At 45.1% G+C, this 136,548-nt stretch overlaps 1 protein-coding gene across 1 annotated transcript; it reads right to left on the reverse strand.

Moving 5' to 3' along the window:
* Window positions 1-34,405: 34,405 nt before the first annotated feature.
* Window positions 34,406-120,473, reverse strand: PPP1R14C (protein phosphatase 1 regulatory inhibitor subunit 14C). Its single transcript, XM_065889082.1, has 4 exons — window positions 120,080-120,473; window positions 55,449-55,532; window positions 53,774-53,806; window positions 34,406-35,983 (listed from the first exon to the last, which is right to left on the reverse strand). Exons 1-4 carry the CDS (start codon window positions 120,383-120,385, stop codon window positions 35,909-35,911), a joined length of 498 nt encoding a protein of 165 aa, XP_065745154.1. The 5' UTR covers window positions 120,386-120,473; the 3' UTR covers window positions 34,406-35,908.
* Between the last annotated feature and the right edge of the window lie 16,075 nt (window positions 120,474-136,548).

Raw genomic sequence — 136,548 nt, forward strand, 5'->3', positions numbered from 1 at the left:
AGTTGGTCCACTTTGGGGAGGAAGTGAGTGGCATCTTTGTTTTTACTCTAGCTTCATTTAAAGAGTTTTCACAAGACTCAGAAACCAAAGGTGCATGTAAAGGATACATGCTCACTCTTTTTTTGCAATGGTTCTGATCTAGCAGGAGAAAGAAATTATAATGTAAAACCAGAAAAAAAAAAAGAGAGATTTTTAAAAGTTGCTGGGTCACACTACTAGGAATAAAAACTAGAAGGCTTAATGCAAGAGTCCCTCAACAATAGCTTAGGGTCCCCATCCAATTCCACAGACTCACTCACTCAGTTCCAAGTTGGATGCTTCCCACAGGGCCTCCCGTCCTTTGTTTGCTATTTCTTCTCAGGAGAGGCCCAGCACTCAGCTGCATCACTTCTCTCCCCAGGAAAGTTCTACTCTTCTCCCCAATCCAAAAACTCAAAGCTTTAAGGAAATGAAGAACTTCTCTTTCCCATGAAATAATCCTGGGGAGATCTGACCTGACACACAAAAGTACAATAAACTCCCTTTTCCATAAAACTTGAAGCAACCAGGAGTATTGAATCCCATTTAACCCCTTCAGTATTCCACCAGCAGAAATACACTGGGTGAGGGCTTATCTGGATTCCTCCAGCTACACAAGTGCACCTGTGCTATGATTCCAACTCTTCCATTTCACAGAAAATATTTTATAATGTAATCCAACTGTTTGCTATTGAGATATTACATTCCAAGCCTCTCTCCTGGGGCTCACCTTTGCCTTTAATATCCAAGCAAAATGCCACAGTGTAATTGAAAAGGCCAGATGCCATTTAGCCTCAAGGAAATATAGCTGCTTCTGATTACTCAACAAAATGAACGTTTTTTTGAGGACCTATTATGTTAAAAACTCAATGCTAGGAGCCTATAAAATACATAGAGATTAAAAAGTGTTGGTCCCATCCTCAAGATCTTTTATAATCCAGTGAATTTTCTTTTGCTCTCACACCAGGTCTCAAAACACCACCACACCAGGGGCAGGTGGCAGTCCATTTCCTGTAAAGGCTGAGACTACAAGGCCCAGAGAGGGAAAGTGACCATGAACTGCCAGGGATGAATCTTAGACGAGAAGCTAACGCCTGATTCTTGAGATGGCCTGCAGTAGGAATAACTATACAAAGTAGTGGATCCATTATTTGCTGTTTCTGCAGGCATTCAGGACCACATCACCTCTCTTCTCCTAGCTGTGAGCTTTTGTCATCACATTTTGCCCACAGTAGGAGCTGGCAAACCCATCATGTGCAACCAAATGCTTCAGTGAAATGGGATTTGGTTCCTTAGGGCTCAGCTTCCCTATGAGAAATGATCCCCCCCAGTATCCCTCTGAGTTCTCTGCTGTTGCCAGGCAACCCCCCTACCTCCCTGAGCTTCAGGGCCCTGACTGTGGGAACGACTTCCTTTGTCCTCATGTGTGCCTTCCTGCCTTTTAAATGTCCTCTGGTGGCTGAGATTACCCCACATGTGAGACCAGAATCTATATCCTGACTTGTGCTACCCTAGAAATGTCTATTTCTGAGCCTTTTTCCCCCAAGAACCCAAAGTCCTCCTCTGTATGTCATGAATGTTATACAATCTATATGCAGACAGCATATATGAACACATTACACATGCAAATTGAGTTAGTTCCTTGGAAGTTCTCTGTTTCTTCCTTGCCAGCTGCCAGATTTGGCAGGCCAGCTGACACCCAGTCAGGCCATTTTATTCATCATGGCACAAAACCAGGGTTTGACCCCTCTCTTCCTGAGAATCACAGAATACAAAGGCTGGGAAGACCTGTGGGGTGGCCCTCAGTTCTCCCTTGACAACTCTGGCTCTTTCTTGGGGGCTAAATTAAGCTTTTTGCTCCAGCTATTGTAAACCTGTCTTCCTTATGATGGAGTACTTGTGGCTTTATTCTTTGGGGAGCACTGAGACACTGTCTAAAGAACAGCTGGATATATCAGAAAGAGGGCAGTCTTGGCCTCTGGAGGGAATGTCCATCAGGACCCGAGGTTTCTATGTGGCAGGAATGTGTGTGGCATGATAGAAATGTTTCCATTTCATAGAAAACTTACGATGCAATCCAAGTGTCTGCTTGGGATGTCAGTCCCCAAGTCTTTCTTCCGAGAGGTCACTCTTTCCTTTAACATCCAAAGAAAAGAAAAGAAAAGAAAAAACCTTGAGTCCATGCCACCTTCTTTATGAAGCCCAGTACCCCCATGTCTCCTGGAAGTCTCAGAGGGATTACATTGCTTGCAGTGTTGTCTCTTTCTCTTTCTCTCTCTCTCCCCACTCCCTTCCCTTCCCCCTTCACTTTCTTTCTCCCTCTCTCTCTCTCTCTCCTCTTCCTTTTCCACTGAATGCTCTGTTCTCATGCAATATCACTCCACCCTATGCTGTCCCTCTTCCTTCATTCCCCAAAGCACCACCAATACAAGAAGACAGTTTAGTGAAGGCTGGGATCATAGAGAGAGAATTACAGCACAGATCATATGACATCAAATTGAGCTTTCGACACCACAGTCCTCATCTCCCCAGCCACCCCCGCCATAGAGCCTTTCTCATAGGCGCTCCTTCCTTTCAGGGCTCCTGCCTGCCTACATTCACAGGGATCCTATGGATTTCTACTTATCTTCATGTTCCTACCAGGTACATCCTCTCTCCCAGGCTATGAGACCCTAACCCAGAAATTCTGCTACTTGTAACACAGAAAATGTTGGTTCTTTTCTAAAGATTTTTGCATCCAGGCAAGTAATGTATTTCCTTCTGGATTAAAAATATTCTAACCAGTTCTTTATCCAACCTAAAAATGAGATGTATTTTTATTCCTACAGATATTCATTATTAGAAAATCTCAGGAAAACAATCATGGGGCTTCCCTGGTGGCACAGTGGTTGAGAGTCCGCCTGCCGATGCAGGGGACACGGGTTCGTGCCCCAGTCCGGGAAGATCCCACATGCCGCGAAGCGGCTGGGCCCGTGAGCCATGGCCGCAGAGCCTGTGCATGCGGAGCCTGTGCTCTGCAGCGGGAGAGGCCACAGCAGTGAGAGGCCCGCCTACCGCAAAAAAAAAAAAAAAAAAAAAAAAAAAATCATGAAGTCATGTGCAAGCTTTGGTGTCCTGAAGATAAACGACAGCCCTTCCCTAGAACAGAGATTTGTAGACATCATTGTTGTATTTGTTTTTACTAACTTTTTATTTCCAATGACATTGTCATAATGCTTAATGGGATAACTAAAATTCCCAAGAAAGCAAGTCACTTCGCTTCTCTCATGAAGTAGGGCTTCCCTCATCTGAAAAATGAGGGATTGCAGAGCAGCTGATCCCTAAGATTTCTTCTGGCCAATACCATGCTGTGTCTTCCCTTCCCTGTAGACTTAGAGGCTGGGGAGGAAGGGTAAGGAGTATACCCAGTGGATTCTAACATACCTGTTAGTGGTACTTTGGAATGATTCTAAAAGAATCAACTGGAGAGTTTGTTAACTAAAAATATACAAGCTCCCAGGGCCCATTCCTGAAGATTCTAAGCTAGAAAATCAGGCATGAGGTCCAGTACCTACATTTTAAAAAATAAAAAAAACACCTCCAAAGGTGATTTTGATGAGCAACAAAGTTTAGAAACCACTGGATTTTTGTGACAATCCATGGTAATAACCAAAATGCAGGTTAAAACAATCGACTGGATATCAAAGAGGAAAAGTAATATTCAGTTATTTCAATAGCTGTAGTCGATGTCTAGGGCACAAGACAACACAAACTGGCTTTTTCCAAAGATGATATAAAAAACCAAGAGGCTCCCCAAAGGATGTGTTGATTAAATGCTCATTAAAATGGAAGTCCAGCAAGCCCAAAGAGCAGAGCCACAGTATCCCCAAATACATAGCTGAGACTAGCAACCAGGGGTTGGCAAGGTCTCTTTAATATATACGAGCTGGTGCCTCAAAATAAGCCATTTTAGGGTAATTAAGGACATCTTTGCAAGTAAAGTATTCCTTCTGGATTAAAAATAATACAACCAATACTTTCCCATTCCAAAAAAAAAGGCAATACATATTTTATCCCTCCTTATAGTATTACAAGAAAAATCTCTTCAATGAAACTAAGAAGTTTGAAGCATAAAATGTGCAGTACTAAGTCACTTGCAAGTCTCTACCTTTATGTTAGACACAGCAAATATTCATAGTTTCTTTAGATCTCAGTTATCCTGAAAATAACAGAAATTCTCTCATTAATATGGAAAAGGGATCATTAGAAAACAAAGAATTGAAAACTGCTTTTGAAAAGTCAAACTTTTTGTTTCAAAATAGATTTTTCTAGCTTTTATATTCGTTGTCATTGCTATGTTGTAAATTGCACCAAAATTTGGTGACTTAAAATAATACACATTTACAGTCTCACAGTTCCTGTGAATCACAAATCTGGAAGTAGCTTAACTGGGTGGTTCTCGCTTGGAGTCTCTCATGGGGTCGCCGTCAAGTCCAGGGCTGCAGTCATCTGAAGGCTCGACTAGGGCTGAAAGATCTTCTTTCAAGTTGGCTCACTCACATGCCTGACAAGTTAGTGCTGACTGTTGACAAAGCTTGTCACCCCTTGCACCAACCTCTCCATGGGACGGCTTAGTGTCCTTACAACATGGCAGCTGGCTTCTTCCAAAATGAGTGATCCAAAAGAGAACAAGACAGCAGCAGCGAGGTCTTTTATGACCCAGCATTTGAAGTCAAGCTCAGTCATTTCCATAATATCCTATTGGCTGCACAGGTCAGTCTTATTCAGTATGAGAAGGGACACACAAGGGCGTAGGTATCAGGAACAAGAACCATGGTGGACAGGGAAGGCATCGTGGAGACTGGCTTCCACACTGCTTGAAATGAACATCAGACCTCAGTAAACACACATTTAAATGGATCGTAAATACCATTGACTGTAAGATACATCTTTATTTTATGTAGCAGTAAGAAAGAAAAAATGGCCAAGGTTGGGAGACTCTCCAAATAAAGCTAGTCCACCAAAGCTACACCTTCTGTTTTGGGGTAAATGAGAATAAATTCACCCCACAAAAAGAAACAGCAGAAGACTTGCAAGTCTCAACTTGCACTGAGTGAAGGTGGGGAAAAAATATTCCCTGAGGAATTTGAACCCAAGCAGATAGGACCCCCAGACTGAGAGAGCTTTAAATATCAATAGAATCTAAGATCCCCTCTTAAGAAACTTGATTTCAATCCAGGTTGAATGCAACTGAAGAGACATTCAAGTTTTAGAGGCTGTTAAAATGTGGGAAAATGTGCATCTTAAAATCAAGAAAACACAGTAAGTTATCTCAGTGGGGATTTGGGTAAAATGTACAGAAATGGTTTAGAGTCAGCCTTCTTTAGGGCAAAATTACATAAATGGAGTCTTATTTTTGAAAAGAGAACAGAATCTTGGTCCATCTGCTGTGTTCTGTTGGCCAATACTTTGTCCTTTCTCATATCATTTTCTTAGACTCAGCTAATTACAGAAGCAGAAAATGAAGAGAAGCAGAAAGTTCATGAAGGGAATCAATGTAGAATCAATAGAAATAGAGTGAACTTTGAACTAGACGCACTTAGGTGCAGGTCTTTATAGCTGTGTGATCATGAACAAATTGCTTTCCCTCTCTGAGTCTCCAGTCATATGACTTCAGGTGAGGCCCAGGCAATGATTTACTTTACAGAGGTGTAAGAATTAACTATCACTTGTGTGAAACACGGTACTTAGCATATTTGCTCAACAATGATAGCTATTATTATGATTACTACATATTTATCAGTCTCTAAGACTACACTCCTTTTCTGAGATTTTTTTTTTTTAAACCTCAACCAAGAGAAAGCCTAATACCCAGGGAAGACTACCTTCCTCCTGCTGTTCATTCAGTAATAACTGTCAAAATCAGAACATAGGTCCTGGACCCTTGTGTTATTCTAGCTGTACCAGCTAGGCAGCCCTGTTTCCTTACCAAGGAGCTGTACAGAGAATAGAACTGATTCTCAGCAATGGCTTCCTCAAACCATCAAGAAGAGTCCCACTAAGCCTCCATCCTGGAGGACTCGGGCAACTCTCACTGATAGGAGAATTGGAGGGAATGGTTCTTCATTCTGCAAACATTTATTTACTAAGTGTCTTCTAAATTCCATTCTGAACTGGGTTTCGGGGATGTAGAGATTCATAGAACATGGCCAGTGCCCTTGAGCGGCTGACAGTCCTGTGGAAGAAACAACAGGGTGCATGAATCATCACAGCGAAGGGAAAGTCCCACAAGAGCTGTAGGTGGAGGTGGTGGCGGCACCTAGGGGGACACATTGACTCTGCCTGGGGAGATCAGGGAAGGCTTCAAAGAGGAAGTGATGCTTGGATGAGCCTTAAAGGATGAGCAGTATTTTGCCAGACTGATCGTATTAAGGTCTTAGGGGTTCACTATACAATATCCATTTATTTTTTCCCTTCTCCCTTCTTCAGTTGAGAAACAAGATACAAGAGGTAGACAAATGGAGGTCAAAAGGTCAGCTTTATTGCTGAGAAAGCCAATTGGAGAACATGACTTTAGACATGTGGTCAAAAAAGCATGTCCAAAAAAGAGTAACTTTATAGCAGAGAAACCTGACAGATGCTATCTCAGCCAGGTGATCAAGGTCAATATTGACTGTTGTAAATCATGTTGATACCAAGTGCCCTTGATATGATATGATGAGAATAACACTTTACCTCCGAGGTCTTCCTCCCCAAAACCTGTAACTCCAGTCTAATCATCAGAAAAACTTCAGACAAATTCCAAATGAGGATTTTTCTACAAAATACCTGACGAGTACTCTTCAAAACCTTCAAGGTCAACAAAAATAAGGAAACTCTGAAAAACTGCCATAGCCAAGAGGAGCCTATGGAGACGTGACCAACAAATGCAATGTGGTGTCCTGGATGGGATCAGAACAGAACAAGGACATTAGGTAAAACTAAGGAAATCTAAATAAAGGATGGACTTCAGTTAATAAGTATATATCAATCTGGGTTCAATAATTGTAACAAATGTATCATACTAATGTAAGATGTTAATAATAGGGGTAACAGTACAGAGTATACAGACCCCTCTAAACCATCTTCTTAGATTTTCTGTAAATTTAAAATTTGTCAAACCCAAGTATCAAAGAGAAAAACAGGTGGGCCATGTCAATATACCCCAGCCCTTCATCCAAGTGGAGATAGTGGGTCAGCTACTTGGGAACTGCGGAGCAGACCCCCTGACCCAACATTGCTGCCCAGGACCGCAAAGAGAGGAAACTGAATCCCCAAGATCTGAAGGCATTTATTTGATTGGCCCCATCCAACCATGGGCCACTGGCTGTGACCCCAAAGCTGGTCACTAAGGCGGCCTCCATGCAGGGTCAAGAAAAGGTTGCACGAGGCCAGATATGTTTCCAGAGAGGCTCAAGGCAAAGCACTCAGCACGTGGATGCTTGGGCTTGGCTGTCTGAACTCAAAGCCTGGGTTTGCCACTTTCTCCCTGTGTGACTTTTAGCAGGTCGCTTAACATCTCTGAGTCTCAGTTTTGTGATCTGTAAGATGGAGATGGCAATAGAATCTACCTCAGTGGGCTGGAGAGGATTAAATTAGATCCTACAGCAAAGTGGGTGGAGCAGTCCCTGGTACACAGTAAGTGCTCGATGAGTGTAAGCTGTTATTATTACTCTCATAGAAACAGAGAGCCAGGGAAAGAGGTGCCCTCCCTGACGTAGCAGTCAGCATGGGAGAGGATGCTGTGGCCCAAGAAGCAGCCCTTGCTCAGGCAGGGAGGTGAACGGAATTGAGGGGGGCACGTCAATGCTGTGGCCACAACCCAGGGTACCTGTGGGAAGATGGGCCAGATCAGACTGGAGTGGAGATTAGCTCAGCTGCGAAGCCAAAGAATGCCAGGATTCTGAACTTCTCTAGGGAGAGACAGAAAATATTCAAGCTGTGGTATGCAGACTTTTTCTATAAAAGGCCAGGTAGTAAATATTTTAGGCTTTGTGGGTCAAGAGTCAAAATCAAGGATATTATGCACCTGTTATATAACTATAAATACAGGCCTACCTCGTTTATTGTGCTTCGCTTTACTGCGTTTTTTACAAATTGAAGGTCTGTGGCAACCCTCCACCGAGCAAGTTGGCGCCATTTTTCCCATGGCATTTGCTCACTTTGTGTCTGTCACGTTTTCGTAATTCTCATGGTATTTCAAACTTTTTCATTAGTATTAGATTTGTTATGGTGATCTGCCATTAGTTGTCTTTGATGCTATTATTGTAATCCTTTTGGCATTTTTTAGCATTAAGGTATTTTTAAACTGAGGCGTGTACATTGATTTTTTTATACATAAAGCTATTCCATGCTTAATAGACTACAGTATAACGTAAACATTTATATGCACTTGGAAACCAAAATCTTATGTGCCTCACTCGAGTTCAGTACTTGCTTCACTGCCTTTGTCTGAATCCGAAATGTCTCTGAGGTCTGCCTGTAAATAACAACTCCTAGGTGAGCCTAGTGCAGTTGGATGGCTTAATTCCACCCCATCTCAAATGCAGCCCACCCCACTTTAGTGTAAAGCATAGGTTTAAAAATTAAAACAACCGAGGTAAATTGTGGGATTCTCTGATCTACAGTTGTTAGCAAATCCATCCTCAGCAACGCTGTGTTAGAACCCAGAGCTTCAGAGTCACTCACTTCTACCCTCTTGTTCTCTGTCATTTGAAGTCTCTGGAACAGCTGGTAATAAGAAATAAAAGGAAACGCCCTAGTACAGCAGTAGGGGCAGCTCCCCAAATGCTGTCGAGTTACAAACGCAGATTTACAGCGAGCAGAGCAGCAGAGCAAGGCGATGAGGGCATCATTTGGGCTCTTGGCAACTTCTCTGCAGCTATGGCAGGAAACAGCCATAGACAACTTTAGATCAATGGGCGTGGCTGTGTTCCAATACAACTTTATTAACAGACTGAAATTTGAATTTCAGATCATTTTTACATGCCACAAAATGTCATTCTTCTCTTGATTTTTTTCCCAACCATTTAAAAGTGGAAAAACTATTCTTAGCTCCAAGACCCTGCAAATATAGGATGGATTCAGCTTTCGGGTCATAGTTTGGCCACTCCTGTTTAAAAGATGGTTCTAAATAAAGACTTAATCCTATCAAGTCATCAGCAAACTACAGACCTAAAGCGTCTTCTCTCCGTTTCCCGGGGCTGATGGTAACAACCTCTCTGCTTGGAGGGTTCTCTGCATCAGAGACTTAGTGAAGCAGTTTGATTTACTCTGTTCATCCATTTTCCTTGTTTGCAGCTTCTCACCCCTCCCTTCCATAGCAGTTGCTGTCTCAGATGGCAGGAGGATGAAACTGAGAAAAATGCTTATCACGCTAAACTGAGGTGATTCTGGGCTCCTACCACCATTAAGATAAAGCTTCTTTGAGCCTCATGACTGTTGCCAGGATTGAATGAGCTCAATTCAGTCGCTATAATTCACTTCTGGAGCAGCCACGCAAGGTGTTACACTAGATGGAAGCTCGAAGCTCCCGGCCTCCTGGAAAGGGGCTTAGGATGTCCTTGAGGAAAGTGACATGTAAACAACTAAGGGTATGGTTCAATCTAGTAGCAACACCTCCACAATTAAAATAGTCGCTGGGGCTTCCCTGGTGGCGCAGTGGTTGAGAGTCCGCCTGCCGATGCAGGGGACACGGGTTCGTGCCCCGGTCCGGGAGGATCCCACGTGCCGCGGAGCGGCTGGGCCCGTGAGCCATGGCCGCTGGGCCTGCGAGTCCGGAGCCTGTGCTCCGTAACGGGAGAGGCCACAGCGGTGAGAGGCCTGCGTATCACACACACACAAAAAAAGTCTCTGATTTTGTAATCTAGTGGCTTGCATATTGAAACAGGAGATTTGAAATAGTAACAATAACCGTAGGTGCTGCCATTCTCACGCTGGTGCAAAATAAGGAACAGATGCTGGATGAACAGGAGTTAACAAAGAAAAGGAGGAGGGAACCAGAGCATACGCTCCTTAATCAGTCCTGAGGCTGCACAGCTGGCCCATTTTTCAGCTCATTTTACAGAGAAAGAGACGAGGCCACAAAGGCCAGTGGCTCGTCCAAGCCCACTGGCCAGGTAGAGGTACAGCGAAGGCTGGACCTCAGAGTCCCAGGCTGGGAAGCACACGTCAGACGTAGACTTCTATTAGCAAACTGGCTGAAATCACAGGATTTACATCAGTTTACACCGACGGTTTCATGTCCCTCCACTTTAGGAAGTGGGCATTAGGGTGGGTGCCCAGGACAGTCTTGTATATATTTCTGTCCTGTAAATAACAGTAACCTTTTCACTCTCAGCGGTGTCTGGCTGAACAGCAAATGATACGGTCACCCTAGTATTTGGCTGGACAGATAGCCAGTGTCTGCCAGGCCTGAGACTGATCAGAGGGGAAGCGTTCCCCGACTCAGCTTTAGGGTGGCAGGCTCTCTTGGGATGGCCTGAAGTCTGTGTTCATAATGTTCTGTTTTTCTTCACCCAGCCCTCAGCCTAGGTATCACTTCAAGTTCAAAGAGTCTTTGGTCCTGTACACTGTAGTCATTTTCTTCATGCCCACAAACCGACAAGTTCAGGTACAGGAGCAGGTGGGCGCAGACAGCACCTTGCAGCACATCTGCCCCGCCCCTCGAACAGCCCCGGCCCCTCCTGACTATCCCGGGAGAGCAGCCACACCAAAGCTCCAGAAAACCTTTTCACCCTGGAAGGTACGCCTTTGAAGTGCCCTCTGGGAAACAGAAAGGTTAGAAATGCTTACTTGGTGTTGAAAAACAAGTACCTAAGTCTGGACAGAAGGCAGTTGGAGGTGAACACCAAATGGGCCAAAGAAACACAGTGCGACTCTAATCACCCTGACATGCAGTTCATAAAGGAAGGAAGGAGGGGGAGGGACACTATTTTGAGCAGGTTTCCCAAAATGTGACCTGAGGGCCCCCTGACAGGCACGGTAGAATGAAGATTCCTGACCTCCCGCAGGGAATCTGAGGATGAGGTGGGAGGTTGCATCTACAAAGAAGACTCCAGACGATTCCAATATGCACCACATGCTGGGGTTTAGAAACGTGTTTCAATAAATATACTCGGACCATTCTTCTCTCTTCCTACCATTCACGCTGCCTTGTGGTGGCTTCACAGGCCTTTTTTTCTAGAACTGAAGGTGAGATCTCCAAAGACGGATTCTGATGAGAGAAAGAACCAGTCAGTCAATCAAAGAGGGGCAAAGAGACCAAGAGGAGAGGAATCAATCGTGTGAACATCTGTCTCTAGAAGAGTTTCCAGCTGCTCTGTGCTGAAGGCCCTCTGCCCTCTCCTCCCCAGATAATGCAGTGTGACCGGGCTCATTAATTCAGAATATGCCCCATTTTGTGGGATGGGTTACAGGTCTGATCCCTCAGAGGCCAGCTTCTCCGTTTGCTGCACTATGCCATCAAATATCTCTTCCTATGCATCTCGCGAGGTGAAAAAGATCGGGAAGCGCTATAAATACTGCACGGCAAGCATGTTTATTAGCCTTCTAATGACTGCGCACTCAGATCTAATATGCGTGGCTGGACGTGCGGTATGGATTCCCCCCACCAACAAATTCTCCCACACCAGCAGGGTGTTACACAATTCAACTCAATTCTGACCCTACATACCAGGAGACAGCGTCAGATCTCACAGGTTAAGAGCTCAGTCCTATAGGCACGCCCCCTCACCCTGCTTCAGATGCCAATCACAAGCCCAGGTTGTCACCTGTGCTTCTGACTGACCACCTATAGACCAGAGGTTCCAAGGAGCCCCCTCCTTGGCTTCGATGCATTTGTTAAAGTGGCTCACAGAACTCAGAAACATTTTACTTACTAGATCACTGGCTTATTAGGAAAGGATGTAACTCAGGAACAGCCAGATGGAAGAGAGGCTTAGGGCAAGGCATGGGGAAGGGGCTTGGAGCTTCCGCGCCCTCTCCAGGTGCTCTACTCTACCCAAAGTTCCTCGTGTTCACCCACCTGCAAGCTCTCTGAACCCGTCCTTTTGCGTTTTTATGGAGGCTTCATTATATAGGCGTGATCGATTAAATCACTGGCCATTGTTGATTGACTCAACCTCTAGTCTCCTCCTCTCCTCCCAGATCAGGGGGCAGGACTGAAAGTTGAACCCTCTAATCACCCCCTTGGTTCCCCTGGCAACCACCTCCCCTCCTTAGGTGACCTAGGGGCTCTCCAAAAGTCACTTCATTAACATAACAAAAGACACCTCATTCTCATCGCTTTGAAAAAACTCCAAGGGTTTTAGCAGCTCTGTGCCAGGAACTGGGACTAAGACCAAATTCACATCTTATTTTAATTATAAATCACAATATCACACCTTCTCTTCACAGGTTAATTTGGGGTGTGGGGAGTGCTTTCAGCTTGCTTGCAATTGAGTGGGAAGAGGATGCAACATTGTCAGATCCACGCGTTTCTGTCAAAGTCAGGCAATCAATACAGGACTGGCTTATCACCAGGAACAGATGGAAGATTATGCTTCCTTTCAGAAAAGGCTGAAGCTCGCAGCACTAATCTGATCTGAAAACCTCCCATCCAGGCCCTCTCCTCTCCCCTGGCTTGCTTTCTTTTTTTCCCAGTTAATTTCTCCCAGCCCTCGCCATGTTTTCTGGATGCTTCTGATGTGTCAGCATTGAAAAGGAGAAGCTGGGGGCGGAATCCGGGTTGAGGGAAGGAGACAGAAGGAAAGTGCTGAGGTGACGGTTCCACCACATCTGGGTCATTTCACTTCAGGTCATTCTCCTTGAAAGATCAAGAAGGCCATTCATCCCTGCAACCCAGATGGACATGTGTTTCTCCTGAGAGAATCATTTTACAACTGATTTGCCCTTTTAAGCTACCCAAGTGCAACTCTAGAAGGTGTGTGAAGCTATATTTAACTTCAAACCCAAATCTGAACTTCTGCTGCTGTGAGGGCTGGTTGCTCCATCAGGAACCGGCCAGACTGGCCTTTGCTCTCACCCACCCCTCACTCACCGGGCCAGGCCTGCTGGGAGACCTCTAAGAAGGATCATGCTCTGGCAGCTGCTCTACAGACACTCCTTTTCCAGAGCGAGGGCTGCAGCAGACTAGATGGACACTCCCCGGCCTGTTGGGTTCCACGGCCGACAGAGAAGGAAAGCCATCTGCTAACTTTCTACGTGCTTAAGTAGCCGAGTCAGAACATATGTCCAGGGAGTTGTGGAGATACTGCCCATGTAGTGCAGCCTTTGTCCACACACTTTCTAGAACAAAAGCCCTTATTAATTCAATGCACCCCTCTCATATCCCCCCTCCCCAGACATCTGTCAGCCCCTTGACAATTCTACCGAGCAGTTTTTTTGTTGTCCGAAGAAGGTCTTTCTTCATATCTTCCAGATAGTGAGGGCCTAATGTCATCTATCACCGGGTGCCTGAAAAAATGAGCTATGAGCACACCAATTTTTTAAGTTAACTATAAAAAAAGACTTTTCTGACAGAGTGATGAATATTGCAATGGGAAGTGGTGATGTCTCCCTGGTTATGTTCCTACAAGAGGAGCGAGCCCCAGCCACGTGATGAAGACCTTGCTCAGCTATACGTAGGTAGATATGCACAGACTAACTTGTTTTCTTGGATTGCTTTTAAAATCCTGTGACTTCGAAAAAAAAAAAAAAAGATGGGAAAAGTGCCAAAATGTGTGGCAAACAGTGTGTGGTACAATTATAGATTAGGGCTCCCTTTCTTCCTATTGGATGTATTTTCTAACGTTCCAGCACAAGCTTTTATTACCTTTGTAATCAGAAAGACGGGGGAGACGCTGTCCTGGCGCTTGGACAGCTATAGGCTGTACTATGCAAATGAATTAACCTAGGGGCAGATGCTTCATGGGGGTGGGGGAGGGCGGGCACGGTGCATCATTTCCGTGAATCATGCAGCTGGAATCCAGTGTCAAGTATTCCACGTGGGCAGAGCTGCCCTCCTTCAGGAACATGCCCAAACCCACCCAGCCCTGGGGTTAGATGTGGAAGCAGAGACTGGTGAGGTATCTCCCAGCCACATTTATAAAACCAGTTAAATTCAGGCTTCCAGAAACTTCCTTATGAATTTGAGAAGCTCAACTATAATGAGAGCTACCATTAGCCATCCAGTCTTGGCTAAGGGATCCAGGAACAAAATTAGAAGAGAAAGAAAGGGAGATGAATGGGCTGCCTCTGACCCATCTGATTCTGTGTCTCTGGCCCACCCATAAAAGTGGCCATTGTCAGCAATTCTCTTGGAGCTTGCCCCAGCCTGGTTTAGCAAATCATTTCTCCAAACTGCGGAGAGCTTAAGCACAAATTGGGATCGGGGAAGAGGGTAAGTGTTTAGACCTTTCTAGGAAAGTATGTTAAAAATAGGAAGCAATGAGAATTTCCCCTCTCGCCAACTCCCGGCATTGATTTTTAATGGCATACGCTGGACAAAGGAATATTCAGATACTTCCTCAGTGCTGTGGAGATGATAGCTTGGTAGCTCTTTATCTATTCCAACCTTCTTCTAAGAGCTTTCATATATTGCAGTCACTTTTTTTTTTTTTTTTAATTGCAGTCACTTTGAAGGATTAAAAATGGAATTTCCCAGACCCTTGGCCGGTTTGTCCTGCAATCAGGTTCTCCTGAAAATCATTCCTGGAGACCCAGCCTAAAATCCCACGCCTTTAGCCCTTCCAACAATTTTCTAAGCAAAGTAACTACAGTGGACTTTGTTATCTGCAACTGAACCCTGACTTTCAGCAAAGGTGTGCTGAAAGTCCCATATGCCAGGCCCCGTGCTACCCGATGAGAGCATAGACATTAAGTCACCTGTATTGAGCACCTCCTATGTGCCACGGACCACTCTGCTATTCTTTCCCTTCAAGACCTTATTGATGATAAAATTACATTTGGATAAACAAAAATAATTACGAATGGTACATTATGATACAACCAGTTAGTGGATAACAGGAGATCTAGAGTTATGGAGGAGCAGAGAAGACAGAGACCAAGAGTTAGGTAAGCTTTCAAGAATGGGGTTCCATGCCCCCTAAATGTAACACTGCTATTAACTGCTCTTAGGCTTCTCCAAAAGCCTGCTTCCTTTTTCGGTTGTCTGTCTGCCTGCCTGCGATGCTCAGCACTTTCACTCCAGCCAGGCTGGTCTTCTCATGATCTCTCACCTCACCGTCTTTGCTCATTTTAACCCTCGTACCTTGAGCGTTCCTCTTTGCCCATCAAAACTCCTCACTCATCTCTACTTTCTCTGAATTCCCACGGCACTTGGGGGCCACGCCCACTGCTTTGAGCTCAGTCTTCCCCGTGTGGGGTCTGCATAGTTTGTGATGGTCACCCATCTGCTTATCCTGCTGTGGGTGAGCAAGGGACTAGGCACTGAGCACACGGCAGTCGCTAGATACGTTTGATTTGTGAACAGCCTCTGCTGTGTGAGTCACCTGTTCATCCACATGGCCCTCACCCTTGCTGTCCGGAAGTGAGATCAGCACAAACAGGGATTCAAGGAAGCAGAGGGCGGGGTACACTTAGTTTAAGAGTGAAGAGAGGACAAGAAAGACAGGGAAAAGGGAGGGTATTACATAAGAAAGCAAATGAAAGAGGGAAGGGAAAAAATACTCTGCCCTTGAGCTAGACAATACTTTTCTGTCTTCCTTGGGTAGCATCGCCATCCTAGCTGGTGCCTGTTTGACTTGCTGAGTGCCTGTTCGGATGATACGAATCACGTTGGATTCTCCTGGTGCTCATATGAGTGTGACAATAGAGGCCAAGTTCTTAATAATGACCCCAGCCTGCCATTCACAATCGCCATCAGCTGAGGTGGTGCAAACCACTGGCATTTCCTAAGTACTTGCCGTATCTCCATCGTCCCGGGACCAAACACAAAATCCTATCCATCCTTTCCTGTCCACCACACTGCTGGGAAAACCGATCTGCTTCTCTTCCTCTGCTGAGCTCAGAAAAGTAAAATACTTCTGGGAGCAAACTAGGATTTGGAAGCATTTGTAATATTTATTTCCACACATTTATCTCCAGATGAGGGTGTAAGCATTCATTCATCTGTATTGAGCACCTCTTATGTGCCACGGATCACTCTGATATCCTTTCCCTTCAAGACCTTATTGAGAATTACATTTGGCTAAACAAAACAATAGTTACAACCAGCCAGTGCTATAACAGGAGTTTACCTGGGAGCAAATTGGGTTTGGAAGGCTTTGCAATATTTATTTAATCTAGTCACCTTCCACATGTCCCCATATAGGGTCGTACATTCGACCAATGAAAAGGCTCGTCAGCAGCTGCACTGAATGTTCTACGAGCATATGGATAAACACAAAAGCATCACACGCAGGTACTTGGCCCTCAGATGGATCCAAGGTTTTTTTAAACTTGGAACTCAACGGCCCTTGCTTTGAACACAGAGCCTCCCGCTCATGCTGCTGTGATTCTTCCCCAGGGACTCTCCTAGACACCATTTATCCAACTAGATGCTCCCAGGAGAGAAATTACTCCCCTCGTGTGGGGCACTCAGGGCAGGCACGGTAACTCTCTGACGCCCCTGGACCCTCATTCATCACAGGCTGCTGACCGCCCCCCCTCAGAGCAGAAGGATGTGGTGCAGTTGCATCCAGGGGCCAAGGGTGAGGTGGGACCCCTCCGCACAGGCACGCTGGGCCCCGCCCCCGTCCGCCCCCTCGGCAGGCCTCCCCTCACACAGGCCCGACCCTTCCACGGCGGCCTCACAACCTCTCGAGGCAGATATTTCCCTCATGCGTCTAACGATGAAAAGGAGCAAACGAAACGAACAACAGCAAAACCCAGGCCCAGGTGGTGTTAATACCTTGGCCAGGGTCACGCTGCAAGATAGATTCCGAATCCTCAAACTCTTCAATGGCTCCTTGCGCCGATAAAGTCCAAACTGCTCAGCACATGTGCGAAGCCCCTTGTGAATGGCTGTCGGCTTCACCCCTCCCGGCCTCGCGCTGCAGCCTCCAGCCCTGCTGAAATCACTGACCTCCGAGACTCCTGGTGCCCGTTCTCAGCCAGATGCTTGAGCCGTGCCATTACCGCTGCTGGAACATCCTTCTCCAGCCGCCAACCCACCACCTAGGACGCCTCCTCCCGGCTCGTTCCCACTCCTCCTTCGGGTCCCAGCACCTCATTCATCCTGTCAGTCGGTCATTCTGCTAGTTCTTTCCCTACGTGATGGTACTTGGCACTGAGGGTACAGCAAGGAACCAACAGACCTGGTCCCTGCCACCCAGAGTTCATAGCCCAGTGAAGGGACATAAGTAAACAGGCAGTGATAAGATGCTGGGAGGAGATGGCGTGACAGGATAAGAACAGGGTGTGTATTCAGGGTTCTCTGGAGGAACAGAGCCAGTGGGCAGGAGACTGTGTGTGTGTGTGTGTGTGTGTGTGTATGTGTGTGTGTATATGTGTAGATAGAGATATAGAGATTTATTATAAATAATTGGCTCATGTGATCACAAAGGTGGGCAAGTCTCAAGCCCTGCAGGGTGAGTCGTCAAGCTGAGACCCAGGAAAGCCAATGGTTTAGCTCCAGTCCATGTCCAAAAGCTTGAGTACTAGGGCAACCAGTGGTGGAGTTCCAGTCCGAAGGCCGGCAGGCAGAAGATCCAGGACAAAACAAAGTTTCAATTCTAGTCCAAAAGCAGAAAAAGATCTGAAGTCCCAGCACCAAGGCAGGAGGAATTCGCCCTCATTTGGGGGAGGGGCAGCTTTTTTGTTCTCTTCAGGCCTTCAGCTGACTGGCTGAGGCTCACCCACAGCAGGGAGGGCAATCTGCTTTAGTTGGTCTACCCATTTCAACGTGAATCTCATCCAAAACACCTTCACAGAAACACCCAGAATAATGTTTGACCTAATTTTCCTGTGGCCCAGCCAACTTGACACATAAAATTAACCATCACAGGGCGCCATGGGGACACACAGCCAGACCCCCAAGTCTGGAAGTGCTTCCATGATCCCCGCCAAGACTCCATTCAGGGTCCCTCTCTCTGTTCCCACAGCCCCCATCATACTCCTTATCATAATTCCTGTGGGCTTGCCAGTCTCTCCCTCTAGACCATAAACTCCTTGATGTTTTTAAAATGCTGTTAAGACCTTGCTCTGAAGTCAGCCCAACTAGGCTAACTGCCTGACTCTCTTACTTTTAGCTGTGTACCTGGGCAAGGTTTCTAACCACTCTGAGTCTCAGTCTTCTTTTTTTTTTTGCGGTACGCGGGCCTCTTCATTGTCGTGGCCTCTCCCGTTGCGGAGCACAGGCTCCGGACGCGCAGGCTCAGCGGCCATGGCTCACGGGCCCAGCCGCTCCGCGGCATGTGGGATCCTCCCGGACCGGGGCACGAACCCGTGTCCCCTGCATCGGCAGGCGGACTCTCAACCACTGCGCCACCAGGGAAGCCCTCTTTTTTTAAAAAAAAATTTATTTATTTATTTATTTATGGCTGCACTGGGTCTTTGTTGCTGCGCACGGGTTTTCTCTAGTTGCGGCGAGCAGGGGCTACTCTTCTTTGTGGTGCACAGGCTTCTCATTGCGGTGGCTTCTCTTGCTGTGGAGCACGGGCTTTAGGCACGCAGCCTCAGTAGTTGTGGCACGTGGGCTCGGTAGTTGTGGCGCACGGGCTTAGTTGCTCCGCGGCATGTGGGATCTTCCCGGACCAGGGCTCTATCCCATGTCCCCCTGCATTGGCAGGCGGATTCTTAACCACTGTGCTACCAGGGAAGCCCAAGCCTCAGTTTTCTTATCTGTAAAACAGGATAGTATTACCAGCCTCACGGGAATGTTGAGAGGATCAAATGAAGTAATACATGGAATATGCTGTGTGCTTGCTGGCACATGGTAGGTCCCCAGAAAACAGCATCTCTTACTATCATCCTCTGTTGAACTTCCAGCCCATCACAGGCTCTTGTTTAGACCTGCACGGCGCCACCTGACTCCCTTTCCTGTCCTGCCAGCAGTTGTGTCTGTGCCCATGAGCATCTCAGGGCCTTGTTCTCACAGAAGGCTGGTAGTATCCCCCTGGATAGGTGCAGCGGGAGGGGAAGTGTCTGGTCTTGTGGGAAGGAAGGTGATGACAGTATGGATATTTGTGAAAGTCTGTAAGCGCCTGGAGCAGCTGTACCGACAACTATTCCCAACAGCTGATGAACGGTTGTCTTTAGTGACCAGCGCTGCCAGGCTTGACCTTCAGTTAACAGCAGGACCGACTTCAATTGGACAATTGATTTTTGGTCAATCACCTTCAAAAGGTGGAGGCCTCAGGACAACTGGTTATCCGGTATTTGATTTCCACTTCAAGGAGAAACGGTACCCAGGGGAATGAATCAACATTGTGCAATTTCACCTTTCCCCATCATTAAGCGTTCTCCTGTCTTTCTGGGAGATTTGGAGCAAGTCCTTTGTGTATTTTTTTTTTTAATTGAAGTATAGTTGATTTACAATGCTGTGTTAACTTCTGCTCTGCAGCAAATTGATTCAGTTATACATATATATACATTCTTTTTTAATATTCTTTTCCATTATGGTTTATCACAGGATACTGAATATATTCCTCTGTGCTATTAGTAGGACCTTGTTGTTTATCCATTCTATATATAAGAGCTTACATGTGCTAACCCCAATTTCCCACTCCAGTCCTCCCCCCTCCCCCTCCCCCTTGGCAACCACCAGTCTGTCTCATGTCCCTGAGTCTGTTTCTGTTTCATAGACAGGTTCATTTGTGTCATATTTTAGATTCCACATATAAGTCATATCATGTGGTATTTGTCTTTCTCTTTGTGACTTACTTCACTACCACTGCGCCCCCAGGGAAGCCCCCGCCATAGCTCTTTATTTCTAAATCATTCTAACTCATCTTTCAGCACTACAACCACCAACTAAATGACTGTTTATAGTGAGATACTAAAGTATAACAACAGTGAATGTTAACAGCACAATGGCCCCCAACAGCACTCTGGCTGGGGTTCCTCAGCACATGCCACAGAGCTGTTTGGAATTGGGTATTTACTCATCAGCTAAAGGGCACTGCCTGAGGCCACAGCATAAGCTGTTTACAGGTTCACTGGGCCCAGTATGAAAGCTGGGTGTCATGGGTTTGTGTCCCCTCCAAAAGACATTGAAATCCTAACCCCAGTACCTGTGAATATGATCTTATTTGGAAATAGGGTCTTCGCAGATGATCAAGTTAAGATGAAGTCATTAGGACAGACCCTAACCCAGTATAACTGGTGTCCTTACAAGAAGGGGAAAATTGGACATAGAGACAGACACACATAGAAAGAAGACAATGACCATGTAAAGACACAGGGAGAAGCCAGCCTTCTACAAGCCAAGGAACACCTGAGGCTAAGCTACAAGAACCTAGTAAAGAGACACGGAACAGATTCTCCCTGCAGCCCTCAGAAGAAACCAACCCCGCCAACACCTTGATCTTGAAGTTCTGACCTAATGAACAATGAGAGTATAAATTTCCGTTTAAGCCACGCAGTTTGTGGCACTTCGTCTTAGCAGTATATTAGCAAACTAATACACTAAGCTATCCTTGATTATTTTAATTTGGAGGGACTCTCTCCCATAAGGTAATATCTTTTAAACTATTAAATAGCATGCTGCTTCCAGTGTGTACAATTAGCAGTGGTAACCTAGGAATCTACGAAATGTTCGAGAAAGAAGAATTTGTACAACTCTGGCCTTCCTACAAGTGAAGAATGTGGGGCTCAAAGCAGAAGAGTCTACGATAGATGTGTAAATAATAATGGGAATAATAGCTAATATTTACTGGCTATTTCTATGTGCCAGGCACTGAGTTGAGCCCTTCACATGTCTTAACTCATTTAACTTGCACAACCACCTTACGTAGTAAATACAATTATCACCCCCATTTTTCAAATGAGGAAGACAGCCAGACAGGTTTAGTTACTTGCCTAAGGTGGTACAGCTAGTAAATGGGAATGCTGTGATTCAATCCTTGGCAGTCAGGCACCAGAGTACATCTCTTATGGCTAGAAAGACCTGGAAGCCACCAATTTTATAAGATAAAATTAATTCCGTGATCAGCGCCTCTGAAATATTAAGGAAGGTTCACATATATCCCTTCAGCCCACATTCACTGATGGCCTCTCATGACCAGGCATCATTCTGGGCACTGGGGAAGCAAAGCTGAACTTGATGCAGACCCTGCCTGCAGGGGACACAGCGTCCATGGAACATAGGCCAGTGCATAAATCCTCAATCTCATTTTCAGCCCTCTGTGCTAACTCTTATTTCTGTTTACCACAAAATCGAGACTTATACTAGGGGGATTTCTATGATATAGTTGTGATGGTTAGTTTTATGTGTCAACTTGGCTAGACTGTGGTACCCAGTGATTTCATCAAATAGTAATCTAGGTGTTGCTGAGAAGGTATTTTGTAGATGTGGGTAATTTCTCAAAGCAGTTGATAGTAAATAAGGAGATTAAGCTCGATAGTGTGGCTGGGCCTCATTCAATCAGTTCAAGACTTTAGGAACACAAACTGAAGTTTCCCAGAGAAGAGAAATTCTGCCGCAAAACTGAAGCATTAACTCTCATCTGAGCTCTGGCCTGCCAGTCCGCCCAAAAGGTTTTAAACTTGCCAGCTGCTACAATCACATAAAATAATCCTTAAGATAATAATAATATGATAATATTAATAAATAATAATATTATATTGATAATACATAATTCTGCAATTAAAAAAATAAATTTTATATACACATACACGTTTGTATTGATATATGTGTATATGTATGTGTGTATTCTATTGGTTCTGTTTCTCTGGCGAACCCTGAGGGAACAATAGTTTTGTTTAAAAATCTCAAGATTAAGAGTTGAAGATTTGGGTATGAGTCCCAGATCCACCACATACCAGCTCTGGAAACTTTAGAAGTTTCTGGAAGACATAAAAATTACCTTCAGAAATTCTCTTCAAGCTTTCAATTCCTTATTTATAAAGTAACAATAAAATTTTTTTGAATAATAATATTTGCCTCACCTCTTTCATAGAGTTGATGTGATGAGCATCAAATAATACAGATGAAAATACTTTTTAAACAAAATGCCACACCAGTATCAGTTATTAAATTCCAAGGGCATATTTCTTACAGGTGATAGGTGACTATTTCTTTTCCTTTCCAACTTTGCACAACTGGCCTCAAAGCGGGACAATAAAAAGACGGTGCTCGGCGTCAGAGGGAATGAAGTAGACGAGCCAGCTGGAGGTCACGGCGAGTCAGGGCCAGGAGGTGATCAGTACATGCCGCGGGGCACCGGGGAGGACAGAGGCAGGCAGGCAGGACCTGTGTGCGCTCTGTTGCCATGGAGACAGAGGAAAAAAGGTATTTTCCATCAACCCTGCAATCTCCTTAGGAGACACGTTATAACAGGGAAGAGCCAATCCTGACTCCATGTTGGACCTGTTTCTTTCACCTTTGCTTCCTATTGCTTTTGTTCACTAAACGGATACTGTCTATACATAATGGCCTGCCTCGGGGAACCCCACCCCTCTGCCTGAATGTTAAACCAAAGTGCCTTTGTTCAGAGAAGTATCCTGACCCTGTCCACCTGTGGATAGCTGCAAGAAAGAAGAAATTAACACATCCCCACCCCCTGGCTGGCCATTCCAGGGGATATTTGCAAGACTTGTGGCCTTTTTAGTTACTTCCCCACCTCCTCCCCCTCTCTGTTCTATAAAAGAAACTGGCATCCAAACCCAGATGAGAGGATTTTTTGGAGACATCAGTCCGCCATCTCCTTGGTCCAGCTTTCCGAATAAAGTCATATTCCTTGCCTCAACACCTCGTCTCCCGATTTACTGGCTGGTCATGCGGTGAGCGTGACCACGAAAACCAACAGGCAGAGTGCCTGCTCTGTGCCGTGCAGTGAAACTACTGGCCGAAGCCTTGGGATCTTGGGTCAGGATGTCCCTGAGCTCCGACTGAGCAGCCCCCTGTGATTTGAGAGGTGGGGAGGGAACCCCTAGACCCACCAGTGGGCCAGAAATAGGCCTTCAGAGATGCACAGCCTTTGGCTGGGTTAGGAGCGGTGTCCCGTGGAGGGGTGCCTCCTTGTAGGTTGCACGTGGGAAGGGCATGAGATGTGGGGCGCAGAGTGCCAGGGAACCCAGTGAGTGTGCCATGTGCAGAAGGGTGTGGACGAGTCAGCCACCAAACCACCCAGCAGCACCCCTGTCACTGGGACGCCCTGCAGTTACCTCCCGGTCTACACAGCATGGAGGCCAAGCTGCTGGTTTAGCTGAGTTCCTCCAGGAGCCCCCTAGTGAGTCCGTGTGCTTCGCCCCTGCATTACAGAGCGCTCAGCAGTCACCATCTCAGGTGCTTGGGGAGTAGCCTCCATCTGAGCCCTTCTCTCTACTCCTTTTTTAAGCCAATGGCACCAAAAGCCAAACGACACCACACCTGTAGGGCCACTGAGTATTTCCCTGGTCTTCCAGGTTTTATCCAGGCCAACCAATTAATTCTGAGAACAAAATGCTTTTTCTCAAATCCAACAGAGTCAACCCAATCCTCTAATATCATAGTTCGAACTTAAAACGTGTCGTGTGACTGGTGTGAGCTTGTTTGAAGCCCTGCAGCCTGTGGTCTGGAATTTCTCCATTTTCTCAAAGCTCCTTACCATACACTTTTCATCACAAATATTGATTTCACACTCAGCCCTCAAGATGGGTCATATTTTTCTTTTGTATTTTCAAGACTGTTCTGTGTTACTGTTATCTTTGTCTTCCAGGATTACCGCCATTCCCCATATGTTTTCTTCCCTAGATAATCATAAAAATTAAAAGCCCTCATTAGTATGCATCATTAAGGATGCCAAGCAATCCAAGCACATTTATGGCTCTGCGTCCAGTGAACACTGCCTGGCCCACCCTGTGTCCCCAAGCGGCATCTGTTCTGGAGCGAGAGGCAGGAAGCGTTTCCACACTGTACTGCCTGCTCGGGCCACACACCAGTTTCCAGAAGTGGGATAAGCCTCATTCTGTAAGAATTTTATGGAGAAGAGTGACTCTGGCACTCTGCTCCTCAAAGGTAATTGATAAACATTTGAGTTCAGGACTTCCCTGGTGGCGCAGTGGTTAAGAATCCGCCTGTCAATGCAGGGGACACAAGTTCAAGCCCTGGTCCTGTAAGATCCCACGTGCCATGGAGCAACTCAGCCTGTGCGCCACAACTACTGACCCTGCACTCTAGAGCCCGCGTGCCACAACTACTGAAGCCCGCGTGCCACAACTACTGAGCCTGCGTGCCTAGAGCCCGTGCTCCGCAACAAGAGAAGCCACCGTAACGAGAGGCCCGCGCACCACAACGAAGAGTAGCCCCCGCTCGCCACAGCTAGAGAAAGTCCGCGCACAGCAACAAAGACCCACTCAGCCAAAAATAAATAAATGAATAAGTTTTTTTTTTTTTAATCTGAGTTCAAGCAAGAGGTTCCCATAAAAATGATAAAACATGCAAGTAGCATATTGGATGGAAGGAAGGAAGGGAGGGAGGGAGGGAGGGAGGGAGGGGGGGAGTCATGGACTATCAGGGAGAAGGGGAGGTGACAGATTGTGTGACTCTCCAAAATCATCTCAGGAGCATTTGACAGTATCTAATAGGCTTAGAGACACAGGTAGCCTCATCCCGGTGGTACTCAGAGCAGGACCATGCACTAGCTAGTTGCCCAAATCTGCCAGAGTACTGTGTACAGCCCTCAAATTAAGAATGGTTTTTATAATTTTACAGGATTGTGAAGAAGTTGGGTTGGAGGGTGGGGTGTAGGGAGAGAATTGACAGAGGCTGTTAAAAGCTTTGTGGCCACAAGGCTGAAAATTTTTATGATCTGGCCCTTTACAGGAAAAGTTTGCTCTGGAGTTTTCCAAACTTGCCTGATCATTTTGAGACTCACCTGTGAAGACAGTCACACGCGTAGATCCCCTGTAATGACGAGTGCCTCATAGCATTGCTCATAATCACTAAAAGTCGGGGCCTAAACATCCATCCAGGAAAGAATGGACACCTCCTGTAGAATAAATGACGTGGCCAAATTATCACACAGGTTACAGACAGATACATGGAATACGATGCTATTTACATGAAGTTGTTTTTTTTGTTCGTTTTGCTTTGTTTTTTTTGTGGTACTCGGGCCTCTCACTGCTGAGGCCTCTCCCGTTGTGGAGCACAGGCTCCAGACGCGCAGGCTCTGCGGCCATGGCTCACGGGCCCAGCCGCTCTGCGGCATGTGGGATCTTCCAGGACCGGGGCACGAACCCGTGTCCCCTGCATCGACAGGCGGACTCTCAACCAATGCGCCACCAGGGAAGCCCTACATGAAGTTTTTAATGTAGTATTGTTTATGGATCCTACATAAGTAGTGAAAATATGAAGACATGCATGGCAAGGATACACACCAAATTCAGGTTCATATTTACAGCTGCAGAGAGAGAGGGATGGGTCAGCGAGGCATATAAAAAGGACTTCAGTTTTATCTGTTTCCCTTCTTAAGCTTATGACTAGTAGATAAATAGGTGATGAATAGATATTTACATGGATATAGATAGATACAGATATAGATATTTCTTTTTTTTTTTAATTTATTTATTTGTCTGTTTCAGGTCCTAGTTACAGCACACGGGCTCTTCGCTGCGGCGTGAGGGCTTAGTTGCCCCGAAGCATATGGGATCTTTGTTTCCCAGCCAGGGATTGAACCTGAGTCCCCTGCACTGGAAGGCGGATTCCTAACCACTGGACCACCAGGGGATTCCCCAGATATAGATATTTTGATATTGTTCCTTGGATTTTTTTTGTACACTAGAAATATTTTGTTGTAATGATTTCTTTTTAAAATTACAGCTCAGTAATTTATAGTTCTTAATAGATATTCCAAGAAGCTGAAGTCTTTTAGGGTCAATATGTGGATCACATGAAAGAAAATGCACAGTCTCCGTTCCCTTTTTAGATTAATTTATCAAGTGATGAAGATTTAAAATATCAAGTGACTTGTTCTAATCATTTTAGGGCGTGATGTCAGCTGGGTTGATGCTTGATTAAGGAGGCTCCTCCATTTCTTCCCCCGGAACTCCTTTTACACTTTGGTTTTTCTGGTTGAAGTAGGGAACATAACTTCTGTGAGCTTCTTTCTGAAAGCAGCAAAGAATGCTGGTCAGCATCTTTATTAAATACATGGACAGGTGGAGACTGATTTGGGGAAGAGCCAGGAGTGAAAGTCAGTGGGGTAGGGATAGGCAGGGGTGGCGGTTTAACAGGCTGTGGTCTCAGCCCGGCTTACAACAAAGACACACTGGGAGAGAAAAAGAATGCAGCCTAAGGCAGCCAGGGAAGAAATCGTACAGATGATGCTTCCAGACGGAATGAAACAGATTGGAGCTGCCAGAGTACGGTGAGATCTGCAAATAAAACCTCGGGGCTAGGAGAAAGGATTCTGCTAATTGAAGTGTATAATTTAAGAGGTGAACACAGTACAAAGCCCTAGAGGGAATGACTGCAGGTTTAATTAAAGATGATTTTCCATAGCCTTGTCCTTGATTTAAAAAAACATCGGCCCCCAGAAATGCTGGAAAAAAACATGTGTGCCTTGTTAGACGGATTTCTCCTTCTTTGAAACTTAGCTATGGACGTCCATTGTCCTACCCATAATTTTCCCCCATGGGGACGGCTACTGGATTTAGGGTACTTATTCAATGGCCACCTCCACCCCCAGCCAAGTATGACCCCAAGAGGGAGAAATGATACAAACACATTTCAATACTAAGGAGTAGAAAGTGTCATACACAGACAACAAAGATCAAATCAAAAGTTCTTTCAGGTCCTCCAAGCTTCTAGCTATGGAATTGGAGAGCTTGAGAACTGTGGGGTACAGACACTTGTCCCTCACAGGCAGGTGCTCCAGTCTTGCTTCTAGAGAGTCTGATGGTGGCCTTGAAGACTTAAGGTGTGCTGTCAACTCCACTGAACTCCCCCTGGTTTCACACCTGTGGTCGAGCAGAATCAGGTCAACGATGGGAACAGATCAAGAAGGAAGAGGGAGGAGAAAAAGCAAGGGCCTTAAGGGTAGAGATCATCATTTTTAAAACTGAAAACGAGCAAGAGAAGTATTCTAAGTAACTGCACGCAGTATCTCTCTAATTATATAATAGTAGGGTGCTGTATGTTTATATATGCTAACATACATATAAACGCTAATCCTGTTGCTTTCCAATTTTACGGATAAAGAAAGCAAGGGGCAGACACTTAAGGCAGCACCTGAAATCACATAGATAGTAAGCAGCAGAGCTGGGGCCGATTCCAAGCCCAATGCTACTGACTGAATGATTGATTGGCACCATGTCTTTGCAGTTACTCAAGCTTCCGATCTCATGAATACACTTACCATACTTACTTGCTTCTGGTAGATGGTCTGGTTTTTTTTTGGCTGCGCCTCACGGCTTGCAGGATCTTAGTTCTCTGACCAGGGATCGAACGTGGACCCTTAGCAGCGAGAGTGCGGAGCCCTAACCACCGGACCACCAGGGAATTGCCCTGCTTCTGTTCGATGTTTATGCTGTGCCCGACCTTTTACATTTATTGTTCATTTGCACCTTTCTACTCCACAAGATAGTTAAGGCAAATATTCTTAATTTTAAGAGGAGGAAACAGAAGCCCAGACAGAATCAGTTGCCCAAAGACCCCAGGCTGGGCTGTGACAGATCCAAGTGCTTTTTTCACTCTGCCAACCTCCTAGAGCCCACTTGAGGACCACTGTGGACCTCATCACAGTGAAGACCGCGCCTGCCCCACCCACCCCCTTGCAAACTTCAATCTCATGGCCCCTCGGGTATTGTTCTGAGCTAGACCTTTCTGTATGATATTTGTATTGCATGAACATTTCTGTGGAGGAAATATGCAGATCGATGTACCAGAATCACAGACTGCTTCATTGAGCACCAAGGAAGGGCCTGCCTCGATGCATATTTAGTTTTGCTATTTAAAATTTTTTAATTATGAGAGATGCCCTTACTTTGTTTGGGGAGGCTTACATCACAAGATGGGAGCCAAAAGATGTGATGGCCCATACACAGCCCTCACACACCCAGACCCTCCCCCTCAATAAGGAATCTGACAAAAGCAAAGATGATTAAAGTTTAAGATCCCTACCAAGAGTATGTGCTGGTTAACTTGAAGGAGAACAAATGTCTGATTGTTGGGTCTCTGATGAATGTGGTGGAGGGTTGTGATGTGGAGGAGGGCGGGGGCGCAGGGGCCCCCCTATGGCTGCTGAAAACTCTTCTAGTAGGTGCTGCTAACCCCCTTATAATAACCTAAGCTTGCTTCCTATAGGAGTCTTTCTTATGAAAGTGGCACTAAGGGAACTATATTCAATATCATGTGATAACTCATAATGGAAAAGAATTTTAAAAAGAATGTGTATATATATCTATGTATGACTGAATCACTTTGCTGTACAGCAGAAATTAACACAAAATCGTAAATCAACTATATTTCAATAAAAAAAACAAATAAAATTAGCGGCACTATAGCTTGGCCTCAGGGCCACCATTTAAAATGAAAGGGGGAGCGCTTCCCTGGTGGCGCAGTGGTTGGGAGTCCGCCTGCCGATGCAGGGGGCGCGGGTTCGTGCCCCGATCCAGGAGGATCCCGCGTGCCGCGGAGCGGCTGGGTCCATGAGCCGTGGCCGCTGGGCCTGCGCGTCCGGAGCGTGTGCTCCGCGGCGGGAGGGGCCGCAGCAGTGAGAGGCCCGCGTACCGCAAAAAAACAAAACAAAGAAAACAAAAAAAATAAATGAAAGGGAGAGACCAGAGGCGACAGCAACATTATTATTATTTTTTTTTTTTTTGCGGTACGCAGGCCTCTCATTGTTGTGGCCTCTCCCGTTGCGAAGCACAGGCTCCAGACGCGCAGGCTCAGTAGTTGTGGCTCACGGGCCTAGTTGCTCTGCAGCATGTGGGATCTTCGCGGACCGGGGCACGAACCCGCGTCCACTGCATCGGCAGGCGGACTCTCAACCACTGCGCCACCAGGGAAGCCCGACAGCAACGTTATTTTAAAAACCTGAAATGCACAGCGTGGTGGGCAAGCTCCATCCACTTTCCTGAGGAGACAATCCCATCTGACAACTACAGGTAATTTAAAAGCTCTTGCGTTATGAGAGCCTACTGTATAGCACAGGGAACTCGACTCAGTGCTCTGTGGTGACCTAAATAGGAAGGAAATCCAAAAAAACAGGGGATATATGTATACATACAACTGATTCACTTTGCTGTACAGCATAAAATGACACAGCAGTGTAAAGCAGCTATACTCCAATAAAACAAAAACAGAAACAATAAATAAATAAATAAATAAAAGCTCTTGCAAAGCCTTGGGTGGAAAACCAATGCAATTTCCAGACTCAACCAATCCCGTATAAAGATCTGAAGAGTTAGTCATAAAACATCCATGGCAGACATCAACATTTACTTCCCCAATTACTCATAAATAACCCCCAAGGACTTTTCACTGAAACTCTGACAACATAAAAATAATGACCCCCTTAGTAATGAAGTTAGTTTTTGAGGGAGTTGACTGGATTAATGATTGGTTATCAGTTTAAAACCTCTTCATTTCTGCTCGTTTTTCCCCAGACGATCATCACTGAATTAACATTCAGTATGATATCTGTTGTTGGCAATAAAATGGGAGTTTCAACTCTTAAAGGGTTTCTGCCTTCAGGGTCTGCAGCTCATTAGAAATATTGCTTTGTCTGGTTCATCCTATACATGGATGAGTCATTCTCGATATCAGGGAGGTGGAAGGGTGGGAGACTGCTTAAGTAAGGGCAATTTCTGTTCCGAACATTAAATGTACAGCCTGCTTGTAGAGTGGCTTTATGAAGTATCTTTCACGTTTCCTCCACATAAAGATCATAAATTACGAAGCAGCACCTTGGATTAAATGAGACTCATGATAAAACACGAGCAAAAAGAGCAATTAAGAGCTTCCTCCTGGGTTCCCTGGTGGCACAGTGGTTGAGAATCTGCCTGCTAATGCAGGGGACACGGGTTCGAGCCCTGGTCTGGGAAGATCCCACATGCTGCAGAGCAACTAGGCCCGTGAGCCACAACTACTGAGTCTGCGCGTCTGGAGCCTGTGCTTCTCAACAAGAGAGGCCGCGACAGTGAGAGGCCCGCGCACCGCGATGAAGAGTGGCCCCCACTAGCCGCAGCTGGAGAAAGCCCTCGCACAGAAACGAAGACCCAACACAGCCAAAAATAAATAAATAAATTTATTTAAAAGCTCAGGAAAAAAAAAAAAAAAAGAGCTTCCTCCTAGAAGCTATAAAATATTTTATGGAATTTAAATTCCCGGCCCAAATATAACACAATAACTTTCTTTCTTTGCACACCTAGGAAACAACAGAAGACTGTACAGAAAAGTGGTTTGTTCACGGCCAGGGCATCATTCTTATCCTTTCTTCCCTCGGTTCTTTTCCCAGGGACAGGATGATGAAGTGTGGACTTTTCTTCCACTCCTTGCTCTGCCTTGCACACCAGTGTTCACATGCTTGTCTTTCACGTGTTTGCTTGTTTGATGACCTAAACAAGATGCTAGAAGGGATGGGAGAGGAAGGAGGAGGAAAGGTATTTCTCCAGGTGTTCTGTCAGTCCCGGGTGTGCACAGATTAGGCTTTGGCCGTTGAAGCAGACCTGTGAAGTGGAGCCTGTTGAAGCTAAATCCACACCAAAGGCTTGTGATCCTCAGAACCATGGGTGGAACGCCCCACAAAAAGCAGAAGAGGACAGGGACGTGGAACCCACCTCCCAAACGAGCCAGTGTGTGAGTGAGACGGGACCAGCCCCACTGGCTTCCCTTAGTTCCCCAACCAGGAATCGAACCCGCGCGCCCTGCATTGGAAGCGTGGAGTCTCAATCACTGGACCACCAAGGAAGTCCCCGGAACCTGCATCTTTTATAATGGGCAGTAAGCTCATGTGCTTTTTGCTTTAGAGGGAGAAACAATCTCTATCCTCCCAGGCTGGTTGCTGCACATACAAACATATTGAAAACATTTGTCCATAACTAAGGACATGCCCACAAACATGCAGAAACATGAGAGACCTGCGTAGAACTGTCTCCTTACAAGGATAACACTGAATTTATATATGTGTGTGTGTGTGTGTATAAATGTGATCAAGTCAACAGCACTAACATTAAAAGTGCCCTTTTTTAAATCCCCAAGTTTGATAGGACTTCCTACCTCTAGAATCCACCAAAACAAGGTGAACCCCAACCAGCAAGGTCATTTAATACACCTTACTTGATGAGCCTAAAGCCAAAGGTAATATGTAGCAGAGATAAATCTGGCCTTATTTATTCAATGGAGCCAATAAAAGCACCAGAAAAACAGATTTCCAGGACCTAATTTGCAGTCGTTCTCGTATCAGTACTCTACTGAGATGCCCGTCTGCTGTGCTGTGGTGGGAACATCCACACAGCCGAGAGGTGAACGGTCCAGTCTTACACAAACAATTCATCCCCAGGCAAGCAACACCACAGTGGCATCAGAACCCTTAAGAAGTGAAGCATTTCCAGCCCTTGCGTCTGAGTCGGGGTGGAAGGGAACTCCATGAAGTCTGGACTGTTCTTTCTTGCTCACAGAAGACCGTGAGAAGCCACCTGATTTTCACAGGCAGGTTACAAACACATAGCTAGTTCCGTCCCGAATCCCAAAGGGAATGGCACTAGCTCCCAGTAGTAACTCTCCAGGATCCTTTGGGTTGAAATAAATTCAAGGAAGAAGAAAAGAGCAATGTGGAAAATCACCGGTCCCCCCTGTCTGTGTCCAGTTTGAAACTGGCCTTCCCAAAGTTCCAATTACCAAATACACTGAGTTCTTCTGTGTTTTCGGACAGACCACAGACAAGGGGTCCTCCCCACCCACAGTACTTCCCCGCCAAGCTACCTTAAGCCATTTGAGCCATCAAAGGGTCCTGAGGCTAGTGCCCAAAGCAGGGGTGAAAGGAGGGGGATGACAGGGGTGGGAGGAAGCTCCTGCAAAGTGCCTACACTCAGGGAAGGTCCCCGAGAAGCAGAGGGAAACCCCAGCACCTTTGACTCAGAAGCAAAAATGAGGTGGGAGCAGGGGAGTGTCGATCAGCAGTCACACGAACAGGTGGCTGTGGGCCTGGGCGTCTCAACGAGCAACACCTGAGGGGCAGCAAAAAGAACAAGCTCAATCCCAGTGGGCTGGGCGTGGAGCAATGCCCAGGGCAGCACTGAGCCACAGGGCAAACATCTGGCTCCCACTCTGACTGTGGAAAGGGACAAGCTCATCTCCCAGATGCTCCCCAACCTGCATCTCCAGGTGTGGGCCTAGTGCTCGGCTGGCTATCTCTTGGCTGTGGCCCCTCCTCTGTACCCCTCCATGAAATGGTAGTCATGACTCAAAAAGGGCTCATGTTCCCAACCATTTAGTCTTCTTGGAAAGAGCCTGATGTAACCACTGATGAAAGGGCGCTCCATGCCAAGCTGCTAAGGCCAAGCCCAGGAGCTTTTTGTTAGGGGAGAAGGCATAAGAGCCCGGAGACAGAGGAGGGGCCGCGGTACAGAGCCTGGCTGCCCTACAGCTCGGGAGCCCTTCGTTCTCAGGACTGAGAGAGAACCGGGCAGGTGGCCGAGGACCCCTCCGACCACAGAGCCTCCCCACGCGCCCCCGCCAGCTCAGGGGCCCGGCTCACTGTAGATGGAGTTCCCAGCTTTCACTCCTGTACGTGGCACTGAGAGTAACCCCTGTAAGAGGCAGATAAGCCTAATGGTCAAAGGGTTTGAAGCTCCGTAACTGTGTGACCTCGGGGAAGCTGCTTAACCTTCCTGAGCTGATTTTCTGTAAAGTGAGGATAATGCAATGCACCTCATGAGATTCATGTCGAGATTTAATGAGATAAGGCACGTAAGCACTTAGCACAATGGTCAAGGAATGGGAACTACTATTATGATTGTTGTAAATGGACACCACTCCGTAAAGTTTAACCTTAGATTCACCAGTGTTCGAGTGATCACTGGGCCAGGAGTTGGCTACTTTGGAGTCATTTTCCTAGTCCTGTGCTTTAATTCCCCTCCAGTAGAAAACACAAGGAGAAATAGATAATGTGCTCACGTCACAGCTGCCACCTGCCGTGACAGCACAAGCAGGATGCCGTGTGATCAGACGTGTGCATCAGACTACACAAGAATGACCCAGTGGCCCAGGGCCGCTCCACCTGGGGACCTTAAAAAATGCCTAAGCTCTGCTCCTACAAATTCTGATTAAGTTGGTCAGGACTGGGGTCTAGGCATCAGCTGTTTTCAAAGCTTCCCAGGTGATTCAAACGTACACTCAGGTCTAAGAATCACTCTCCTAGCTGGGAAGGAAACAGTTGAGTTTTCTTGAAGAATCTTTTATCATATTTATTCAATTGACAAACACCAGGGGCTTGATTTATAAGACCCAGTTCTAACCTCAAGGATCCTAGAGTCGAACAGAAGAGATAACAGGTGAATAGCCAGTAGTAATACCATGGAGACATGCCATGAAGCTGTGCACACACTTAGCAGGGGTCCAGTCCAGCTCTCCAGAGAGAGCCTGTTGGTGGAGAGTGTGTTCCAGACCCAGGCAATAGTTTTAGCAAAGCTTTGGAGGAAAAAAATACAGAGAACCTTCCAGACACCCCAAGCTTGTGGCTTGAGCGCTCAGGGGAGTCAAGGGATGCCAGTCCCTGAGCAAGGGCAGGGAGGAAAGGCAGGCAATGTGTGATGTGGTAGGATCAGAGGCCTTTGGAGGAAAAGTTCATTCTTATTTCCTCTGAAGACCGTAACCTGGGCTGGTCAAGCCTAACAGAAGTCCTGCAAATTCTGATTTTTCTGTACTCACAGGGTGCACGGGTTTCTAACAGTAATTGGAATATCTGAGTAATCTGAAATCTTGAGGATTTACACCAGATGGGCAAAAGGGAGTTTTAGTGAAATGCAAGGGGCATGGCCTGAGAGAGGGTTGGACTAGAAGGCAGGCAGGGCCAAGGGCACAGAGTCACTTTCTGTTTCCTTCTCAAGCCGGGGATGTGTCCCAGCCCCTTTGCTTTCACTGCCTGATCTGGAGACACCTCAGGTGAGGTCTAGGATCAAATGACAGAAGACCTGAAAATGAAAAGCTAGATATAAGTGCTTGGTACCCTTGTCTGCAGAGCATCTAACAAAGTGAAATCATCATGTCAATGTTGTTTTTTCCAAGGCAAACACGTAAGCAGAATTGTAAGCAGCTTCATTTATTTGCGTAAATAGCTTGTAAATAAATCATTGGTAAACATTACAAAATTAAATACATTTTCAAAAGCTTGCCAGTGTACATAAAATTCACAAACATAGTTCTTTTAAAAAATAAAATATGTTCAGAGCACCCTTGATATAAAATGCCTGACCCCTGTCCTCTGACAGGGCCACCTAGAGACACCTTACAGTATGGGGGGTTTCTGTGGGGAGGCAGTGGGGACCTCCTGGAGGAAAGCAGGAGTTTCTCCTCTGACCTTTGACCCCGCCCACATCCATCTGCATTTTGATCCTTCTCCAAGGATCTGGTATAGAACTGAGAGGGGCAGGGTAGGCATCCCAGGCTCCACTCCAAGCAAAGGGATCAGGGTGCACAATTAGGGCCAGAGTCCTCACCACACGCCACTGAGAGAAGCCAGAAATGAAATCTCCACCACGCTTCCAAACCAGCAAATGCTCCTGTATCCACTCTCTTGAGAGGAGGTGAGGCTTTCTCCCTTTTACACCTGCTCATCACTCAGCTCACCCCACCCCGGTCTGATGCTGCCCGGGCACCGAAGTGACCAGAACTACTTCTAAGGAGGAAGAAACTTAATCTGCTCACTTCCTTATGACCTGCTTTCATGGAGAGAGAATAATACATAGTATTTGGTTGAAAGCAGAGGATGAATTGCTACACGGCGCTTCCTTGTTCCACTGCAAAACACCACTCAGGTAGCGTGGGCATTTCTCTAGAAATCTGAATAAACATTCAAAGAAAGGGTTCAGAAAACTTGAATAATACCACAAATGAGGCAATAAGTACATAACCTGGCAAAGCATCCGATTAACAAAATGATACAAAGTCCATAAATTAAGCCCTTGACCGATTCCACATTGTTGTAGTGTAGCTCATTAAAATAACGGATACACTGAATTCTTTCACTTTGGTGCATAAAGTGAACGTCGTAGGTCTCCAGCACTCACGCAAAGAATACCGAGTGGCCTCGTGAAAACATACGTGCCGTGACCTCCAATGAAAGGACGACCACAAGTGTATTCCATCAATGTGAAATAAAACTCACATCAACACGTTAACTTAGTTGCCTGAAGATATATACAAGCACGAGAAATTCAACTTCTGAGTCAAATGTACAACTTCAGAAAAAAGTCTAAGAAAACCATCATCCCTGTATAGTTAGGTCCTAAACATCTGGTTTCTCCAAGAAGATGCCTGGCCCAGCCCAGCCCTGTGTGTCTGCCTGGTTTGTCAATCCCTGGTTGGGCTGAAACCAGAGTGGTGATGTCTTTGCTATTAAAATATTACACCATCAAAACCTTTAAAAACAACAACAAAAAAGTAACATTCCTGAATAAATGTCTAATAGATACCACCCCTCCCTACCCCCAAAAAAGATGCTCATAAGGACAACTATTCTTTAATAAAAGTCTTCGTGAAGTCGAAATCCCTTCTTGGGTCTCCAGGAGAGCTCCACCTCGTCCGGAATTATACAGTCTTCTTCTGTGGGGGGCTCAGTTTCCTCATGCCTCTTACCCGGGAGAGCAGCTCCTTGATAAATTCCTAAGAGATCAGAAGAAGTTATTATGAGGGAGTCACGCTATTAAAATTTGGGTTTAAAATCTGCTTGAAGTCATTGATGTCAACTGCAGTTAACCTTAGTTGATGAGCTTAGCTGGGTGTGTTAACTGGTGCAATATGGGACATTTTTAAACAAACGAAGATGCTTAACCTTCACACCATCCTGCTTTCTCACTGTTGTACTCTTTAGAGAGAAAACCAAGCTGCCTTTATTCACTGACATTAACCACTTGGCCCCTGGAGGCCTTTGTGGCTTGTATCAATGCCTCCCAACCTTTACTAAGTCTTTAATCCGTGCATACAAATCGCCTGGGGAGCATGTAGACTCTGAATGAGTAGGTCTGGTTAGGGCTGAAGATTTTGCATTTCCAACTGGTTGCCGAGCGATGCCAGTGTTAGTCTCTGGACCACACCCGAAATAGCAAGACTAGACCAGTGGTCTACAAATTTGAGTGCACATCAGAATCACTGGTTGTGGGGGGACCTTATTATATAAACCAAAGAGTGCTGGGTCCACTCCCAGAGTTACTGACTCAGTAGGTCTGGGGTGCGGCCTGAGAATTTGCATTTCTAACTGGCTCCCAGGTGACACCTATGCTTCTGGTCTCAGAATATTCCTGAGAACCACTGGTCTAGATCACAGTAGGAGTCTCTTGACTTTATTTGACTACAAATCACAGTTTGAAAAGAAAAACAGACACGTTTACATTTACAGCCCAGTACGTACAAAAACATACCTGAAGTAAGAATTTAAAGAATGAATACTTACTATATGCCATGCACCCTATCGTTCCTATTCTGTTCTAATTTCATTTAAAAGGTAATGTTGGGGGAGACCCACTAAAATGATGTCGTGACTATTCATGGATGAAAACCCAAAGATTAAATAAAGGACAACCTAGAATGCTTCCCACTTTAAACCCTCAGCAATCTTTCATTGTTGCCTCATGTATTAAAGTTTTTGCCTACCAAATGTCACGTTTATTAGATAACAATTACTTTGTCCTCCTTTTTTATATTTGTTGAAGCAAAGCTGACAGCCAGTCAGACTTTCTGATCAGCAAAGGACAGCCAGTGCATGACAGAACTGTGCACAGTAGGGCATCCCAGAGCAAAAACACTAAGGAGGCTTCCTCGCCGTCATGGCCTCTGAAAACCAGCTCTCAGACAATCTCGCCTACCAATTACAACCCCTAGTCACAGCACCCAGACTAAATGATCCCTGTGCTTCTCTCCAGCTCTAAAACACAATCTGCTTAAATAGTTAATATTTTATTAGCCACCACGATTTCTTTTTTTAATAATCTTTTTGCTATTATAAAAATAACGTGCTTTTTCTAGAAAATACAAACCAGCAACAATTACTCTTCAGAATGAACCACTATTAACATATTTTCTTCTATGGAAATTATTTTTACCTAATTAAGATCATACTGTATAAATATATCTTTTTTTCACTTAGCATCATGTCAAGGCTTTTTCCCACAACATTAGTCTTTTTAAAAATTAATTTTAATGGTTATACGGTCCTTTATTATATGGATGTTCTACAGTCTGCTTAATTCCTCCATCACTGGATATTTGGTTGGTTCCTGGCTTTTCAAAATTATAAATAATGCCACAATTAACATCTTTGTGTATAAATCTCTCTCTGCAATTTGGATTATTCCCTTTGGAGAGCTATCCAGTAGTAGGTCAAAGGACATAAACATTTTAATCACCACTGTTTCTGAACTTGGACACAATGGAATACACTGGAGGTAAAATGACACCCTATTTTAGTTTTCTGAACACAACTTTTATCTAATTTAAGAACTTTCTAGGATGAAATAATGTCAAATTTCCCCACTTGTATTTTCCCCACTTACATTCAATTTTCATTTTGTAAAGTTAAATGCATTTCCTGTTGCCCCCTTTACCATGTGGTTTAAACAATACATAGGATACTGAGCGTACAGTTTTAATTTCATTGTTTTTGCAATCTGTTACTCAAATGACTGCTGTGAAAATTTCAGCACTGGAGTGTAGTTTTCCTTTCCCTTTTTTTTTTTGAAGCAAAGGTCAAAATCACAAACCTTATCATTTATCTTAACTCTGGTCATATTTCTGCACTATTTTAATAACATGTTTTTCATAAAGACCATTATAAAAATAAAGACTAAAATCACATAAGGAATAATGTACCCTAAACTACAGACCTTTCTTCTTCAAGAGAAAAGCGATTTGGTAATTTAAATCAAATTCAAATTTTCTCCAAAAATTGGTCATACATAAATCTCAGTGATTAAAAAGTTTAAATAATGCATCTTATATTTATGATATATTGACATTAATGAAAAACTCTAGTTTTAAGTTTTATATTAATGCAATCTATATGTCTATAACTTAATATAACTGTATTGTACATATTTTAAACCATTCAATAAATTTGCACAATGAGATGTTCAGCTAAGTTAAAAAATAGCAAGACGGATATTGATTCTTCAGAGAGAAACTTGATAACACCACTTGCACAGAAGGATTCTGTTGATCACAGATGATTCAAGGATCTCTAATCAAAAATAATTGGCTTCCCTGGTGGCGCAGTGGTTGAGAGTCCGCCTGCCAATGCAGGGCACGCGGGTTCGTGCCCCGGTCCGGGAAGATCCCACATGCCGCGGAGCGGCTGGGCCCGTGAGCCATGGCCACTGAGCCTGCGCGTCCGGAGCCTGTGCTCCGCAATGGGAGAGGCCACAACAGTGAGAGGCCCGCGTACCGCAAAAAAAAAAAAAATATATTGACTGATGGGTCTTGGCTTATATTACTCAAAAATACTTTATATAAGTAACAACATATCTCATTCACTTCCAAAACAGATCACTTGGACTTGGGTTGGGGACACTACTTTAGTTAAAGAAGGACTGCCCCTTTGAAGAAATGACTTCTGAGTTGAAACTTGAATTAATAAAGAGAGCCAGCTTGAAGAAGATCTGGGGTCTGGGTCATGGCATGTGGGCAGAGTTACTGCAGAGAAACAAGCAAGGAAGTGGGTGTGCCTGATACAGAAAGGCCAAGGTGAGCGTGATGGGCGCCATGCTGGAGGTGCGAGGGCTAGCTCACCAGGGCCTTGTAGGCCACAGTAAGGCCACGAGGGAGTATCCTCGGTGTAATGGAAGACCAGTGGAGGCTTTAAGTAGAGAAGCAACATCGTCTGGTTTAGGGTTTTAAAAGATCCCTTTGGCTGCTATGTGGAGAATGAGTTTTATGAAGACAAGAGTGAAAGAGAGATCGGTTTGGAGCTGTTGCAATGGTCCAGGCAAGGGATGCCAGTGGCTTAGAGTAAGTCCATGGAAGCCAAAATGGAAATAAATGGGTAGATCTGAGATCCATTTCAGAGGCAGAACCTACACCTTGCTGCTGGACTGAGAGTGGGAGTAGGTGCAGGGAACAGGCACAGGAACAAAGGAAATGAAGGTCACTCATCCTTAGCAGAACACTGGCAGAGGGTGGTGATGATTACTGAGATGGGGGGTAACTGGAGGAAGAAAACAACAAGTTTACAGACTTGTGTTGCCTAGTAGGTACCTGAGGGTAAGTGTCAAGAAGTCAGATAAATGTAACTTCAGGTCTCAGCTCATGGCTGAAGACATAAATATGGGCATCACCAGCATCTAGATCAGTGGCTTTCACCTAAAAACAAAAAAAAACCCTAAAAATCTCTATGTGATCTATCCACGGTTATAGCAACCTAGTACACAGAGATGCAAGAAGGAAACAAAAGTTTTCTGTAAAAACATAACTTTTACTACATGTGAGATATTTTCTATTCTATTTCATCTTTTGAAAAAACTACAGGTCAAGACCACTTAATGGTTACCACCCATAGTTTGTAAACACAATGATCTAGACCCAGGCTATTCAATACAGCAGCCCCTAACCACAGGTGGCTATTTCAATTTAAACTAATTAAAATAAATAAAAATTAAAATTCACTTCCTTGGTCACAGTAGCCACATTTCAAATACTCAATAACCATATACATCTAGTGGCTACCACATTGGACAATGCAGATATAGGGTTTTTCCATCATCTCGGAAAATTCTATCGAACAGCACAAGATGACAATACTTGGAATCAAAAGCCAGCTGAGAAAACTTTGGAGGAAAGTGTACACAGAGAGGAAGAAAAGGCCAAAACCAAGGCCAGAGGCCCTCTAACAAGTGAGATCTGGCAAAAGAGTCGGAGCCAGCAAAGGACACCTTAAAAAGAAGAACCAATGAGATAGGGGAGAACTCAAGAAAGTGTGCTGTTTTAGTTTATTTTTAAAATGTTTAAAAAATGTTTTTAATTGAAGTATAGTTGATTTACAATACTGTGAAGAAAGTGTGCGCTTAAAGCCAACAGAAGGAATTGCTGATGAGAGGCTGAATCAGTCAAAGACAGAGCTATTGGATGAGGCAAGAAAGGGGCCACTGTGTCCTGGAGGAGAGAAGTTTCGGTAGAATGGTTGGGATAGAAGCTCTCAACACTAAAAGGATTCCAGGGACTTTTCTGTAAACAGCTTTATTAAAATATAATTGTTATGCCATAAATTAGACATATTTAAAGTATAAAATTACTATGAGCATACCATCTGTACAGTGAACATAATGGACCCATCCAATACCTCCAGCAGTTTCTTCATTTCCCTTGGCAATCCCTCCCTCCTCTCCCTATTCCTCCTACCCCAGGAAAACACTGATCTTTTTTCTGTCACTATAGATTAGTTTGCATTTTTCCCGAGTTTTCTATAAACAGAATTGTAACACTATATACTTTTTAGTCTGGCTTCTTTAGCTCAGCATAATTATTTTGAGGTTCAGTGATACTGTTGCATGTGTTAATAGTTCATTTCTTTTGTACTGCCAAGTGGCATGCCACTTTAGAGACGTATCACAACTTGTTTACCCATTCACCTGTGGATGGAAATTTGAGTTATTCCCAGTTTGGGGCTATTACAGATAAAGTTGCTAAAACATCACGTACAAGTCTTTGTATGAAATATGCTTCCATTTATTTTGGGTAAATACCTAGGAGTGGAATGGCTGGGTCATTGATCTATTTATGTGTCTGTCCTTACACCAATACCACCGTCTTGATAAGTATAGATTTTTATAAGAAGTCCTAAAATCAGGTAATGTTAATCAGCCAAATTTATTAATCTTTTTCAAAACTATTCTAGGTCCCTTAAATTTCCTTAATAATTTTAGAGTTATTTAGCTTGTAAATGCCTACCAATAAAAACCTGCTGGGTTCTCACTGAGACTGCATTAAATCTATAGATCAATTTGGAGAGAACGGACATCTTAACAATAATGAATCTTCTCACCCATGAAAATGGTATATCTCTACACCCATCTAAGTCTGGTTTAAGCAACATTTTGTGGTTTTCAGTGTACAAATATTACACATCTCCTGTCAGATTCATTCCTAAGTATTCAATATTTCATATTTATGTTATTGTGACTGGTATGCATTTATTTCAATTTTACATTGTTTGCTGCTAGTATCTAGAAATACAATCGATTTTTAAATATTTATCTTGTATCCTGCAAGCTTGCTGAACTCACTTATTAGTTCTAGTAACTTTTCTGTACACTCTATTGGATCTTCTACATACACAATCATGTTGTCTGTGAACAAAGACAGCCTAAGTGAGTATCAGCAGAAGAGACGATAAGTGTATTATAGTATATTAATACATAAGAATGTTATTGCTTTTTTCAGGAAAGACCATTGCCCTGCATTTGCAGTACTTGCGTTCTCTTGGGATTCCAAAAAACTTGATTTGGGGAGAGAAGAGAAGCCTCGCCTAACTTCTTTGCAGTTAACACTTAATTCTTTGGGGTCCTTTACTTGGCAAGGAGAGTTGGTAAAGTGAGTAATACACTACTTTTGGAAGATAAGCCTGGACAGTTTGAAAATGTTAAGTTTGGGCACAATTATTTAACCCTGGAACTGCACCTTAAAAGCCAGCAGAGTAATAGAATGTTCTGTTGCCCAGGAGCCCGCTGAAATTTTTTTTTTTTTTTTTTTGCGGTACGCGGGCCTCTCACTGTTGTGGCCTCTCCCGCTGCGGAGCACAGGCTCCAGACGCGCAGGCTCAGCGGCCATGGCTCATGGGCCCAGCCGTTCCGCGGCATGTGGGATCCTCCGGGACTGGGGCACGAACCCGCGTCCCCTGCATCGGCAGGCGGACTCTCAACCACTGCGCCACCAGGGAAGCCCACCCACTGAAATTTATAAGGAATTCCAGAAGGCACTTGAGTGTGGGCAGGTCTGCTAAGACAGTATAGTCGCAGGACCTGGGAGGCCCGGCGACCCTTTCAGGTTTCCTATGAGGTGAAGACTTGTCATAATGACACTAAGATATTGGCCTTTTTTTTACCATTCTCAAATAAACAGAGGATTTTCTAACGAGTGGAAAGCAGATGCCCATGAGAATCTAGATGTCTTACTAAAGAGATCCATGTCGGTTTCTAATGTATTCATGAATTAATAATAAAGATGACTATACACACTTTTTAAAATGTTACTGTACAGGAATGCAATAAAAATGAATAAACTAGAGCCTCCTGTATCAACATGGACAAATCTCACAAATCTCACGTTGGGCACAATAAGCAGGCTGAGAAAACTTGCAAAGTATCATTTATATAGTTAAAAGGCATGCAAGCTAATTCATGAGCACACGTGTCACTCCTACTTGGTTGCAAGGCTCCAACTCCTCTTTGTTTTCCTAGCGTGGAGCTTAATACACAGGAGGTGCTCAGCAAAGGTTTGCAAAGTAAAGAAATGTGTGTGTGAAGCAATTAATTCATACAGCTGAGGCATTAAAGTGAAGTAGAGAGAGAGGCAACCCAAGAATCTTCGTATATCATTGGGGGAGGGTGGAATTGTACAAAGTATCAACTGGCTCCAGCTACCATGGAGGAAGCTTCTAGAGGGTCTCCTTTCAGCCCTGGAACATTAGGCCACCTGGGAGAGTCAGGGAAAAGGAGAAGCACTTGGAGAAGAGCGGAGCCTAGGATGCTGGGGGTGGAGGGGTCAGGGAGGCATGTGTGCGCGCACACACGTACAGAAGAGATCAAAGAAGCAACAGAAAGAAAAGAAACATTTCCAGTGACCCTGGAAACCTGACTTAATATGACATGCAGCCACCTGATTCACAGAGAGACTCCTAAGAGAGAAAGAAGCCAAAGTATACACTTCTGAAGGGATCTGGCAGCATCAAGAGAACACAAGGTCCCTCCTCGCTCTGGAGTTTTGGCCGTGTGGCGCTGGCACAGGGCATGGCCTCGCAGTGGCCACACTCTCTCTGAGCTCTTGTCCCGGATCCCTCCTGGGTCCCATGGCTTTCAGCTGCCACCCCCTCCTGCCTGCTGGGGTCTGCGCCAGAGGCGGCAGATGGATGCGCATTTTGTAATTAACACCATAGGCAGGCGTCTGGGACCCTTCCCTAGTCGCTCAAAGCGAGGTGATTCATCCGTTACGCTCAGTGATGACACTGCTCTGCGTTAAGGAAGGTGGGTCCAACGGAAAGGGGGAAAAGGAGAAACCAGGGTATCACTGGGGAAAAGGAGAAACCAGGGTATCACTGCAAGTCGCTGTTCTGTGCATGATTTAACTGCACTCATGTTCTTTCAAGCATTTCAAGTCATTGGAAAAGATAAACAAGACAAATGGATATTATGCGGTAGCCCTTTGATTGGAAGTATTTCCTGACAAAAGGACTTTCCAAAGAAATGCTTAAAACCGCAGCTCGGTGAATGGTGCCACCAACCACAGTGATCGTGTAGGTCATGCAAGCTCCAAACAAGGGCACCCAGCAGAATGCTGGATGCTCTACCTACTTGCCAGAAAAATGCCACCCACCCCTTACACGGAGTACCAACCGGGGTGAGGAGAAAGAGCAAGGGAGGGTTCTGAAGCCTGGGATCCATGGGAGTCAGCGACTTCCCCGTGTGCTGCCTCCTCTTTGTCACCCCAATCAATGCACTAGTCATTTCCTAAAAATGCACGTTCACAGGCCCATCTGCCCCAGGTCCTGAGCCTCACTGCCAAACGACGGCAAATCAAGTCACCTCGTGCACGTTCTACATAGCTACCTGACGCTTCTTTCCAAAAGCCTGACATCCAACAGATGACATGGGAATCAGGGAAGTAGTGATCGGGTGGAGAAAGAAGAATTTCTTTTTTTTTAAATTGAGATGTAACTGACATATAGCATTATACGAGTTTCAGGAGTATGACGCAATGATTCAACATATGTAAATACTGCGAAATAATCATGACGGTAAGTCTAGTTAACATCCATCACCACAAAGAGTTACAATTTTTTTCTTACGCTGAACACTTCTAAGATCTACTCTCTTACCAGCTTTCAAACATACGATACAGTATTGTGAACTAGAGTCACCAGGCTCTATGAGAAGAATTTCTAGATCCAACAAAGATTAGATACGTGAGAACAATGGAAGGGTAGGTAGTACGCACCTCTTTTCAAACGTGTTGGCAACACCTGAAAACTGTTCCAAATGGCAAATGTCCTCACCCGAAGAACTGGCTAAGCATTTAAAAATCACACTGTAAACTTTCATTGGCTTGGATATCGGGGTCACACAGGAGGCCAAAAGGGGCACGCAGTGAATCAGCCCTGAGGAACACAGCTTCGGGGGCGACCCCATCCCTGTGTGATGCTGGGATTTGCTCCCCGCAGCCACTGGCGTTATTCAGTACCACAAGTGCCATCATCACTCATCACTGAAATACTTCACTTCCCCTGCTTTCTTGGAGGGAAGGGAGAGGGTTTATCTTTAGAGAGGTTCGTTTGCTGACAGGGCACACCAGAACTGATCCTGTTTCTCATTATCTGAAAAGAGGTTTATGAATCTGCTCTGGGTGAGGGTTTGTGCCTGCTGTGCTTATAATGACTTCTGCCAACATGAATTCCTGAAGGTCTTAACAGCATCCTGGTTTCCCCGCCTTCAACTTAAAACCACTGACACTATTCTATTTACTTTCTTGACTATCCACTATTAAAGATTAATTTGTTCTGCTGGTGAGAGCAGTCCCATTAATCTATTCTAGAGATTCAGACCCCTGCTCTTAGATTAATTTATTTTGTACCCAAATTCTAACCTCGGTTTATATGCAGCAGAACAGTTCATTTGCCCTCACCAGATTCAACCTTACTGGCATTTAATTCTTCCTTCACTTACTAATGGGTTTCTCACAATCCGTACACTTGCAATTCCCTCAACGTAAGGGCCACATAAGTAATCCAACCACAGTAAATTATCAATGGAGTAAATTCAGCAAAATTATAGTCTCCCACTTTATAATCACTAAAGAAACTACTTTCATCATGGGTCCCATTATCAATGAAGAACAATATTATTTACTACAAATATATAAATCTTGTCTAAATGAAAGAACTCCATTTCTAAACTGTTTGAGACTTGCTTCTTTGATTGTGACTCCTTGCTAAAGATATAGAAATCCAAAAGTCATGTGTCAAATTGTCTTTAACTCATATTTCTTTCTTCTGTCCGTTTAAGTCTAAACACAAAAAAATGTAAAGCTGCTTTTAATATAGGGTTGATCAGCATTTAAAACGTGATCATTCATTCTGAATTTAATGGAAAAAGAAAAGGCCATAAAATCACAATCAATCACTGGAAAATGCCAACCATTTGAAGGTCCACTGCCTTTAAAGCTTGTACCTCCTCCACCAAGTCTTTTATAAAATAACAATCATTAATTTCTTGTGGGGGTGGGGGTCGGAGGGGGGGGAAGCCTCCCCAAAGGCAAGATGCCTGTGGCTCTTCCTATAATGGTATCTCTTTCTTCTTTCCTAATGTTTTCTTGCAATTACTGTTATCATCATCATTATCATTATTCATCCTGCTTCTAAGAGTGTAGTAAAGAATTTAACCTTGCCCTAAAGGAGGTCTGGTCTTTGCCCTAGAATCCCAGGTGGCAAGCTCTAAATCCTTGGAACGCCTCCCCGATAAAAGTGCCTTTGTTTACCCGGGGACCTTGGGCCATGCAAGAGAGTCTAACAGTGTGATTTTGGTGGCGGGGCGTGGGGGGACGACACGCTTCAGGTCATGTGGTATCAGCTCTATATCCCCAGGGTCTGGAGACTGAGGTTAGCTACATCCACAGTCAACCATGTCTACGTGTCCAGGTCCCAATAAAAACACTGGACTCCCGGGCTCAGGTGAGCTTCCCTCATTGGCTACTCTGTACATAACACACACATCACAGCTGAGGGAATCAACACTGTCCATGACACCACTGGGAGAGAAGAGCCTGAGGCTCTGCATTTGAATTTCCTGGCTTCTGTCCCACATCTCTCTCCCCTTGGCTGATTTTAATCTGTAGCCTTCCACTGTAATAAAACTTAACTGTGAGTATGACAACTTTAAGTGAGTTCTGTGGGTCCTTCTAGCAAATTGTCAACCGTGAGTATGGTTTGGGGACCTTGGAACTTGCAATTGGTGTCAGAAGTGAGGATGGTCTTGGGGACCATTCCCTAACACTGCAGAGTGCTGAATAAGACCAGAAAATAAATGCAGAGTTTTGCTCCATGATTACATGTCTTTGGCAAGCTTTCCTAATATTTCAGGGTTGATTTTCCTCAATAAAGACAATCAGAATCAGATTTATAAATACTCCAAAGTAGAGCTTGTGCTCACCTAGTAAGAATTAAGAGAAAGGCAGTGAGAAGTAGACAGAGCACAGGATGTCGACTCAAAATGTGTCCAAATGGCAGCTCCAGCACATCCTGGCTCTTTCCCCCTGGTCAGAGGAGGCCTAATGAACGTGTGTGAGCAACTGACATACTGGGACTAAAATCCTTTGGGCCACAGGTGAAGCTTCCCATGTTTCTGGCTAATAAATCCCAACTCTTTATTATTTACCTGTCTAATTACGCTAAGACATAATTAGGCTCTCATCGCCAATGGCTCCAACCACTAGAATATCATTCTCATTGATTTGGGTCTTTCTTTGTAATTTCCCAATTCTCACTTTTCAGAAACATGGTTCTGACGGTGACAGCTTTCAAAGGGTAGATTTCCCTGCATGTAGCCTGCCTCTTCTGCTTTTTCTAGCAGAGTACAGATCCCCTAAAATCACTCTCCATTAAGCAACTGGTTCCTAACTTAGAGAACCATGGGATAAGCTGACACCCTGGCATTTCTGTCCTTTTATTCCTATTGTAATATTCTTTGAGCATTGAAATTCTCACCATAGTTGGCTGTGTCCTTCTAAGAGATTGTTTTTAACAATCACATATTCACTACCCTAAGTCCCTAGATTAGTTACGGGCACGCAGATTTCAATAAACATTTGTTGAGCAAATGAATAAAGAGAACATAGCAAAATGCCAAGCCATGCCTCCTCCAGTCACTCGCCCAGCCTCTCCCAGTTTACATTTTCTCTCTGCTGCAGTCGGCTCAGTGATTAGGGGCTGGGAGTACTTCCATGTACACATCAACTGAACAATATTTTAAACGACAGGTTAAGATATTAAATGGGAAAAAAAAAGATGTTAAATGGATAGAGGACTGATGTGAGTAGTATGAGTTGACAATGGCTATCACCAAAGCCTGTCAGAAAAGTAAGATGCAGTCACTGTGACACCAAAGCAGAGAAGGAGAATCTGCCTTCCTACCACCAACACAGGACGAACAACAGAGCAGGCCAGCCTTTTTGAAAGCTCTGGTCAATTCCTATGTGCAAACAATAATTAGACGTCCTTCTTCTGTACCGTCACATGGCATGACATTTCCATGACCCAGCTGACTACTGGGATTCAAAGATGCCTTTCACCACCTACTCACAGACTGAGTCATCCTGAGCGAACCCCTGATGCATATCAACTTACAGGCTTTGATCGCTAAGATGACAGGTAGTACCTCGACCTCCATATAACAGAAAGGAAATAAATCAGAAAGAAAACTCTGATGTTTATCAGAGAGCAATGGCACAGCCACCTTTAACTATAAAAAGAGGCTTCTAGAAGTCCACAGATAGAACTGGCAACTCCCTTAACAGATGGTAAGAGAGATGCCCTCAAGCCCATACTACATGCATTTTTCTGTCCACCATCCCAGTACAATGGAAGCGCTCCTCCGTGATCCTGAGATTTGGAAACCATGCAAAGTCAGAGTGAGAGATAAGAAAAAAAGCTCCTCTCTAGCCTGGCTAGCTGGCCTCGACATCCTTCTCCCTGATTTCTACAATGTCCACTAGGATCCTTCAAATCCAAGTAATAACCAAAACAAAATTACTCCTTTTCTACCTTTAGAAGAAACATCCTTCTTCTACCTTTAAATCAGCTCTATTTTAATATCAACTACATCAGAAATGGCATTTGCTGATGTAGTTGATATTAAAACACCATTAATATCACCATTAATGGTGATATTAAAACACCATTCTTACTAGTTAATCACTAATCTGTTAAGTGTGGTGACCACAATTATACTGCTGTGTTTTCTAAAGAGTCTAAGTCAGGAAAGATTTAAATGTCAAGGGTCCACAGTTTGGAATATGAATCAACATGGGGACACATGAGTCCCTTTCTTATTAGCCAGGGACCCACACAGGATGAAACCATGGAGCCACAGTCTGTGACAGGAAGTGGCATGCCAAAACAATATCACTTCTGTGAAATCAGCAGCTTCTTTAAAGTCTGCTCTTCAACTCGAATATCATTATCAGTGAATTTGGGCATTTTGCGTATTTAATATGTAATGGAGTAGCACGGCCTTATATGGAACCAGATTCAGCTAGCATGTGTCAAGCTCCATGTTATTTGCTTTCCTATGTACCCTGACTTCTCCACTTATTTACTATGTCACCTGACGCAAATTATGCAGCCTTCTGTGTCTCACATTCTCTAGCTGACGATCATAGTGCCAACCTCACAGCTCCGTTGCGAAGGTGAAATGAGTTAATACATGTGATTAGATCAGTGCCTGGCATGTGCTCAGTAATGACTGAGCTGTTATTATCATTGTTGTTGTTACGGCTAAGAGAATTATCATTGCAAACAGCCCTTACTAAAACCCAGGGAGGTGGTCATGATTACCTCCATTTTTATAAAGGAGGAAATGGAGGCTCGGAGAGGTTGAGAAAATTGCTTAAAGTCACACACGTTTGCTGCCGGTGCTGGTGTAAGACTCTTGATTCAAAGCCCAGCCTTCTTTCCACCCCTCACTCCCCACCCCAGCCTCTGCGATGAGACTATAAATAGACGTGTCTGATTCCGCAAAGATGGCTTCCTTACATTTCTAACTTCAAAGGGGCATAATAATTGTATGTAAAATTCTTTTGATCAAAAAAATAGCACCTCCAGAGAAGACGACTTGAAAAGGAACATCATTAATTTGTTAGGCACTTAGCTGAGATAAGACAAAGTCCTTTAATGTCCTAAAGGTCTTGCCGAGCCAAGCAGCTTAGGAAGACCGGCAGGATAGAAAGAAAGAGCACAAGACCAGGTGTCAGAAACTCGGGGATGAGTCCTGGCCTCTCTGCTCACTGCTATGAGGTCTTAGACAAGGTACGCGAGTTCTCTACTTCAGGTGACGGTTGTGAGATTAAATAAGATAATGCTTGTTCCCGCAATCTGAACTCTAGAGCTCTGGGGAAACACAAGCTATTATGTCTATCATCACAATCCAGGGGCCAGTAAAATCTGTTTCTTATGCACGTAAGCTCAAAGGCAAAACTACCCAAACTTTTCTGAAATGATTCTTTAATAGATCAATGAGCTTGACTGAAACTCCCCAGCATTTGACACCATTTCCATTCCTAGAAACCATGTGCTAAACAAGGAACGCGAGAGGCTCACTCGTAAATTCCAGCGCTTTTTTTCTTCTTTCTCCCTTTGGAACTCTGAGAGCATTCAAATACCATATCCTGTCATCTCATAAGCCTCCTTACAGAGACCGGATGAGGAACGCTTTTGTTCCAGGAGGACAAGACCTTGCACTTCATCTAACTGTTGTGAGTGAGTGTAAATACTTTTCTCCCTAGACACCGCAAAACCTTGAGGGAGAGGGGAACTCATGCATATCCAACCTTTCTCACCTAAACACCAAAACATGAACTTCTCCACCCAGAAGAACTGAAGAAAAAGGGAATGATAAAGTGAGTAAATGGCACGTCTATACCCACCAGTCCGGATCTCCTCTCAGCCGCAATCCCCCACCCCCTCACCACGTGTTAATTCATCAGCATAATCCACCACTTTTCCTGACTACAGTCCCACTAAGCTTGTCTAACCCTTCACAACAATTTGCTACTGCTCTCCAAATACCTAATTGTTTTAACTCTTACATTAACTTCCCAACTAACTATAAATAAAGGAGTTCTAGTCCCCAAAGAATTAAATGGTGAGGTCTTCTGCCACCTTCCCATCCTTACTTCCAAAAAGGCTGAAACCGGATGATCAACCCTCAGATAGGAGTTAACAGGATCAAACTCTTAAAAAAAAAAAAAAAAAAAGCCAGAAAAAAAGATGTCCAGATAGTGACAGTATGAGGAATCCCCCTGTTCCATATACACACACACTGAAAAAAATCTGATTTGCAACCTGGCCACTCCATGGTGAGACCCACCAATGGACAAGTTGTGCTCACACAGATTCCAATCAGTGTACTGGGTCCTAACATTCAAACATGGGTACACTCCCCAGAATCACTAAAGACAGACAAAAACAGACAGAAAAAAAGGTGATTCTGAGAAAATGCAGAGGGCAGAATAATCTTGAGAACAAAAACAAAGAAAATAAAACATTTGACTGATATTCTCAAAGGAAAAGAAAAGAAATGAGTGCATCCATAATATAAGAAGAAATACTAAAATGAAATAGTAGACAGTGATTTAAAAAAAGAGTTCTTAGATATTAAAAATAAGATAGCTGAAATTTTTAAATATCAGTAAAATGGCTAGAAGATAAAGTCAGGGAAATCTTTCAGAAAGTAGAACAAAAGATCAAGGAAATGAAAAACAGAAGGGAAAAGATAAGACACTAGAGGTCCGATCCAGAAGGTAAAATATCTAAATAACAGGAGAGCCAAAAATATAGAATACTGAGGGGAAAAGTAATAAATGATAAAAGGCAAGCTTTGAAGAACTGAAAGGCATAAATCTTCAGACTGAAAGAGTTTACAAGGGTGGGAGGAATTGGGAAATTGGGATTGACACATATACACTATTGATACTATGTATAAAATAGACAACTAATGAGAACGTATTGTATTGCACAGGGAACTCTATTTAATGCACTGTGGTGACCTAAACAGGAAGGAAGTACAAAAGAGAGGGGATATATGTATACGTATAGCTGATTCATTTTGCTGTACAGTAGAAATTAACACAACATTGTAAAGCAACTATATTCCAATAAAATTTAATTTAAAAAATAAATAAAAGAGCTTACAAAGTACCCAGCATATGAATAGAAAAGGACCCACACTAGAGTGTATCACTGTAAAATTTCAAAATATGGAGATAATTCTAAAAGTTAACTGAAGGGAAAAGAACAGGTCACCTACAAAGGTCTGAGAATGGAAAAGGCATCAGACTTCTTAACAACAGAAGTAATACAACAGTGGAATAATGCCTTTAAAACTGAGTTTTAAAAATGAATTTTATTCTAGAATTCTACATCATCCAAACTATTGACCAAGATACATTTTCATATATGCAAGGATGGAAAAATTTACCTTTTATGCATCCTTTCTCAAAAAGCTACTGGATGATGTACTCTAACTAAAATGAGGAAGACTGGGATTTAAGAAACAAAGCATCTGAACAGAACTTTCAGGACAGTAGCTACTCAGTAAACCCAGAGAATAACTTCTCCAGATTGTTGCATAGGGACTCCAGGAAGAAAGCCTGGAATGGAGGAATAGTAATTGTATGTTGGAGCATACAAAAAAATATATTACAAGTTTGACAAAGATTCTGGAGAGTTTAACAAAAAATATCAATAGGCACGAAACAAAAATAAATGACAAGGTAGTTATCAACTCCAGGAAAAACAAATGACCATACAAGAAAGGAGCAGTGGTCATATTTTACTGTTTGACTTAGCAGTGAAAAAATTTGTTTAAATCATAATATTATGAACCTTGACTACTGACTTAAACTAATACTGTTACATAACTTTATTGAGGGGATGGAGGGAGAATGAATTGTGTGGAGAGTGAAGGATCTATCATATTTCCTCTTAAGTCAAGAAGTGAAAAAAAAAGTAGTAAATGTATATTTAGGAATAAAAGAGTAAATAGCAGAGAAACAGCCAAAATTGTTGTTGTATAAAAATATATAAATAAAGTATGTAAATATAAAATATACACCTCTAGGGAAGGGGACTAAGGAGTGGGAAAGACACTCTTACGTTTTCTTCATAAGCCTAATAGTATTTTCGGCTTTCAAAATTATGAATATGTATTACATTGATTAAAAATATATATTTTAAAAATTAAAATTAAAATATCTCTATGAATACAGAATGTAATCAATATAAAGGAAAACTGGAGATTGTAAGAATAAAGCTCAAATAAGTAACTGACCTCAAACCAAATTACCCTAAAACCCCACACTCATTTAAATTTTACACACTCTTAAAAGCATGCTTTCCTCTCACTTTGTAATTATACCACTTCAAAAAAACAGAAGTCCTACCATCATTGCTTTGATATTGCAAACAGACTACAAAACATCTGATGGATCTTCTAATTTCTCTGATTTATCACAGGAACAAACTGAAAGTACCTCTTTTACCAATATATTCATAACTGATCAAATTCTTAATTTGTACACTGTTCAAGCTTTTGGTCATTAGGGTATACATTAAATGCTTTGGTCTAATCAAACTAACATCTATTGTTTTCTACATTAATACTTACACACTTGACAAATATCCAAACAAACCATAAAATTTATCCTTCCAATCAAGGCAATCGCTCAATTATGAATGACAGAATCAGCTTTAAGCTTTAAAAAAATACATACCTATACACTAATAGAATGTATTCTCCAGTTATAAATCTAAAACTTTCACTGAAATGATTCCAAGCCCTCTCACAATTTCCTCTGAAGTTTGGTCTTTATATAAAAGCAGGCAACACACCCAATTCCATTAGTTTTAAGTCTTCCAGAACCAGACGTGCTGAGGTTTACGAATAAGCAAGTTAGTACTATTCAAACCCGTGAGGGCTTCCCTGGTGGCGCAGTGGTTAAGAATCCGCCTGCCAATGCAGGGGACACGGTTTGATCCCTGGTCTGGGAAGATCCCACATCCCCCCGGAGCAACTAAGCCTGTGCACCACAACTACTGAGCCTGTGCTCTAGAGCCCACGAGCCACAACTACTGAAGCCCATGTGCCACAACTACTGAAGCCCGTGAGCCACAACTACTGAAGCCCACGTGCCTAGAGCCCGTGCTCCGCAACAAGAGAAGCCACGACAATGAGAAGCCTGCGCACCGAAACCAAGAGTAGCCCCCGCTCACTGCAACTGGAGAAAACCCGCACGCAGCAACAAAGACCCAACGCAGCCAAAAATTAATTAATTTAAAACAAACACATACCCTTCACTTATGGATAATAATGGCTACTTAGTATACACATAATCACCCCGCTTATTATGGTTTAGCTTTAAAAATAGACAAATTGATTTAATAAAAACCAATTCAAACTTGGCATTTAGGAAAAGTAATTTGTTTACCTCTGTTGGTTTGTAGCAGTCTACGAGAGCTTCCTAGAATGAAATACACAGAAGTTTTATTTTAAAATTCAGTATCATTTTAAAAGTGAAGTCAAAAATCATTTCATATTTATAGTATTATGCGTAACATGGTAAATCAATTTTTCATATTGACTACCTAGAACCACACTTTATTTCAGCATTTGTTGGTCCTCTGAAGATACAAAAAGTTGTACCCTTCTTTTGCAGGAATGCCTTGCACTCTTCAGAATACACACACACACACACACACACACACAGAAGCACACACACACACCCATCCTTCTGGCTGCCAATGTGGTTAATAATGAACTGGATACACTTAAGTTGAGACATCCTGTAAGAGATGGTGACAATCATACTGGACGTGGAGAGTAAGAGCCTGGCTGTGATTTAACCACAGAGTAGCCTGTCACATCTCAGCAGGCTTTGGTTGTCCTCCCGTGGGAACCAAAGGGGGTAACCTGATGGCAGCCAAAGCCCCTTTCAAGTTCTTACTTTTAAGAAAAAAATTTTATGTCATTACATTTTTTATAGAACTGGTGGCGGGTTTTTTGTTTTTCGTATTGTAACTTTCAGAACTAGGATGCTATCTTCTCCCAGCTAAATTTACAAACAATAGATAAACATTAAATTGAGACTGTTCACCACTCAAGAGACACTAGCAATTATTAACACATTAAACACATTCAAATGTACCCTTTACTTGCCTTTAGTGATCATTTGCCATCAGTGATAACTAACAGCCATTAACAGTAAATATCAGTGAACATTAAGAACAATGGCAGGTCAAAGGTTAATTGGTTTTAGAAACTCCCAAATGCAGATTTTAATTTTTTTTTTTTTTTTTTTTTTATGCGTTACGCGGGCCTCTCACTGTTGTGGCCTCTCCCGTTGCGGGGGACAGGCTCCGGACGCGCAGGCTCAGCGGCCATGGCTCACGGGCCCAGCCGCTCCGCGGCATGTGGGATCTTCCCAGACCGGGGCACGAACCCGTGTCCCCTGCATCGGCAGGCGGACTCTCAACCACTGCGCCACCAGGGAAGCCCCCCAAATGCAGATTTTAAAATGATAGATTTGACTTCCTGCGGGAAGGGAAATAAATAATTTATTGCTCTGGACAAAGGAGACATGGGGCATCTCAACATCCATTGTATCAGGTGAGCATACTCCAATAAAGGTTATTTTATTAAACAGAATTATACAGTAAACAATCTTATCTAGAAATTAATTCCATGAATGATATAATCCACAACTGCAAGACCAGAAGCCTGAGCTTAGATACTCCAGTTCTAGCTCAGCCCCTCTCCTTCTCATATAACTATGGGACGTCACTTCCTTCTCTGGCAAACAGATCTTTGGAGAGAAGAAAGAAAGAACCATCCTTCTTGGAAAGAAAGAACCATCTTTCTCCCAAGAAGTTAAGGCTGGAGAAACTCATATCTGTAAGGTGCTTTAAGAACTGACTATAGTCAAGACCTGTCTTATCACCAGGGATGCAGTTTGTGAGGGTGAATACTCAGCATCCCATTGCTTTCTCTCTGCAAGCGGCCATTGCCCGAGTGCCGCCCCGGGGCAGAATCAGTGCAAGCCAGCTCAGGAGACCCAAGTGGATTCAAGCATCCATCAAAGGTTCTAGATTTTGAATGCTGCTCACCCGTAATTTTAAAGCTCTCTCTTCTTCACTGTCTGCATCAAGAAGATCGTCAATGTCAATTTCCACATCTGGCATTTCTTCTTCCTGGGGGGCAAATGTGAAAGCATTCTATTTAGTGAGATACTACATTGTATCGAACCAATTTAGTTCAGTTACATAGATGCATTGACAATTAAGGGGGGTGGGGAAGAAGAGACTAGGAGGAAGGGGAGGAAAAGAAGAAGGAATGGGAAGTAGGAGATAGAGAGAAAGGCGGAAACAGTAGAAAAAAGGAAGAAGAGGTGGGAAGGGGAAGGAGGGAAAAGGAACCGAGGGAGGAGTAGCGAGCAAAGGAGACATATGAGTCACAAAGCGTAGAAAGTAATGCTATTTTAAAAATGACAATTTTCTACTTTCTGGCAAAAAACCTGCACATCTGAGTATGTAATGGGGGATTGGCAGATTATAGGAAGAGTAGTGAGACTTGCAGTTTCCTGCCCAACATCTACCCTTCCCTGATATTTTTTTGGGGGGTGGGGGGGAGGTCCGCATCTCCCTTCCTAGCTCTGGGTCTGGGAAAACCTGAGTGTGCCACGCATTTCTGAGGCAGGGCTCTTGGGTCAATATCACCCCAACCTCAGTTACAGACTCAACCGAGACTAATGGGGGTTCTGGGAACAGCTCTTTCAATAGAAGCGTCCCTGCTGGAGAGCCAGCTGAGGAAGCCTGTAACCTAGAAACTGCCGGCAACAATCGTGCAACCACGAAGGGAGAGCCTGACTCACGGTGGGCAGAGTGGGGAGAAATACGGAAAGAGGGTTCTGGATAACGTCACCGAGTCAAACCACTTCTGAAGCCCACCGACATTCTAGTAAAGCCCCATTATTATGAGTCAAGTTTCATATTCCTGCAGCCAAAGACATCCAGTCCATAACAGAGGGCAGGAAAGTCCAGCTGCAATGCGGTGACAGACCTCACTGATTTGGAATCTACAGCTCCAACCCACAGTAGGTCTTGGCTACCTGGCATTCTGTCTGTTACCTGATCTTCCCCACATCTCTGAGAACGCTGAGAGAAAATCGCATTTAGGACAGGGCTGTAATTTTGCATTTCTCCTTCCCACGAGGAGCCACTGGCAGGCCAACTCGTCCCAGCCACAGGGATGGCCGAGGAGTGTCTGCAGAAGCCATGGAGAAACCTGTGTGGGGGACACCTGTGCGGACCCCTGGGCTTAGCCGCTCTGTGCCAGCTGTGTTGTCTGGTCTTCAGGGGCAAGGCTGACCTTCTGAGAACTTCCTTTCTGGTAAAATGCATTTACTAATAGGGCTCAACCATTCTCTTTCCTGCTCCAACACAAAAGTGACGACTCAAGTGTTTTGAGGAAACTGAGGGATATTATACACCACTGTGAGTAATAATAAGAAATATATATATTGGTCTCTGCCTCCAGTTCCTGACACAGAGCTCCTAAAACCCTTGTAAATAGGGGTGCTGACTTTTGTTTCTTTACTACGGTGAGATATGCAGTCCATACTGGAAAGCTCAGATAAAGCAGAAGGAAAACTGAACCCAAAGCAGAGGGGCAAATCTAACATCTTAGTCTTATTAAGGTTAAAATCTCTTTTAAAAGTTTGAATTATAATACTAACAAAAAATGGGAAAAAGAAAAGCATGTCTCCTGGGCTTTTCTGGTGGCGCAGTGGTTGAGAGTCCGCCTGCCAATGCAGGGGACACGGGTTCGTGCCCCAGTCCGGGAAGATCCCACATGCCGCAGAGCGGCTGGGCCCATGAGCCATGGCCGCTGAGCCTGCGTGTCCGGAGCCTGTGCTCCGCAGCGGGAGAGGCCACAACAGTGAGAGGCCCGCGTACCGCAAAAAAAAAAAAAAAGAAAAGCGTATCTCCTTAGAAAATTCAAATGACCTTAGAACTAGGAAAGAACACTTCTTACTGGAGAGTAGGGAGAGGAGTAAAACTAAAACAGAATCACCTGGCTTCCGAGAATGTCAGGAAAACGTTACAGGGGTGGAGGTGTATCTGCCTATGGGAATATTTGACAGTATGCACCAGGCCCCGAGACTCAATCTACATATGGCAATGAACACAGCATCACTGCCCTCCGCTTAGATCCGGCTGAGCTGCTGTGGCTTTCCCCTCCTTCACTAGAAGCCATCCATCCCACACTTTCATCCAGCCAGTGTGTCTCTCAGACTGGCACAGAGCTGCTGTTTCAAATGAGATGCCATTTTTAAGCCCCCTCCAAGGCAGAGCAGGGAGATGAGTACAGATGTGGCCTCCATCAGCAGGGAGGATGCTGGAGGATCCCAAGGCTGTGCTCCATTCAGGCAGGATGGTGCGCACTGCTTCCCTGTATGGGTACCAGCCTCCCTGGCGACTGCGTCCCCTCCACCCTGGCATTCTCTTGCCCCAATGTGGCCTATGCCCGACTTCCGATTTTGTGTATATTTGGAATTGTGGCTGAAAGTAAGACTGCAGGGGGAGGGGGAGTCATTTGGGGAGCCACCAATAGTGGTACAGCTCTCAAGGGTCTGCCAGACTTTCCACAGTGAAAGGACCAGTGGGAACTGAAACACCAGCAAAGAAACTCAGTGGATTGCAGAACAACTGGCAGCCCATGAACACAGATTGCAGCTGGGAAGCTGCAGTGTGGATAAATCACACATGGACCACGTGGACCCTCCCCAGGCCAAAGAATGCTGAAGCCACGGCAATCCAGCCTCTGGAGCAGCGCCGGGCACACGTTGTGTGTGTATTCTAGCAAATGTGGCTCAAGATTAATTCACCTACGTCTACGGCTTGGCGCGGCTTTAATAACCACCGTGTGAGGTCAAAATACCCAGAGCCGATTTCAGCGGACTCTGTTCAAGAAAAGCCAAGCAAAAGCGATAAACCCACAAGTATCAATCTGTGTAACAGTCTATACAGCCTCCCCCTAAGTTCCCCCACTCCTCCCCCCCAAACCGTCATTTGGGTTCAGCATTGATACGTGGTTTGGGCCCCAAGTACATATTTATGTCATGGTTTAATGAAATCAGGCAGAAGAAGCAGGCTGTAGAAACTGTTCAAGTAATCACAGCTAAGGGGAGCTCTGTGTCTGCTGTTCTGAAAGGAAATAAAAGAATAAGCGAACAATGCCCCCAGCAGAACAGCACAGCCACGGGTTTCCCTGCAAACACCGTTCAGCTTTGAAGCCTGGCCAGCTTTGGTCAAACAGGCTTTTACTTGCATAGCAGAGTCGCACCCACGCAGCAGCCTCTACAATTAGGTGTCCTGTCAGCTCTCCCGCAGGCGCTGACCACATCTGACCCATTTTTCCCAACCCTTGAGGTCTGGGCTGTATTTCGGTTTAAATTCGCTAAGATGAAATCCAGTTAAGAATCCAGTTCCTCAGTCACTGTAGCCACATTTCAGGGCTCAGCTGCCACACGTGGCGAGTGACTGCTGCGCCAGACAGCGCAGACACGGGGCCTTTCACACCGCTGGACGGGACGGCCCTTGAGTCCACTCACCCTCTGGCCCAGACAAAGCAAAGCCTCCTCCCCTCTCAAAGGAGCTTGACGGGAATAGAGAAAACAGCTAGCATCGCAAGGTCACTACCAGGCCCCAAGGGCATGTGGCTGGGAAACCCTGGGCTAGGCTTGATGCAAAACAAGTATTCACTGGCTGAGTGATTACAGCAAATCACTAGACATCGGCATTTTCTCCCAACCCATGAGCTTCTCATTACCCCCACCCACTTCTCTCAGAGGCCAGGAGGAGGTCAGGCTCAGCCAGGAGCGTGGAGCAGGGTGGGTTCTGAAGGTCGGCGATACTGAAACCAAAGCCCCACTGAGGACATAGAGATGGGGGCCATAGAGGTACATGTAGGCAGAAAAGACCGATCTAGTATCAAGCATAGAATCCTGTGTATATTTGGTATCAAATATTTTTAATGAGTGTAGCAATAGTCCAGATTCAATTGTTCTCTTGAGCTCTATCTTCTGTATAAAGCAGTATCACTGAATAACCTTGGTGATAGATCAAATCACTTACCAGGGAGTGACTACACCCACAGCCTACTCTGGGGGATTTCCCCACGTTAAAAATAGATCTGCAAACAGGGGCTCTGGTGACAAAAAAGAAACAACCTCTTAGGAGTGGCTGGGGTAAGTCACCAGCTAACAGCATCCTATATTCACCTTACTGTTGATACCCACAGAACGAGGCCCTTGACCACGTCTGTGCGTCTCTCTGGTTGTACATCGTTGAGCATCCACCATACGCGAGCACTGTGTCAACACCGTGAGGCCCTGCTCTGCAGGGGCAGCCGAAGCATAGAAACAAGTGATACCCAGCGGCACCAAAAGACAGAGACAAACCCAAAGTGCTTTATGATTAAGGAGGGGGAAAACTTCCTCCTGGGGCAGGCGGGGAGGGTTTCACAGAGGAGAGAGCATGTAAGCTGGCCTTGTGGAACGGCAGGATTTGGATAGGTTTAGACGGGGAGAGAGCACGCAAAAGAGGCAGAATGCTATACACAGAAGGCAAAATACAAGGGCTGTTCTAAGTACAGGGTGTAGAAAGGTCCTTGGCCTGGGGCTCAGACAGCTCTGGGCTATGAATATTAATGACTATGAAAGCCAGAATGAGAGCTGAGGCAGGTGGGGGGCTATAAGGAGTAGTGAGGAGTGCGGCAAACAAGAGAAAGCATGCCCCAAGGAAAGGCAGCAAAAAGCAAAACAAAACAACCCTCCATTTCCAACTATTGTAACCTTTTAGGAACACGTGCTCTATACTGCCAGATTTTCCAACTTTTCAGAAAACCTGAAAATACAGATTTTTAATGCTAAAATATCTTTTTTTTAAAGTTGGTTTACAACTCTTTAAAATATTGTGAAAGACAAACAAAATCCATCAGCCTTCATGCTGCCAGTTTCTCCTCAGCCTGCAGAGACTGTAGCCAATGAGGGCTCCAGAGCAAGGGTGGGAAATGCTGGGAGAGCCGGCCCAGCAGCAGTGCCCCGGGAATGAGGAGGGGGCAGGGGAGGCTGCTGAGACGTGGCCATCCCGTGGGAGGTATCAGGGCCCGGATGCCAGCGGTGGCAAGAATGGAAAGATTTTAAACAGGAAGGGAAAGGGGTGGAATTTGGAGATGAACTGGATGTTGGAGGAGGGAGAAGGGAAAGGTAGAAGGAAGGTGCAGGTTTTGAGCCCGTGAGGTTTTGAAGAAACATGCAGTGACAGAGAGCACAGCTGGGACCTCGAAGACACTCACAAACCAACAGGCAGTTCAGAGGGAAGCCACCTCCAGCAGCCACCGACCCTATGCAGAAGGGGGAACCCACACCGCCACTGCACAGGGACACATGGTAGCGCCGAGGGCCAGAGGCACAGCCCCGCGCGGGCAGGACCTCAGCCAGGCCTGCGACCACCGGGGCTCAGGCACCAGGATGCAGTGATGCAACGAGTATTGTGCTCCCGAAACAGACGGCCTGCGGTGAAAACACACATGCACACTCACACACACTTCCAACTCACCAGAAAGTTCACACCACGAACCCCGTCAAGTGTGGCGTCAGTTGTTAAAAAAATACAAATGCTCGCCGATGTCCACAACAGTGAAGGGGGTAGGAATGCTAAAACAGCTTGAAAATGGATGATGGTTTTCACGCTCCACAACACACAGCTTAAGGGCTCCCCGAAAGTGACAGTGGCTCACAGTTCTCTGCATCTCTGTCCCAAGATATGGACGTGAAGGACCGTGAGATTAGAGTGCGGTGGACACCGTGGCAGTGAGGGAGAAACGTGGGCAGCAGGGGTCGGGGTCGGGGGGCACTGGCCTATTCTGACAGCCCACACTCCCCAGGGCTCCCCTCCACAGGTCTACGGGGAAACTGGTGTAGGAAAAACCTAAGAAGAACAGAGGCACGCTGCCTCCCAGGGACCATGTGAGTATTACTATTTTCTCTGTGAAAATATTTACAATTCATGCTTTCATTTTAATGACAACCTCAAAACATTTCTATAAGCAAGCACATTTATTCTAAGAATCGTCTGGATGACCATTCTATAATCAGATCAGCCCTGTGTTTATCATCAAGCAGAATTAGGTTAATGACCTAATGAGAAAAAGGCCGAAGAGTAGATTTAATGCATAACTGACTTACTTATTCACACCAAGTGAAGCCTGAAGCCATCGCTCAAAGGACTCTGTGCTACCCGCAACTGTACCTAATTCCTCTCACAGAAACAATGACATCAGCCGTCCCAGGTGATTCACGTTGGACATCTGAGTTCCGTTGGTTGGTTACTTTGTGTTTAATTTGCAATTTTGATTTTGTAATCGGAAGAACCATAGCATAAAGAGTTTTCGTTTTAAGTGGCACATATCTAAATATCATCGTATTAAACCTTTAAATCAGCCCTGGCATCTGCAAGAAATTTTTTCTACTTAAAAAGGAGCCCAGCCTACCCTATGCACATCACTGTGGAACATCAAAACATTGGGGATGAAGCGGAGATCTGGGAAGCTTTCAGGAGGAAAACAGGTCACACACAGAAGGACAGAGAATCAGCGTCACCAAGATTCCCAGCAGCAACGCTGTGAGCTGGAAGCCAAGGGAACAATCATTCCAAAGTCCTGAAGGGAAACGATTTCCAACCTGGACGCCTACGTCGCCCCAGACTGTCGACTAGGAGTTAGAGAAAAACTATAGACATTTAATGACACATCAGGCCTAATATCTTATATGTTTACCTCCCATTTCAGGAAGAAGTGCTCCAGTGAAACAAAGAAATAAACTAGGAAAGTCACCTGTAGCTGTGGACCATGAAGGCCAGAGGGCATAAACAAATCAAGACTGAGGGGGGAGGCTTAAAGAGTTGGGAAGCTGCGAGAAGGGAGAGGAGATGAGCCTATTTTTAATACGGGCATGGGGTCCGCTGCCTGATGGGCACACATCTACTGGGCCACTTCAAGAGGCTGGGGCAGGAGAGGCCTTAAATGGAACTAAAATGGGGCAAACAACTGTAGGTCATTCCAACTTCAACACTGGCGAATGGTACCATCCCATGTTACTAACATGACCCTAATACACACTTGTTTTAGAAGTTAAATAACCTTCAAAGGCTGAAGCTTGCTCAAACAGCAAAATCCCCCAAAGTCCTCCTCTAAAAAGATTAAAATATCCTGACTGAACTTCATCCTATGATGAAGTGAAGGGATGGTTTAACTTACAGTATGCAGAGAGGCTGCTGTCCTTGCTGCCCAGGAGAGCAGGTCTGGACGCCCCTTTATACCACACTCCCCACAGCTAAGGTTCATTTCTGGGGCATCAGCGCATACAAATGACGGCTGCAGCAGAAAGCAGAAAAGCCACAGGGCATGCCCTGTCCCGAGCGCCCCCCTTTCCTCCTGCTTAAGAAAATACACTGTGATACCACTGACGTTATTTTACAAACACCCAGAATATGTTTTAATTTTTTGATAGTTCACTACCTTTATTTGGTCCTTTCACTATTATCATTGAACCAATTACTCGGGACACATCCTCGTGTCACAGCAGCCCAGCTGAGGACTGTCACCCTAACAATCAACAATATAAAACAAATACCAGCTCAGAGATCTAAAGATCCACACCACTGGTCACCTGAACATCCATGGGACATCTATTTACTGAGGACCTGCTATCTTCCAGAAACTTCCTAGACGCCGGGGATAAAGAATGAATAAGTGACAAAAATACTTGCTCTCACGGAGATTCAACCCTGATGGGGGGGACTTCCCTGGCGATGCAGTGGTTAAGAATCTGCCTGCCAATGCAGGGGACACAAGTTCGAACCCTGGTCCGGGAAGATCCCACATGCTGCGGAGCAACTAAGCCTGTGCGCCACAACTACTGAGCCCACATGCCACAGCTACTGAAGCCCGCACGCCTAGAGCCCGTGCTCCGCAACAAGAGAAGCCACTGCAATGAGAAGCCTGCGCACCGCGATGAAGAGTAGCCCCCGCTCACCACAATTAGAGAATGCCTGCGCACAGCAACAAAGACCCAATGCAGCCAAAAATAAATAACTAAAATAGATAAATTTATTAAAAAAAAAAAAAAACCCTGATGGGAAAGACAGGCAATAAACACCTAAGTACAATATATGATGTAGCACATGGTGATAAATATTTTCAAGAAAAAACAGCAGAGGAGAAGGATAGGGGCTAATACGATGGCTGGGATTTTAATAGGGTGGTCAGAGTAGTGAGAGAAATATATGAAGAATAAACCTGAAGAAGGACCGTGCTGAAATCTGAGGGAAGAGCACCGAAGGGGAACAGAGCAGGTGCCCAGGTGAGTCTGAGAAGCAAGGTTTCCAGGGTCACTGCAGTGGACTTGGGGTAGGGCCCCTGTAAAGACTCTGACTTGGACCCCGACTGAGACAGAAGCCTCTGGGGGTTTGAGCGGGGCATGGCGCGATCTGATTTTCTTTTCTTTTCTTTTCTTTTCTTTTTTTTTTAACATTTTTATTGGAGTATAATTGCTTTACAATGGTGTGTTAGTTTCTGCTGTATAACAAAGTGAATCAGCTATACGTACACATATATCCCCATATCCCCTCTGATTTACCTTTTACAAAGGCTCGGCCTGGCTGCTTTGTGAAGAAAGGGCTGAGGGCATAGGCAGGACCACTTACAAGGCCGCAGAAATAACTGGGTAAGAGATGACACTGGCTTAGACCAGGGCGACTGCACAAAATGTATTCTGTTCTTATTTGGGTCACCGCTAATCCAAACCTCAAAGGGCAAACTCCTCTATGTGTAGCTGCACAGGTTAACAAGGGGGGCTGAGCCGGAGCGTTTTGCGAGGAGTTGACCTCAAGGCCCCCTGTTGAGCTCGGTGGGTGCAAGAGTGGGTGTGAGCCGTTGGCAGTGAGGGAGGGCACCTGGCGAGGGTGCCCAGGCCGAATGCTAGGGGAGACGACCTAGATGCTGCCTGGGAAAGCGTGGAGCCCGCTGGGGGGCTCTCCCCAGGCTGCACCCCGGTTTCCTTCCCTACCCTCCATGCACACCACTCCCCTTCCACAGGGCAGCCGGGGTGGGGGCCTCCTCTACCTCCAAATCTCTGCCCTTCCTAAAACATTTAGCAATTCGTTTGAACAAAGGGTTGTCTCTGGAGAGATCATCGTAACTCTCCAAACAGGGTTTTTAAAAAAGGACTCAGAGTCGGGGCAGAAAGGGTTATACGTCCCATCCTTGGTCCCAGGAGCTCATGAGGCCACATCCTTCTGTGATAAAAGGACACCAGGGAGATCTGGGTCAGACCCTGCATGTTCCCACACAGGCCTCAGGCGGCTCTGCTTCTCAGCACATATGACATCCCTCTGGCAGGGGACACATAGTGGTGGGCCCAGTGCACGGAGTTTGGAGAGAGACAGGGCCAGGTTTAAATTCTGTCCCTCCCCCTTACAACTGGCGTGCGAGGGGCAAGATAACTCACCTCCCTAACCCTGTCTCCCACACCTGTAATTCTCAGGGCTGGATAAGAAGCTGGCCTGAAGGTGCCTGGCCAGATAGTGCAAAGTAGCAAATGGTAACATGACCTCAGAAGGTGCTCAGTTGACTGGACACTATCACTTCATTCCTCTTTAAAAATAAATAAATAAAGTTCAATGTAAATGTCTCTTCCAAGAACTCTTTCATGCCTGATGCCTGAAAATGGTAAGTAAAGACCTAGCACACTGACAACTTATTCAAAAACATAAGGACTGGGCTTCCCTGGTGGCGCAGTGGCTGGGGGTCCGCCTGCCGATGTGGGGGACGCGGGTTCGTGCCCCGGTCCGGGAGGATCCCACATGCCGTGGAGCGGCTGGGCCTGTGAGCCATGGCCACCGGGCCTGCGCATCTGGAGCCTGTGCTCCGCAGCGGGGGAGGCCGCGGCACTGGGAGGCCCGCGTACCGCAAAAAAAAAAAAAAAAACATAAGGATTAAGAGGAGAAAAGAAAAAGAAAATGTAAGCAAAAATCCCCAGATGCAGAGCTTTCTGGAAACAATAACACTTGGTTCTGCATTTCTGCATATGAACATTATAACAATGCCAAAGTGACAAGAAAACTGGGAGGTTGTCCCTAATGAGGTATTTGAAAATAAGGGGTGGCTAAGGCATATCATAAGGATGACAGGGACAACCTTCTTAGCCACGGCATACCTGAGGACAGTGGGGACAGGACATCCTAAAGGCTCCAGTTACAGCAGATGCTCAACCACCACCCTCACGCTCCCTGGGCTGACTGACACCTCTGCCTGGCCTCTGACCCTCTCATCTCCATGGCAGCACCGGCATCATGAGGAACACCTCACGTAAGCTCCCAAGTGGGCACCGAGGGAGTGGAGGACACAGACCTTAGGACACCATGAAAAGACAGGAGGGGCCGGGCAGCTCCAAAACATAAGACGAACAAGGCAACTCAGCAATGATCTCAAATTGGTCCCGGACTGCAGGCAATGAATGAGGACACTGGGGAAGAATAAAGTAGTGTGCCAAAGGACAGGGCTGACGTCGTCCAAGGAGGGCAAGAGGCAATGGTCGTGCAGCCTGTCTCCAAGAAGTCACACTTGGCTATGACCCGCTTCCCATCCATGCAGTGATCTGGCCAGGAACGTCTTCTGATAAAAGATGGTATACACTCACCTTTGCAGTAGAACTGCTTAGGGACCAAGCAAAACTTTTCAGGCTGGAAACCCTCAATTTACCCCCAGGGTGTCACAAAGGCAATAATAACGCAAAGTGTGGTACAGCCCAATTCTTAGAGAAGGCAGTTCTCCCAGCTACCAAAACTTTCACTGAATCATTCCAATGGGAATATGGAGTCACTGTGATGTCCTGAACATGGAACACTGAATCCAGTCATTTTCCAGCTCCTGTCTTGGGAAGGCTCCTAAATCAGCCAAATGTCTTCAGGAGTGACAGGTGAGGAGAAGTGCAAGACTGAGAAGATGATGTGGAAATGCCACTTGGAAGAGACGCCAGGCACCGAAAAGAAATTGTGATTTCCACAAGGAGACTTCCAGGTACAGACCAGTAGCCACAGTGCAGATGGAATTCGAAAGACTTGGTGAAAGGAGCTATCAAATCACGAGAAGACGTGCAGGAGCCTTCATGCATATCACTAAGTGAAAGAAGCCCATCTGAAAGGACTACATACTGTATATGTAAGTCATACTGTACGACATTCTAGAAAAGGCAAAACCATGGAGACAGTAAAAAGATCAGTGGATGTCAAAGGCTCACAGGAAAGGAGGGTTGAATGGGTGGAGCACGGGGCATTTTTAGAGCAGTGAAATCACTCTGTATGAAACTGTCATGGTGGATCCGTGTCATTACTGTCAAATCCCACACAATGTACAACACACAGAGCAAACCCTAATGTAAACTATGGACTTCAGTTAATAATAACGTATCAATATTGGCTCATCAATTTAACAAATATACCAGACTAGATACCAGTTGTTAATCACAGGGGAAACAGGGAGGGGCGGGGACCGTGACAGGTGTATGGGAGTTCTGCACTTTCTGCTCAGTTTTTCTATTAATGTAAAGCTGTTCTAAAAATAAAGCCTACTGATTAAAAAAGAGAGAGAAAGACTATCGTTTGGTGGTGACAACACATAGCAGTGTCAGAGGCTGACCCTCCCGTTAATGGCCATGTGAATCCTTATTACAGTATACGGAGGTGTAAAAGGTCCCAAGTGTGAGTCAAACTATGACATTCAGCCAACGTAGGTGTATCCAGGCACTTAGCTCCACCACGGACCAGGATGAGGGTGTAGGATGAGGACCCTGGGGGCAGACTGAAAGGAGCCTGCTCGGCCTGACTGGAGGGTTCAACTTCATGCTGAAAGGGCCACATCGGTGTCAGAGGGTACATGGGCCCAACTGCCATTGGTCAAACACCAGCCTCAGGGAGACAGGCCAGCCCTCTCGTCCCCCCTTAAAAGTCATTTAACGAGAATTTCCATGAGAACTCAGCAGACCAAAGGGAGAGCTGCTTTATAATTAGCATAATAATTTACATTTAATGAGGGCTTACTCTGTGTAGGCGATGTGACTATTCAAGGATACCTTGCCCCCTGACCCCTCCTCTCCCTCTGTCCCCACCATCAAATCATCACCAAGTCTATCAATTCCACGGCTTAACTGTCTCCTGAACCTGCACTTTTACCACCTTCCAAGTCTAAGCTAAATCATCTCTTGCCTAAATTATTCCAGGACTCTCTTAATGGCCTCCACACATCCACTCTCATTCCCCCTCCAAATAGCTTCCAACTTTGAGAACACAAATCTGTCACTGCCCTGCTGAGAACGTTTAGTGGTTTCCCATCGTTCTTAAAAGCCAAATTCTTAACACAGCCTACCAGACTCTGGATGCCGGGCCCCTGGCCTCCTCTCCAGCCTCATTTAATTCCTCCTCACACTCCCCACTTAGGCCTCCACAGGGCCTTTGCACATGCTGCGTGCATATGTGATATGCAATACTCATTAGCTCAGCAATTACTTCCTTGGTCTCCCTTGTAACGAGGTCCCCCTCCCCACCCCTGAAAAGTGCGTTCCTAACATCATGTATCTCTCCTTTGTGCACTTACCAACAGATAAAATCTACATCTGTTGGTCTCCCTCCCTAAACTCCAAGTCCATAGAGCAGCGCCTTGCACAGGGCCTGGCACACAGTAAACCCTTGCTAATCATTTTTTGAGTTAAAGAGTGAACAATTCCCAGAGGTGGGTATTATCATCATCTCTATTTTACAGATGGAGTGTGTCAGGGTCTTGACTAACGGGGCTGATAGGTTTAGTTTCAAACCCAGACAACCTGACCCAACAGGTGTGCTCTACGTCTTTCAGGATGAGGCACTGCTGGGGAAAAGCTCTCTCCCTTTGATTTCCGTGACCTTTGGAGCAGCGAGGGAGAATGGCAGAGCCTTGTCAGTGGTGGGGGGCCAGCAGCCAGGGAGCCCTCCAGGCGCTCGGCAAATCAGAAGCGGCCGGGGCACCCACGGCAATCTGGAAGCAACTCTAAATTTCCACAGACCACACCCTTTGTGAGATAGAAGCAAATGGACTCAGGGTTTTAGGGCAAGTCGGGGAATGACTAACCATTTCCAGAGAACATGCTAAACCGCCAACTGGAGGCCTGGGCCTCACCTGTGACAAATCCTATGGAGGTTTTTTGATTTAGACATTGCCGTTCTCTGAGTCTGTTACATCTGCACCTGAGGGGACTTGTCCACAGGGTGGGAGCCAGGGGCTGAGCCAGTGCCCACTACCCTCCAGTCAGTAGTGAGAAAGGAGTGCTCCCCAGGCTGGAAGCTGGAACTGGATGGATTTCCTTAGGGTGCAAAGGATAAGCCTAAGTCTGGAGACTTGGGTAGAGAAGGGTTCAAGGTTACTGAGAAAAAAAAAAACCTCAGCTGCTCTGTAGAAGCAAGTAATTAGGACCCTGACACCAGAAGGTGCGGTTGTGATATATCGCTAAGTCTCCTGGGGCTAAAATCGAGTTTCTTTAAGATCTGATATTTGGAAACTTACATGGTTTTAAAATGTATGTCCAGTGATTGTTTATTATTGTTCTCCTACAAAAGTACTCAATTAAAATGTCAGCTGGTTGCAACCATGTCACTGAAGATTTAAAGTGCACTTGAAGAGAATTTTAAAGTGTGCCTTGGAGACTCAATGTGGGACGGCAAAAGAAATCAAAGGTTGGGAAACCCCAGGTGCACGATGAAAGCAGGGGGAAAGGGCAAGAGCTCCCTTCTCCAACTGTTGATTCCCCACTTGGAGAGATTTTTCCAGAGCACTGCTCAGCTAGAAACTTGAAGGTCTCTTTCTCAAGTCATGATGCATAGAATACCTGCCCCTGAAGCCCCCTGTGGAGGTGCAGATTCCCGGGCAACCCCCTCAGGGTCATCTGGACCCTAAAGTGTAGGGAGGAACTCAGAAGCCCCGCAGGTAACCGGAGCCCAGGGGAACTGAGGCCAATTACAGCTTGCGAACCACTGCTTCAGGAGGTTCTGAGCGTCTTCTAAGATAGTGACAACAAAAAAAGGAAAAGCTTTCCTTGTCCGTGGTGGCTGATTTCCACAGCCCTTTCAAAACCTTCATTCTACACTGGTTGCCTACCAGGGGCTGGGCAGGGGCTGGGTGCTGAGGACTAGACCACGAACAAGATGGGAGACCCACACCTGTGCACAGAGGATGCTGATGGAGGCAGGTGGCTGCTACCCAAAGGCACGCTGCCGCTTGGCCGTGGCAGCAAAGCTCAGCTAAGCGAGCGGGAGCCGGCCGCCCCGTCCCGACCAAATCAGGGGCCCGGGAGGTTCCCTCCAGGCCCAAGGCCGCCGCTGCACTGCTGCTGCTCAGGACCCTCTGCAAACAGATGGCACTGCTGCGATCACCTGAGTGTTTCCCAACTCCTGCCGGGGCCTCTATTTTGGAAATGAGTCCCCAAAAAGCCATCTTCCATAGCTTTTGTAATTGTGCAGGTCTTAAACATAGGAAAATGCCCAGGATAAAGGAAGCTGCGGCAGGGGGAATTGAGCCATCCACCAGCCCTCATCAAGGAGCTGCCCTCCTCCCGCGGGGGATGGAGGTCATCTGACAACAGCGCAGCCAGAGCAGGGCCTAACCCAGGGCCTCCACCTCATCAACCGTGGCAGTCAGGGGACAGATGTCACAGGCAGATTGCTTCCACACTGGAAGGCGATACCTACCACCAGACATCCCATAACAGCCTGGAATTCAGCAATCTGCCCACCTACAAAGCAGCCCTTTAACTTTTGGGCCACCAGCCCCCTTCTCCCTCACTTCACAGATCCCAGGGACGGGGTTAACATCAAATTCAATTCAAACACATGGTGCCTTTTACACGCAAGCCAAGTGCCCTCCGGAGCCACAGGTCTGCTGGAGCAGCTTCTGGAAGCGGGTGCTGGTGAGAAGAGGTCCACAGTGGAACCTCCTAGACAAAGGACAGGGAATAGAAAGCAGTCTTCACCTGAACTGAACCTGCAGCGGGTCCAGTTTAAATTCTCAGGCGGGGCTGAGGTTTCACCCTGGATCCCTCTCCTGACTTTCTCTCTCCCACAGAAATACTCCCCCATCCTCCACTTGTACGTGGCCGGAGGAAGGCAAGTTCGGCTGCTAATCCCCGTAACCCCCTCGGCAGTCCTTCTAGGACAGTTTGAATTGTTTCCCCAGGCTACGTGTCTGGGAACTAAAGGGGTGAAGCAAGCATCAGAAGTTCAAGGCTTAGTCAGTGGTGAATGGAAGGTTACTAGGTTTATGTGGCACCGCGGGCAGGGGAGGGGAGGACGCCCAGGCCTTCCTGAAACCTGGGAATTCTCATCTGTCTTCCATAAATGCTGTCAGCCCTGATTATGATAGAGCGTCCCCTTTACGATAACAGCTTTGTAACTTAGACCCTGGGCAAGTCACATACAATTCCAGTAATCCCCAAAACTCCAATTCCGTTATTCTGATTCAGTCACAAAGTAAACTTCAACGGATGAGGCAGCAGGCTGTCACCTCACCTCCATCTGTGACTTTAGCTACTGGAACAGACACTCATCTGAGATCACAAACACTGGCAGATGGAACAGGAGCAGGGGTGCCATACTTTTTCATTTTAACAAATGAACGGATTGAACTACAGATTTATTTTTCAAAGGGAAAAAATGGTGACAAATAACAAGGGGGGCAAATTTCTTGCATTTACTACGTTTTTATTCCCAGAAAGGTACTGAATGGTCTCATCTTTCCCCAAAGCTTTATTTATTTTGTCCTGAGCAGAGAACAATTTGGATTGAAGATGATACACTCAAAACTACCTTACCAATTTTTTCAAAAAGTCCTTAGAACAGAAATTAGTTTCAAGAGTCCAATGCTTGCTCCTACTCCGCTAAATATTGACATAGGGCTTCCCTGGTGGCGCAGTGGTTGAGAGTCCGCCTGCCGATGCGGGGGATGCGGGTTCGTGCCCCGGTCCGGGAAGGTCCCACATGCCGCGGAGCGGCTGGGCCCGTGAGCCATGGCCGCTGAGTCTGCACGTCCGGAGCCCGTGCTCCACAGCGGGAGAGGCCACAACAGTGAGAGGCCCGCGTACCGCAAAAAAAATAAATAATAAATAAATAAACATTGACACAAATGGGGGAAGAAGGCCTCACACCTAGTGGGCACTCCATAATTATCTGTGAGTGACTGCCTGAATGATTTATCTGAGTCCCGATGGGCCTCTGCACCAACAAGCTAACTCCGCTGTTACAAAGGCAAGCAGGGTTGAAGATGTACAATGGCCCAGTTGCCCGCATGACCATAAATCTTTGCCAGCCTCTAGGCTGCCTGAAGCAGCCCAGCTAGTCCTCAGCAGGTATAACGACAGTATATTGTGATGATTCCCTTCTGAAAACCCTGTTGTTATTCCTACTTGGAAAGGGAGGGTCTACTAGGACTATAGTCCTCAGAGTCTATGACACAGGACAGGAGAACCCCGTTTCCCCCTCACTGAGACAGGTTCTTCTGCCCAGACAGTGACCAGGCCAAAGGGTCTCGGGCCTTCTCCCCTCGGTATCCAGTGAGCATCAGTAGATGGGGTGCCAGCCATTCAGGGCAACCACTGCCCACAAGCGGACACTGTGTTAGCACCTGGAGTCTCCAGCCGCCCGCACTCTGCAGTCATTGGCACATTAAATCTCATCACGGTCACTAGCACATTAAAACTTATCAAGATGTATATCTGCTGTCTCCTTCAACAAACTCAGACCTCCAGGAGGGCGGGGGCTGTGCTTCATTTATTTTAGTAACCTTCATGTATAACATGGTATCCAACCCACATACCCACACAGTGAAATTTTTATTGAGTGAATAAATGAAACCTTCTCCCAACTAAAATACTTAGGCCTAAAGCTTTACCATTAAACACACTTTCTAGATTATTCAAGTTAAGAATGAGGAAGCCATATAATCGCATGGGTATTTAATTTCCTCTTGAAATTGACCCAGAACTGGAGATAAGATAATCATGCAGGTTATATAAGAGAGGCTGTAGATAGTAACTGCTCTAGGTATGTAAGTAAAGATAGTCCAAAGAGAAAGTGGGCATACGTTCTTTTTATAATTCTTGCCTTTGTTGATTGATTCAACCCAGACAGAGACCCGCTTGGATCTATTGTCATATTTATGAACTGCCTCGATCTCACCTTTAAATTCAATATCAATAATTAAATTCAATAAGCATCAGTACTTAAACAAGAGGATTTCCCCTTGACTCACTGAGACGTTATAGAATAGAAAACATCTACTGCCAAGGAGTTTAAATAAATGAAACAGGGTTTTAAATTATGGAACAAATTATAAGAGCATCTTTTACATTTTGTAGTCGGCCAAGGCAGGCATTTAATCAAGTTTACAAATGCCAGAACTGTTGGTGCTAAAGGTGAAATGAAGCAAGTGTAGCCAGCTTCTTACTAAGTAAAAGGGTTAGTAATGTCAGAATGAGGAGAGGCCGGTGTAACTCTATACAAAGTAAAATATTTTAAATGAGAAGTTTTCTCATCACTTCAAAATAACATTCAAAAACCCATCCTAGGATAATAAACTGTTACTTGGTAGACAATTGGAGAGTTCTTCCTTTAATTAATGGAAAAAGAATGATTTGTAATTGACATGTAAATTATGGTGGGACATTATTTGGTTCTCATCACTAAGTTACACACACCACTTAGAAGTCCTGTTGACTGTATCCTTCTGTACACATTCTTTAAAAAGAAAACAAACAGAGCTGTGCAATACAAAGATAAATCTTGGCTCAAGCTGTGTCCAAATTCTCAGAAGGGGATAAGAGAAGGGTAATCAAAATGGAAGAGGGATTTGGGGGAAAAAGAGCTAAGAAAACCATGCCCACATCAGGCATTCAATGAATGTCTGCCAGAGAACTGGATGAGAGGCAGGGTAAGGAGGCTTAGGACAGTGGTGTCAGGAGCCACATCATAGGAACGACAGTTGAAGGAAACGGGGAATGAGCTATTATCAAGCCCAGCTGTTCAAAACCAGGATGGGCTGCACTGGAAGGCCATTCCAGACCTGAATGACCCAGAAGAGGCTGATGGAGGGCGCCATCCCTCCTCCAGACTATAGTCTCCTTCTGTTTTTCAATGTTGATTCTTGGGCCCTTTCTCCAGAGATGCAGATGAAGTAGGCCTGGAGTGGCTTTAGAAAACTCCACTGATGACTCTGATAAGCAGTAAGCTTGGGAAACACAGGACTTGATAACCTCTAAGCTTTTCCCTCCATGAATCAAGGCCTGGCCCCTACCTGTTGTCCAGTGGTAGCCTAAACAAATGATTTTTACTTTGCAGTTAAACAAGAGATTAAGAGAGGAGACATGCAGAAAGGGAACCGAGCACTCAGAATATTCCAGGGCGTATCTCCTACGGGAAGCTTAGAAACAGACAAAACGGAACTGCAAACCAAGTGATTCATTCTGCACATCGAGTCTGAAAGCTCCCGCCTCCACATACATGGGCGTCCACACCTGGAATGCTCTTCCATCCCCATCTACACCTCACTCCCAGCTTAAGACCACTCTGGTGCCTGAAACCACTTCCTTGTAGAACAGATGGCAGGGTAAGATCTCTCTCTTTTAAAGCCTCATATCGGGATGGCACTTAAATAATGATTCTAAAAATAGGTGTTATGCACATGTCTTTTCTGTCATGCTATCGAGAACAGTCTGAGAGCATTACACAGTCTAATTTATTTTTGTGTCCCTCCCAATTCTAAGCACCGTTCTTTGTGCATAGTGACCATAAGTAAACATCTGGCAGATAAATTCATTCCTCAGATATTTATTGAGTGCCTACTATATGCAAGGCATTGTTCTAGGTACTAGGAATAGAGTAGGAAACAAAATAGACAAAATCCTTGTCCTCCTGGAACTTATTTAGGTATGCAAAATAATGTTAAATGGAGATAAGGAAAATTAGAGCAAGAAAGGGATATAGGAGGGGTTGAGGTATTCCAATACCAAAAATGTTGACTGTGGAAGGTTCACTGTGAGTAAAGCGCTGAAGGAGGTGAGGGAGTGAAACATGTAGGTGTCCAGGGGAAGAATGTCCCAGGCAGAGGAACAGCAAGTTGCAAAGCCCTGGAGAGGAAACACACACGGCTTGTTCAGGAAAAGAGTGAAGGGAAAAGAAGGGGAAGATCAGAGAGGTAACGGGGTGGGGGTGAGGGTCAGATCATGCAGACCCTGTAGATCAGAGGAAAGACATACACGATTTGACTTACAGTAACAGGATCACTCTAGCTCCTGTGTTGAGAATAAAGGGGTAGGAGGCAAAGGAGGAAGAAAGGAGAACAGGTAGAGCTAAAATAATCCAGGCAAGAGAAGTAGGTGATACAGATCACGGTAGAGGCGGTCAGACTCTGGTTATCCTTTGAAGGTAGAGCCAATGGGATTTGCTGACTGCTGGAACACAGGATGCAAGGAGAGGACGGCTCCAAGGTTTCTGACTTGAGGAACCATTAGGATGGGGCTGCCATTTCTGAGATGAGCAAGATGGGCTGGAAGAGCAGTTGGGGGAGGGATGGAGCTACAGGTCAGAGCTTGGTTCTGGACGTACTGAGGCTCAGCCACATTCTAGGTATCTAAGTGGAGATGTAGAGGATGCTGTTGGATATGTAAGGATGAAGTTTGATGGACAGGTCCAGGCTAGAGACATAAATTTCACAAGTGTATAGATGACATTTTAAGCTATGAAACCAAATAAGAACCCCCACGAAATGGAATGTAGAAAGAAAAGAGAAAAGGTCTGAGGGCTAATCCTTGAGACCTCTAACGTGTAGAAGTTAGAAAGATGTGGGAGGGTGTTTGGAAGGTCTTCCCTGAAGAAAACCAGACCACAAAGTCTGGGAGAATTTGCTGATTCTTCAGATATGGAAATCCTCACAACAAAAATAACAAGGCAGGGAGTAAAGATGGCATACTAGGAGGACGTGGAATTCGCATCTCCTCACAACTAGGGCACATACCAGGCACCGGTGGGGGCCCACAGACACCTAAGGGGACGGGAGGAACCCCCAGCGACTGGGTAGGACGTGGGGTGTGGGGTGAGTGAAGGGGGAGGAGAAGTGGAGACAGGATGGGCCTGGCACCCTGTGGGGCGGCTGGGGGACTGGAAGGGATCCCACGCCCGAAGGGGTAAACTGGGGTACCACTGGGAGGGCAGAGGATCAAAAGGGAGCGTGGCCAGGTTTCCCCTGCCCACTTGGGCCCCCAGGAACCTGCTGAGATCCCGGGCCTGATCCTCTGCCCACCAAGGACCCCTGCAGCCATGCGGGTCCTGAGGGAGCGGGAGGAAGGGAAGGGCGAGCAAAAGTAAAGACTGGACCTCGGGGATGGCACCCCTGAGGGGTGGCTGGGGGACGGGACGAGTTCCTACACCCAGTGGGACCCATCCCCAGTTAGGGGTCCAGCGGGGACAGGGTTGACCCTGGGGGAGATGGTGGGGGAGGGGCATGAAGGGAACGGGGCCAGTGCTTCCCCTGTCCACTTAGGCACCGGGAAGCCTCTTGGGCTCCCGGGCCTAATCCTCTGCCCTCCGAGCCTCCCTCCTGCTGCGCACAGCCCAAGCCCCGCCCCTACAACCCCCCCCCCCCTCCGCCGCCAGGGCCCCACCTCTATACTCAGAGACGCAGAGCTGGGCCTAAACGGCACCCACACACCCTCCTCAGGGCCCTGCCTCCAAGCTCCAGAACTCCACACTCCGAAGGCCCTCCTTTCCATGTGCTGCCTCTTCTCTTCTGTGCAGGTCCTAAGCAGAGGCCCCGCCCCATGCTTGAACGTCGCCCCACCTAGGCTCTGCCCCACATTCAACTGACACCTCCCCACCCGCCTAGGTCCCATCCCACCCTAAATCCTGCCCCTGCCTAAACTCCACCCCCATGGCCAAGGCTTTTTTTTTTTCTTTTCTTTTTTCCTCTTCTGGATTGGGGTCCTGTTTTACCTTGTTAATTCATTGTTGTTGATTCTTTTATATTTTTATTTTTCCTGATAAATCTTTTATTTTTCTAATTTTATTTTATTCTTTTTACTTTGTTAGTGATCTCTCCTTTTGGCTTGTTTCCTCCCTCCACCCTTCCTTTTTTCTGTTGTGATTTTATTTTACCTTGTTGCAGTTGTTTCAAATATAGTTTTATTTTTCCAAAATATTTTTTGTCTGTCTAATTGTATTTGGTTTTTTATTCTTTGGTATTGTACTGCTCCTTTTTTCTTCCTTTTTTTTTTTTTTTTTTTACTGCGCCATAAAGCTTGCGGGATCTTGGTTCCCAGGCTGGAGGTTGGGCCCGAGCTCCTGTGGTGGGAACTTCTGAGTCCAAACTGCTGGACTAACAGAGAACCTCAGACCCCAGGGAATATCAATCAGAGTGAGGCCTCCCAGAGGTCCTCATCTCAGCACCAAGACACAGCTCTATCCAACTGTCTGCAAACTCCAGTGCTGGACGTCTCAGGCCAAATAACCAGTAAGACAGGAATACAACACCATCCATCAAAAAAAAAAAAAAGAGAGAAACTAAAAAAAAATTTGTTACAGACAAAGGAGCAAGGTAAAAACCTACAGAACCAAATAAATGAAACAAAATAGGCAACCTACCTGAAAAAGAATTCAGAGTAACGATAGTAAAGATGATCCAAAATCTCGGAAACAGAATGGAGAAAATACAAGAAACATTTAACAAGGATCTAGAAGAACTAAAGAGCAAACAGAGATGAACAACACAATTACTGAAATTAAAAATACTCTAGAAGGAATCAATAACAGGATAACTGAGGCAGAAGAACATATATATGAGCTGGAAGATAAAATGGTGAAAATAACTGCTAGGAAGCAGGATACCTCTGGGACAACATTAAACGCGCCAACATTCGAAGTATAGGGGTCCCAGAAGAAGAAGAGAAAAAGAAAGGGTCTGAGAAAATATTTGAAGAGATTATAGTCGAAAACTTCCCTAACATGGGAAAGGAAATAGTCAATCAAGTCCAGGAAGTCCAGGAAGCACAGAGAGTACCATACAGGATAAACCCAAAGAGAAACATGCCAAGACACATATTAATCAAACTATCAAAACTTAAATACAAAGAAAAAATATTAAAAGCAGCAAGAGAAAAGCAACAAATAACATACAAGGGAATCCCCATAAGGTTAACAGCTGATCTTTCAGCAGAAACTCGGCAAGCCAGAAGGGAGTGGCAGGACATATTTAAAGTGATAAAAGGGAAAAACCTACAACAAAGATTACTCTACCCAGCAAGGATCTCATTCAGATTCCACAGAGAAATTAAAAGCCTTACAGATAAGCAAAAGTTAAGGGAATTCAGCACCACCAAACCAGCTTTACAACAAATGCTAAAGGAACTTCTTTAGGCAGGAAACACAAGAGAAGGAAAAGACCTACAAAAACGAACCCAAAACAATTAAGAAAAATGGTAATAGGAACATACATATCGATAATTACCTTAAATGTAAATGGAGTAAATGCTCCAACCAAAAGACATAGACTGGCTGAATGGATACAAAAACAAGACCCATACATATGCTGTCTACAAGAGACCCACTTCAGACCTAGGGACACATACAGACTGAAAGTGAGGGGATGGAAAAAGATATTCCATGCAAATGGAAAGCAAAAGAAAGCTGAAGTAGCAATTCTCATATCAGAAAAAATAGACTTTAAAATAAAGACTATTAAAAGAGACAAAGAAGGACACTACATATGATCAAGGGATCAATCCAAGAAGAAGATATAACAATTGTAAATATTAATGCACCCAACATAGGAGCACCTCAATATATAAGGCAAATGCTAACAGCCATAAAAAGGGAAATCAACAGTAACACAATAATAGTAGGGGACGTTAACACCCCACTTTCACCAATGGACAGATCATCCAACATGAAAATAAATAAGGAAACACAAGCGTTAAATGACACTTTAAGCAAGACGGATTTAATTGATATTTATAGGACATTCCATCCAAAAATAAGAGAATACACTTTCTTCTCAAGTGCTCATGGAACACTCTCCAGGATAGGCTACATCTTGGATCACAAATCAAGCCTTGGTAAATTTAAGAAAATCGAAATCATATCAAGTATCTTTTCCGACCACAATGCTATGAGACTAGATATCAACTACAGGATAAAAACTATAAAAAATACAAACACATGGAGGCTAAACAATATGCTACTAAATAACCAAGAGATCACTGAAGAAATCAAAGAGGAAATCAAAAAATACCTAGAAATAAATGACAAGGAAAACACGATGACACAAAACCTATGGGATGCGGCAAAAGCAGTTCTAAGAGGGAAGTTTGTAGCAATACAATCCTACCTCAAGGAACAAGAAAAATCTCAAACAACCTAACCCTTACACCTAAAGCAATTAGAGTAAGAAGAACAGAAAAAACCCAAAGTTAGCAGAAGGAAAAATCATAAAAGATCACATCAGAAATAAATGAAAAAGAAATGACAGAAACAATAGCAAAGATGTATAAAACGAAAAGCTGGTTCTTTAAGAAGATAAACAAAATTGATAAACCATTAGCCAGACTCATCAAGAAAAAGAAGGAGAAGACTCAAATCAACAGAATGAGAAATGAAAAAGGAGAAGTAACAACTGACACTGCAGAAATACAAGGGATCATGAGAGATTACTACAAGTAACTATATGCCAATAAAATGGACAACCTGGAAGAAATAGACAAATTCTTAGAAAAGCACAACCTTCCAAGACTGAACCAGGAAGAAACAGAAAATATAAATGGACCAATCACAAGCACTGAAATTGAAACTGTGATTAAATATCTTCCAACAATCAAAAGCCCAGGACCAGATGGCTTCACAGGTGAATTCTATCAAACCTTTAGAGAAGAGCTAACACCTATCCTTCTCAAACTCTTCCAAAATACAGCAGAGGGAGGAACACTCCCAAACTCATTCTACGAGGCCACCATCACCCTGATACCAAAACCAGACAAAGATGTCACACACAAAAAAAAAACTACAGGCCAGTATCTCTGATGAGCATAGATGCAAAAATCCTCAACAAAATACTAGCAAACAGAATCCAGCAGCACATTACAAGGATCATACACCACGATCAACTGGGGTTTATCCCAGGAATGCAAGGATTCTTCAATACATGCAAATCAATCAATGTGATACACCATATTAGCAAATTGAAGGAGAAACCCATATGATAATCTCAACAGATGCAGAAAAAGCTTTTGACAGAACTCAACACCCATTTATGATAAAAACTCTCCAGAAAGTAGGCATAAAGGGAACCTACCTCAACATAATAAAGGCCATATATGACACACCCACAGCCAACATCATTCTCAATGGTGAAAATCTGAAACCATTTCCTCTAAGATCAGGAACAAGACAAGGTGCCCACTCTCACCACTATTATTCAACATAGTTTTGGAAGTTTTAGCCACAGCAATCAGAGAAGAAAAAGAAATAAAAGGAATCCAAACTGGAAAAGAAGAAGTAAAACTGTCACTGTTTGCAGATGACATGAATACTATACATAGAGAATCCTAAAGATGCTACCAGAAAACTACTAGAGCTAATCAATGAATTTAGTAAAGTAGCAGGATACAAAATTAATGCACAGAAATCTCTTGCATTCCTATACACTAATGATGAAACATCTGAAAGAGAAATTAACACTCCCATTAACACTCCCATTTACCACTGCAACAAAAAGAATAAAATACCTAGGAATAATCCTACCTAAGGAGACAAATGACCTGTATGCAGAAAACTATAAGACACTGATGAAAGAAATTAAAGATGATACAAATAGATGGAGAGATATACCATGTTCTTGGATTGGAAGAATCAACACTGTGAAAATGACTCTACTACCCAAAGCAATCTACAGATTCAATGCAATCCCTATCAAACTACCACTGGCATTTTTCACAGAACTAGAACAAAAAAATTCTCAATTTGTATGGAAACACAAAAGACCCTGAATAGCCAAAACAGTCTTGAGAAAGAAAAACGGAGCTGAAGGAATCAGGCTCCTGGACTTCAGACTATACTACAAAGCTACAGTAATCAAGACAGTATGGTACTGGCACAAAAACAGAAATACAGATCAATGGAACAGGATAGAAAGCCCAGAGATAAACCCATGCACATACGATCACCTTATCTTTGATAAAGGAGGCAAGAGTATACAATGAAGAAAAAACAGTCTCTTCAATAAGTGGTGCTGGGAAAATTGGACAGCTACATGTAAAAGAATGAAATTAGAACACTTCTTAACACCACACACAAAAATAAACTCAAAATTAAAGACCTAAATGTAAGACCAGACACTATAAAACTCTTAGAGGAAAATATAGGCAGAACACTCTATGACATAAATCACAGCAAGATCCTTTTTGTCCCACCTCCTAGAGAAATGGAAATAAAAACAAGAATAAACAAATGGGACCGAATGAAACTTAAAAGCTTTTGCACAGCAAAGGAAACCATAAAAAAGACGAAAAGACAACCCTCAGAGTGGGAGAAAATATTTGCAAATGAAGCAACTTACAAAGGAGTAATCTTCAAAATATACAAGCAGCTCAACATCAAAAAAACAAACAACCCAATCCAAAATTGGGCAGAAGACCTAAACAGACATTTCTCCAGAGAAGATATACAGATTGCCAACAAACACGTGAAAGGATGCTCAACATCACTAATCATTAGAGAAATGCAAATTGAAACTAAATGAGGTATCACCTCACACACTAGTCAGAATGGCCATCATCAAAAAAATCTACAAACAATAAATGCTGGAGATGGTGTGGAGGAAAGGGAACCCTCTTGCACTGCTGGTGGGAATGTAAATTGGTACATCCAGTGTGGAGAACAGTATGGAGGTTCCTTAAAAAAACTAAAAATAGAACTACCATATGACCTAGCAATCCCACTACTGGGCACATACCCTGAGAAAACCATAATTCAAAAAGAGTCATGTACCACAATGTTCATTAGAGCACTATTTACAATAGCCAGGACATGGAAGCACCCTAAGTGTCCATCGAGAGATGAATGGATAAAGAAGATGTGGCACATATATACAATGGAATATTACTCAGCCATAAAAAGAAACGAAATTGGGATATTTGTAGTGAGGTGGATGGACCTAGAGTTTGTCATACAGAGTGAAGTCAGAAGGAGAAATACAAATACCATATGCTAACACATATACATGGAATCTAAAGAAAAAAATGGTTCTGATGAACCTAGGGGCAGGACAGGAATAAAGACACAGATGTAGAGAATGGACTTGAGGACATGGGGAGGGGGAAGGGTAAGCTGGGAGAAATGAGAGAATGGCATGGACATATATACACTACCAACTGTAAAATAGCTAGTGGGAAGCAGCTTCATGGCACAGGGAGATCAGCTCGGTGCTTTGTGACCATCTAGAGGGTCAGGATAAGGAGAGTGGGAGGGAGACATAAGAGGGAGGGGATATGGGGATATACGTATGCATATAAGTGATTCACTTTGTTATAAAGCAGAAACTAACACAACACTGTAAAGCAATTATACTCCAATAAAGATGTTTAAATAGAAAAAAGAAAGATGTGGGAGGACCAGCAAAGGGAATGGGAAGAGTGTGGTGCCTGGGAAGCCAGATGTAGAAGAACAAGTTTTAAGGAGGAGGGGCCAATCAGCTGCATCAGATCCTGCAAGTGAGATGGGCCACTGGACTGAGCACCGTGGACGTGACAGCTCCCTGACAAGAACGGCCTTGGTGTAGTGCTGGGGCAGAACCCAGGGTTGAATACAAGTAAAGCAGGTTCCTTTTTAGTGGACCTCTCACATCACCTTGCACACTGTTGACACTCCATTTAATATTTGCTCCCGAAGGAACATTCTCAAACCCAACATCACCTGCACCTTCAAGCCGTAACAGTATTTCAGAACATAGACACTAGAGCCGAGCATCCCAGGGTTTGGGTCCCAGCCCTGCCAGTTATAGGCTGTGCAACCTAACCCCTCTGCAGCTCCACTTCCTCGTCCATAAAAATGGGAAGAAGAATAAGGCAGCCTACCTCACTGGGCTTGTTTCAAGGATGAAATCGCACGTCTTTTGCCTAACACTGTGCTGGTCTTATGGTGCGTGCTCACCAATGAGAGTTTCTATAAATCTGAGGAAGTCAACGGTGGACCCAGGCCAGAGAAAAGACTAGTCTTGACTCAAATTCTTTATCATATCTGAGCGATGCCTTTGTTTACCAAGCTCAAAATATTTTATTACGCAGCTTTTTAGGGCGACTGGCCTCTGTCCAGAAGACCGCTTAGCAACCACCAGGTCTACAGCCTCTGAGAATCAGGAAAGCCCCAGAGTAGAGACTATTATATCCACTGATTAGTAATAAAAAGGCAAAGTCCTGAACCATAATCAGCTATGAATCAGTGACTTAGAGCCTACGTGTTTATTTTCTCTAAGAAATCTGTGTAAAACACAAACCATCACAAAGCACAGGCGTAGGTCTGGTCAAATAGTGCAAAAGTAAATAAGGCAGTCCTCTGTTTTTCAAAATAATAATAGCTAACATTTATCAACACCTCTGTGCCAGGCATTGTGCCTGTAACTTTTATAATCAAGAGTTTAATCACTTCTCATCTCAACCTAATTGTAGGTACTAGTATAACAAGTGAGGAAATGTAGACTTCTAGAGGTTCCATGACTTGTCCTCCGTCAGGCAGCTTGACCCACAGGTGATCTGACCAAAAACATCTTTTCCCTCCTTTAACCTGCAAGTGAGATGGAGAATCAAAGCCGGGCTAAGAGCCGGGAAGGCCTTGATGGGCAGTGACCTACTTGACCTTCACCTTCCAGGAGCTGGTCTGTGTTGGGGGCAGTGGGAGGTTACAGCCCAGAACAGATCTGTGTGACTCCATCGATTCAGAAGACTAGGAAGAAGGGGGTTGGATTCAGTACAGAACCAGCCAGGATTAAGATTCCAAACCATAGTTGTCGGTGTTAAGATGTCTACGCCTTTCAAACTCTACCCAGAGCTATGCTTATAATAGCCTGGCCGTCACCAGAATCCCTCCAAGGTAAAAGATGGCTTGATTACATATTGCGGATGAGACTTGGGTATTTCCTCAGTCCTCCACAAGGCGACCAGAACACCTGCCAAATTCAATCAGGGACACGCAGGTGTCTTCCTTATCAAATCAAGAGTCCGGAGTCTCCCTCAAATCCAATAACAGTGACCATGAAAAATGGGACGAGGATGTCAATTAAGTCATGAAAGAACACTGCAATCTGCTCTACTGCATTCTGACCTCCGTCTGAGCTGGCACCGTGTCAACAGAAGGAAATACGTCAAGAAGCACAGCGGGTGAGGGATGAGACGTGGACGCAAACATTTTAAATGTGTCACTTTCTCTGGCACTTTGGGGGGAGAGGGATCGCACTGCCTCTCAAGGATTGATTTCAGTCAGATCCACAAAACATAACTCAAAGGAGGGGGAATTTAGGGAGTGAACAAAGGGAAATGAAAATACCTCCTACAAAGGCAGCTCCCTTTGTTCTGTTCACCACCAATCCTTTGATCTCCCTTCTCAGTACCCTGGTGCCCCTGCCTCGCAGGACAGCTGCCCTGAGCAAATGACCACTGTCGCCTTCCTGCTAGACATGACACCCATCCACTGGCAAGTCCTGTCAATCTCACCTCCAAGGAGCACCTGCACCCACCCCTCCCCCCAGCCCCACCCCCTTGGTCCAGGCTACAGGCCCCCTCCAGCCTCCTAACTCTCTCTCTCGACCTTGGCACTGTCTACACATAGCAACCACCTGGGTTTTCTCCAAATTCTGATCTGCCTTCAAACATTGAGAAACAAAACTTATAGTTTTAGAATGTGCTGGATAAACATTTGTCTGACCATCTAATTAAGCTCTTACCAAAAGAAGAAAGATTCAAGTAAATAGATTATCTCACCATAAAACCAGCAAAGCCAGAAGTATGTAGATTAATCTGTTGAAATTAGAAACACTTAATGCTTTAAGCACACACGTACAATGTTAAATTTTGACAAAACAACAAGTGGTAGCAATCAGCTAATGAGAGAAATAAACCCTGATAATAAACAGATCTCTCTCCACGGTGACTGAATCTATGCGGGAGAATAATATCCTCCCTCTGTTTTTTGTTGAATTTTCTGTGCGAGTGAAAAATACTGGAAAAGATGAGTTTAAATGTGGTTATTCAGCGTAAAATTTAGGTTTAAGACAGAAATTTTGCAGAGTCATTAGTCGTGGAAGTATAAATCATACCAAGACGTAAAGCATGGGAAACAAAAAATTATGACTAAATCAAGAATAACTTTAAAAAAAATCGAATGTGAACACCTTGCTCCCCTGCTTCCACCATGTCAGACTAAACTCAAAATTCTGACTCCTCAGTTTGCCCACAAGGGTCTCCTGATCTGACTCTACCAGCTTCATTTTGTGCCTGAGGCAGCCACGTAGGCCTGCGAGCCTGTCCTGCAGTGCGCCACACACACACACACACACACACACACACACACACACACACACACACACACACACACACACACGCCTTCCACTGCAGGCCGGCTGACTGCTGACAGCTCCACCACCTGGTCAGCGCCTGCGAGAGGCCCAGCCTGCCTGACCCTCCCTCATTCTTCAGCCCAACACTTCCCTTTGCTGCTTCTCTCAAGCCACCATCGCTGTGTTTATTAACCGCACGACCATAGCACCCCAGCTCCCAGCACAGTGCTGGGCATGGGGAGGTTACCCCCCCCAAAGGGTTATTTACGAGATTATCAAAGCAGGCTTACTGGATGTGGAACTTATCCGTACAATGACAGGCCCACCCAGTCATCAGGATGCAAGGCTGTATAAACCCCTGGCAACAGCCTGATAAAATAACTGAGGGGCTTTTCTTGTAAAACACTCCCCTTTGAGGCCCGGCTCTAGATTACACAGGACATGTGGTCTTCACACAGACAGCGGTTATTTCCTTCAACGTGGACGGGAAGACTGTTCCGGGGGAGCTTTGGAAGACCCTCAAAAAGGAAAACCCCATTTGTCAAGCTTCCTGGGATTAATTTGTCTCCTTGACTAAATAAAATAATGATTTAATATGAGGGCAGAGACGTGGCAGGAAACAATCCCTTTAGTGACAGTAACACTCCATTTTTCAGCAAAATCTCTCTGGTTGCAAATATTCTGGTGGCTCCGTCCGGGTACAGGGCGGGCCTGTGCTTTGCTGCTCCCTCTGAAGTTAGGTGTGGCAAGTGACTTGCTTTGGCCAATAAACGGGGAGGGGAAGTGCTGTGTGCCCTTCCTGGTAGAAGCTTTAAGAGCCCATGGGTGTCTCACACGCCACTTGATCTGCTGCTTTGCTAATCGTGGAAACACGTGTCTAGAGGGAGCCCCGTCAGCCTGGACCCCTGAGTGGTGATGAGGAACACAACCCCCCGCATCAGCCCGCACTGGATACATGGCATGAGTGAGAATGATGCTTTTGTTGTTTCAGACCACTGAAATTTTGAGGTCACACCTGATTGCAACATAACCTGACCTATCTTGACTGACAACGCTGAGCTGATTTGTCAGTGATTGTTGTAATAAAAGATCATCATCAGGGCTTCCCTGGTGGCGCAGTGGTTGAGAGTCCGCCTGCCGATGCAGGGGACGCGGGTTCGTGCCCCGGTCCGGGAAGATCCCACGTGCCGCGGAGCGGCTGGGCCCGTGAGCCATGGCCGCTGAGCCTGCGCGTCCGGAGCCTGTGCTCCGCAACGGGAGAGGCCACAACAGTGAGAGGCCCGCGTACCACCAAAAAAAAAAAAATCATCATTAGTTTCCTATTACAGACTAGGAGTCTGCAGATCTGTTATGTAGTAGAGGCCTTCAGACTGTGGGGCCCTGAGCCTCACACCTGGCAGGGGCCTAGGCAGGGAACCTCAGCATCCTCCAATCAACAGTTACTTATTGATATGCATTACTTGCAGACCCTGGGCTAAGTGCTAGGGATACAGTGGACTGTAACTGGAAAACTACAGTTAATTTTCTGGTGGCTGTGAGGGGTGTCCCCAGGGCAAGTTGAACAAAGTTCGGAAACCAGTGAGGTAGCTGGCAGGGGCAAGAGTAAAGCAGAGATGGCCCAGGGCCTGGTGGAGACAGCTCTGCACGTGCACACGACACTGAGAGTGACTGTTAGTGACCAGAGCTGACCACTGCCAGGCACTTTCTAAGTACTGACACTTCACACCATTAACTCCTCTCCTCCTCGCAGCCAGCCTATCAGATGGGCGGAACCATGGTTGTCATTTCATGGATAAGGAAAGTGATAAGGAAAGAAGTTCAATAACTCACCCAAAGCAACCCAGCTAAGCTGAGAGGTAGGGATGTGAGAACGCAGACATTAGAAATTAGCTATCTTAATAACAATATGAAATTAAAAGGGGGAAAGATCTGTAACAGAATGTGATAGCCAAGATCCAACAACAGATGGTATGGTTAGCAGAGAGAAGGTCCTGGCTGCCTGGCCAGGAATCAAGGGCAAGAAGAGGGAATCAGTCATTCCCTCCCCCGGTGGATGAGTCAAGACCAAAACCTCTTCATTGTACCGCAGGCAGGCCACGTGGGCCAGCTTTGGTTTGCTCAAAGACATAAATTCATTCATTCACTGACTCATTCACAAATCTTTTGGGGCGCCTGCCACATGCAAGGTACTATTTACTGTACATTCAAGGATACAATCGTTAATGAGCCCATGCAGTGGCTGAACTCCAGGAGCCTTTTATCCAATGAAGAAAACAGACAAACTGCGAGTGTGGACCCCCTGGGCAAACCAGGGGTCACTTATCTATATCTTTGGCAAAGAGAAGCTCTAAACATGCCTAAAAAGGAATATCCCCCAAATTGCAAGCAATGGCGAATCACTGCACGTGGCCATAAAGGGAGAGCAGTGGGGAAGGGGACAAAGAAACAGGTATCCATATGTACCTGGAGGTGGCTGGATGTGCTCATCAAAGAGAAGGCAGCTTGCCTGCTAACAGGAGGATGTGTCAGTGAGTAAGACAGCCCCTCGGTGCTCCACACAAGTGCCACCTCAGCTCAAAGATGTGACAGGCCCAGTGCTGAGCCCCTGCTGTGAGAGCATCACATGGTACCTGGGATACATGCTCACCAGGTGCAGCATGTACTGTACTCAGATGCATGACTACACCTGCAGATTAGTCAATGGAGAGCCCAGACATTAACTTCTGAGTCCGTCTATGACAAGGAAGAAAATGATATTTAACCTGCCCGATTTAGTTGCTCATCAAGTTTTGACAACCAATCCTTCTTCAAAAGCCAGATGAATCACTGACCTGACACCCAAAGTGACTACTCAAAACTTGAGAAATACGTGAACGGTCAAAAGGAGAGCGTTACACCATGGCACGTCTCCTCTGCTTTTCTCAGATGTTTAAAATAAAGACTGATTAATGTTTGCATCAGTGTGAGATTTTACATAAATCACTGAAACTTTTCTATGTTTTACTCACTCATCTCAAGAAACTTCCCAGTTTAGAAAGGTAGAAAACAACACTCAGATGTTTCGCCAGAGGTTTGTAATAACTCTCCGTGTACTGTGACATTGGGAAGGATTTTTCTGAACGCTGAACCTCCCTGAAGTCCTAAGACAAAATACATTTTATTTTTCATTCTATTTCCATTCTGTGGAGATAAAGTTGAATTTATAAACCCATTTCACCAACTTGTTTTCCTTTTTATAATTCTGTAGCTAACTGTACCATAGAAAACTCAACCGAAATTCATGATTAACATTAGCTAGAGCTGCTTGCTAATAGTCCAAGATAATTCATCTGAAAAAATCACTCCCTTTCAAATGTGGAAAGTCCAAGTTACCACAGCAATTATGAAAAAGACAATCCACAAGCCAGCAGAATATTTGCACTTTAACTGGGCATTTATGAATTTCTAGAGTTACAGCGTGCTTCCTTGGTGACAGTACAATGCCCCGTACATGTATCATTTCATTTAATCCTCACCCTGACCCTATAAAGTAGGTAGACACCTTTATTATCCTCATTTTACAGTTGAGCTAACAGAGGCTAAGTAACTTGCCCCAAGGCGCACAGCTTGGAAGTGACCAGGCCAGATTCAAACCCAGCAGGTCTGAATGTTGAATATGTGCCCTTGGCCATACTAAACCAACAGTGCTTCTGGTACTGACCCTAACCAATTTGATAAAAATGGTTCCATTTAATCCAATGACAAGATTAAGTTCTATTTTTCTTTAATATTGTTGACATCCAAGTTAGTTAGCTGTATAGTCCACATCAAGTTCAGCATTTCCAAAAAATGGATTCTTTTTTTTTTTCTCCCGGTACGCGGGCCTCTCACTGTTGTGGCCTCTCCCGTTGCGGAGCACAGGCTCCGGACGCGCAGGCTCAGCGGCCATGGCTCACGGGCCCAGCCGCTCCGCGGCATGTGGGATTTTCCCGGACCGGGGCACGAACGCGCATCCCCTGCATCGGCAGGCGGACTCTCAACCACTGCGCCACCAGGGAAGCCCCCCAAAACGGATTCTTATTCTACCCCTGCATCCAATTTCCCACTTCATCCAGGAGCTGCTATGGAAGAAAAGGAAGAAAGAGACAAATCATTTACCACACAAGGTAGTTTTATTTCAAGTCTCAAGTTAGAGGAGCAATGAAAAAGAAAACCAGTCAGAGACCCAAATCAAAAATAAATCATCGGGACTTCCCTGGTGGTGCAGTGGTTAAGAATCTGCCTGCCAACGGGGGACACGGGTTCGAGCCCTGGTCCGGGAAGATCCCACATGCAGCGGAGCAACTAAGCCCGTGCGTCGCCAACTACTGAGCCTGTGCTCTAGAGCCCGTGAGCCACAACTACTGAAGCTCACGCGCCTAGAGCCCGTGCTCTGCAACGAGAGAAGCCACTGGGATGAGAAGTCTGCGCACCGCAACAAAGAGTAGCCCCCACTCACCGCAACTAGAGAAAGCCCGCGCGCAGCAACGAAGACCCAATGCAGCCAAAAATAAATGAATTTTAACAAATAAATAAATAAATCATCACATTAATGAAAAATCTTAACAAAGATACCCACAAAGTGTGCCATGTTTGTCAGGTAGATGGCTCACACAGACTGTGGGCAACCTCTCTCTCCAGTGTGCTACAATTAAGGCAAAGGACAAAGCATCTTATTATGTTTAGAAACAAGAAGTCTAGGCTCCTATGTGACATTTTCCCTAATTAAGGTATAAGCAAGAAAACCGTTACGTGTAAGAGACCTTTTTTAAATTTGAGAAGTGTGACACCTGGGGAAACAGGAAGGAGTAAAAGTGAAGAGCTGGCATAACAGAGAAGAACATGAATAACTAACAGTTAAATATTCAAGACAAGATTTTTTAAAGGTTCTACCATACTGTTAACATTTCTCCTCTAAGGACAATCTGAATCATAAAGCAGAAAGGAAGGGAAAATGCCCACCGGTGCCTCCCCTCCCCGAAAAGTGCCCTCAAATGATAACTCCAGGTGAGGAGGTGATTCCCCACCGGGCTGGGCAATCCTATCAAGACTATCTCCTCGACTGCCAGCCTCACCGGAAGCAGTCAGCCCCTTACAGAAAAATAGACAAGGAAGCAGAGCGAAGAAAACTTGCACTTCTGAAGACAGACTTAGTTGATTTCACCTTAAAAAAGATATATATCATTTACTACTAAATTTAAATCTGACCATTAGTTCCTAAGGGAGAAGCTATAGTTTGTCTACCTTGCTCTCACCCAAATAAACCTAAACTCTGACTCTCTGTCCTTATTTCAGATGCACTGCGATAAGAACATGGACATTAATTTTTCTAGTGACAATGCAGATTGGCACTAAGTCATTTCTTTTTATAAAATTAATTAATTAATTAATTTTTGGCAGCGTTGGGTCTTGGTTGCTGTGCGCAGGCTTTCTCTAGTTGTGGCGAGCGGAGGCTACTCTTCGTTGTGCGCGGGCTTCTCATTGTGGTGGCTTCTCTTGCGGAGCGTGGGCTCTAGGCACGTGGGCTTCAGTAGTTGTGGCACGTGGGCTCAGTAGCTGTGGCTCGCAGGATCTAGAGCGCAGGCTCAGTAGTTGTGGCGCACAGGCTTAGCTGCTCTGCGGCATGTGGGATCTTCCCGGACCAGGGCTTCAACCCGTGTCCCCTGCATTGGCAGACGGATTCTTAACCACTGCGCCACCAGCGAAGTTCCAACTGAGTCATTTCTTATTTCAAGAAGAGCCCCTCTGAAACCTGATGATATGGTTCAGGATTAGCATTCAGCAGTAAAAACCACACCCAGGCTTCCTTCAAGTTCAAACCTGTAGTTTTCACACTCACCCACCCCTTCCCCCATCACACTGTTTGGTGACAGTCCTAAATCTCTGCAAAATCACCCTGGTGTCACTCTGATCTCCACATCACATGTGCTCAAGGAGCTCACACAAATGGCTTCTCCTGTGACTCCCACTGAAGTGACCCCAGGGATGTCCTCCAGACACACGCTTAAAGCATCACTTGTATGGCTGTGACAATGTTTACATCAGAGAAAACAAGCAAAGGCAAACTAAGGAGCTCTCGAGATTTATCTACATGTGTAGAGTTCTTTATGCAATGCTGGAGAATTAAAAAACTACCACGTATCCAAAGTACTTATATTTCACGAAAGCACTTTCCCCAAACACTATCACGGTCGCTCTTGTGACAGCCTTTTCATATAGGTGAACTGATCTCCCCGTTATACGAATGAAGAAACTGAGACTCAGAGAAAGAGGTTCAGTTACTTGCCCACAGTCACACAACCGGAGCCTTGTATCAGTCTACACTATTCCACCTCAAACATTATAACAGCAAACATTTACCGAGAGCCTAGTATCTACCAGACACCGAGCTAAATGCTTTATCACCTGGACCACCTCAATTCAATCTCACAACATCCCTTTCGTGACCCCCAATTTTACAGATGAGGAAACCGAGGAACAGAAAGGCTAAGTAATTTCCCCAAGGTCGCACAGTCACTATGTAGCACAGTTGGTGCTCAAACTTTCCTCTTCCTCACTCAGTCTTTGCGTGCTATTATCCTTCAGTTCCATCACAACCACATTAAAAAATAATCAGAAGGATGTTTCATCAAACATATATAACATCATCATCCTGAATAATGGCCATTATTTTAATAGCTCATGAACCAACAACAGAGTTTTAACATGAGATGCGTATTTGGGGATTCAGATTCTAATTAAGGGCAAATCTGCTGGATTCGTTTCCCCTTAAAAGACAGGCCCCCAAGTCCGGACACTTACTGGGACCCTCGGCCCTGGGGGGCCGTTCCCTTCACTGAGGATGCAGGCCTCTGGGCCTGGAAGTCTCTTCCCTCCCTATGCCCCTCCCCAGGCTTCCCCACACTGGATCCACTCTCAGGACAGCTGACACCACAGGCCTCCCTGCTGCCCAGGAGGAAGTGGGCTGGGAGGGTAATTTAGGAAGTAGAACAGAGCTTTGAAAGGGACTTCTGCACTCACAGTGACAGAGAGTCTAGGAAGCTAACAAGCACAGCCGGCTGGCCTTCCCTGGAGAGCTTGCTGTGTCTGCGGCATCCAAGAGGAGCACGGATCTCATCTTCCCTCCTTCTCTGTGGATGAAGAAATGAGTCAGCTGTGAGATTTGAAAATCCCCATCTCAGGGAGCGTGCCTACATGCCTCCGTATCTCCTCACACCAGGTCAGAGTCTGCCAGCTCTTCATCTCAGATCAGACGTAGTAACACAACAGCCAACAGCATAGAGATCCTCTTCAGTGTTCCTGATATGGTGTTTTGTAGCACCATGACTATTTTGAAAGCCAGGTGTAACTCTGATTCCAAAAAAGGCAAGTGGAAACCAAGCCGTTGTGGTAACGCGTCTATGACTGTGCTTTGCTCACACAGTCATCTCTTGGGTTGAGATACTTTTCCAGCAGGTCTCTACATCAATCACCAATTTACTAACATGAAGAACTGAACTTCAAGGGCTGGCCAGGCCTAAAAGGAGAACAACAAATCTTCACCTGCTGTAACCCCCTTCCCCTCCAATCAGAGCCCAGAGTCTCCTGAGACCCTTCAGCTGGTCTTGCCCCTCCCTCTCTGTCAGCCCCCATAGGACTTCCACCGTCCTCGTGGCCCCCAACATGCTCCTCTGCCCACACTTGGGGTTTCCTCCAGCCTCCCACATGGTCTGGGTTATCAGACAGACCAGACCCTTCGCCAGACCTCCCACTACTGCTCCCAGGGGGGCCCGAGACAGGTCACCACACACCTTTCCAGTGTGGTGCCAGCCCCTGATCCCAGGACGCAGACGGACTAGGAAGCCTCCTCAGGGAAACTGTGGGTGCTGGCGAAGGGCCCCGGGTGCCAGGACACACATACGAAGCCCGCTGGGAAATGATGTCACAGCCCACAGCCATGTGGGGAAAGCATGTTCATGATGGAGGTAAAACATTAAACCAATAAGCAACTGAACAATGTTCCATGGCCAGGGCTAAGTGCAAAGAAGAAGGACACAGACAGCAAAGAAGCCCATCTTCCTCGCCCGAGACAGGGCCCTGGCGATGAGGTCTGTCCCGTCTACTCGCTGGGAGGATCTCTGAGCAGCCCTGGCGGCTGGGTTCTGATGCAGGACCAACCGGCCCAATTAAAGTAACTCTCCCCCATCGGTCCTCTGCCTCCATCCATGGGAGAGGAAGACAGGCATGCAGAATGGAAAGGAGAAGGGAATCACCGCATCTCCGCAGCCCCTCGGATACACCTCACACGACCCTGTTTCCCTTCTTTATTGTCAACAGACAGGGTCCAGTCCTCGGTCACATTGGCAAGGATTTTCACTTATCTGCCGAGATAGTTCCCTTCCCAATATAGACTTGGCCTGAAAGCCCCATTAAGTGAGACCCACACCTGGGCCCAAACTGTCACTTCATTTTCCATCTCTTCTCCCCAGATCCCTTCACAGAAGCGACAGGTACAGAGTGGTGTGTCCTTGCTCCTCTGGAACTGTTGGGATGCTTCTCCTGAAGCAGACGCCCTTTCCCTCTTGGCCAACCCACAGTGCAGGGGAAAGGCCTGCATTCTCTCTGCGGCCTGTTGAGACTGGGCTTAACTGTGTACAGAGGACAATACAGGGCCCAGGGCATCTACAACAAAACCACCCAGCAAGTCACCTGTCGGGAACTAGGGCCCAGTTTGCAGGCTGGGAACACGGATATTAGAATTTCTGGTAAAAGGAAGGCAGCAAACAGGACATGGAGTCATGAACTCGGGAAACCAGAAGGTAGAGAGACAGGCCAGCTAACACAAAGGGCAAGGCCAGGTCGCTTGCCCGGGGGCACCTGCCTTAAATAACTAGCTGTGCCCGCAGATCTTTCGTCCCACTTCCCTGAGGGGTCTCATCAGTCAGTATAAAACCCACCGCCTCACCCACAGGGTCCCCCCAACAGCGAACAGGATTCTCCTGATTCAGTCACTCCTCCAAGCCCTCTGCTGAAACCACGCATCTGCGCGATGGCAGGGACCTGCCTGACACGGGCCTCACCCCCAAGAGCAGCTTAAAAGAAAAATCTCGCTTCTATGACCTGAAAGGGATTTGTCTGAATGTGGACTAGTTGAAGATGATCGTAAAAGCTCTGCTGGTTCCCAGCACACTAACCCACGAATCCACCGAAATACCCATATAAAGAAGCAGAGCGTGAATCAGAGAACAGTTCCTTCAGATGCACTAAGGCAGTCCTCACATTTATTGAGCTTCAACTTAGCTGGTACTTTAAATGTCAGCACAGCCAGAAACAGGACGTTGCTCTTCTGTCATCCCTTTGGCATTAAGACTTGCAATCACGGAGAAAGTTCAGTTTAAAACAAAAGATATTGCCTTGAGACAGGAAACAAAACAAGAGGTGACAGCACCCACCTCACAGGTCTGTTAAGAGGATAAAGAGTTAATGGGGGAAGGCTAACTGTTGTTTGGGTTTTATTATTTGCTCAGCGGGGATTAGAAGCCATAACAGCACCATTAGCCACATTCAAGCCACTCAGTATGCTTCAGGTAGAATGAGACCAAAACACACACACTCTTCATTATTTATTATCACATGACTTCCCAGGAAATCACGCTTACTTATTAAAACACATTTATCAAACAGGGAACATCTGCTGGACTTTCCGGAGGACACAATATACTATAAACCAAAGTTCCAACCCTCAAGGAGCTTACAGATGAATTAAGAAAATAAAACACGTACACATAAGAAACCACACCACAGGCAGCACACAGGAAGTGCCGACTGAACGATGCCTTAGCATTTATTTTCAATTGATTTATAAATACTAAGAAGTGCTGTGTAAGCTGATTGATTTCAGCCTAAAGTGAAAAACATCGTGGAGGTGGAATCTGAGTTGGGCTTCGGAGGATGGATAGGAGCCTAACTGAGAGAGAGGGGGAGGGTTTGAGGAAGGGTAATATTGGCCCGTCTTAAATTTGAGACAATGGACTGGTGTGTTTAAGAACTTAAGGTCCTGAGTTAGACAGCCCCTGTCCAAACCCCTGCTCAACCACATACTAGCTGTGGGACTGTGGGCAGTTAGTTACTTAACCTTCTCTGTGCCTCAGTTTCCTAATCGGTCCCCCTCATAGGTACTGTCCTGAAGACTAAGATAAAGCATCTCAGGAGCTTAGCACAGTTCCTGGCACACAGTAGGAGCCAAGGTCAGGCACTGTGAGACATTAAGTGGTGTTAGGGAGGCTGCTTCTTCTCTGCAGAAGAGGCCGAGGTCAAAGCTGGAATGTGGTGCAAGACGAAGCTGGAAGGTGAGAAAGGAGGCTGTGGAGAGTCCAGCTTTCCCTCAGGGAGAGATCTGAGCCGCCTGGGAAGAGTCACTTTATGATGGTTCACTTGGCATCTCTGGGCATCTCACAAGAAGGTGGGAGAACTGGGGGCAGGAGTCTGATAATAATGGGCCAGGGTCCACATGTGAGTGATAAGGGGCTGAAGCTGCATCCAGGCACTTGTCCCAGGAATGGGAAAGACGGGCAGGTGTAAGGGGCCAGGTCAGGTGGCTCCAAGAATGGCTGGGCTAGGAGAGAAGGGGTCAAGAACAAATGCCACTAAATGCACTGGGATGTTCTAGATTAGGTCCTGGAAGAGAAAAAGGACATCAGTGGGACAACAACAACAAGGAAATCTGAATAAAGACTGGAGTTTAGCTAACAGTATTGTACTGATGTTGATTTCTGAGTTTTGGTACGTGGACCAGATGATAAGATGTTGGCATTAGAGGAAGCTGGGTGAATGGGGATATGGGAAAACTGAATACTATCTTTGCAATTCTTCTGTAAATCCAAAATTATTTCAAAAAAAAAACTCCAGGTCTTTTTGGGTGAGTCATCACATCAGCAATAAAAAGAGGGAAGCCACGGCAAGTACTGGTTCGGAGTTCAGGTAATGAGTTGATTGACCAACTTAGACAGCAATACGGTTGCTGGGAGACCAAGGAGATACGCAAGCCTGACATGGGAGAGCGTGACCTTGTGCCCACATCCATTAAACAGGGAACATCTGCTGGACTTTTCGGAGGACACAACATACTATAAACCAAAGTTCCTACCCTCTAGGAGCTTACAGAAGAATTAGGAAGATAAGACACATACACATAAGAAACCACAGGCAGCATATAGGAAGAGCCAGCTGAGCGATGCTATCACATTTATTTTTAATTGACTTATAAATGTGCTAAGAAGTGCTGGGTAAGCTGATTGATTTCTGCCTAAAATGAAAAACATCATGGAGACGAGATCTGAGTTGCGCTTCGGAGGATGGATAGGATCCTAAATGAGGGAGAAGGAGGGTTTGGGGAAGGGGAATACTGGGCCATCTTAAATCTGAGAGGAGAGACTGGTGTGTTTAAGAACTTAAGGTCCTCACTCAGATCTGTACAAATCAGGCCTTTCAGGGACGTGGGATGGCCGGACTATACTCTCCAGTCACCATGTTCACGGTCCTCATCAGGAAACTACCTCCCCAGCCCAGTTAGGTAGAGCATCCCCCTACACGCACGCTGCTTCCTGTTACAGCAATTTTGCCCAGCAGGAGCCGTGTCAGATAGCATTTCCAGAGAACTTTATCTTCAGACCAAGAAGCTTCTATTTTGAGGCCCATAATAAACCAAGGCTTCTTAAGGAAAATATATCCCTAGCAGCGGCTCTCAATAACTCAGGTCGGCCTTGCTCTGTAGCAAGCCTTGCTCTGCAACTGTTCTCCCCACCACTCCATGCGGCCTCGTACAGAAGGCCGTGTATGGTCTACTGCATTGCCAAACACACAAATGCACTTTCACAAAAGAGCTTCACCATCTCACAAAAGCACCGACACCCCAGGGTCAGAGAGACCTTCTAGAAAGTTGACTAGTCTCACTGGCCTGGGAGAATGAAATATTTCCTACCTATACAACTTGAACCATCAGTTCTGAATGTTGAAAGTAGCATAGAGTGAATATATATGTATACAAAATATATGTATCATATATATATACCTGTGCGTGAATATACCATATAACGAACATATATAGGTTAAATAAAACCTATATAATGAATATCCTTTAAAACATGAGTGATGAATCAGTAAATTCTTCAGTAAAATACAAGAGAGATTCTGAACACCTACCACATAATAAATGCTAATAAACATTCATTGATTCTACTTAATGACATGGTTTGGTGGTCTTTTTTTTTTTTTTTTGCGGTACGCGGGCCTCTCCCCGCTGTGGCCCCTCCCGTCGCGGAGCACAGGCTCTGGACGCGCAGGCCCGGCAGCCATGGCCCACGGGCCCAGCCGCTCCGCGGCACGCGGGATCGCCCCGGACCGGGGCACGAACCCACGTCCCCCGCATCGGCAGGCGGTCTCCCAACCACTGCACCACCAGGGAAGCCCTGGTTTGGTGGTCTTTAAATTAATCCTTACAAATAAAATATATCTTATGCTAAATTATGAAATCAGGAATCGCGTTGCTTCCATAAGAGTGAAATTAGAGAGCAACAGGAGAAAGAGATTAAACTACTGTCATGGTTTGGAGCCTGAAGAAAGTCTCTTAACTTTCAAATGTGCATGTCAGTTATGGGTTCTGTACAGGGACATAAGAAATCTGAGCAGCAGAAGCCCTAGAATATCCTTTTACCCGACTGTAGATGGAATTAATGTGTCAGGCAGAGAGGGCGGAATAGATGATCTCTAGGGTCTCTTTTAGATCTGAGCTTCTGGGATTCTTTCACAGAGTTTAGTTTTTTGTTATGGTCAAATAAGGTTACACAGTATCTCTCAGCTCTAAGGAGTTAGGTATGTGCAGTGGGGTGCTGGAGCTGGCTTATACCAGCTCACCAGAGACAACTGGTAGCTTTTCAGGAATTTTACAAGACAGCTAGTAAACAATCATTATTAAAAATTAAATTTTATAGACATACAAGTAAATTAATTATATATAAAACAAAGTTAGTAAATATTCAAAACTCATCACTTTCTAATGATTTTATTAATTTCACTATTATCTACGCTCTTGAGGTGAATTCCCTGCTCTGAGTTTGTGACTTCACAATGGTAGCCTGAAATCAACCATGGAGGGAGTGTTTACACCAAGGACATGGGCAAATGCTATAAATCAGGGGAGTTTTCTTCTGAGAGCTGGTTGTTATACATTTACCATCAAGGCACTGGACCTCTGTGTCCTTCAAAGACAATGGAAATGGGAAACTGTATTGTGTTGGGGAGGGAAAGGTGATAGGGAGAGAGGAGAGAAAGTGGAAGTGCAGAGAAAGTAGTAAGGGGAGATGGGGAGGTGGGAGGAGGGAGACAGGGGAGGAGAGTGGGGAGGGGAAAGGGAGAGAGAAAGGGCAGGAAGAAAGCAAGAGGGGGGAGCAGAGGAAGAGGGGAGAGAGGAGGAGGAGAGATGGGAAGACAGAGAGAGAAAGAATTGTTTTCTCGATTCAGTATTCTGAGGAAAATAATGGCTCTATATGTGTAAGCAAATTATTCCAGATAACCAATATTTACAATTTTTTTTTTTCTGAAATTTGCTCTAAACGTGCCTGCCTTCTGAAGCAGAGGTTACCAACAGAGTTGAATATTCTCTTAATAACTCAGGTCAGACATCCTACTGCGCTGCAGTGCAACCCTCCAGGCCACTGACACGCGTAGAGCTCTTTGTCTTCTGTGAAGATGGCTCCAATCTCCTGAGCTTTTTATAGATTCCCTGTCAACCCCCTACCGTCAGGCTGTCAGCCGTCTTGAAGATGTTCTCCCCGTACTTCTATCTAGCAGCCTACTTTGCTGCTTCTAAATCAGAATGAACTAAGAAGACGAGAAATCAAGCTTGTTAGAACCACCGCTAAAGTAGGAGGAAACAAGCTCTCCCCAAAGCCTCAGGCCCTCTCCAAGAAAGAAAGAACAGACACTCCGGGACAGCTCCTTCAGCTCCCAAAGTTTCCCAGTCTGCTTTCTTTTAGGTTCTTCTCTGTGTCCAAATGAGTGGCCTCTGGATAGGTGAGGTTTAACTCAGCATATAAAAACATTCAATTGAGACAAACTAAAAAAAAAGAGAGAGAGAAAATAAAGGGCCAACATTCACTAAATAAGAAAGTGAGTCAAAGTCCTGCATGTAAGTGATAGTTGAAGGAAGGAAACCCTGTTCTCTTGCCAGTCTCTGTCCTCTTCCTGAGCCAGAGGGCAGAACCGGCCATGGCCCAGCTCCAGGGCTGCCTCTCCCAGTGTGAACAAAGGGCTCTGAGCGCCGGAAACCACCAGAAACAGGCAACAGTGGGCAAGGAAGTGCTGGCGGGGGCAACCCCAGTTTCCAGCAGCTAATGCTGGGGGCTGGCTCCAGCTTAGGGCATCTGCCCAACCCAGCCCTCCTCATTCACATCCCTGGAGAGAGGCAAGGAGCGGGCCCTGGGACATGAATAGAGCCCTAGCAACACGGAGCAAGATGGCGGCCACGGAGAAGCCATCAACTGACAGGTCACGCAACGGACAGGTAGCAGGAGCGGCACCAACATGAGACCCACTTACAATGCAAGCTGAGGTAACAGCACCGACTCTTCTCCTAGGCACAGTGCCAACCTCCTGAAAATGCACGTCTCTATTCCTCTGAATGTGTTCTTTGGGCTGGCACTAAATTCTGAAAATAAAAGAAGTATTTCACTGCTCACTAAATTCACTGGATGAAATAATGTGCTTTTAAAAAAAATGTTTGGGGCTTCCCTGGTGGCGCAGTGGTTGAGAGTCCGCCTGCTGATGCAGGGGACACGGGTTTGTGCCCTGGTCCGGGAAGATCCCACATGCCGCGGAGCGGCTGGGCCCGTGAGCCATGGCCGCTGAGCCTGCGCGTCCGGAGCCTGTGCTCCGCAACGGGAGAGGCCGCGACAGAGAGAGGCCCGCGTACCGCAAAAAAAATAAAAATTAAAATAAATAAAAATTTTTTAAAATGTTTAATCTCTTTTCTTTTGTAGGGTTTTGTTTTAAAATATTCTGATAGCAACATAAAAGCTCTAATTCTTAGGCTTGTTGCCTGTTTACCCAGACTGTCACACAAAAATAATTTTAAATAACTATAATAGAACAACAAAGCTATCCCCGAAACAGAAGAAAATTCTAAAAATTACCCTCCTCACACTGAACATTTAACTTGTAAAGAAAGAAACAACAAATGTTCTAAGATCAAAAATAGAAACTCTGGAAGTAACTCAGAAAGAGAAAAACAAATACTGTATGCTAACGCATATATATGGAATCTAAAAAAACGGTACCTAGTGGCAGGACAGGAATAAAGATACAGACGTAGAGAATGGACTTGAGGACACGGGAAGGGAGAAGGGGAAGCTGGGATGAAGTGAGAGAGTAAAATAGACATATATACACTACCAAATGTAAAATAGATAGCTAGTGGGATGCCGCCTCATAGCACAGGGAGATCAGCTCGGTGCTTTGTGACCACCTAGAGGGGTGGGATAGGGAGGGTGGGAGGGAGACGCAAGAAGGAGGGGATATGGGGATATATGTGTACACATAGCTGATTCACTTTGTTGTACAGCAGAAACTAACACAACACTGTAAAGCAATTAAACTCCAATAAGGATATAATAAATAAATAAGAAAAACAGAAACTCTGGAAAGAATCCCATTGTTTCATAGTTCTACTTTACACCTGGCACATAGTAGGCCCTCAACAGCTATTTATTGGGTGGCTGACTGGATGGTTGAATAGACGCGGCCCTACCAACTCGTCTGAAGTTAACTGACCTTCCCTAGGACTGTGGCCAGCAGGACTTTTCCAAAACCATATTTGGGCCTGTTGAAGAAATATAGCTAAGTAGTCAGCAAAGTCTTCTCTAAAATGAAATCTGAGTATCTTTTCTGTGAGCCTGAACCTAGGGATTTTACATACTCTTGCCAAAAAGGCAAGTTCAGACCTGATCATCAACTAGCTAATACCTACCGACCATTTACAGTGCATGGGCCATTGTGCCAGGACTTGGAGATGGAGTACAGTGAGCACGACGGGAAGGCCCCATCCAGCATGAAAACACACTCAACAGAATCTATAATAGACCCATACATACAAGGTCCTCTGTTTTGTGCCTACTGCACAGTGGGGAAGAGGATGATCTTTTCAATGAATAGTGCTGGGTCAACTGGATGTCCGGAAAAAAACGAAATCTTGATCCCTGCAGTATACCATACACAAACATCAATTTCAAATAGATTACAGATCTAATTATAAAAGGTAAAACAATGAAGAGTCCAAAAGATAACACTGGAGAACACCTTCATGAGCTTGGAGCAGACAAAGATTTTTTAGACAGGATGCAAAAGGCACTAACTATTAAGAAAAAAAACTGGTAAACTGGACAATATTAACATTAAGAACTTCTGTTCATCTAAAAACACTTAAACATTAAAAGAGTAAAAAAGGCAACTCACAAAGTGGGAGAAAATACATACAATACATATTTCTGACAAATGACTGATATCTAGGATGTATAAAAGATTAGCATCCAGGATATACAAAAATCAGTAAGACAGACAACCCAACCTAAAGTTTTATTTTTTAATGGGCAAAAGAGTTGAACAGGCACCTCACAAAGAGGATACCCAGTGGGCCAATAAACATGAAAGAGGACTGAACTTCATGAGAAATGCAAATTAAAACCACAATGCAACAACAATATATACCTAACAGATGGTTAAAATGAAAGAGAAAATACCAAGTGTTGGCAAAGATGTGAAACAACTGGAACTTTCAGATACTGTAGTGGGAATGTAAATCACTATAGTTACTTTGGAAAATTGTCTGGGAATATCTAGCAAAGCTGAACATATGTATACCCTATAAGCCAGCAGTTTCTCCACTATGTATGCAACCCAACAAAAATGCAGATATATGTTCACCAAAAGACACGTGCAATAATGTTCACAGCGGCTCACTTCAGAATAATCCCAAACTGGAAACCTCCCCAATGCCCATCGAAAGCAGAACAGATTAACAAACAACTGTGATGTATTCATACATGGAACACTACATGGCAACTAAAATGGACAAACCTCAATGGCATGCAACAACTTGGGTGTATCTCACACAATGCTGAATAAAAGAAACAGACATAAAAGTTATTTTAAAAGGCAACCAGATTACCTTGCAGGCAAGGGTGTGGGGGGTGGGGTGATGCTAATGATGGAAAGAGGGCACAGCAGGGACTCCTGTGGTGCTAGCAACGTTCCCTTTCTTGATCTGGACGGAGGCTACGCAGTGGGTTCAATTCTAGACAATTCATCAACCCGCACACTTAGGATGTGTGTTCTCTGTATGCCATAATACAGGAAAAAGTTTTTTTTTTTTCAAGTACTCTCACTCATGATCTCAGCTCACATTTTTTTCTGTCCCTAGTCCCTTGACCATGTCAAGGTCCATCCTGCCTTGGGGTCTCAGCATTAACTGAGCCCACTGGGAAAAAGCTCATCCTCTCCCATCTTTGCACAGCTGGTGTCATTTCTTACCATGTAGGTCCTGGTTCAAATGAAACAAACTTCCTCAGAGAGGTCATCCCTGGTCCTAGCAACCTAGGCACAGTCATTCATACTTTATTCTATTAGTCTGTTTACTTCTTTCACAGAACTTCTCACAAGCTGAAACCATTTTGTTTTACTCATGTGTATTTGCTTTCAGAGCACAGGGACTCTGCCTCTCTGGCTCACTGCTGTTTCCCTAGCACCATACCCCTAGCACTAAAAGTACATCTGGCATATTTACCCAAATGATTTGAAATTTATAACCACACAAGAGCCTGTGTGCAAATGTTTATGCCAGGTTTATTTATAATTGCCCCGAAACTGGAAGCAACCAAGATGTCCTTCAACAGCTGAATGGACAAATTGTGGAACATGCCAATAAACAATGGAATATTATTCAGCTATAAAAAGAAATGGGCTGTCAAGTCATGAAAAGACATAGATGAATCTTAAACGCATGTTGCTAAGTGAAAGAAGACAGTCTAAAAAGGCTACATATTACATGGTTCCAATTGTATGACATTCTAGAAAAGGCAAAACTACGGCAATGGTAAAAAGATCAGTGGTTGTCAGGGGCTCAGGGGGAAGTAGGGAAGGTTGGATGAGTAAAGCACAGGAGGTTTTTTATAGCGTGATGAAACTATTCTATATGATACTGTAAGGGTGGATACGTGACATCATGTGTTTGTCAAGGCACATGAACTTTACAGCACAAAGAATACGTATGCAAATTTTTAAAAAACCATTTAAGAGATTGGGGGATCCCAAAATGGAATGCAGAACGTGATAAAACAATCTGACTATATTACAAATGTACGAAACAACCTCACTGAAGGAGGTATGGGGCAAAGGTGCTGATCTAAGTATCGGGAAATGAATAGAGTCTGTAAGACTAAATGCAAGTGAACTGTACGTAAGCACTCTAGTTGATAAAGTTGTTTCCCACAGGGGTACGGGTTAACTCCGATGCTGCTGTACCTGTACGCCACAATCAAACAATTAAGTGAATAGATGGCAGGTGGTGGGAACCTCAGGTTTCTTACTGATGGAGTGAGAATTTACAGACGGGCAAGAGAAAGAGGCTAGAATAATTCATGTGGTAATGGATTCGAGCTGGAGACATCATCTTGAACTCATGTCTCACTTAATATAGATACTGATGGCTACGTATAGAAATATTTACAGATATATGTATATACACAGGTTAGTATACATTTCCTTACTCTGACAGCTGACAGACCCTAGAAACAATGACATCCCAGTAGCAACAAGCACACCTATCATCCATGTCTTGGTTTCTGATACCATTCTCCAATAAAAGGAACCAGATCTCCTTGGAGAAATGGCTGATTCTATGCCTGGGGCAAAAAATATACAAGATGAACCTGGAACACCTTGTAGCGCCAGAAAGTATTAAACACACACACACACACACACACACACACACACACAATGATGGGAGTATGTCAAACATACAAAGGAGCCAACTGAAATAGCTCCCGAAGTTGAAACAATTTGAGCAACAAATAAATACAGCAGCATTGAATTTTAACCCAAAGTACATAATAAATATCCACAAGTCCATATTGATTTAAGTAAATTATTGACTAAATAAACAGATGGGGGAGAGGAGACAAATGTCCCATGCAGAAGAATTCCATATAAATCATATGGAAATATAAGGAGTTGGAGCATAACTCCCCATTCCTTAGGTAGGGACTGCACGTAGTGATTTCCTTCCAAAGAATACAGTATAGAAAGTGGGAGAGGGAGTAACTTTACTGTGAAGGAACCTGACAGGCACCACGCCAGCCACGTGGTCAAGGCCAGCATCAACAGTGATAAGTCCTGTTGATAGGATGCCCCTTGACAGGATGTGATGAGAACTGCCCTTCACCTCTGTGGCCTTCCTCCCAAAAACCCATAATCCCAGTTTAATTATGAGAAAAACATCAGACAAATCCCATCTGCAGAGCATTTCTACAAAATACCTAACAGTACTTCACACAACTGTCAAGGTTATGAAAAACAGGAGAGCCTAAAAGACTGTCATAGCCAAGAGGAATCTAAGGAGACATAACAACTAAATGTAACGTGGTATCTTGGACAGAACCCTGGAACAGAAAAAAGACCCTGGATAAAAACCAAGGAAGCTAAATAAAGTGTGGATTTTCGTTAAAATCATGTATCTATATTGGTTCATTAATTGTAACAAATTTACCATAGTAATTTAAGGTAAATAGGTAAAACTGGTCACAGAGTACATGGAGTACAGTCTTTGTAGTTTTTCTGTAAATCTCAAGCCATCTAAAAAAATAAAGTTTATATGTTAAAAGAAAAGTAAGTCGGCCCAACAGAAAGTGGGCCTGATGGATGGGTATTGGAGACAGGGACAGATCGATGGCACAATGGCTGATGGGAGGATGGACGGAGGGCAAGATGGCTGATGGATGGATAATGGATAGAGTGGCTTCAGAAAGCAGGGCAAACACTGCTGAGGGGGTGGTGGGATGAATTGGGAGACTGGGATTGACATATATACACTAATATGTATAAAATGGATAACTAAAAAGAACCTGGTGTATAAAAAAATAAATAAAATAAAATTCAAACATTCAACAAAAAAAGAAGAGAGAAAATGCCCAGGATTCCAACTATGGTCTGAGATAAATAAATTTATTTAAAAAGAAACAAAAAAACACAAAAGACGAGAACTGAGAGGGACACGAGGGTCTCAGCAACCTGAAGGGCATAAGCCCTCTGGGTGGAGAGGAGAGACAGCGACACAGCAGTGGGCTGCGGGGAGCAGAAGGTGATAAAATGCGGGCAAAAGGTACAGACAAGCTCCCTGTTAGACCTGGGCAAAGAGAGGAGGAAACGGGGAGAGAGTCTTGTGTCTGTGTGTCTAGCACTTTATTGAGGCATTATTTACATACCATTAAATGCACAGATCTTAAGTGTACAGCTCTATGACTCTTGAAGGAAAGGCTGAAGATGAAGAAGAAAGCCCCTTTTGCGTAGGAGGATGGGGATGGGCTCCTCAGAGAAGGTAAAGGGTGATCCCATCTTCCTTCTAAACTTCCTTCTGTCCTGTGGTTGGTAGCACCGTCCTCTCCACAGATGGTCTTTCCACCCCAAAAGATAGACACCCTACTTTCCAAAAGCCTTATCACTAGTTATTCTGAAAATGAAAAGCATTTAATACGAACACACTTGTTGGCTCATTTTCCCCTTAATTGTTCGCAATTTAAAAAAAACCTGGGCTTCCCTGGTGGCGCAGTGGTTGGGAATCTGCCTGCCGATGCAGGGGACGCGGGTTCGTGCCCTGGTCCGGGAAGATCCCACATGCCCGTAAGCCATGGCCGCTGAGCCTGCGCGTCCAGAGCCTGTGCTCTGCAACGGGAGAGGCCACTACAGTGAGAGGCCCGCGTACCGCAAAAAAAAAAAAAAAAAAAAAAAAAAAAAACTGCCTGAGAAGGCAAAACACCCCAAAAGTTGCTCTGAACATTATCAAGCCCTGTGACAGGAGACAGACTGATCATGGAAGGGAAAGGAAGCCTTTTCTTACGATAACTTAGATTTCTCTTATGAAAGGAATACACATTCATTGTACAAAGCATAAATAAAATTGAAAGTACCCATAATGATACTAAAAAGCACTTTTTATTATATCTTTGCAGTCTTTTTTCCAAGCACAAAGACATCCTATGAAAACGATTTGTATCCAGAATGCAAGTTAACCATTATCACTTAACTCAAATGTGATAATTCTCTTGAATTAAAAAGGTAATTTTCTTGAAGCAACCCAACAAGAAGACTTTTCATTGGGACACTGACTAGATTATTCTATATCCACAAAACCTGGTGTGTGACCAAAATTTTCAATCAAGGTGTAAACTCCACCAAAAATTATTCAAAACAAAAAAACTCCAGGGCTTCCCTGGTGGCGCAGTGGTTGAGAGTCCGCCTGCCGATGCGGGGGACACGGGTTCGTGCCCCGGTCCGGGAAGATCCCACATGCCGCGGAGGGGCTGGACCCGTGAGCCATGGCCGCTGAGCCTGCGGGTCCGGAGCCTGTGCTCCGCAACGGGAGAGGCCACAACGGTGAGAGGCCCGCGTAGCGCAAAAAAAATACAAAACTCCAAAAGCCTCTTCTCTCTTCTTGACCAAAAGACGTACCTTTCATTTGAATATATGTATTAACAAGGCAGAATTAACTATGGAAAAAAAGATCACAGATGTTGCTAGTAGTACTTTCATAAGTATCCTTGACTTTTCCTGGGATGATTTTTTAACCTTATTAACCCTCAAAACATCCCCGAGAGGGCTCTATCATTTAAAGGGGGAAATTAAAGGAAGCCAAGAATGACGGCTCACACACAGTCTGCAAATAAAGGCGGGTCGGGGGAGCCTGCCTCCTCCTTCTGGAAGACCACGCCCACTCCTACCCATCCCGGCATAAAGGATGGAAAAAGAACCGTTATCCCAACCAGTAGGGATCTTGAGATGAGACAACCTATTTCCTATCACCAGTAAGAAGCCGTCTCTAAAAACTTCAGTTTGTTTCGATTAGTGAAATGGAAAAGATAGCCTGAATTCCTTGGGAGGAAGGCCAGGTCCACACTCACGCCCTTCAGGACTGCTCAGAGGTCGGCCTTGCACCCGCGGAGGCAGCGGAGGGGGTCAGTGTCTTAGTCATAACGACTGGCTTGAGAATTTGGATTTCACTTTACTGTTTTATATGTTCTCTGTATCTCATTCTTTGCCCTCCTTGATTGTTTTAAATTGCTTTATGCAAGGCAATTTACAGTAAGGTGTCAAGGATAAATAAACTAGTTCCTCATTTTCTTCTTCTTCAGAATAATGAGTTAACTCAACCCAAGGATCTTCCACATATTAAATGCAGCTCACTGTCCCTCTCTGAAATTTAACATGGGAATATTGCAGAAGTTTGAGATGTGACTGGCAACTAAATGCTTTTAAAGACTCAGGCTAGTTTGGGTGATGGTCTGTCTGTTTACCTAGATACACACACACACACACACACACTTTCACTATCTAAACATCCATCCATATAAAGTGCTTCTGGCATAAGCTTACTAAATACTGAACCATCTGGGGTTTGATGAAGAAATGGAATATTTTAGCTTAACAAAAGGCCCTTGTCTACCACAGATAGTACGTTATTTTTTTTTAGTTGTAATATTTGTAGAGTGTTTCCATTATAGCAAGCATAATCATGTTTTAGCACCAAATCAATGACTCACTTTCTTCCGACTTGTTAGAGAGCTTCCACACCCCATCACAAACAGGAGAAAAACCAGTTGACTAGTTAGAATTGTAATGTGGAGTATTAGCTCATAAGAACTAAGCAGAAAAGCTAACTTTACCAATCCGAAAACTCAACATCTTACCTGCCTGGCTTGAAACAGATTTGATTCCATTAACATTTGCAGAAACGAATGAAGCAGCTCTGTCAGCTGTACTACTGACATAGAAAACATAAAAGATATTAATAGATGGTGGACCACAGCAGCTCAGGACAAAAACATCCTCAGGCAGAGAAGCAAAAGATGCTGTTAAGGGTTTTTCACATTTTATTTAGAAGAAGCATTATTTCTTTACTCCAGCCATGTCAAAGGTAATATTTGGTACTTTCAAACATGTAGGATAAAATGGCTTATTTAAAGTGAGTTTCCAACTTTTTACCTCAAAATTCCATCTAAGTGGATAAATAGAGAACATAAGGACTCCAATACTAACTGCTCATGCAAACCTGGCAATCAGAAATAAGTAGCACACTCAACTGTGATGTATACTTGAGAACTAATAGATTTGAATTTTTCTAAAGAAACAGCTGAATCCTGTAAATGGTTCATCTAAAAAATAACAGAATACTGTAAATTGTTCAACTAAGATGCAGTATATTTGAAAATATGTCAAATAAATTAAGCAGAAAAGGCTTGCCCAGTGTATCGGTCAAAAATGCTAGAATACATGGAAATGATCAGGGGGTGAAGGTGAAACTGATGTTCATGGTTTCCAAGAGCTGTTTCCAACTCTGAGTCTTCCTTTTCTTCTTACTGGCAATTTCAACGTGGGCATGTTACTAAGCCCCTCTGAGTCTCAATTTTCACATTTTAAAAATAGGATAACTACTTACATCACAGAGCTCTTGTGTGGATGAATGGGATTATCTGATGGTGCTTTATGGATTCTATCATGAAACAAAATAAACAAATATTATAAAGATCAATCAATTCTGCTTTTCACTTCCTACCGGAACTGCCTATGAAAAATCTTACTTTCTTTTTTCTATCCCATCATGTTCTAAAACTAACTATAAAGTGACATTCCAGGAATAAATTCCCCAGTGAAAATTAATTTGTTTAGTACAGATTTATTTAGACTCTTATGTAGGCTAATTTGTACTCTTTGCCTTTTTAAAAATTTATTTCCTAAAGCTGCTGCACTTTTCTCTCTCAGATGCTGGTTTTATATCTCAACACAAATCTTCCTCAAGTTAAAATAAATACCACCATTAGTTAATTATAAGCTGCCAAGATAATAGACAAATAATAACAGGAAAGGCCTCCAACAGGCAATATTATAACTTATATGCCTAAAAGCTTTAAGTCAAATATGCCAGCTCTTCTTAAAGGTTAACCCAATTAAATGGAAAAAAAAAAAACAAACAATAGGCAGATAGGGTAGCTCAGAGTATCTACACTGTTAGATTTCAAATTTAACTTGGAAATCAACAGTGGGGAGGAAGTGCTGGAGGGGAAAAGAGGGTTTTTTTTTAAAAAGGCTTCTCAGCTGGATCCTTCCCATCCAAGTGGCATCACATAAGACATCATGCAAGGGAAGGTTGGAGACACTCCCTTTGCTACTGAAATGACTATGTAAATCGGATGATCCTTTGGTGAACTAGTCTAACTGTCTCAGGTTTGCCTTGAGAGGAAAGACCCTCTATTACTGCTTTAAATATCACCCTCTCTTTAATAAATCTCATTTTCTCCAATGCACGGTCAGCTTTATTATAGAATCTCTATAAAGATCAGAGCTTTAAAGCCCTAGACTTCCCTCTTTTTTGTTTTTTTCAAATGAGGAAAGAAAACCTGAAAACAAAAACCTATGTGAAAATGACTTGCCAAGGTCATCTGGCTGGTAAGCGGCAGCCCTGCTAGAACTGAGGCTAGGACCCTTCCCACCACATCACATTGGGGACACGTTTTGAGTCATAGATCTCATAGATGCCAACATGGTCCCACAGCCCACAAATGATACAGCCTGCCCTGTGTATTCACTCCTGAAGTTCAGCTATTAAGTGACGACTTTCTCTTACTTAAGACCTTACTTCCTATTAACACCAACGATAAAGTGTTTTCAGTCATTTACATTATAATGTCAATGAATTTAAGATAACCTTTCCCGAAAACAGGCTTTGAGTAAAGGAAGAAATACACAACCACTATGTGGTAAATAAATGTATTGAAAACACTAATACAACCGTGAACAGGAAATAGTTCCCACCCTCAAAGGGCTTCCAATCATATGGACACCTCCATTCTTCCCCTGTAACAGGAAGGGTTCCTTTACTTTCTCTTTTTCTCTTATACAGTTTAAATGGATGAAGGCATCTTCTTCCTCTTTCCCCATCTATGTAAATATCTGTTGGAATGAATGAATATTCCTTCCCTCCACAGGTCTTTCCACAGCTTGACCTAAGGATTCTTTCAAAAAGGAAAAGCCCTTCTGTGATCATTTTTTCTTCAACCATAAAGTGACGCTTTACAGACTAATTCACACTCTGGTCTCTTCTTTTTTCTAAGCTTTTACACAGTGGAACAGATTTCCAAAATGCCAGTGGTGACTAAGAAAAATCTGGTGAGAATTTATTGGCCCAAACTTTTAAGCAGAGGCAGGAATCCTGGCTTTCATTCCTTGTTCTATCAAGACTTGAGTGAGCCTGTTGCTCTGAATCTTATCTTCTAATGGAAAAGCCCTCACCCCTTCCCAGCACAGCAAGCATCTCCACTTCCAAAGAAATGAACGATTACTGTGCAAACAAAATAATATTCTTGTACATACTGAAAAGTTAAAATTACAGAGAAGAATGGCAGTAACGTGTGATTACTTCCTTTGAAGACTTTCATCACCCGGGCTTCTGTGCCTTATTCCATCATAACGTCCTCTGAGCTCACAGTTTCAAAAAACCACATGTAGGGGCTTCCCTGATGGCGCAGTGGTTGAGAGTCCGCCTGCCGATGCAGGGGACACGGGTTCGTGCCCCGGTCTGGGAGGATCCCACACGCCACGGAGCCATGGCCGCTGAGCCTGCGCGTCCGGAGCCTGTGCTCCACAATGGGAGAGACCACAACAGTGAGAGGCCCACGTACCAAAACAAAAAAACCCCACATGTATGTAATTCCTAAGCATGAAAAAGAACTGAAACTTCAGGTCAACGATAGAAGAGCAGATTTTTTTGTTGTTGTTTGCACTGCGTGCAGCATGCGGGATCTTAGTTCCCCAACCAGGGATCAAACCCACGCTCCCTGCAGTGGAAGCTCGGGGTCTTAACCACTGGACTGCCAAGGAAGTCCCATGAAGAGCAGATTTTTAATACAGGCAGAGCCTAATGGCATTAATGCCCTTAACTTGGGGTATGTATTTCTGAAATGCACGGCACTGGAAGGTGCTGCCGTCTGGTCTAGGGACCAGTTTCTGCGTCACTCACTTGACAGCCAGGTCCTGGACCGCTGAGTGCAGCCAGGATGCAAGAGGCCACTAGGGCTGCAGGGACCACAAGATTTTGCCCTCAGAAGCTGCAGGAGACAGGATTATAGAAAGGTGCTGAGACAGGGGTGAGCACAGGCCAGCAAAGGGCTATCAGCCAGCCTGCCAGTGACGACACCTGTGACAGAGGTTTGCTGGAGGAGAGCAGGTAAGAGGTAGGCAGGTGAGGAGGAGGGAGGGAGAGGTGATTCTGGCAGAGGGAGACAAACGGGAAGGGGTTCCTGCCTGACCTGCACTAGGACCTCGGTTGATAACTTAAGAAGCAAGGGTGGGGTGGGGGAAGGAGATGAGACCAGAGAGGGGGCAGGAGCGGAGCCCTGAGCCTTGTCGCAGGCCATATCCTGAAGGCTGTGGGGAGGGACTAGATCCGGTCAGGATTTTAGAAACACTCCAGACGGCCGTGTGGAGGGGGCTCTGAAGCTCCCGTGGTGAGGGAGAGCTGGAGATGAAGGACAAGAGGAGAAGGCCCCAGCCCAGGAACCAGAGACAGGGCTTCGCTCCGGCCTCTGCCACTTGAGAATCACGTGGCCTCTGACTGAGACCTGTCGCTCAAGCTCTCTGTACCTCAGTCTCTCTAGCTCCCTTGCAGAGTTACTGTAGGGGATGAACGAGGGCTCAGGAAGGACGGGTTGTGCAGTAAGAACTTAATAAATGCAGCCGCTGCTGGGAGCCATGGTAGCATCGAGGCTATGTGACTTTGGGAGTCAGCATGACCTTGGACAAGCACAAGGAACAACTTCTCTGACCTCAGTTTCTTCCTCTATAACGAGAAGAAATTAAGATAATACCGCCCACCTCATGAAGTTACTGTCAGGATCGACTGGAGGAGATAAAATGTATAAATCGCCTGGCCCGCCACCGAGAGCTACTTGAGAAGCAGAAGTAGCGATAACAGCAGCAATAGTAGAGGGCTGGTAGTAGAACCAGTGCTAGTAGGAGCAGTAATTTGAGGGACATGAGACCAAAGTGTCTCTTCTATAATACAGGTGAGAAATTATATGGTGCTGGACTAAAGCGGTGGCAGTGAGAAGCCAAAGAATCAGATTCCAGAGCTCTAAGGAGGCATCCACAAGACCTCCTGACTGCTGGATGTGACCCACAGGGAGAGGTCAGAGGAGGAGGCCAGCATACTCTTGGCTGGGACACCTGTGGACAGCGTGCCTACCATTCACCCAGGGAACTGAGGAAGAGGGGCAGGTTGCAGAGGAAAATGAGAAACTCAGTTTCAGAGCAGCTGAAGTTGAGGTTCCCACGGGGCATCTGAGTATGTCTGGTACTCAGAAAACAGATCAGGGCGAAATATACAGATTGAAGAGTTGTCAGCACATGGCCAGCAACTGAAGCCACAGGAGTATTCGTATCAACCAGAAAGAGTATGCAGGAGTGGGGGAAAAAATAGAAAGAATAGAGCAGAGGCCCAGAGACAGAGCCAGTGTGACAGCACTGAAGAGGTGGGCAGAGGACGAAAAGCCGGAAAGGAGGCTGGAAGGGTAGCTAGAGATTAGGATGAGAGCCAGGAGAGGACTGCTCAAAGGCTTCCCTAGGAAATGGTGAAGGGCACCTAATGCCTCAGAAGGTCAAGTAAAAAAGATTCAAACAAACCACTGGACTGCAAAGCAAGAAGATCCTCAGCGAAGCCATGGGAGGAGCCAACATCAGATTGCAGTGGATAAACAGTGGGTGTCATGGGGGGAGAAAGATCTAGAAAAATAGTAAGGGAAGGAGAAGATAGGGCAGCAACCAGAGGGAGTACAGGATTGAGAAAGGGAAGCATTTTTGTGGTAGGAGGTTGTTGGTAAGGGAAAGAAACACTGCAACTTGTGTATGTGCTGGGGTGAAAGGAGGAGGTTGAAAAGCAGCCCAGGTAGGAAGGTAATTAAGAGGAGGAAGTGCCCAGGAGGGTGGATGGATTGGCTAGAACAGCGGGAGGCTGCAAGGGGCAGGGCAGGTAACAGAAAGGATGCCTTGAAAAGACAGGTGGGGACTTCCCTGGTGGCGCAGTGGTTAAGAATCCGCCTGCCAACGCAGAGGACACGGGTTCAAGCCCTGGTCTGGAAAGATCCCACATGCTGTGGAGCAACTAAGCCTGTGTGCCACAACTACTGAGCCTGCACTCTAGAGCCCGAGAGTCACAACTACTGAGCCCACAAGCCACAACTACTGAAGCCCACGCGCCTAGAGCTCGGGCTCCGCGACAAGAGAAGCCAACGCAATGAGAAGCCCGCACACTGCAACGAAGAGTAGCCCCTGCTCGCCGCAACTAGAGAAAGCCCGTGTGCAGCAACAAAGACCCAACACAGCCAAAAACAAAATAAAAAAAAATAATAATAATGATTTTTTAAAAGACAGGTGAAGGTTTGAAATAGACAAGTGCAGGAAACGGGAGACAAGAGAGTAAACTACAAAATGCAGTTATGCACATGGTGCACACACCACATGGAAAATGAAACAGACTCAGTTGTTCCCTCCATCTAGAAAGAGATGATGTCTTTGAGGAGACTATGAGCTGGGCAAGGGTACCCTATGAAGCCAGGTTGTTTCAAAGGTGAGAGAAAAACGGAAGATACTGGAAACAAACAGGTGTCAGAGGTGAGAAGGGCAGGTAGGCTAGTGTGGCAAGGGGAACAGTAGAAGCAAAGGAAAAGAGTGGACGGGAGACATGAGGAAGATTCGATTTTCAAAAGAATTCTCTCAGTATAAGCTTAAAAATCAATTAGCTGCGACTACTGTCTTTAAATTCCTCTTTTGAGCAAATAGGTCAATGGAGGTAGGTGTATATCCAAAAATACTGAAATAAAACAGTAATGATGCAAGAGCTTGATACAGATGATTGTAACCAAACCCTGCATCAGTTTTTTTCCATAGCCATGAGTATGATAAAGGAGCACCACCAAATAAGCCGGTACTAAAAGATCAACGACTTTTAAAAGGTTTTTGGAAGGTTGACCCTTTTTCATTCACTCAAATAAATGCTTAAGGGCCGAAGAACTGCGCCCTACAAGGAACACAGACAAAGAAAATTAAGACCAATCTTGCCTTCAAATTGTTGATGCCTAACTTCTCTCCACATATATGAAAATCCACAGGAACTTCCAGAATGAGGAAGACTCTAGAAAAAAGGGAATGACAGAGCGAATATTTGCCCATGTTCAAGTTCAAAAATACACCAAAGCCTCTGACCTCACATCCGTCTCCAAATTCTACCACCAAATAGGTATGAATACTTCTTTTTTCTTCCCCCCTCCTGCTCTCCCACATCACAGAGAACGACCAACAGTTAGTGGCTGGTTATGATTCAAACTACGACACCGACTAAGGTCCAGCTCCACGGTCTGACCCATTTGGTCCTCATAACACCACCACAAAGGGGCCGGGACTATTCCCTTAAACGCAGGGGGAAAGTGGGGCTCAGAGAGGTTAAGGAAATTGCCCGATCTCTAAGCACTACTAAATGCTGGGGCCAATGTACCTTTCAGGTTCACCTCGCTTCGAAGCATTTACTCTTTTAATCACTGCCTCCACACCAGATTTCCCTAACCATTGTTCCAAAGGGAAACCTGTTAAGTACAGTTTTCATTTCATCCTTTGGCAATTTAGAATTCTTTTATTCATGGACTTTTAACATGTTTAATTTATTCCTTAATATTTTACAGATTGAGTTTATGGAGTTTTTTTTTTTTAAGCAGTTTGGTTTAAAAGTCTATTCATTCTCAAATACCTACACAAATGGGGATTCACCACATAATCCACAAACCATCTTCTAGACAGCACTTTCTACCTTCCAGCTGAGGGACTAACAAAGCAACAAAGCAGGCCAATTTGGTGTTGCAGAGTAGGAATCGAGAACAAAGCAACGACCTGAACTAAAAACAGGAGGCCTGATCCGAGAACAAATCCACGGACACTGGAGTCCCCCAACATGCAACATCAGTCAACTCAGAAGTTACAACAGCTGCATCAGGGGAGTAGAAAACCTACAGGGGTTCAAGAAGGTGCCAGGCACTGCCCCACCTCAGGAAGCAGTGATTAAGGTACAGCTGACTTTCTGGACACAGCCCTGCTCTGCTGTGTCCCAGATGAGGGGCCTGGGGCAACTTCTTGACTTCTCTGTGCCTCAGTTTCCACATCCATGAAATGGGAATATCAGAGGTTGTTACTAAGATTCCATGAACCATACCTGATACACAGAAAGCACTCAATAAATTTTAGCTAATTATCTTATATATGTTTAAGCTTTTCCCCTTCAGGAGCAGTATTTTTTTAATGGCAGGTTACAACCCCAAAATGTGTTATGAAATCAATTTAGAGGGTCACAACCAGCAATTGTGGTAAAGTAAATAGAACAGAATATTGTATTTCAACATTAATAAAGTCATATTTTATATTAACGTTGTGATTTTTCTTTCACGTACATGGTAACATTAAGTGGCGCTTTGTGAATCTCTGTTTTCATCCATCCATGTGTCAGTGTATGTATCAGGCAGCAAGAGTGTTTCTTTCTAGGGCCACAATCAAAAAAATCTGAGAACCACTGACTTACAGAATGAGGATGATTGGCAAGGGAAAGAAACACTGCAACTTGTGTATGTGTGGGTTCCCTTACCCGCACATAAGGAGTAAGGGAAGATGAAAAAGTGTAATGTGCTAGAAACCATTTTTTAAAATGTAGACGCCACAGCAAAAGGAAAGGCCCCCTAAATGGACATTCAGGATAACCCAGGAGATACTCTCAGTGTACAAGTCTGTTCATGGCTAGGCTGCTGCGGGCGTTTCAGTAATCCGAGGTTAACAACAGGCTCTTATTTCCAAAGCAAATCAAACTGCAAAACTGGAAGTACAGATGTTATCTTGATGCTGGGCAAGATGGGAAAAATTGACATGACTTATCCAGTTAAGTCCTCTTGCAATACTCGTCAAAGTAGACACTATGCCAGATTTCAAATGCTCTTAACAACTATCAGGGTTTGGGAGAGATATGAAAATGTCTTAAAACGGAAATTCTTACCTGTGGATGTAGATTTAACCTAGCAGTTCTGTTATAAGCGAATTCCTAGGCGAAAATGTAACTAACTGTACAAGAAGATGAAATGGAAAATAACTACAAACGTAAATAATCATTTTAGAATCTATAAAGACATTTATTTATGTAACCAAAAGGCTGTATGATGTGGGGGACGGGGGTTATTACTTTTTATTGGTGTATAGTTGCTTTACAGTGTTGTGTTAGTTTCTGCTTATGTACGATGTGGTGTTTAACAATACCACCCTTAGACTGTGTAGGAGGGCCACAGCCCTGGGCCCCACTCATCTTCCTGCAGAGTTCCTGGGACCAGGTGGACTTACCCATCCAGAGCAGGTATCCCTCCATCTGGTTTTAGCCTACACTCTGTCCCCAGAATTCCCTGATCAAATACCAGGAGACTTCCGGGGCATGAACAGGCTCCTTCCAGGTCTGGACTCCCAAAGGGGGACTTTGCCACTGGTTGGAGCCAGAGGCACAGTTGGGGGGGGGGGACAAAGGGTGTGGACAGACTGGACATGCAAGTGGACACGATGCCCTTTACCTCATTGAAGGTATCACAGGTGAAGAACCGAGGGAAGAACCGAGGGAAGCAGGTCCTGGCCCAGGGGAAGATTCTCACAACCAGCTATGAGCTCTGGGAAATCTGAGAATTCAAAGCTCAAGCCTAGCTTTCCAGGCCGCTACGAAGATATCTTTGCCAAGGTAGGATGACAGAATACATATAAATGCTCATTAGCCTGATTCATAACTTTTAAACATTTTGACACATGCTATGAGGGCCTCCATCTGTTCTCTTGCACAGGACCCTGCAGAGTTATAAGCAGGCTTGGTGCTTAGAACATGGACCAGAGCCACACTGCTGGGTTCTTACCCCGCCTCACCCAGTGACATTCACCAGCTATGTGAACTTGGGAAAGCCTCTTAATCCCTCTGTGTCTCAGTTTCCTCATCAGTAAAACAGAGACGATAACAGCACTCTCTTCATATGGGTTGTTGTAATGACTAACTGAATCAGTGCCTGGAACAACACATGGTGCATAATATAAGTACTCCATAAATTCTCTCTTTGTATTATTCTCTGTATAAAACCACTGCAAACTTCTAGATAAAACCATAGCCAAGAAGTTATTCTGTGTATTTCTTCTCTCCCATTCCTTTCTAATTTTAAATATCATACTTTATGCCACTCTTAAAAGACCACTATTTTCTATTCTGAAAAGGACAAGTCATCTAACTGCTGACCTGCCTGATACAAGTTCTTCTGAAATTAAATACACGTTCATCTGGAAGACCCCCAACCTGGCAGATAGCTCAGGCCTCTGGCTGGTTCGAAGTCTGGCAAGCTGGCTTTCCGTGTCAATTTCACGGGCTAAACATTTGGAGACATTACCAATTTTAAGTGTAAAAAAGGACATTTCCTAACCTTCATATTCATGAGAGTCAGAGCTACAAGCCAGGTAGGTCCTTCTCGATTCACAAACCAGAGGCTGAAATACTTGAAGCTATCAGCAAGGAAAGGCTACCAGACCAGAGAAATGAAGCTAAAAATAGAGCCCTAACAGTGGAAAAATAGATGGCAGAAGACAATCCCTTACGTGGCTACTTATCCACAGGCTTTTTATTATTCAACGAAGGTGTAGCATCAATGTAGTATTTACAAATTGCCAACAGCCCTTTCAATGACTTATGTTTCTTCAACCTAAAATGACAGAACAACTTGAAGAGGAATATTTGCCCCATTTTAATGACATGCGCGCAGCCTATAGTATCTTGTGTCATTTCACCACAAAACCTCTCAACTCTCTAGCTATTTGCTACACCCTGAGGTCTGAAACGGGAGAAGTACAAGGAAAAGATTCAAGGTCATATTTACCCTTTAAAATAGGTACCTAACCTACATGTTTAATACAGTGAGCATTCAGTCTTTCATTTTTTTCCAATTATTCAGAAGAACCTTTAAAATATATGATTTGCCAACCTGATGAGAGGCTGGAACTCTTTACCAAGCTACATCTATTTAGTCTCCCATAAAAAGAACATTGCTAAATCATTGTTAATTTCAACAACAGTTTCTCTATTAACCCAAATCTTCTCCAAACCCAAAATGGAGTATAAAGACCAGTATGAAATAAGTGAAAAGTAATTGGATTCTACAGAGGCAAGACTGAGCACATCCATCCATCCCACAGTAATCCCATCTAAATCAAACACATTGCTTCTTTAAAGAGTTTTGCCAACTTCCTATTTTAAAAAAAACCCATAAACACTTCCTATTTTGGCCAGTTTTATTTATGCAATTAAAATGGCTTTTTATAAGAGCTGGGCTGGAGAAACAATATATTTTTACAAGCCCATTAGTCATATAGTCAAGCTTCATTATATCACAATCATTCATCAGGAGTCTGTAATGAAAATGCTGTTTCCTTGCGCGATGAGAATGTTAAGGAAAATATGTATTCACAATAGGCCATAAAATGTGTGAAATCTAAACCAGAGGAAAAGCCAGTGGGTTCATCTGGCTTTCATTTTTGCTGTAGAGGGTAACAGCCCTATAGACACAAACCTAGCTTTAACTTAGAAACCATATCCTTAATTATTAACCCTCTTCATTCTTCCACCCTTTCCAAACTCCACTCCCTTAAGAGAAGTAGAATACTTCATTTACAAATACTGTTATTAAAGACTCTCATGGGCGATCATTTTGGCTTCGGTCATTTTTCTGCCATACTTTTGTTACAGCTTATTCTAAATATTTCTCCTTACATCAACTATTTCTCCTGACGCGGCAGTCAGATTTGCGTATAAGCTTAGCCCCTGAACTGTGGGAAGTAGATGTCGTGGCGGAGGGGGAGCTGGGCGATTCCGGGCATCCCGCACACCACCCGCAGGCTCCCTTCCTTCCACCCAGGCACCCTTCCAGGTTGCCCAAGGCTTTCATTCTGCGCCCGTCAACGGGAGTAACTGAAACTGGGCAGGAAGAAAGAAAGCTGCTTCAACAAAGCCCAACGTGTGCAGCTTTGGTAATGCAAGGCCGAATTATGGAGACGTGCGTCGGGGCTGGCTAGAAAAGGGAAAGCTTTCAGCTTATGATTTTGTTGTATATTTCAGAAACCGAGGTGGTCTCTAAGATCCCCAGAACCTCTCCTCTCCGTTAAGCAGCTTTCAGTCTTTTTCCTGCTCCCCCTCCACAGAAACCGGGTCTGCCAGGGTCCCAGCGGTGAGCGCTGTTCTCGTGGGTTTGCGCGCGGCCCGGGTGATCCCCTCCGAGCCCCACTTCGGGGAGCTGCAGCTGGAGCCGAGAGGAGCCCGGGGCTGGCAGAAACGCAGCGCGCTGAGCAAGACTCAGCCCTCGGCACGGCCATCAAGGGGGCCCCCAGCTCTCCGGGCACCCAGCAGCTGAACCCAGGAGGGGCTTCCCCATCGCTACGCCCCGGCACCAGAGGGCACTCTGGAGAGAGAACACGCCGCGCCTCGCTCCCAGCCCTGGGTCCCCAGGAGCCAGGGCGGTGCGCGCCAGGGGGCCAGAGCCCTGGAGAATTCCTGTGTTTGCGCAGCGGGGCCAGGGAGGCCCCCGACCCTCCCAGTCCCGCGTCCAGGTACCTCGCAGCCGTAAAGCTGTCCCAGCTGCTCCACGATCCACTCCTCTAGCACGAGCCGCTTCCGAAGCTCTTTGCGATCGTATTTCACTGTCACTTTTCCCTGCTGGTGGCGCCGCTGCTGCTGCTGAACGTGCCCGGCAGCGGACGCCGTGGCCACGGGCGCCGAGTCCTCCCGGGAGGAGCCCGAACCGCTGCTCGAGCCTGGGCTGCCGCCGGCGCCGCCCCGGGGGCTCTGGAAGAAAACCCGCGCGCCGCCGCCGCCGGCGGCCCCACCGGCCGCCTCACTGCTGCCCGTCGCCACCGACATGTCCCCGTGCGCGCCGGAGACCGAGTGAGGCCCGGAGGAGGGGGCGGGCGGAGCGCCCGGCGCCGCTACCGCCTTGGGCCGGGCAGCGGCATGCGCGGGCTTCGTCAGCACCTGCTCCGCGCCGCCGCCGGCTCGCGGGGAGCTCTGGAGGAGGAGCCGCGGCGACCGGGAGGAGCGCGGGCGGGGGAGGGCGGGGAGGAGGGAGGGCGAGGGCCGCAGCCCTAGGGACTCAGCCGAGGACCCTCTGGGTCCAGCCCCGGAGGCGGATCCGGCGCCCGGCAGGCAGCGGACCCGGGGCGTGGGAGTTGCGCGCGGCGAAGGGGGTGTGGGCGCGCAGACATGCACGGGCGACCGGCGTGGGTCTGGGGCCAGGTCCTCTGCGCGGGTGACCGTGTGCTGCCCTGCAGGACACGGGGATTGCGCTTCTCCCGCCGCCTCGGCCGGCGCTGCCGGGGACTGCGCTGGCGACCTCCTGGGGCAGGGGACGCGGGAAGGGGCCGAGGCGCAGGTTCCTCACAGAGGTTTCCCTCTCCCTGCCGTCTCCTCTGAGGGCGGGGCTGTGTCTCCTCCCCTCCCGGGCCCATCCCGCCGCTCCAAACACCCGTTCCTATCCGTGCCACTTCCTCTCTCGGAGAGTGAGAAAAACTGACGAGGCGATGTTTGTGCCATCAGGCAATCACCGCGCCTGAGAAATTCTCTTCAGACCAGACAGTGTCTTGTTACCTCAAAGACAGTGCATTCAGATATCTTCGTATCTAAAGGGCAGAAGGCTTGATGTCTCTTGGGCAAGGGACTGGGGATATCCTGACAGCAAATACTTCTCTAAAAGTCAGTGCTGGTTACTGGTCTTACATTTCTAGTATTGTATTCCCTGCGTAGCCAGCTTTCTTAATACCATTTCCAAACAACGTCTTTGAAGCTAGAAAAGTAACAGCACTGACTGACTACTTTTAAAACATCAGGCAGCCAAGAAGTGTTACAAATGAATGAGCTTACTATGCGGTTTAGGGCAAGGAGATGGGGAGGAAAGTTCTAAACAGAAAACTGCATGTGTATGTGTGTAAAATTATAGGGAGACACTAATATGTTTCTGTTGTACATAACAATACATTTCTGTTCAGGCAACTGGAAGAAACCGCAAAAGATGTTCAAACACAAGTAAGTAGCTTTTATGAACTTTTTAAAAACCTGGTAAAGGTTACTGGCAGCTACTCAAGTAGGTTTCTCAGAGATAAAGAATCAAGTCAATTTCCTCTGAACACTTTCTATGATGGAGAGGATTCTGGGTGGGCTCCTAAACTCACAGCGATAAAGACACTGAAAATAAAAGTAGCCAGCAGCTTTGTCCTGACTCTTCTGGCTGGTGCCCTGGTCTGCTCTATCCAGATTTATGTCCGCTTTATTCCTTCACTTGGGGTTTTCCAGCCAGAACATGACTGCAAAGGGATTTTCCCAAGTGTTCCATGCCTAATGTGCATCATCGGGACAGGTCTGGCCTTGAAGAGTGAAAGGAAAGATCTAGTGGGGATTGTGTGAAATAAGGTGGCTGGTGTGCGTCTTGGACTCTTCTTGTAATTAGAGAGGGTCAAGGCTAAAAATCCCTGCCCCCTGGAAGAGGCCAGCAGTCCTTAAGGTGGTAGGTTTCCCACCCAACCTTTCATGGAGAAGGGAGACAAAACTACCCTGATTGGCCCCTAGAGATTTTTTTTGTTTAATAAATTTATTTATTTACTTATTTTTGACTGCATTGGGTCTTCGCTGCTGTGCACAGACTTTCTCTAGTTGTGGCGAGCAGGGGCTACTCTTCGTTGCGGTGCGTGGGCTTCTCATTGTGGTGGCCTCTCTTGTTGCAGAGCACGGGCTCTAGGCGTTCGGGCTTCAGTAGTTGTGGTGCGTGGGCTCAGTAGTTGTGGTGCACGGGCTTAGTTGCTCTGTGGCATGTGGGATCTTCCCGGACCAGGGCTCGAACCCATGTCCCCTGCATTGGCAGGCAGATCCTTAACCACTGTGCCACCAGGGAAGCCCACTCCTAGAGACGGATGACAGTTCTCCACATCACCCCCTCTAGACATCCAGCACTTATCCAAGTTACCTAGCACCTGCTTTAACCAGCTGGACTAACCAAAAAACAAAACCAAAAAACAGCTAAAATTGTAGTTAATGAAGGAGAAACTATATAAAATCTTGGCCTCATTCTGGTGTTGGGGACTGGCCATACCAATTATTTTGAAAACTGTGCCTGGTTTCCAGGAGTGTGGCAAAGAGTGGAAAATTCCAACTCCTTACTTTGAGTCTTTGAACAATGAATTCAGTCATTCAATAATAACTTCAAAGGATTTATAGAAATTCACAAAGTCCTTTCTGAGAATTTCTTATGTCAGTTTTTTTCTCACTGCATAAGATTTCTTCCTTTATGCTTAAAATTCAGCTTTCACTTATATGACTTCAAAAATGACAAGTACTAAGTACATATAAGAAGAAATTTAGAGTTTTAGGCATCCTAACTTGTAGAAAAATAGCCAGGGAAGAGTCAGGCTCTTTCCAGGGGTACACTGACCTTCAGATGCCCAAATGAGTCACCTTGACTTGGAATTATGAGTTGAAGTAAACAAGAGTTCCTCTTCCTATAAATTCAATAGCTCCACCCAGGATATAATTTACATTTGAAGTGAACTCCACAGCCCCATTCTTGCCACAAATACACACACACACACACACACACACACACACACACACACCTCAGTGTCTGAATAATCAAAACTCAATGTTCAAATCTTGACGGAGAATAGAATTACCGTTTTTGCAGATTTCAAATACTGAAGACAAAATATTTGGGAACAAGGGAATTATTCTCGGGCCAGAAACCGTTTACACAGATGAATATTTAAATTCAGCAAAACCAAAGATATTTCTCATCTCTAAGATTAAAATGTAAATTTGTCCAGGGCAAACCCCTTCATTTCTACTGCAAACAAGTTTTTTTAAATGGTAGTTAATCAAAAACAATGAATAGGTTTTAGTGAATTAAATGGTCTGAGAGTTTTCTAGAACACAAGAGATGAGCTTCCATCATCTGAGGATTCTATCAGTTGCTCACAGTATTTTCACTTTGCAGAGTACAGTCCATTATTTCGTTACTCTTTACAGACGGAGTGAGAGCAGCGATGTTGTTAACAGTATATCAGGGTAGTTTTCCTCTGGCTACTGTCTCTTCTCCCCACCCTGCCGCCACCCCTTTTTTTTTCCTTCCTAATTCTGGACCTTTGATTGTATCACGTACTACAATTTGGAATCGTAATTCCCAAATAAACTTAGCCACTACTTGCCTATATAACCAGAGCCAATAACAGTCAGTGTCACAATTCTAAAATTTTGTCTAGGCGATTAACAGAAGTTCTTACCTGACTGTTCAGAGATGATGAAAAGCAGGGGGGGAAATCCATAGCTTCAGCTCTTCCCTTCTAACAAAGATTAAGTATCCCTGCGCCTTCTTGTAAGCCTAGCCTGTGGAATAGTTTGTCTCTTTCTGTAAAACTAAGGTCAAATTTGTTTCGAGAGGAGCCAGTTATCCCCTGTCCAGCCAAAGGCCTCCTGCCCTCCCCCTTTCACCGTCCAGTGTTCTGGAAGAGTGGTCCATTGCCCCAGGTCTCTGTCTTCCCCTCTCACGCTCCTCCCTCTGCAGTGTCGCTGCCACCACTGCCAACCGAGGTCTCCCCGCGAACTCCATGTTGCTCAATTCGGTCTGTGCTTTTTCAGCTCTTATCTGCCTTGACCTCCCGCCACATCTGACAATCTTGAACCTCTTTTTGCCAACACCCTCCTGGTTTTGCTCCCACCTCTGTGTATTCCATCACAGTGATTCCAGTGAACTCCTTTTCCTACATCTCTGCCTTAAGTTTCTACTGTCAGCTCCTCTTTGTTAATTCACATGCTCACTCCAGGTGACTTTGTCTCCTGATGAAGATTCCAGTTTGACAACCTACCATCTACCTGCCACAGACTCCTCAAATCATGACCTCCAGCGGATTCCTGGTCCGAGCTTCAGATCAGGTCTGATCTTCAGGTCACCTTTAGTGACCACGCATGCAAATACGTTTATAGTTAAAGTACGCAAATATACACCCATCTCAATTCATTAGAAAGCAAAACAGTACAGTGAATATTGTTTTGGTCATGGATGGTCAGCACAGTAAGATTTTTTTACTACAAACCACAATAAGAAATACATTTCTGGCATGACCTAAATAGATATCCACACACATAACTTACCCATATTACATGTAATACACTCTGACATGTCCTATTCTATTCTGTTCTATTATTTTTAAAGAATGCTGTTCACAGTCTACTAAACCCACTGAAGGGTTGCAGCCCAGAACTGGAAAAGTGCTGCTATTGGCCAGAACCATGCCTACGAGTGCCAGGACTCTTCATGGCTGGTTATTTATTCCCCTGGCACTCTTTTTCTGTCATTCTTAACTTAAGTGTTCTGGTCAACAATTTTGACCCCAAATGGCTGATACAGAACATACGTGTGATCCTCCTGGCAATGCCACAGAAGAACTAAAGAAAAATATTCTGGACATGAAGATGGGCCTTTGCTGGACCTCCACACTCCCTCAGGAAATGGTGGAGGGCCTGGATGGTAAAGATCGAAGGTCATCAGGGATTGGTAGAGCCTCCAGCCTCAAGACAAGTATATGGTAATGGTTACCAGCACAAGCCTCAGATCCCAAGTGCCTGGATTGAATCAGGACTCTGCCACTTAGGCACTGTGTGACCTTGGCAAGTTACTTAACCTCTCTGTGCCTCCATTTCTCCATCTATAAAATGATCAGTAGCACTTGTCTCACAGGTTGTTCTGATGGAAAATGAGTTACTAGGGAAAAAGCGCCTGCTGTTATGTATGAAGGGATCATAGACATAGCAGAGAGAACTCACTATAGGTCCAACAGTGTCGCAGAGAAATTATTGCCATAGGCACATCCTATGTCCAGGGATGTGAAGAGAACAGTGGGAAAATATCTCTGTAGGGAACCTGCTCCAATCATTACCCAGCACGACTCAGTTAGCGTTCCCATTGACCAGTTCCAATAAATGGAGGTAAACACCTATACCCACTGCTTACTTAGGTAAACACCTATACCCACTGCATCCACGTGGAGGTTGGCACCTCCACGTGGATGCCTTGAAGTCACCTCAAATTAACAAATTCAAAATGAAATCACCATCTTCCCAGGCCGGACCTGCTTCACTTCCTAGCTTCCCTTTGCCAGGACTGTTTAGCACCATTCACTCACTTCTCTGCTCAATCTAGAAAATTGAGAACCATCTACCTCAGTCTCTTATCCACCTTGTCCAATTAATAAGCAAATCCTAATGGTCCCATGTTTGTCTGGACCTCAAACCTGCTTCCTCCTCGGGTCCCCACACTGTCCTGTGGACTTCTCCCATGCTCTCCTACTTTGTCTTCATGCCCTGCCTTCCATGCATTTTCTATACTACTCCCACAGGGAGATTTCTGAAAGCAAATGTGATCAATATCCTATGCTTAAAATTCCCTCCCTATTCCCCATTCCCTTCAGGCTGAAGTCCAAACAACTTAGCATTGCACACAGGCTTTTCTTGCTCTGGCCCTTGCTTTCTGCTCCAGCATCTGTTCAGACACTCCCCATCCCACCCAAACACCCATACACACCTCACTCTGCCCAATACCTCACTGAACGTGGAGTTCCCAAACACAGAACCCTCTCGCTACTTTTGCCTGTGCCTACAACCCCCTTCCCAGCTCCCCATGGTGCCAGGCTGACCCCTCAACCCCTCCGGGATCATCTCCGGGTCTCACCTCGTGGACTAAACTCTCCGAGATCTCCTTGGTCTCAGCTAGATGTTGCTCTCATGTTTGCCCGTTGGACACCATCTGTCACATCACCCATCAAGCCTTTTTGTGATCAAGTCTCTGCTCCAGTGTCACCTCCTCAGGAGTCCTTCTCTCTGCACCCTCTCTCCCCTCCATCTCTTTCTTCCTTCTTCTCATTCTTAAGACTACTTGAAGAGCATATATGTATTTGTTAACAGACTCACTCTCCCGCCGGAATGTAAATTTCACGAGGGCAGGGACTCCATTGTTCAATTTCTCCACTTCCTAAAACCGTGGTAGCACTAGGTGTCTCATTGTCGACAGAAGGAGTCTGTTAAGTCATCTGTCCCTTCCACTAGATTGTAAACTCCCGAAGACGTGGACGTGGCGTGGCTAATGGAGTTTATATTCTCAGCACCAAGAACAGTGCTTACGACATGGTAGGTGCCCTGAAATAGGGAACGAGTAAAACTAATCTCCACTTCTGGCTGTACACCGTTTTTTTCTTGATTCTCCAATATAAATACACAGAAATACAGATCTCGCTCATCTCTCCTCAGTATAGGCTCAATCTGGAGGTGGTTGTTCTTTTAAATCAAAGGAAATCACGCTTCTCCCCTCTACAGAGAAGCTCCTGGGTTTTTACTTAGTTTCCATAGTAAACAAAGGAGATAACTGTCACTCTGCTCTCCCAAGGTCCCACACACCTTTTTTAGCCAGTACTTAGTTTCAGCTTTTGAACACCTTGTTGGTTTGAGGCTGTTAGGAGATAGTGGCTAAAGAATCAGGTGTGAAATCAAATTGTGATTCCAAGTCTCCTCTTACCTGACTCTGCCTTCAGCTGAGCAGTTGTTTTCCCATCTGCAAAAGTAGGAATGATTCTAAAGGCCACCACCCCAGGCCATCTGTGGTGACGGACCAGGTCATCATGGACCAAGGCGTGGTCCTGCAGGACACACGTAATCTGCAGCTGTGTCACCTTCCACTCACCAAGCAAGTCTGACAGCACTCAGACTGCTCCAAACCCTGTCCTCTGACACCAGTCTGTACTCGTCCCATGACGATGTCAAACGTCTCTAAAGCTTTCTAAACATCCACTCACATTCTGCACTTGTCTCGCCACGGCCCAGAAACAGAACAGTTCACCAACAGGCACCCACTCAGGGACTGCCCTCCAAAAGACTCTGTGCTAAATGTCCTGTGTTGTCATTATGAATGACTTATCAACTCTAACAGCTGTAATAACAGCAATAATAACGGGGCATTGCCCTCCAGCTTGAGAGAATGGGGTGCTGGTTTTAATTTCCTCCTCTGCAAATCTTTGTTAAAAATAGAGTTGATCCTAGTGACCCAGAAAGATGTTCACCTTCTGAGGAGGCTGCCTGGCCTCTGCACTCTGCCCGCCATGTGCTGCGGAGGATGGCGTGAGAATCCTTCCTTTAAAAACCCATATCCCTGTTCCTATACGTCTCTCAGGACTGTTGGGATCACTGCGTTGTGTTGTGTTGTATTGTGTGTTGTGTTGTGTTGTGTTACAATGGGCATCGTCCCAGGGAAAAGGGGGCTGGGTGTCCATGAAGCCTTGCCTGACATTCCCAGTGTCAATTTCCAGTGGAAAGCTAGAAGGTCCTTCTAAGGAGGCGAACTTCTTAGGTGCTGCAGAGGAAGGTGGGAGAAGTGATTTTTCACTGGCTTTGTGATGAGACCGTGTGGAGATGTCTAAATTAACTATGTCTGTAGGTGTCCTCCACAGGGAAGTGGGCCCACAACCAGGTTGGCAGGTCCTGAGCTAGTCTTCTCTGGAGCAGATGACGCAGGTTTACGAGAGTTTGGGTCTTATAATACCAAAAGCTCCCCATCACTGACACCTATTACGTGTCAGACACTTTATTATAAATTCTGTCTCATCAAGTTCCCACCCCCAAGCCTGCAGACAACCTACCTTCAAGGCTGATGATTGCACTCATTTGAAAGATAAAGAAACCAAGCTGTGAGAGTTGAAGGGACCCCTCCCTCCACCCTGAGGTTTTGTAGGTAGCGGAGCTGGGATCTTATTTTTTATCTGCTGCACTGGTCATTAGTAAGATCCTACCTGAAAGTTCCAGCCTCCTCTCAATTCTGTGCAGGATCTTTAGGGCAGGGTTGTGAGCTTAGGGCAGAGCCACGGAGTTATAGACATACAGCATCTCTTTTTCTTCCACTGGAGCTAGGCTTGGTGGAGCCCAGGGTCATTGTGAGAGAGCCTCAGGGGACAGGAAGCCTCATAGGACCATAAGCCCACTCCACACAGAGATCTCTAGTCCGGTTCCAAGTTTGGAGTAGCCAAGTTTTGTTTTTAAATGACGAAGGCAGTTTTTCCTTTCCCCTTCTCTACTCTGAGAACTGAGATATTCTGAAATCAATTGGCAGTTCTACACGGCGTCTCCCCTGCTCCCTGACACATGGGATGCAAATCTGATTCTGGTCCACCCCACACCGATTAAGTCAAAGTCTCTGGGGGTCAGCCCGGGACATTGTGCTAAAAGTTCCCAGGTGAATCCACTGTGCCGCTGGGGAGGAGGGCCACCACCCAGAACCATTTGGGGACAATCTTAAGTATAACAGTGGGACTCTCCAAACACTGCCTTCTGTTCTCAGCCTTCTTCGGTTCTTTCCCACTCTTAACTATTCTCTCTGGCTTTGCTTCACAAAAACCTCAGAATCGTCATCAGCAAAATCCTCCATAAGCGCTTCACCAAATATGTCACTTTCTATAGAAATGGCTGTTCAGTCACAGTGTGAATTTCACCATGCAGTTCAAAACTGGTGAAGCAACTTGGCAACTGTTTTGAAATATAAAAAGAGTGGATCTTTATGGACAGACAAAAATATCTCAATTATAGAATAATAAAAGGATCAGGTATAGTTGTAGAATTGTATAAATAAGTAAACTGATATCACCAAGAAATCTAATTACCTAACAGGAAAAAAATTTTTTAACTGAAGGAGTATGGTCTGCCAGAACCCTAGGTAGAGAATTATGTTGATCCTAGGAAACATAATATGTTGAAAAAGTAGAGAATGGTATTTCTTTCCAGCTTTCATATTTAAGATAACAGAAAAGCTATTGCACTGTGTTCCATACATCATGTTTGAAAAACAGACCAAGTTATAACATTGTATGTCCTGGTACGGCAAAATGTTACAGCCCAGAAAACTGTGCAAGCAGTAAGTGTACATAATGTCCTTGTACAGACTGCAAGGCAATAAGCTATAGAATAAGTAATAAGTGGCATTACCCTCCTCTGTCCCCACTGCCCAACCCACAGAAAGAGAAAATGATTAAAAATTCCACAGATGCCCTTTGGCTGTCTGAACCCTTAGAAAGAGGTTCTGTACAGAAAAGCCCAGAACTGCTGCAGAGCATAATAAATGAAGATAAGCCTCAAGGTACTTCCAAATCTGTCACCGTAGATGTTTCAGTACTGCGACTGTGACTGCGGCCATCATTTTCGAAAATAAAACTTCTAGTAAATTCATGATTCTAATGAACCAAGAAATGTGGAGACTTTCTGGGGAACAGGGTCGAATCGAACTTACCGACTGTGCTGTATCCCCTATTTTGTCCTGTAAAATCAGTCAGGCTGGGCAAGGAACAAGCCGGACCCCACCCATGGTGGGTTAGCTGGGCCATCTGCAGTTGCTAATCCTGGGATACGCTGTTGTGGTTCAGTTCCAGCTGTGAAGCAAGCTGTGAGTGGAGGAAATGTGTCCCTTTTCCTAGTTTTCAGGTCCCCACCTTCCCCAGGTGCATATGCCAAGTGCCCTGTCCGCCATCGCTACCCTTTTCTGGCGGACAGAGCCTCTCACGACCTTTCTTCTGTCACGTGTCCCACTCCTCTCTCCCACAGCCAGCCCAGTTTCTTATCCTCCAGGACCAAGGCAGCAACTACTGATGGAGATAAACTGGCTGTGTGATAATGACAGAAGGCAAAGAGCCTGTACTAGGTTGAATAGTGTCCCCACCCCCCAAATTCTCAGCCTTCTTAAAACCTCAAATGTGACTTAATTTGGAAATAAGATCATTGCAGAGGTAATGGATGAAATCATACTGAAGTAGCGTGGGCCCCTAGTCCAACATGATTGGTGTCCTTCTATGAGGAAAAGAGACACAGCGGCACAGACATACACAGAGGAAGACAGTGTGAAGAGAGCCAGAGAACGTCATGTGAGGACACAGGCAAAGATCTCAGGATTGCACCTATAAAACCAAGGAATGCCAGGAACCACCAGAAGCTAGAAGAGGCAAGGAAGCATCCTCACCCAGAGCCTTCAGAGAGAGCATGGCCCTGCCACACCTTGATGGTTGGACTTGGAGCCTCCAGAGCTGGGAGAGAATACATTTCTGTCGTTTAAGCCACCCAGTTTGTAGTACTGTGTTACCCCAATGCTAGGTACTAATACGGTGCCTTAAGTGTGTACCTGGCTGCTAACCACAGTCTCCTGCAGACTCGGGGTGAAAATAAGTTTCATCTCAAATGGCAGTTCATATTGCTTCTGGGGGGCCACTTACTGCTGTGCTTGGATTTGGGCTGTTAGGTGGTGTCCAGGCTCTACAGGGGAGAACACCACCAGGCACTAGTGTTGTCCATACCCAGAAGAGGGAGTGACACCTCCTGTCAGCCTACTGCCAGCCTTGCTGGAGGCACCACCCAGGACTCAGAGCCTCGGCACCCACATTCTAGTTATCAGCTCCTACAATCCCCCACTCTCCTACTATGTTGAAATGTTATCTGTTTTTCACTTCATGGGGGGGAAAAGGGACATGAATACAAAATAACACATTTAGAACTTTTTTCAAATGTCTGTTTCAAATAAATCTGATCTTTTTTCAAAAGTGGAATTATTCATTTTTATACAAATACACTGAATGTCAGTTGATTTCTTCATTAATGGAAGCTTTGTTAGTAAGCCAAAGAATGCTGAAAAAGGGTCCTGCAGGACAGGACCAGCTTATGTAAGTGTAAATATCTAAGATATAAAGTCAAAGTAGTTTCGGAAATTTTGTGAGACTGGGAAAAAGTGGTTTTTCACCAACAGGATTTAGATCATAAAATCTCAGAAGAAAAACAAAGAATGATCTGGCTTACCATGCTAGCTTGGCTTCCCCAGTACCAGGCAGGGGATTAGCAAACAGTAAGTTGAACGAATAAGTACATGACTACATATGTTCATTTTTTTAAAAAAAATAAAGATATTTACATACCAAATGCTACTTGGACATGAAAACATCATCTCGATACGCTGTAACGCTTCTATACTCTTCTACTGAGCTTATTAAGAGAGAAATGCTGAGAACCACTTCAACATTCTGAAGGTCAATGTTCAAGGAGAATATTCATACTTCTTCTGTAATAACAACAGCAACACTTATATAACCCTACTATGTGCCAGCTACTATCACAATCACTTCTTTTACATCTACTAACTGTTTAATCCTCACGACTCATCATTTGGCAGATGAGGCAATGGAAACAGAGAGGCTAAGTAACTTGCCGAAGTCACACAGCGAGTAAGGGGCAGAGCCAGCCAGTGTAGCCCCCTACACAGTGCAGCCTTTCATTAGGAGTCATTCCTCCAGCAAACATTTATGAAGTAACCACTGCATGCGAGTGCCACATCTGGCCATCACACTGAGACAAAGAAGCACCACTGAGCCGCTACCGGGAAAGCTCTTCCGGGTCACGGCCCACTCACGTTCTTCCAAACCTGAGATTCGGACACTGCACAGCCTCCTCCATAAAGCGCTGTTCAGCCTCCGGAAGCTCTCGCTTACTCAACTCTCTCTCCCCCGAGTCAGGCAGGTATAGAGAATCCTTTCAGATATAACACCCTATGACCAAGGTGTGAATCACGGTGTGTTCATTGGGTAGGACCTAGAGTTCTGGCTTGTCTTCCGAAGGAGGAATTCTAGTGTTTGTAAATAAATTCCTTTAGCTTATTTTAAAAGCTGAACTATTTGTTTGCTTAAATAGCTCTTTCTCTCGATGTCACAATTCCCCCTGGACATGGTTAGAAAAGCCAGAATTGAAGTTAAATTTTACACAGACAAGCAAGAGGACAGCAGCGATTATTCCGTCTGCAAGGTCAAGACTGATGACTTCCTTTTGCCAAACTCCTGGAGGCTTTAGTAAATTTTCTGAGTGCATGTGCGATATTAGAATGGGAATGAGGGAGTTTTGCTGGTGAGGATCATTTACCTGATGTGGCCGAGGTGATACATGGATCATGTTTATTTATAGGCTCCTTAGATCACCCCCAGGACACGTCCCAGACTGTAGCTAGTTAGCCTATCTTTACTAGCACTAAATGATATCTTGAAGCGATTCAGAAAAACTTTAATCAGTGCATCACTTTTCTGGGAAATAAATACCATGCATGGATTTTATGTGGCACTTATTTCCATCTGGCCTGTGAGCTGCATGCTTCACTTGTGCATCTGCTTCTGTACCAGTAACGCAGAGTGCGTTCATTAGAGTAGCTCACTGCTATGGCAAAGGCCCAAAATGTGTATCGGCTCCACCACTACAGAAGTTCATTCTGTGCTCACATATCAATCCTGGATGGATGAACAGGAAGGAAGGAAGCTTTAGAGAAAGTTCAAGCTTTTATACTATACCAACCTGAGCATATTAATTACTAGGTTGGGACTGGTTAACTGAAAGTGACCAGAAAAAGTGCAGATAAACAGAAAAGCTTCTAGTTCTTTCACCTTGAACAGAGACAGGACCAGGCCCACAGGGAAACTTAAGGACAAGGAGAGACAAAAATGCCGCTACCTGTGATTACATTCGAGGATTCCTGCAGATTCATTGTAATAGTTACACACTCATTCATGACAGCTACTTATGTCAATGTAACACTCACAGACTAGAATCCCCTCTTAGTATTATAGTACTAAGCAGTACAGCACACACTAAAAACACCGAAGTTTACTTGTGAGGCCAACATTTGTGGAGCTTAAAATGAGATCCAGGGCTTCCCTGGCGGCGCAGTGGTCGAGAGTCCACCTGCCAATGCAGGGGACACGGGTTCGTGCCCCGGTCCGGGAAGATCCCACATGCTGCGGAGCAGCTGGGCCCGTGAGCCATGGCCGCTGAGCCTGCGCGTCCGGAGCCTGTGCTCCGCAACAAGATTGGCCGCGATAGTGAGAGGCCCACGCACCGCAATGAAGAGTAGCCCCTGCTTGCCGCAACTAGAGAAAGCCCTGGCACAGAAATGAAGAGCCAACACAGCCATAAATAAATTTTAAAAAGACAAAATTCCTTTAAAAAAAAAATGAGATCCAGATATCAAAAAACATGGAGTGCCTCTTTTTTTAAAATTCTAAATCTAGATATCTAGGAAGAACTAGAGTTACCCAAAAAGAAAAAATATATAATTGAAGAATACCTATATAGTCTAGGTTAGTTTCCTAGGGCTGCTGTAAAAAAAAATACCACAAACTGGGTGGCTTGAAACAACAGAAATGTATTCTCTCAGAGTTCCAGAGGAGAAGTTCAAAATCGAGAGCCACAGAGCCACAGGCCCCATGCCATCTGCAGGGAAGCGGCGTTCCGGGCCTCTCCCCAGTTCTGGGACAGCCGCCAAGCCTTGACATTCGCCGTCCAGCAGCTGTAGCACTTCACCTCTGCCTTCCTCACTATCACACGGCTGCCTCACCTGTGTGTCTGTGTCCTCTCCTCTTCTTATAAGGACACCAGTCACATTAGATTAAGGGTCCAACAACTCCAGTGTGACCTCATCTTAACTAATTACATCCAAAATGACCCTATTTCTAAATAAGATCACATTCTGAGGTACTGGGGGTTAGGACTTCAACAAATGCCTTGGAGAGGACACAATTCAACCCATAACAACCTAACAATTCACTTTTTTTTTTTGGCCTCACCACATGGCTTGCAGCATCTTAGTTCCCCAACCAGGGATCAAACCCGGGCTCCCTGCAGTGGAAGCACAGAGTCCCAACCACTGGACCTCCAGGGAATTCCCTCAATTCACTTTTTAATTGCTATAAGAGCCATGTATGAACTAGCATATTTAGCAAAAGACTCTAATATAATACACTTGCAGAAATATTCCATTTGGGAGGTTTAAATTCTGAAATAGTTTGGTTGAGTTAATGCTGCGGTACCCTGATTTTATGTGCACTCCGTAGGAAGGAAAGTAGCAAGCCCGAGTGTGCTGCTCCAAGGACAATGGTGCTTCAAGGACAAACGACAACCCTGCCTGAAAAACGGTCAGCGTTACACCCCCTACCGGACTCTTACTTGCCCTCCCCACCAAGTTGCGAGGGTTATGAAATTCCTGAGCCCACCTGGGTGACGCCCTCCTGGGCGACGGGACCTGTCCCAAATAAGAAAAGGCGTCTGCCCTGTCCCACTCCCACCCTATAGAAGAAAGGTATATGTGCTTCAACCAATCAGTAAACGAAATTTTCACCTCGGACCATTCCTTTGTTTTCTGGTTATAAAAACTGATCAATAGCACATGTTTGGGCTCGACTCTCCCAGACTACTAGGAAGTCGGCCCTCTGTTCTGGCAGCAACCCTCCCCTCTAATAAATTCTGTCTCCTTTACATTCTGCCTTATGTCTGGAAATTCTTTTCCAACCCGTGTTCGTACCACGACACCAAGTAGATTACTCTCCAGAGGTTTCCAAAGCATTTACTTGCACGTGAAGGCTGTGAGGCATTGCAGCTTCACACCACCATTACTCCACATGTGGTCCTAGCTGTCTTGGGTCCACCCATCCAACAGTCTGCAAAATTTCTTAAAGCAGAGAAGATGTTAACTTCACCCTCCTTGAAACGGCAGTAGTCTTCTGCTCGCTTAACGGTGTGTTAAGTTGTTCCCGCGTTCTCCAGGAAGCCCTATCATCTATTGACCGGATTCTCTATTTTCACTGATTAGCCCAGTATTACACGAAATCACTCTCTGCTCAGAACACCAGAGCTACGGGCATCCATCAACATTTCAAGTCTCTTTAAAACATCTCATCTGAAAACTATCCCCGTGGTGAGGTGGGGTTCCTGTTTCGGTTAAGCTCTGCAGGGACTGGCTATGTAATTTGGGGAGATTGCTTAGTGAAAGTGAAACTGTGGGACCCTGGTTCAAATATTACCATTAATTCCAAGACAACATCCGCAGAGTATTAAACCAACCGTGCAGCCCTTCCAAGCATGGGCCCTGCGTGACTGCCCTGGTCACAGTCCCTGAGCTCCAGCCCACCATCCATACCCACCCTCCGCCTCCCCAGAGCTGATTTTCCCTGACCTCTGAGCATCTTCCTGAGGAATCCAGCCTCTGAGTTGGTCAGAAGAGTTGACATCAGCATCATTGTGAAACCAGGTTTATTCAGCTGCAAGTTTGTCACTTACCTTCTTTTCATTCCAGACACACAGGTTCTGAGCAGAGAATCCTGACTCTGAATTCCTGCAAATTCTCACCAGGCACTGATTACCCAGGACCTCGTCCCCACCAGCAAGACCTTCCCCGACCGCAGCCCTCAGGGCCCTGGGAAGGGAGTACAGCAGCCCCATTTGCATATTAAATTCATGTAGATTCTTCAGTCCCCCAAGATCTACTCAGGACCCATATGGCCACGTCTTCAATTTTTCAAAAGAATCTAGAAATACAATTTTTTAAATGTGAATTCTCCTAATTCTAAAATGTTGACTACTAAATAAAAATTTAAGAAAACTGTGCCAGCAACCTGCCCATGACCATGTCCCCTCCTTAAGGCTGCGCTTTCTCCCTGGACAGTCACCACCGCTGCCTTACGGAGGCGTGAGTGTTACACTCACGCGCACAGAGCACCGTAGGATGTGTGTGTGCTCCCTCAAAAGCAGAGAAGGCTTTGGAAGGTGCCGTGGTCTCTGACCGGGGCATGAGAGGGCAGGACCTTATCAGGTTACAAGCCTGGAGGAGAAGGTGAGGAGGTGAAGCCTGGGGTGTCTTACAGGGCAGGGGAGGCTGGCCTGAGATGAAGCCAGCTGGCCCGGTAGTTGGGGGCCAGTGGTGAGAAGGGTGTGGCCAGTGGAACAGGGGCAATGAGAGGAGAGGACGAGGAAACTGGAGGGGATGTGGCAGAGGAGAGAGGCCCGTAGGAGGGAGACCATGACACAAGCCCACCACCGCAGAGCTGGCCAGGCTGGTGCCCAGTCTCATCGAAGCACTGCTCACAATAATGGTCTTCTGGCCCTGGTTGATGGATTGTCCTCCTGGAGAACAGCATTCCCATCCAGACATTTCCACACGAGAC

Source organism: Phocoena phocoena, chromosome 12 (genome assembly GCF_963924675.1).
Source record: "Phocoena phocoena chromosome 12, mPhoPho1.1, whole genome shotgun sequence".
In the NCBI taxonomy this organism is placed as follows: domain Eukaryota; kingdom Metazoa; phylum Chordata; class Mammalia; order Artiodactyla; family Phocoenidae; genus Phocoena; species Phocoena phocoena.

Excerpts from the sequence above, each read along its gene's own strand:
- PPP1R14C (XM_065889082.1), bottom strand. The coding sequence starts at position 120,385 with ATGTCGGTGGCGACGGGCAGCAGTGAGGCGGCCGGTGGGGCCGCCGGC. Across the intron at positions 55,533-120,079 it reads GACAGCTTTACGGCTGCGAG|GAAGAAGAAATGCCAGATGT; the intron begins GTACCTGGACGC and ends TTTGCCCCCCAG. Across the intron at positions 53,807-55,448 it reads AGAGAGCTTTAAAATTACGG|GAAGCTCTCGTAGACTGCTA; the intron begins GTGAGCAGCATT and ends ATTTCATTCTAG.